Source organism: Nesoenas mayeri, assembly GCF_963082525.1.
Source record: "Nesoenas mayeri genome assembly, chromosome: 1".
Taxonomy (NCBI): Eukaryota; Metazoa; Chordata; class Aves; order Columbiformes; family Columbidae; genus Nesoenas; species Nesoenas mayeri.
The window spans coordinates 92,811,178-92,933,073 of NC_137541.1; the positions used below are offsets into that span (position 1 = coordinate 92,811,178).

Here is a 121,896-nt window from a genome sequence, read left to right on the forward strand (position 1 = left end):
GTCTTGAGCCACACCTGCCAGCTCCATGCCTATGCCTCAGCTATTTAACATATGTCAAGTGGCACCAGCAATTAATATTTCACCTACTTTTGCCTCTTACTCTGACTGTTGAAGCCTCAGAAGCCAGTTTCCCAAACATTTCAGGCAGATTTCAGGAGATCCAACTTACCATTTGCCTTTCCAAGCCCAGCACAAGCCAGACACAAAACCAGAGTTTGGAAAGTCATTTTGGATGGGAAAATCTCTTTCACCTGAAGAAAGATAAGAAGAGATGCATGACTCAATGGCAGATCATCTTCTGGTGATATCATGTCTCCGCAGCGCAAATATTAATGATAGCTTTGTCACGTCAGAAAAACATAGTTCTGGGGGCAAATGACGAGTTTTGACAGGTATCATTAACAACACAGAGAGTGCTCTGATCAAGGTGGGAAAAAAATTGTATGGTGAAAGTTAGAAAGGCATTAATCCATCAGAAGCATGACGTACATGTTGTCCAGACTAGCTGTAGCTCTGGGAGAGAGGTAGGCTTAGTTTGTGAGATTAAGGGATAAATTAAAAGCAAATTCTCTGAGGACTTTAGAACTCCCAATGTGTCCAAAACTGCATGCACCTGCTACATACAAATATAATTCCAAGGTGGGAAAAGGGCAACAATAAGGTTGTGTTGCTGCTTTCTCTAGTGAACAGCTGTTGACCTGCTTCCTGTTCCCTCACTCAGTTAATATGGCCACAATACAACTAAATTGCAGACCTGCCTAGAAATGAAGCTTTATTTCTCATAAAATACCTCTGTAATGCACATTATCTACACCTCAGGTTTTTTGCGAATGTCTGAAAAAATAGCTGCTGCATCTTGGGAGTGTCTTCTGTCAGGATTGTAAGCAAATCCCAACTTCTAAAAGATTTTAACAACATGCAAAAAATAGAAGAGATAATCAACTTTAAAGCATTTTCTAAGTTATCATACAGGTCAACAAAAGGAGGGCTAGTGAATAAATAAATTAATTAGAGGGAGAAAAAAAATACTTACAAAACAAATTCCCAGCAACCTTGTGCAACACTTACACACACCACCAGTTACATTTTAAACACGCTGTGCTAAAACAACTCCAAGCATGAATACAGACCAAGTTCTTATGTGTAAAATCAGGAAACAATAATCTATCAGCAACAAGTCCAATGAATAATGAATTTGCCAGTGTAGTCATATATTTGAGTATGCCTCTAAGAAATTCAGACAGAAATTCCTAAAAACATGCAAACATCAACGGCCAGCAGAGCAAGAGAGAAATTTTGAGTTACAGAAGGGTTCATAAACAAGTGAAATATGTGCCACATCTGCAAGAAAGCGGTTTTCAATAACAGCCTCCTGTTTCACGGCTTTAATACCCGTTAAAGTCCTTAACACACCACTGCTGATACCTGGTGTGTAGCTACATGAATTCATACAAAAAGGAACCAGGCTATTGTGTAGTTAAACGGATCACAAAAAATCAAACAAAAACAAATAAGAAAAGTCCTCTTAGTTCTTAAGCCCAATTTAACGAGTTACAGGGGAAGAAAGGAAAGGAAAAGGAGGAAAGGGAGGAAAGGGAGGAAAGGGAGGAAAGAGAGGAAAGGGAGGAAAGGGAGGAAAGGGAGGAAAGGGAAAAAGAGAAAAAGAGGAAAAAGAAGAGGAAAAAGAAGAGGAAAAAGAAGAGGAAAAAGAAGAGGAAAAAGAAGAGGAAAAAGAAGAGGAAAAAGAAGAGGAAAAAGAAGAGGAAAAAGAAGAGGAAAAAGAAGAGGAAAAAGAAGAGGAAAAAGAAGAGGAAAAAGAAGAGGAAAAAGAAGAGGAAGAAATAGAAGAGGAAAAAGAAGAAGAAGAAAAAGAAGAAGAAGAAGAAGATGAAGAAGAAGAAAACGTGGAAAAAGAAGAGGAAAAAGAAGAAGAAAAAGAAGAATAAGAAGAAGAAGAAGAAAAAGAAGAAAAAGATGAAAAAGAAGAAGAAGAAAACGAAGAAGAAAACGAAGAAGAAGAAGAAAAAGAAGAAGAAGAAGAAAAAGAAGAAAAATAATTAAAAGAAGATGAAAAAGAGGAAGAAAATAAAATTAAAAAGAAAAAATAAAATTAAAAAGAAAAAGAAAAACCACACAAGATTAGGGCAAGTAAAAAGCAAATCCTTCACCGTGCCATACTTTCCACATCACACCTCAGAGATCTCCTGTGTTTCTGTTTAGGGCATTACACAAGCTTCAGAAGGCAACTGTTCCCTGAATCGGGCACCTTGCGGATCCCCCCTAGTAAGAAAAGGCCAGAAAGGCTCGAACACCCGCTGCGCCCCGGGAAGCAGCCTGGAGCTGCTTCTGCCCCTCGATGTGGCCCCGCCGCCTCCAGCCGCTACCCGCTTTCCCGGGTGGCGGCCAAACCTCCCCCGGGAATGAGGCTCCGGGCCCTCTTCGGGCCGTCACTCAGCTTGCTGCCCTCTCGCTATCAGAGCCGCCGGCTGCCCCACGCACACGCCGCAAGGACACCACACTGCTTACCTCCCGCCAGAAATCCATCCCAAACTTGTAAACGAGCCCAGGGGGAGCGGGGAAAGCGGCAAGATGGATGGATACTCACGGCCAAGTACCTAGAAGCAAGGATGCAAGAGCAGACATGCCCGAAGGCTCCAGAAAGCCGGCGACACAACCCCCCGGCACTATCGTTACTGCTGCCGCCACCGCCGCTCCAGGGAGTCCCGTCCCGCCCCGCCCCGCCCCGCCCCGGACGTCCCAGGGACGTGTTCCTTCTACAGTCGTCTATTCTGCGTCCAGATTCATAGTCACAAGCAGTAGGCGTTTTGTCTTCTGGGTTTATTTTCACTGGCAATGAGAAACTGGTTTTGAGATATGTCTTTTATAGCGTGAGGAGTGGTCTTTTGCTTTCTCTGCTGCTTTTCTTTTAGGCTGAGAGTACAGCACAAGTAAATTAGGGCAACCTTGCTGTCATTTTCCTGTTGCTGGACCATAGGATCTTCCGCAGACAAGTTAGTTGTCTCTGTTGTAGTTTTAACAGGCTTGTCCCAGGCTTGAGAGAGTCATCCCATTTCTCAATTTGGTTATTGAGAAACAGCATCCTTTGCAATCAATACAGGACATTCAGTATCGGCTGTGCTGTTGTTTCATCTGCTTTTGCACTCACACATGCACACATTCATATGTCATCCATACCAATTGTAATATTTCTCTTGCAAGGCCCTGAAAGTTCTACTGCTTTTAAAACATCATTGCTCATGGAAAAAATATCAGACTTGGCACAATTTCAAGCCCCTGCCAAGATTTCTTGGCAAAGATGCCCACATAAGACCAGAAGCCCTTTCTTTAAGACACAGGTGCATAGGAATACTTGAAGCATTGCTCTGAAGCTGTTCTACAAAACAGAGTGATGTTTGTACCTTTCCTCAGTCATCCCAGGCTCACCTGTGTGTTAATCCTGGCTGTTCCACTGTTCTCAGTACCACAGGGCATAAAGCAGTGCTTTTCATCGTGTGAAAGAAGAAGGCTCCCACCACCCCCACCAGGTCAGATCTAGTCTGTTGCTGGAGGCTGGGGTCAGGGCAGCGGCTCTTCCAGACAGATAGAGCTGTCCTGGGAGACATCTCCTTGATCACCATACTAGATTTAGTGGAGGTCTTTCTTTGCCAACTAACAAATCAAAGCCCAAGCTCTGCCGCTACCTCTTTTTCAACAAATTCTTTTGTCTTCTAGGATCAATGAGTAGGTCTCAAGTCACTTAAATTTGCCCTCTGCCTGTCTTCCCCTTTTTGTTTTGAGTAGATAGTAGGTTCCCTCTAAAGCAGGTCAGGTTTCCAACAAATACTCCTTGTTGCTAGAGATTGACATACAACCGTCAAACACATTTTTCTTTTTATCAGGAAAATGTGTTAGTAAGTGCCCTGTGCTCACCTGCCTTCCCTATAGTTGAGGGGATTTCAGAGGGAACTCCAGACAAATGCGGAGTGCATGGTTTGAAATAAATTTATCTAGAAGTGCCCTGTGCCACCAAAGCAACAAAATCAGGGAAGTCCCAGGGACATATTTGTGCTCTTATTTCATGAAAATAAAGGGGACATTTGAAGGACTCGAGTCATATTTTTGTATTAGTTCATCCAGTAACTCACATCTACTGAGGTGGAAAAGTTCTATATCCAAATTTTTCTGCTCCCTCAATGGGCTGAGGAAACTTAGAGAAGAAAAAAGAAAATAACGAAAGGTTCTGGAAAGCAAGAGGGCTTCTTTGGAAGACAGGGAGGAAAACAGAGTTTAGCAAGGAAAGGATAACTCCGAAGTAGCATACGAAGATCAGAAGTAACCTTAGGGCAGACAGAGGTAAATGGAAAGCTGTCATTTTGCTAGTTATTCAACCACGTGACTGTGCACAAACCACGTTTTGTCTCTCTCAAACTTACTTCTATCAAACAAGCAAATAGTAAATGATTTACAGTTTGATATCCTGGCCAATTTTTCCAGCACAAACTGCACCACATTTCATAGAATCATAGAATGATTTCGGTTGGAAGAGACCCTCAGGATCAAGTCCAACCATAACCTAGCCTAACTCTAGCACTAAGCCATGTCCCTATGAACCTTGTCTAAATGCCTTTTAAACACTTGCAGTGATGGTGCACCACTTCCCTGGGCAGTCTGTTCCAATGCCTGACAACCCTTTCTGTGAAGACTTTTTTCCTAATATCCAATTTAAACCTCCCCTGAGGCAACTTGAGGCCATTTCCTCTTGTCCTATCACTTGTTACTTGGGAGAAGAGACCAACCCCCTCCATGCTACAACCTCCTTTCGGGTACTTGTAGACAGTGATAAGGTCTCCCCTCAGCCTCCATTTCTCCAGGCTAAACAGCCCCAGTTCTCTCAGCCACTCCTCATAAGACTTGTGCTCACCTTTCCATCAGAGAAAGTTAAACATGTGGGTGAGGATAAAACCACAGAAAAGTTTTGGGGTCCCATTATAAGGCAAGAAAGGTCTGGAAAAGTTCTACATTTTGCTTTGGTTTCCACCTCTAGATTAGCTGTGTAAAATGAAAGACATCTAAATTTAAATTCTGCTGTTGCTGCAGTTTAACCTGAGCTAGCAATCAGAACCATGATAGCTGCTCGCTCACTACCCCTGTATCACCCTCCAAGGAGGGGAGAGAACCCAAAGGGAAAGAAGAAACTCATGGATTGAGATAAACACAGTTTAATAAAATAACAAAGCAATACTAATATACCACTATTAATACCAATATATGTAAAATGGAAATAGCATATAAAATATACTCAGAGCAATTCCTCATGGACTCCACTCACACTGAGCAGCCAGTCACAGGAAACAGCACCTGGTCCCAAACAGCTGATCCCAGAGAGAGAAAGGAGAAAAAGGCAGAAAGGCCCAGAGGCCTCTGCAAAACAGCAGGATGGCAAAAGGCTGAACCAAAGAAACTCACACTCCACTGAAACAGAGCAGAAACTGGAATGGGTCTCCAATTCCCTGTCTTAGTTGGAATATCTCAACTTTTCTTAAATATGAAGCACGATGCTAATGGGATGGAATATTCTTATTGATCAGTCTGGAGGTAAGTCAAGGTCTTCTCCATCTAAGCCCCCCTTCCCTGATGCCTCACACCTGTGGACAGAGAGCTCAGAAAGTCCTTGGCTCCCAGACAACAACAATTAAAAACTTTAACTCTGTCCCATGGTGTTGTATTCTTGTTCTTAAACTAAATCCAGACAATGACCATGCTAGCTATGAACAAGGAAGATTTCTGACTGCATGAAGAAAATTAATGCACTTTCAGTCAAACCAGCACATTCCACCCCTTATCCCATACCACTTATGTCATGCTTAGGCCTTACCAGTAGACTCTAATTAATTAGTACCACTATATATGTATATACACAAGTACACATATACACACAGATATCATTCATAATTCCTTTAGTCTATGGACCATCCTTTTGAAATGTTCATTAAGTTAATTTAATTCATGACTTTCGGCTTCATGTCTCATAATAGTCTCCCAGGGCAGGAAAGATGATATATCTGGTGCAGTTCATGCCTATGTGTGTGGGCTACAGATGTCAACTTTGAAGAAGTTGCCAGATGCCACTTTTTGAAGTCAGCTCTGGTTTCATCACTCCTGCAGTAATCTGAAAGTCTCCTATTGGACACTGTTAGTATGGCATATAGTATTATGTAGCAATTAACATCATGCAGTTCAATGTTGAGTATTCACACCCAAAACCAAATCCTCCTGAGGTACACATTAGACTTCCCCATCCTTCAGTATTACCCACCAAGTGCTTCCACGTCCTTTGCCTGAGGCAGAAGTAACCCATACTGCCTTCCCTAAAATATTTTTCATGTGTACTACAGGCACTTTATCTCCTTGTACAGTACGTGGAAGTTCTGACTGAGCAGGTCCAGCTCAATTGATTCATTCTCTAGTGTTGACCAACCAAGTGGCTTTTGCTAAATGTGAATCCCAGTTTTTGAAGGTTCCACCACCCATTGCCATTAGACTAGTTTTTAACAGACCTGGATTGTTCAGTTTTCCCAAAGGCTGCTGCATGATACAACATGTGATAAGACAGTTTTTTAAATGAGTTCCATACAGCAAAGACATGGCAGCAGGAGCAGACCCCATCTCTCAATGGAAGGGCTTTGTCACATTCCTGGTAAGTGTTGCCAGGGTTTTGGAAGGCTGTAAATAATTAATGGAAGCCTTGGGAGTTTGCATTACCTTGTTTCACTATGCAACATGCTAATCCTTTGGCATGTGCAGGCTCACAGCTTTTTCCTTTAGGTCTTGATGTAAGGCTTTCTCGTCTGCAGGTGTTCTAGGTGCACCACTTCTCTCCAGTCTAGAAGAAAAAGCATTTACTACTCACACAATGATTAGAAAGCTCTTCGAATTCAGAGTGGATCTCACTATTTTGAAGATGCTGTTACCACCTGGATAAGTTTCCAGGGCAGGTATATAAAACCACCAATAGGAAACAAGAAAGGCAAATTGCAAGGTGAACATAGGCAAGCCATGTCATTTGCAAGAAGGAAAAAAAAAGTTATTCTTATGTTTTCCTTCTTTGGTTGATTAGTGTCATGATACAAAGTAATAACAGCGCTATTAAGACCGCCATGATGATTACACTCTTCTGAACACCTACAAAAAGAAACCGATGAGCTCATAGTTAACACAGAGAGATGTCAACATGTTTGTTGTGTCCTATTCCAGAGGCTGGGACTGAAGTAAAACATTCATCAGTTTGTGCACATTTATTCCTTAAAGAAGAGAAAGGAACAGCATGGCAACACAACACTATGTTACTTGAAGAATTCTTTTATTTTTAAATAAAAAAGGGATAATGTCTCACCTATCCCTGGTATTGTGGGGGGAACCAAACCCAGCATTTTTAAATCCTGAGCTATTTGTGTTTCTCCTTCAGTAAGAGGGAGAAAAGACACCAATCCTACTGGAGACACACCCTCCTGGAAGAACACCCATGTGAAATGTTGTTTCCCAGCATTTGACAGCCAGGAGCCTGCTCTGCTCGTACCCTCCAGATGGGGATACTGCTGGTGAACTGATTGCATCTGCTCCCAGTCAGTGACTTTGTAGAAATACAGGCTTACAGAGACACATATACGTATGTACACACAATCTGTGACAAGTGTTTGCTCCTGGAAGCAGGTAAGTCCTTGTTTTGTAACAATTTGCTAACCTGCAGATTTCCTGGGGAAATAATTTCTCCATTCAGCTCCACTTAGAGTGACACACAGTCTATTAAAAGCAAGTCCACCGTGTTTTGCAGGGCATGTCACCAGCCAGAGGCTTACCTCAGGACTCTTAAGCTCTTCTGATTCAATTCCATTCTGGCATACAAATTAGCACACAGCCTTAATCATCAAATTCAAGCAATGCTTCCTCAAGTCATGAATGCTGAAATCATTCTACTAGGAGGTTTACAGTTTGCTATCTTAGCCAATTTTTCCAGCACACACTGCACCACACTTCCCAGCAGAGAAAGTTAACCACCTTGGTGTGGAAAAAAACACAGAAAAGTTCTGGGATCCCTTTACATGGTAAGAAAGGTCTGGATATGGTTTACTTTTTTGCTTTGCTTTCCACCTCCAGAGTAGCTGTGTAATATGAAAGACACCTAAATTTAAACTTTGGTCTAAATGGGGGTTTGGTATTAGATGGACTTCAGAGGAGCAAGGATTGTTGGGCATCACACAGACATGCATGTTTGGCATATATAAGGTATCCATACTTAGGCTCACATCCTCTTCTGTTCTCTTGTTTCCTAGTGAAACTTGCTGGTCTTTTTGTGTTGATGACTGTTCATGTCTCTCTCGCTGATCTTCATCGATGTTCCCCTCCCAGACCCTCCCAGAAGTGTCCTGCATCTTACACAGAATAACAAATAGACTTGCACCCCAGACACTATAAATCCTAGTTTCTTAGGGATGAGTAACTGCAAGTAAATCAAGTCACTAGTCAGGAAAGAAGGATATTTCATAAAGGAAATGTGAGACAGTCACTACAATTTTTATCTGTTAATTTTTGCCATTCCACAGAACCTCCTTCAGCTTTTGGGACAGGCACACTAAAAAGAAAGCAACCTTGGCCATGTTATCTGGGTCTTGTTAGAGAGGCTGGCTTTAGGATGGCTTTGGTTTGTTTTGCTTCGAAAACTGGTGATGTTTCCCTTCTGAAAGGAAACAATTACTAGGACTGAAAGAAACAATTCCATTTCTTTAGGAAGAATCAAAGAACACTTCTAAACTTCTACCTGAAGAGCAGTGAAAGACAGGTCATCTGCCCTGCAGAAATCCAGTACTGGACTGTTTTTAAAAAGCCCTCAAGTGAGTTGCTCTGGAAAAAAGGAGACTTTTTCTGCCTATTTGTTTTCTGAGTCTATGGTGTGCATTTAATCTTATTTCCATTTTTCCTTCTCAATGACCAAAGTTAACTTTTACTCTCAGAAAAACTACACTTTTGCACTGAGGATAAATCGTGTACTCGCTGCCACAAGTACGGAGGTGAGGCCATTGCTCTCCCTCTCATTCAGCAGGCTCTGAACCACTCTGCTCGAGGACCACTGGTTGCTATCTCACAGCACTGAGCCTGTGCATTTCTCTTTACAATTTCCATTTCCTGGGAAAAAAGTTATCTTTGAAAAGCAGCAGCTAAGCTCACTCACCTCTTCTTTTGTTGTTGTGTTTATACATGTACATTGATGGTTTTAAACCATAGCCACAACTGAAGATCACATTGATGCCCATGACTACCACAGGGAAAAAACAAAACAAAACAAAACAAAAAGCAAAACAAAACAAAACAAAAACCACAGACAATTACTCTACCAAAAAAAAAAAAAAGAAAAAAAAAAAAAGAGCATTTAATGTCAGAAAAATCTAATTCAAGGAATGCCAAGTTGAAGCCTCCATTGTAACATCCATGCATGTGGCATGACAAGCTTCAAGGCAAACTGAATCAGCACACAATTTTCAGAATGCAGGGAACAATTGTCCTTTAAAGGCTGAGTAACTCTTGGTTAATACATCCTTTGAGATTGAGTTCTGAAGTTGTTTTCTGAAGGCCCAGCTGCAGAAACTCCAGGTCTCAGGAGGCATCCCTGGGCAGACCTGGTCAGAAGGATTTTGGCAGCATAGATGCCTTCCCAGGTGCTACCAAATACAGTCCATTCCAGCTTCTCCTCTAGCACACTTCCTTTTATCCATCGCAGGCCAGCCTGGCAGCTTGGAGAACAGAGAGGGGAATGTTTCCACATTTCCTTCCTGGTCCTTCACAAAAGTTCTTTCTTCAGGAGAGCAAGCCAGCACTGAAACCAAAATCCCAGTTCTTTCTGCCAGTCTCTTCCAGAGACCACAGTCAGTGTCTGTCACAGGACAATACTCATGAAGCCATTTCATTGTGTTGTGTTTTAAAGACTTTGGATGCAGTGGTTGTAATTTTTCCGATACTTGGGATGGGGTGTCTGGATAACAAAAGACACTTTGAAAGTCCAAAGAGAAAAAATAGCACTTTAACATTACCATTTTAAGACTCACTGGAGGCATTTCTACTGTCGTTAGGGATCTGTCCCACTAGAGGGCACTCTGCTATTATAAAAGAAGTGCTCTGCACTAAGGCTGCACCACGACACAATCTGTTAAAAGAATCTTTGTGAGTACTTTGGAAGGAAATTCCTAACACAATTTGTGTAATGATACAGAGAGCTGGTAGGGAGCTTTCCAGCTCGGGCCCTTAAAAATATAACTTTTTCCTCGAAATACTGATTTTGGCACAGTTCTGTCAGATTTCCTGCAACCTCAGCACAGATATCGCCCCCTTATTACTTGTGAACAATCAAAGGGCATTCCTGGACATGTCACCTTCTCTCTGGCTTGATCCTTACTGACGTTCACCCAACATGGTTGGTTTCTCTTACTCGGGTCTCCCCAGTCACAGGTACCCAGGCATACACATCCACCAGTTCACAGTCCCAGCCCGGTTGCTGGCACCAGGCCCCCATACAAACATGCACATCAGCTAGGGAGGCTCTCATCCAGGACAAGAGTTGGAAACTGAGTTTAATGAGAGGACAGGACAGACCGTGGTGATCAGGCACTGGGTATGGCCACACAAGCGTACTGACCATCCACTTGCATATATGCATTCAGACCCTTTTATCCCTCTGTTTCCCCAGGCTTTTTCCTCCCCAAATTACCCTGACCCCTCCCTTTCTCACCTTTGGTTCCTCCCCTGAGCACCCCATAATAAGTCCTGTGCAATCCCAAAATGCTCTGCCCCTGCCCTTGCATCTCATAATGTGTCCAAACCCTTATAGGCAGTGACCCCCTCAGTTCCAAAGGTGTTCCACTGATGACTCTTCTGAGTGGGTTTCATGCCCAGAGTCTGGGGCTGAAGGTCTCCTGAGACATCCCCAGGAGGGGCCTAGGCAGGCTGTCCCTTCCTCTGAGTCCTTAGTTTAGGTTTCCCAACCAACCTTGGACTCCCATGCTCCTCTGGGCTTGTGGACATGGGGTTTTAGTGAACTGATGGCTCTCCTGTGCTGGGCCAGGGCGCAGCCAGGGCAGATGTTATCTGGATGCCCCCATCTGCCATTGCCTTTCTGTTCTCCTTCATGGGCATGCAGCCAAGTTCCTTGGCATGGGCATTGCTGTTGAGGTTCTCTGCTTCCTCTAAGAACAAGCACCTGCAATTTTTTTTTCTCTCTCGGTTTTCTCTTCAGATGTGATAGCCTTTAGTGAAGTGAGGAGCTTGGTGTCTGCTCCTGCAAAAGACCCAGCACAGTGGTGTGGTAACCATGACAAAGCTCAATGTTACTTGGCAGAGTGAAGGGATGAAAGGGCAAGAGGTCTTCATTCATGACACAGGACTAGCAAGAGCTTGCAAGGAAAACAGGTAACCCGAGGGAGGTCAAAGGAAAGTAACTACTGGGTTTGACTCCTAGCTGTGGTCACTTATTGGTTTTATCTGTGTGTGCCACAAGCCCTGCTGAGCACCTTTATGCCTGCATGACCAGCTAAGCAGACTTTTCTGGGGAAAATTCTACATGGGGCTATTGGTTACAGCACCTGAGCTCTGCAGTGCTCCCTCACCTTTGTCCAGAAGGGACATCCCATCTGCCCTCCTGGGCATTTCTAGTATTTCTTCCATGCCTTTCCACCTAATCATTGGCCATCTTCTCCTTCGTGCTCCAGGCCTTCCCCAGCATTGATAGAGGTTAGATAGGGTACCCATGGTGCCATCTACCCAGTGTGGTTGTCCCGTGCAGCAAAGACATGGCAGCAGGACCAGATCCCAGCTCTCAGTGGAAGGGTTTTGTCACATTCCTGGTAAGTGTTGCCAAGGCTTTGGAAGGATGTGAATAATTACAGGAAATCTTCGGCATTTGCATTACCTCATTTTGATGTGCAATGTGCTGGACCTTTGGTGTGTGCAGGCTCATGGCTTTCTGCCTTAGGTCTTGATGTAAGGCCTTCTCCTCCGCAGGTGTTCCACGTGCACCCTTTCTCTCCAGTCTAGAAGAAAAAACATTTACTACTCACATAATGCTTAGACAGCTCCTGGCAGTCCAAGCGAATCTTGGTATTTTAAAGAAGCTGTTACCACCTGAATAAGTTTCCAGGGAGGGATATAAAACCACCAACAGGAAACAAGAAAGGCAAATTACAAGGTGAACATGGGCAAGCCATGTCATTTGCAAGAAAACAAAAAATTCTTCTTACTTTTTCTTTCTTCTGTTGATCAGTTTTATGGTGCAAAGTATCAAGATTGTGAAGAACAGCCCTGCTATTGACACTGCCATGATAATTATGGTTTTCTGAACGCCTAGAAAAAGAAACCAATAAGCTCACAGAGAACACAGAGAGATGTCAACATGTTTGTTGTGTCCTATTCCAGAGGCTGGGACTGAAGTAAAACATTCATCAGTGTGTGCTCGCTTATTCTTCGAAAAAGAGAAAGGAACAGCATAGCAACACAACACTGTGGTAGATGAAAAATTATTTTGTTTCTTTAAAAAATATTGATTATGTCTCCCTATCCCTCATATTGGGGTGGAGTCAAAACCAGCATTTTTAATCCTGAGCTATTTGTGTTTCTCTTTCTGTATAAAAAAAATTGTCACGAGGAATATTGCCTGTCCTTCCTGAGACACACCCTCCTGCAAGAACATCCATGTGAAATGTTGTTCCCCAGCATCTGACAGTCAGGAGCCTGCTCTGCTGGTATCCTCCAGATGGGGATACTGCTGGTGAGCTGATTGCATCTGCTCCCAATCAGTGACTTTGTAGAAATATAGGCTTACAGAGACTTATACACTTACGTATACACAATCCTACATCTTTATTTGGTATAGATTTGCACACACCCGCCACACAGACACAAAGGTACCATAGCGAAGAGTCTTCTGGATGGTTTCAAATCATGCCATTTTCATCTAGCATGAGGTTGGAACTCCCAGAAAAATGTCTAGTGAGACTTAAATAAGCACAAACTGCACTCCCACAATTGCACAACCTTTCCTAAGTGCTCTCTGCTACACATAGCACCTCTCCATACAAACACAACCTACCTTCCCTTCCTTCTCCCAGGTAAACTACCTTCATTTTCCTTCCCTGGGGATGGTCAAGGAGGCAGACCAAGACAAAGCGGTGGTTGGCAGAGAAGGTAAGTCTGTTTGCGACTGTTACTGTTCCATTTGCATTTTGGATGTGGTGTATTTCGGGGGACTCATCCATGTTCCCATCAGCCAGCCAGGAGATTTGGGGCACAGGCTTTCCTGTTGCTGAACAGACTGCGGTGAGGAGACCCCTGGTGGGGAGGTGGGAATCACATTCCACTGTTAGCTCAGAAATTGCTGGAGGAAAAAGAGAAGGTCTGTGTTGAGTTAATGGTCAAAGCTGGATGAGTCACCTCTCTGTAAAGGGGTTCTTACCTAGAAGCATCTTCTGGCTTATTTACCTTCACCTCCTCAGAGTAAAGTTATGACAATTCTGGAGATTGTCCACCAAGGAGCTGCTGTTGCATGGCAAGTCTACATGGGGGAGGGGATAATGCTTTACTGACCTCCTGACTACGTCAGACTTGTGCTAAGTGCCAGAAAGTGAGGTGTGAGTGGAAAACTTACTTTGGATGTTGAGGCATATGTCTTTGCTGAAAGAGCCATGAGGGAACACGTTGAAAATGCATCTGTAATAGGACTCATCCTCAAATGTCACATTTTGGAGTGTGATAGCTGAGGCCTTCAGGGTTGCTCTCATGAAATGCGCCTTCTTCTGATATGACCCAATTAGCCTCATCCCATGGCTTGGGCTGTAGGTGGCTATGTTCTGGAAGGAAGACCCATTTCTCTTCTGCCAAGTGACTTGTAGAACATCCACCGAGAGTGAGAAGTTACAATATAAATTTGCCTCTCCACCAAGGGCTGCTGCAATAATGCTCTCAGATTTCACAGCTTCCTTCAAACCTAGGAACAAAGCAAACCCCAAAATCAGAGCAAGGGTAAAGGCAGTTCACTCAGGGAAGGCTACAGTGTCTTGAAGTATACGGTCACAGTGTTCCCATCTTGCAGTGCATCTGAGGAAGGAACTCCACCACAAGACCATGTGACACACTGGGAGACCTCAGATACATTGGTCTCATGGGTGGCCATCACTTCATGGCCTGGGTTGCACAGTTCCTGTGGTGAGGAGGGGACAGAAGAGCAGGCAGGCTTCTTAGCAGGCATGGCAAACTCAAGCCCTGCTTCTTCCCAGTGTGTTACTCTTGGCTTCTCATTGTCCCCAGGAGCTCAGAAGTGTCCTGTACAGACCCAACACATGGCAACCACCCAAAGAAAGCAGATCTTGCTCCTGCGACCATGCCTGCTCCCCTCTCACCAGCACCTGCAGGGTTGCAGGGGAATGCAGAGCAGCCCAGGCATCCTGCATCTGGGAGGCAGCTCGAACAACTGCAGAGGGAAATTCCCCAGCCCCAGCCTCTCCCAACAGTGATGTGCACTGCCCAGACATGTGCAATGGAAACACAAACCTGCTCCATCCCTTGTGCTGAGGGGTTTAGTGGCACTTCTAAAGAAAGGGAATATACAGGCTGAATGTACAGCTTGAGTGCAAAGACAAATGGCCCTGTGCCCTCTCTGCTGGGCATTTCCCAATTTTGACTGTGACCGGTCACCAGATTTCTAGTTACTACTGCAGTTACCAATTCCTATTTTTCAACCGGGATGGCGTCTGGGTCTCTCTGCTTGCCAAGAAAAGCTGCTCTAGTTTTGGAATTAACCACGTGCAGGGAAAGGACCCTCCACTCACCCATCGTCTGCTCCTCCATCTGGCAGCCTCTGCAGAGCAGCAGCAGTAAGATTCCAGCCCAGCAAAGCAGGGGGAAAAGCATAGTGGGACAGAGCAATTCCCCAGAAAAGCTCTTCCCCTTTCCCCATGTCCTTCAGAGGGCAACTGCTATGCCCGGGTGGATGGTTGGAGATTTCGCGCCGTTTTTCAAAAAGGCCAATCAGCAGAGCTGTGGTGGGAAGGAGCAGCCAGACTGGCGGGAACCACCCCCTCATTTCTTCCTAGGAGCTGGTCAGTCATTAACCATGACTAACAGGCTGTGGGTTAGTGCCACGCCTATGCCTTTCTCCAACTGCACCTGTTCCCAGAGCTGGAAATAGAGAGTATTCCCCAGCAACAAGTCTTGGTGTTGCCCCTTGTTAGGGCCCGTGCTGCTGAACTCCATGACGAGTGCCAACAGAAGGCCTTGCAGATGGTGTAAATGTAGGATCTTCCTGGTAAGCGCAAGTGGTGACGAGCAGAGAGGGAACAAATGAGGGGTCCCAGGCCCCGGCAGCCCCTGCTCCCTTTCCCTCTGGTGGGGATGGGGGTGAGCAGGGAGGTGCTCCCTGTGGATCACAGTCCTGGCAGCTTGGTGAACACCACACCAGGTATCGGTCCTGGGCTCCTCAGGGAGGTCGCTTGCATCCCCTGGTCCTGGCACAAGGGATTCACAAGCAAGACCAGAGGCTTCGTTGTAAAGATGATGGCCTGGGGACATCTGCAGGTGTCACCCCAACCCACAAGCACACTAAAACCACAAATTGCATTGCAAATTTGGTCTCTGCAGAAGACAGATTGGGCTGAAGTTCCCCCCTCCATGAATACCTTTCCATCTCACATCATTCCAGGAAGGGAAAGCCAGGGCTGCAACAGGGCTCTTGCTATCAGGGGAGAGGTCTTATGCCCAAGAGCTTCATTGTAAAACCACACGGCACAGCTCCTGGCCACGTGATAATCCAGTGGTGAGATTAAGCACCATATGAAGTTTCTAGTTGCATTTACAGAAGGATATCTGCCACACTCTGGACAATTTTTCTGGGTTTTTCTGTAGGAAAAGGAGAAGGCTCTTTTACAGGAAATTATGTGAAGCAAATTCCACACACTTTCCATCTGCATTCAGCTCTGCTGTCTATGAATCTGACTCTTCCCTCCACCAGGAGGGGCAGCATGATGTTTTAGGTTTCTTGCAGGTTTCCATGGGTTAACACTGACCACTGTAGATTAATTCATATATTACATTATAGCACCCACCTATTGGACCCAAACCTTATAGAATAATTCATAAAAAGCTGAAATGGACTCCAGAACATTCCTCCTGGCACCTCCATTAGGTGAAGAGGCTCCTTTCAGCCTCTCACTGGCCTTCACAGCATCAGTTTCACTGCGGGCAAAGAGCAAGAAAGTGAAACTAGTGTGCACCACCATGTCAGAACCTTTCCATAGGATCCCTTGGGGGATCCCCCAGAAACCCCATTGGAGACAGGAAAGCAGACCCAGGTGCAGGTACCAGTAAAGAGTCACAAGCATAAAGATTTTTGCAGAAGTATATCTTCAGTTCCTTTCCTATGTGAGAGGGGCAGATGGTGCAATCACCTTGAATTGTACTAATTTCTCCCCTTCTCAAAACTCTTCATTATCCAGGCAGCAAAATGGGCTTAGGTATTTTTTATTACAGCAACAACCTTTACCCTCTGAATCTCATGTTTTTTCACCTGGGCAAGGATCCTACCAGCCAACCACCTGCTGAGGGGCAAAACATGCTTTTACCTGCTCACATGCAAAGTAACAATGTATAAAAATGGTACCTGCTTCTAAAAGGTCCTGGTAACAGGTCAGATTATTGAAACAGAATCTGTTCAGCTTCTTACATAGTTTCCCACATCCCAGGACCCCAGCTTTTACTTCATTTTATGTAGCTCCTGAACTTTGCCCACAAAAAGGATCAGGCATTTGTCAAAGGCCTTGGAAGGTGCAGTTGTTTGTTTAAAAATAACTACCCTGGAGGACTGCTTGTCCAAGACAAACCTCAATGCTTTCAGCTTTTCAGATAAAGTAGTGTGTTTGGACTGTAAGTACTGGAAAGTCTGACCTTAATTAATTAATTCTTATTTTCTGAAGGAGAAAAAATGTCTGTAGAACTGCCCTAGGATTAAACTGAAAAGATTATTTTCTGGGGGCCAGTCTACTTTTCAGACTTCAGTTTTGTCATTTCCACTGATACCAAAAAGGAGAACGTCTAGTGAAGACAAAGACAGACTATCAACGGTTTTATAGCACCATTTCCCCCTGTTTTCTGTTGATTCATGTTTATTGTTCTTAGTTCTGTCAGGGAGCAAGGTGCACCCTTGCTGGGGTGCAGCCTGTAGCTGAACGGATGAGAAGAACAGTAAATGTTGGCTCACTCCTGGCTGCAAGCCCAGACACACCAGCTGCTGAGCCAGGAGGGGCAGACATCAGTCCAGCAAATGCCATACAGACACTCTGGAGCAGGTTGTCACTGAAGGGCTTCAACTCCCTCATTTTCTGTTGTTAGCACGTTTCCTTCCATTAGGAAGTTATGGATATTTCATACTTTTCAGCAGAAACCAACTGGGGAACATGAAGCGCAATACCCAGTGCCACCTCCCTCCCACAACATCAGCTCCCAGATGCGTGCAGCCCTCTTCTTCCCTGGCTGCATTACCCATAACCAGTCTCACGTCATACAGCAGCCAGCACCAACCAAGAAGCAGAAAGAGACCATCACTAGTTAACTCTGCAGACTTCACAAAACTGGACATGTGCTCATGCACTTAAGCAGCACACTTTCCAAGTGTTCCTCAAATTCCTTTTCCCAGGCTCTTGGCACATCTCTGTGGCTTAGTTATCAATGTGGCCACACTTCTCAAGCCTATTAGTCTGCTAATACCCTGCAGAAGTTAAAGGTCACAGAGTGACCCAGATCCCAGATAGCCCTCTCATTGCAAAGGTGTTCTTGTGAGAAGTGTTTCCTTCCGGAAGCAAGTAAGTCCTAAGGATTTGTTTTCTAACAAATTGTTAACCTGGAGATTTCATGGGGAATTCATTCCTGCATTTGGCTACACTTAGATGCCCTTCTGCTCCCAAGCTCAGCCCCCTCTCCTTCCCTCCTTCCTCATTAAATCCCACTTCCCAGGTCAGCCTTGTGACATCCCTGGGATGGAGAAGGGCAAGGTTGAGGGGTGATCCAGGCCAGAGGAGAGCATCTTCAAAGGTGTGATGAGATGGGACAGTATCAGGGAGGGGAAACAAACTCAGAGGAGGCAAACTATGTGGTGGTGTCAAGTGAAAGCAAAGAACAAGCTGTCTGGTATTTGCAGCAGAGATATTGCACTGTTTGATAGGGCAATATCAGGTCTGAATCCCATGAACCACAAAAAAAAAAAGAGGAAAGAAACAAGAAATACATCAAGGGAATGAAGGAAGCTGCAGAGAATCAAGTACAGGTTCCCCAGACCTTCTCACTCACCTTTCAGGGAAAAACACCTCTCCCACTAGCGGTGATTGATGCTGTTTCCAAGTTATTTTCCAAATCCATGTCTGCCAGTTCCACAGCACAATGACACAGAGTCACAAACTCCAGACTAAAGGAATTAAAACTGCACAATGACCACAAGTTCCTTCTGCTGGGCCAGAGCCCACTGTAGAGCCTGGTCTTGGTTTCCCCATGCAACCCAAGTTAAGATCTGAGCAGTGGTTTCAGATTGTCTTGAAACAGTCAGAAATCTTTAAAGATGTTCAGAGAAATGTTGAAGTTAAATACACAGATAAATACTGAAGCACTGAGTAGAGCACTGACACCTTGATTCTATTAATAAATTCTTCCTGTAAAGGAGACAGCCCACATTTAATACCCCTAAAATTAAATTACTCTGAAGCAGATATGCAAAGATCTTCAGAAAACATATTAGAACATTCCCCTTTTTCTCCTCTTTGTGTATAGGTTCTTGTATTTAGAGAAAAAACGGTAGCAAACAAAGATATTTCTTTTTACTTGGTTCATGGGCAACTAAAAACTCACCACAATCTCCCTTATGAAAATATCTTCATTCCTGTAGAGAAGGAATCCTCAAGATCTATGAAGCAAATTGGATTCTTTAAGCTTAAAAAGTAACCCTGTGTATTTATGATGGGATGCTGGACATTTTGTATTTTATTTGAAAGATAATATAAAATAAAACATTCTGATTGAACAATCATATCTCCAGGTTTTAGTCTAAAAGTTTTTATTGGTTTGTTTTCCTGCAAGCTTTTTGTTACATCTTAGTCTTTGTCACAGTTTAACCCAGCTAGAAATCAAGATCACAACAGCTGCCTAACCACTCCCCTTCTCACCCTCTCCTAAATAAAATTTCAAGTGTTCTTTTACTAGACAAGATGCCTTTTCTTCCCTTTTCCTTAGGGTGGTTCATGCAAAGGACTACAGTTTCTGACAAGTGAGGGAAGTCAAAACTATATATTTGTATTGTGTATGGGTCTTAGAGTGAGGATTCCCCAAGGTTTCCCAGAAATTTCAGGTGTCTTTTCTGTAAAGCTGGACAAACTGCAACAGAGTCCATCTGCAAACAGCCTGGACAAGAGTTCAATGCTCCTTTCATACACAGCTTTATATGAACAAAGATGAAAGCAGTGGAGATATGAGAAGGTCCTTTGTATGGCTTCCAAAATATGAGTAATTTCTGCTATACTAAGAGTAAAAACAAAAGTCTGCTTCAGTTTTATCTGTCTGGCTCAATAGTCTTACTTATGAAACAGAAAAAATACGCTCAATTAGTGCAATTATCTTATTTCAGCTGTTTTGCGGGGGCTCAGTGCTAAAAACTGAATGAAAAACAATACGTTATATTTTCTTCCATGTCTGAGTTCATAAGAAAATTTACTGGTATGGTATTTAGTAGATGAATCATTCCCCCAAGGGTGAAGCAACAGAGAAATGATGAAGGATGCTTTCAGTCTTCTATCACCAAAACAATGTTTCTTTCCACTGTGTGGATTTAGTCCCATGCCTCTGCCAGCAATGGTTTCAGAAAAGGAATATTCTTCCTATTTCAAACAGTGACTTGTAAAATGTCCAAGGGCATAATTTCAGCTACATTTCAAAGTCACATTTTCAGCCAGAGTGGCTGGGGAAATTGCTTTACACCTTACTGCTGTCATAGAACTAGGAACCTGGTATCTTGACAGAGAAAAATACTCATGTGGCACATTTCTGAAACAGCCTGCCAAGCCAAAACAGGAAACTAGTTATTTTATACAACCTGACAACTCTTTTTTATATACCGATATATATAAATCTAAAATAGAAAGTTTAAAAGTATACAGTGTCTTAAGGTCCTGCATGAGTTAAAACAACACAAGCTGGCTACTGTCAAGATTAAAGGATCCCAGAGCCAAGAGGTACAGCCTAAATAACCCCATTTGCTTTGCAGAGAGAGGCACATTACTTGGAGTTAGTGTTACCCAAGTAAGAGGCAAGCAGGGAGGTGGAATTCCCACTCACTGTCTCCATCTGTGAGGAAAATTGATGTCCTGGTCTGGACAAGTTGAGGTGACAGTGTGCAAGGTAGGAGGAGGTGATTGCAGGGCAGGGTCAGACCAACAACTGCCCAGCCATGAGATAGGCAAAACCTAGGCTTTTTGTGGGTTTTGTCAGTGGTAGCAACGCTAGCTCAGAACATCCTCATAAAATGAACTTTGAAAAGATACACTGGTTCTGTTTACTTACAAAGTTGACCTGCTTTGTATCACTCACATTAGGCCAGCAAAGTAGAGCGGTCCATTCCACTTGAATTTCTTACCCGTTTTATTTTTACTTCTCAAGACCTTTTCAAAATTCACAATATTTCATAGCATAGATGCTATTTATTAGAAGAAATACTAAGTATCTGAATAAATCCATCTGAAATATCACCTCCAAAGAATTACTGCCAAGTTGTTAACAGAGATAACTGGGCAGACAAGCACAAGATAGTCACAAAGAAACCTGAGAACAGCAGTTGGGAAGTTATTCACCCACAGTAAAAACTTCTGATCCCCTAAATCACAGGCTCGTTTGTTCCCTGAAACGTGATTTTTATCTATTTAATACACTTTTTTTACAACTAACAACCAGTTTATTATACATAGCCTAGGTGCTTACATTCATTTCTTTGCCACATGAAGCCAAACTCCATACCACCAGCATACAGCATTTTATGGCATTGCATTTTATCAGCTGGCTGTGTATAGCATGAAGGCAAATGCACATATTGGTTTCAAGTGTTTGACCCTTGGACGTCATTTGCTGTTTGCATTCTGATGCTGCAAACGATAAACAAATCGATAATATCTTACTTCCTTGTAGACCATTTTGCTTGTAAGCTACCACATCCTGCTCTTTCCCTCAGTATCTAGTCCTATGGTGATCATAAGCAGAAACCTACAAAAGCTTTTCACAATTCAACATTCAGCTAAATAAAAAAAATAAAATTCCACATATTTTCATAATTCCAAACCCTGCTTTCCCCCAAGTGATTAGCTTGTAGAAAATAATAGGTAATCTGCAATCTTTCTGGGCTCGTAAACGTTTCTTGACAGCTTTGTGCCTTTCTTCCCTTGGCAAATCCTTTTCGGCACCCATGTCCAAACTCCATTTCTATGATAGACTAAATTCTCTCCTTTTTTTTTTTCTTTTTTTTTTTTTTTCCCTTTAAAAAAAGATACATTAAGCTAAACATTAGTGGAAGTCTTCTTTCAAAACTCCAAAAGAAAACCTCTCCAAAAAACCCCCGAAGAACAAGCATGGACCCTGCTGAGTGGCCTGTTCAGGAGAAACACTGAGGCTGAGCTCTGCCCTATTGCCCACATCCTGCCTCCCACAAGCCACCCACCCAGGGAAAAAAATCTGCTGCTCCCCCAACCTTTTCATTTGCAGAGAAGGGGGAAATTAAACTGCAATGGCGGGAAAGATCGGACAAAATGTAGCTTCCTCCTTTGACAATTATGGAGCTCAGGAGAAAAGTTCGTGATTGTGACAGTTGCAGCCAGTTCCCCTTTCCCTGCACTTGCCAGCTGCACTATTACTAAGCATTAGGGAGCCTAGAAAAGAATTTTATGAGAAGGACTGGGTTTATTCATTCTTAACTCACCCACTCACTTTCATTTTAGGTTACTTGGCTTTTTCACTGCAACTCAGCCTGATTCTTCTGGGATGCACATTTGAAATAAGCAGGCAAGAAAAGAAGATCAGATGACATGCACTTGCTCCAGGAAGGCAGAAGGAGAGAAGACAAACTGCACCGGCTGTCTTCATACAGCCCAGAAGACCATACTAGACAAGTGGGCTCATTTCTCCTTCCCTGGGTCTACAATGAAAGATTTCATGAGCATAAGATGGGATTCAGAGAATTACAGGAGAAATGCTCAGATTTGTCCTACAGGCTATAAGCAATGATTTGTTCCACACTGGTGTATATCTGCCCATATGCAGCACCCACCTCTCTTGCTCCTACCAGTCTCCTGCTTTCCTCTACACTTACCTGCACTATAACATACACATAACCCACTAGATAGCTCACTGTCCCTCCAACTGCCTTTTATTTCCCTACTTCCCCCTGCAGACAGGTGGGATGCCTGGGAACACAAGGCAGCTGTGATGGATTAGGGAAATTAAGAAAGGGGCTGTGGAAACCACAGAAGAAGAAAAGAGGAGAAGGGAACAGCTCTGAGCCCTTTGCTTTTGCATTACTTTCTAGGAAAGGCTGTTGGAAGTCAGAGTTGGCAACTTCCTCATCCCTGATGACTCCTGGTTTGAAGCCTGTCACTTCTGGTGCCTGGGTTACAAGTTGAGGCTGGCTGCAGTCTTGGCCTCATCCCTTGTGACCTTTGGGGACAGGTTCCACACCCAAAGGTCACAGCAGCATACCGGGCTGCTCCACAGGTTTTCTGCACCCTGGCTCCTGGCTCATTAGCAACACCTCCCAGGCCGTCACCCCTAGAAAATGCTGCCCTGTTTCGGGCAATCCCCAACCCAGTTTTGAGCTTGCAATGTTAAAATATTAGAAAGGAATAAACATAATGTTCAAAACACAAGAAAATACAAAACATGATTTTCTTTATGCAGATCCACACTGGCAGCCTGAATCTCAAATAAATACAGCTTTTTTTCTACAAAACAGAATATTATAGTTTAACAAAATAAATAAATATCTATTTAAAATTGTCCTTTTTTGTATTTTCCTTGAAGTAGAGTCACAGCAGGTTTGCTTAGAAATCCAAGGTGCCGTTGTAAGAAGTTTGTCTCTCGCACATAGTGTGGGCAGGTGCTCAGGTGTTCAGTGATGTTCTGGGGGTAGGAGTCACCGTGGGAGCCCATTTGCCTGCAGCTCCATATGACCCACACTTCTTGGCCTTGGTACAGGCAGGAAAGACCTAACAGAAGAGAAGTTGTTTGGGTTCTTTTGCCTTCTTCAAAATGTATGGATATTTTAAGTGTGGGGATAAAGATCTGTGCTATTTGTGCTACCAAATGCATCTTTGCATCTCTCTGTGTGAGTGGAAATTAAAGATTTCACCTCACAACACCCCCCAGCATGATCCAGCTTGGACCTAGAGGAATGGTGTCTGTGGAAGACATGTATTGTATTTTCTCTCACTGCTTCTTTTTCTTCAAAACACTCCTCAAAAGTCAGGGTGCGTGCTTAAGCATATCCTATGAGGATACTGAGGTGCCTTTAGCACAAAACTGGGCTGTGATTTTCTGAAGTGATGTCACCTCACCCAGTTTACTCACACCTTGAGCTTGCATCCTTCATCCCCTGCATCAGGATGGCCTCAGTGGACAACTAGCAGTGCCTTGGCCCCTGTCACAGTGCGGCACCCTGCACTTTCTGCACTGAGGAACACTCTTCCTCCAAGACCCCTTTTTGTTTAAGATGGCCTTGAAGCTGCTTCCTCAGTGAGCTGCACTGGCCGTGCTAGAGGGAGGTTATTTTAGGAGACACAGAAGAATGGTGCAGGGGTATGGTCGCTGCTTGCACAACTATTCTGTGCATAAATATAGTAACAGAGAAACGTTTCCCTGCAGTATGCCTTGTCATTAAGAAAGTGAATGTTTCCCAACTGTCATCGCTGTTGGGTGCCCATGGGCTTGCCTAAGCACATTCAGGTCTCCCAATGTGCTGTCTGGCTGGGGGTTAATCCCTTCATCCCTTTCCACCCTGGCGACAGCCCAGGCTGGGCAGCATGCAGCCAGCCCTGGAGTAGCCAGACAGAGCTATGTCCCGGTGTCAAGCCCGGTGGCTGGTGTTGGTGAGCCCTGCAGCACTCTGGGGAAAGTCAGACCTACCCAGCATGGCCAGGCTGGGTTTCTCTCTGGGTCTCGTAGATGCCTGAGGCAGTAGTGGAAGAGGCAGGTGAGAAGGAGGAGGAAAGTCAGAGGGATCAGCACTCCCACCACAATGACAATGTCTGGCGTCATGCTTCTGTCTGGACCTATGGGGAAAGCAGTGAGTACTCAGTTTGTGTATTAAGGAAAAAAAAACCAACCACCACTAACCCCTTTCACACCTCCCTTGGCCAGTCCTTGGTGTGAGACAGGGCAGACAGGGGTGCTAGGAGTGCACACCAGCACACACACAAGCAACACCTCCAGCAGTCATGTGCTTGGGGTCTGATGCTGCAGTTGGGTGTACAACACTCTGCCCTTTCATGCTACCCAAAGTAAACACATCCTGTTTGTGCATCAGCCTATGGGACAGGGAAACCTTGCAAGTCCTTGGCACAGGCAGAGAGGCTGGGGCAAATCACAGCATGTAGTAAGACATTGTATGCCATCACCCAGGGTATTTGGATGCTCCTCAGCACCTTCTCCATCCTTCCCCAGCCCAACCTCAGCTGTTCTTCTAGGTCCCTTCTCCACCTAGCCCCTGATGCTCAAAGGAACTTTCTCATCTACCCCAGGAGGCATTTTGTGGTCTCTTCCCAGCTCTAGGATAAGAGTAGGTTTGCATACTGACCCTGCTCCAGACTGTCCATGGGTAGGACCAGGGTCACATTTAGTGATGGGTGTTGAATCATACAGGCAACAGGGTGCTCCTGGAGGATTTTGGAGTGAGTGTAGGTGAAATTGCTGATGACAGTCACCGTCTGGTTGCTGAGCTTGACATGGTACTCCTTTGGTTTCTGCTGCAGTATGCTGGGAAGGCGCCAAGTGATTTTTGGAGGTGGCTTCCCTGTTGCTGAGCAGCTCATTCCCACCACTTTCTCAGAATTTTCGGCTTTGTCTGGACTGGGTATAAGCTTGGCCTCCACTTGGGGGTTTGAGATGACTGTAAACACAAAGTGACAAAATCCATTACTTTCTGCTCACATTTGAGCACAGAGCATCTTATTTACCATTACTGTGGAGGACAATCTTGCTATCTAATCTTTCCTCCCCCTTCTCAAAGCCCTGGCAGTGACATATAAACAGGAAAGTGGCCAGGCAGCAGCCTAGAAATGAAAAGTTTGGCAAAAAGCAAAGGACAAGAGGGTAGAAGCATCTGTGTTTCAATTATTATTAACAGTAACAGTGCAGCATCCCAAATGAGAAGCCATTTTTATGGATGAGTGAAAAGTAACAAGTAGTGACAACATGAAGTTACATGTCTTCCTCTCTCTGAAAGAGCAGAACTGCTCCAAGGAGCCAATTTCATTCCCCCCCCCCTCCCCCCAGCCCCCTTAAATATAGCTGCAGTATTAGCTTTATTATTGTTTGAGATGTGCAAGTTTGTGTACTGATCGGCTAAATACATATATCTATGCAAGATAGTAATCGTGAATTTGTATGTGGTTACACCACAGGACTTTGTCTGTGAAGGTTTTGTGCTTATGCAGCTTTCTTTCCTTTCATGTCAGGTTTTGGGGGCATTATGGTATCCCTCAAAGCCTTCGTGAAAGAGCATTTGTTCTGAACTCCTTCTCACCCTACAAGATTTGCAGATGCTATCACATTCAGTCTAATTTAGCAAGAAGGATGAACTACAGGCGTCATTCATGCTTACTTGCTCACAAGAAGCCTGTTTATCCATTCCTATTTATACAAATTGTATTTGCAAGGAATAAAGAAAGGGGAGGACTGCAGAAAAATGTTTTCAACCTCAGTAGAACTCCAGGGAAGATCTAAACACAGAAGGGCATGTCTACCCCTTGTAGAAAATCACCTATTTATTTCTCAGCCATAAAATCATACCATAATTTAAGTCAGAAAGGACCTCTGGAGATCACCTAGTCCAAGCCTGCTCAAAGCCAGTCTAATTAGTTCAATTGGCTCAGGCCAAGATCTACAGAGGCACATAGCTCCATTTGGGAGTGCAATCCACAGGTTTCTGTACGGCAGCTCACCAGCCTGTCTTCTACTCCAGTGCATGTGCTGATGGATTAGGGATCCAAACCACACTCTACTTCTGGATCTGTTTCTGAGAATATTACTTTTTCAGACCATTTAAATGCAGTGGCAATTCTAGTTTCCTTCAAGTCTGAGTTAATATGAATGCCCTCTGATTAAAAAAATTATCTATAACTGGGTTTAGTAGTACTCCATGTCTATATTACTATTTACATAGAAAAAATAACAATAGCCAGCACAATATTTATGCTGAAATTATTTTTTTCACAACACTAGTAGACGTATCACTATCATTTATTGATCTTACTTCTAAACAACAACAAAAAAATCTGTTTATTCTTCTCAGGAAAAAATTATCCTTTTTACTTTTTAGAGGTAAACAAAGATTTGCATATGAATGAGGTGCATAAGACATGGAATGATCCTGTGAAAGGGGGAAAAGGCTTATGTCAGATGCATAATGGCACCTGGTACAATTCCAGATGCACCTCATGAGGTTGCCTGGATCCTCCAAGCCATAATTGCCAGAGGGATGGAAGCAAGATATTGCATACCATCAGTTTTGCCTCTTTTATTTTTATTTTTTTTTCCCACCAATAGACGTCATTTATTTACTATGGTTGTGTCTGCTTTAAAAAAAAAAAAAGAAGTGGGTATTTCTCATTTTTTTGCATTATCCATAGACAGAAACTCAAACCCCACAGAGCTGATGAAACTCACTATTGTTGCCCTGAAAGCAACAATAAAAGCGTGTCAGGGGATTTCATCTGGAACTTCTCAAAATCTCCCATGTATGAAAAGACAAGTGTCACAAACTGTTTACATTTTGATGAATAAATGATCTCTGAACTTCTTCTTTTGCTCACGGGATGCATAAAAATAACATATCCACCCACAGCATTAACTTCAAATATTAGGTTGCAACATCCAAAAGCAGTAAAGGAAAGCAGTCACAGGTCTTTCCAGAGGGGATGAGAAAAATTGCTTAGTATCTTGGCAGAAACACATGCACTCCGCATCTGTTCTCCTTGTGGCTAAGCAGTCCTCTCTCTGTTCCTACTTTGTATCCCAAGGAATTATTATCATGTGAAAAAAAAAAAATCTGTAGTGTTGAGCTTTCCTTAGCAAGTGCCTGTAACAGATACACAGTCAAAACCTGAAAGTTCTTGCTTTTGCAGGAAAGTCCTGCTACACTGTTAGTATTTGTCCACCGCTGATGTTTGTAGCATACACTTAAATTAATTACTTCTTTTGCCTTTCATGGAAATATTTTTTCCAGTGGAGAAATACCCTCAAGAGATGTTGTGTGTCAGAACTTGCTCTTGCAGAGCAGTAAAGCAAATGTTCCCAGATTCAAGCTGTGACAGTGTTCCCAAGTATCTGAAAAAGGAACTTTTTAGTGAGGCACATCAGCTTTGGTTATCTGTAATGTCCTTCTGTGATTAAAGGGGAGCAGCCAGGTCACGATGGTCTTTTTATGTTCAAAGGCTTCACAGCAGTCTCAGAGAGACTGAAAAAAAATTTAAGAATTACAGTATGCCTCATGCTGACAGAAAGACTTTTCCAACCATATGGGGGTTCACCAGCAACACCATGCCTCAGTTTCCCTGTCTAAGAAATAACGATGGCATTCGTCCACTGTGCTTGAGACTTCTAGGTGAATAGTGCCATATACAGTGAAGGCAGAAGGTCTCAAAAGATGTCTCAGCAAACAACTGGGGAATTTTGTGACCCAACAAGTCTTGTCCACTCTTGTGTGGCACATCTCCTCCATACCTGCTCACTCGATCCCTTTCCTGGGTTTCAGTCTCATCCTGTTTGGTGATGAAGGTCAGTAAAACATTTCCAAAGCAAAATGAAGAGGGAAGGGGAGCAGAGTATTCAAGAGACCCACCAAGCACACTTGAAACTATTCTGTTCCAAAACAGGTTTTCATAGAATCATAGAATGTCCTGGGTTGGAAGGGACCCACATGGATCATTGAGTCCAGCTCCTGTCCCTACATATGACAGCCCCACAGTTCACACCATGTGTCTGAGGTTGTTGTCCAGTCTCGAACACTGTCAGGCTTGGGGCTGTGACACCTCCCTGAGGAGCCTGTTCCAGTGCTCCACCATCCTCTGGGGGAAGAACCTTTTCCTAATGTCCAACCTAAACCTCCCCTGGCACATTTTCCTGCCATTCCCTTGGGTTCTGTCATTGGTCACCACAGAGATCAGTGCCTGCCCCTCCTCCTCCCTTGTGAGGAAGCTGTAGCCCCATGAGGTCTCCCCTCAGTCTCCTCTTCTCCAGGCTGAACAAACCAAGTGACTTCAGCTGCTCCTTATATGCCTTCCCCTTCAAACCCTTCACCAACTTCATGGCCCTCCTCTGGACAGTCTCTTTTAGCTTTATGTCCTTTCTATCCTGTGTTGCCCAGAACTGCACACAGCGCTCCAGGTGAGGCCGCACCAGTGCAGAGCAAAGCGGGACAATCACCTCCCTTGCCTGACTGGCAATGCCATGCTTTTGTTACAGGGCAGGAAATTTCTGCGTCTCTTTGCTTTTGCTATTTTCAGCCAGACGGGTCTGAAATTCCTCCAGTCATACCTGTTTCTTTTTTCACAGTGTTGTACCCAGTTCTTAGGCAGTTTCACTTCCCCTCATCACACAGAGATGGTGCCTGTCCTGGAAGAGCCCCTCTTGCGAAGGCTGTTGTAATCGGGCAATTACCAGCTTGTAAACTCCCTGGCAAGTCCCCTCTTGAGGCTGAAGACATGGCAGCATTTCATTTTCATCTGGTGACTCCAGCTTGCTCACCTTGCCCTAAATCCCTGAGCCTTGGGAGGTTCCTTCACACTCTGTCCTGGGGAGTCCTCTGGGCTTATTAAGACAAGTTGTCCCCATCATTATGAGTTGGGGAATAAGGGAGTAAGACCATGGCCTTTAAGTAGCATTGTATAAATCAGCTTCAATGAAATATACCATATATGAACCAAAATCTTCTGTGACAGTGCGGAACACTTTGTTTATTCATGGTGACTGTCCCAGATGTGTTCAATAAAGCACGTTTCATGGAGGTCACCATGACTCCTATGGGCCAGCCCCTGGCAGTGACCCATGAGCAGACGCTGGTGCAACAGGAGCAGCAGGCTTATGCCTGCCGGCAAAATAAGTGAAACTCTTCTCCGCTGATGTGTTTTCATCCAAGATTCAAGAAGACATGCTTGCAGGAGTGTGTGTAGCAGCAGAAAAACATTGTGCTTTTTTAAAAGTAGTTCTTTAAAAAAGCCACAAAGCTGGTTATTTGGGGAAATATTTCCCCCACTTGGATTAAAACAAACAAAGAACGAACAAAAACACAAACAATAAAAACCCCACCAACAAAACAAAATAAATCTAACTCCACATTTAGATTTACATGATAAACAAGAATAGGATCCCTCTGCAAGACAAGAATAGGATGCCTCTGCAAGTCACTGCCATATTTTCCTGTAATGCATAATCAGTGTTTACCCTCTGAATAAATCAGGGATGAGTGTCTTTAGGGGCACTTTCATCTTCATATCTGAAATACTGAGTGAATTTATTTCTTTTTTCTGCACTAGGAGCTTTCCCATGAGAGAGGAAAGAGAACTTCTGTTCTAGGCTTGGTTTTCCCTCATATTTCCCCCCCTGCCTTTCCCCTGTTGCTTAAGTCATCTTTCCCCTATAAGCCAGGGGCATCTTTTTTTTCAAAGCAGAGGACTCGTAACACAAGGATGTGTTTGTGGGCATATACATCCATGTCTTTGTCAGCAGAAGGTACTAGGGGTAAACAAAATACTCCGCATGGGTCATACCACCAGCAGCAGGTCCCAGACACTGATTTTTTTCACATGGGACATGATCTTTCACCAGCATCCCCACAGCAGAGTGACTGATGAGAAAGCCGGGAGCCAACAGGATGTCCTCAGGGCATGTTTAATGTCTTAGCTTTCTCACTGGCAGAAAATCAAGACCCTCCCTTGAAAGATAAATGGCTTTACTCTTGTTCCTTTTGAGTTCATCTATTTGTCTATATTTCTGCTTGTACTTGATAGCTGTTAATTTTGTATGGAGGTCTCAAATGTTGTCATATCCACTCATGATTTGTTTTAAGTGTCTTCTTGAAGCTAATTGATGCTGACCTGCACAAGCTATTCATGTGGCAAAGCGCACGAGCTGCACTGTATTTCAGACTTTATGTATTTGCAACCGTTTCCTCAGCCAAGACTAACTATTGTTGTTTTTACAATAACGTCAAAATCAGCTTCCAGATATTCTGGTCATGCACATGCCTCTCTGCCTTTTGAATATCTTCAATTTTTTAAAGACCAAAGTTGGAGTATAAAAATAGTGCCTGATTTCCAGGCTTAGGAGGCAAGAGCAGCAGTGGAAGGAAGCAGAGGAGCATGGAGTTTGTGGTTGTGGCAGGCCAGCTGTCAGCACAGCACATGGCCCGGGAAACTTAGAGGAAGTCATGGGTTACCCGTCAGCTTTTGGATCTCACTGTTGTTGACTTAAAGGGAAAGAATATTAAAGAACTGTTGCACTCTGGTTTCCCATCAGAGGTAAAACCAGAGAGGGAGGGAGAGCCAGAGAGGAAGCCAAGCCACTTTTCCCACAGCATTGTAGCAATGACCAGTGGTCGGGGGAGGTTTTTCCCGGGGAAAATGACCTGGTCCTCAGATGACAGCCCGTACGCAATTATGATGTCTTACCATAAACCTTGAGACACATCCTCCCGGTGACAGCCCCTGAGGGGAACGTGTTGAAGATGCACTTGTAGCATCCTTCATCTTGGAGGGTGACTCCATGAAGGGAGATGGCTGAAGCTTGTAACTCACTGTGGGCAAAGCTCACGTGGCCAACGTAGCTTTTTGCTATCTTTTGGCCATTCATTGTACTGTAAGTTGCTATGTTGTCTTCCACTCCGTCTGTCTCCTTCTGCCAGGTCACCTGTAGCACATCTTCTTTTGTGACTGACTGGCATGAAAAAGTAACGTTTCCTCCTGCCTGGACTGACTGGACCTTTCTGTGCATCACCAGCACGGAGCCTGGGAGAGAAGTAGATGCCACACTCAGAATTTCTCACCACCCTTTTGTAACCCACCCCCAGCAGAGCTCCCCCCAGCCCCTTGTCCTCAATCCTGAGTGGAGCAGGTCTGGAGGGTCTCTCTGTCCTTACATCCAGGGAAAAAATGAAAACACAGCTTGAAAGTATTAGCCCAAGAGTTTCTCTGGACCTGACACCTCTCACACAAAGCATCTCACCAGCCTGATACCTGCGCTGCAGAGAGTACCTCAGAGAAAGGCAGCAGCAAGTGATTTCAGTCTGCTGAGACTGTTATTCCATGGGTACCCATGGAGAGGTTCCCTAAACGTTCAACCACACTAATGACCAAACAGCTGTTACCTCTCTCTGAGCCGTCCTGCAGCACAGAGTGAAGAAAATCAGTAAAGCTGCTCAGAGTTATTACATGTGTCACCATATATCGTGCATCCACCCTTGTAAAAAGTTGACAAGAGAACAGAAAAATAGAAAGAAAAGGCAAGGTAGGGAGGACCAGAGGCAGACTGCATCCATCCTGCTATTTCAGGCTTGAGGCTGTGCATCTGGGAAGCAGCTGAGACCCTGTTAAAGCCCACGAACGGAAAACATTCATAGCATTAATGCCATGGTATTAAAGGTCTCCAGGGAAAATTTTAAAAAAATTATCAATCATCTTCTCTTCCAATTCACAGACACGTGGAAAAACTATTAAGAGGAGAGGCAAGCAACATGGATGTTGCCAGGTTTGACAGCTCACCTCCACAGTCCTCTTAGGAAAATAGTTTTTAAAGCTTTTTTGTGTACATCAGCATGGGAAGGGAGGTATCAGCAGGGACAGTTACAACACTGAAAAGATATAATTCAAGTAACAAGAAAGGTAAATATCTTTGCAGTATTTAAAGAGGAGTGAGACTGTCTGCAGTGCTCAGAGGTACACCTGGCTAACCTGCCCAACAAAGCTCTCTCAGGTCCTGCTGCCTCCATGGCTGTGGCCGTAGACAGGCAGATCTCCAGTGAAGACCAAGAAGCCAGCTGAGAAACTGTGCCAGTCAGTTTGCTTTTCAGAGCTCAGTAGGCAGAATATAAACCATAACCATGGAAGCTGGTTTGAAACAAGCTTAGGCGTTTCTACATGATTTTTAATTACAGAAAGAAATGTAATGCACCTGTGCTTTTAGTGGCCTGAGTAGATACCTACAAGCATTATGTCCATCACTATGAATAATTCTGTCCTAGCTAAAGCAAATTAGTGCCATACTCTGACCCAAATCCCAGCCACAAAAGCAGACAAAATCAAACTTCAGTCATACAGGTCCTTGGGAGCATTTCAACATTTGCCTGGTTTATGATTTGCAAATTGCAATAAAGTCACACACCTGTTCACAGCTTATAAATGCACTGGTGGTAAATTAAGGAGAGGATGCTGTCAGCATCACCCACAGTGCCATGTCTGAAGCTCCACATGAGTGGTGCAGTCGCATGTGGTGCCACAAGTGCCCTGTCACCGCTGGGCTTGCCCCAGGGGAATGAGAGGTAGGGACCACAGCATCCCACAGCACAGCAGCAGGCTGGCAGGGCCACCGATGTCCCTAGCACCATTACAATAACAATACAGACAGACAGACGAGGGTTACCTGACACAATGGTCCAGATGCTGGAGAGAAGCAGACAAGCGACTGTCATCTCAGCTGTGTGCGCAACAAGATGAGAGAGTGACTGATCCATTGAGCGTGGCTTCCCCTTTTTTATACGCTGCGCTCTTACTCTGGGGACATTCCCTGTCCCAGCAGATACGGTAAGAGGCACCTCGTAAAAACCTTCTGCCCCACTGGCACTCAGCTGAATAACAAAAAATTTCAGATGATATGACAACAAATGCCAGAGACAGAAACCAAAGGTTTCCCAGCTGGGCTGCTAGACAGACAGTGGTAATGAGGATTACAAGGTTTACAAGGTTGTGTTTTACACAAGTGCCTAAATACAAGTGTTTTGAAAGTGCCTAAATACAAGGCCAGATTGGGCCTGAGCTGAGCACACAATGTCTATGGGGGGCAGAAGGAATGGCCACCCTGGTCCTGATCTGAGCTCAGGGAAAGAAGCTCAGCTCAACAGTCATGCTGCAAAGAGTAGTACAAATGTCCCCAATATGTAACACAAAGGACCCAGTTAGGGATCTGCACCCTATGTGTAAACCAGTGGAGAGCCGGGAGCTGCTGTAACGCAACTCATTTTGCAGGTAAGGAGACCAGAGCCAGCCAAGTGCCCAACTGAGGGCGTAGTTCATATGTTGCCTTGGGGAAAATGCAGAGCCTTGGTCTCCCCTCTCCTCCGCTGAGGTTACCTCCATCTCTGCAGGTCAGTGCTCCTTTCCCAGCCCTGTCCCTCGGAAAGACAGGGCTGCTGTCCTGGAAGCACAACCCTTCCTCTCTGCCCTCACCTGAAATTAAATAAAAACAGCTCACACAGTGGGTCTGAGTCACTGTTTTTATGCTTTTTTGCTTTGTCATTTTTTCTGCCAGCTGTGATCACGTTGCTGAAACCAAGAAAACCCTCAGGTCGCGGGTTGCTCACACACAGCCTAGTGGGGCAACCACAGCCAACAAGACCTGATTTGCGAATCAAACTTGTACTGGTAAACTGGGTTTCATGTTTCTGCTTTCTGATTAGGTGGCTTACATTTCTGCAAATTCTCACTACTCCAAATGACTAGGAGCGCATTAAAAAATGTTTTCTTTTAGTCGAATTACTTTACAGATTAACCTCGAATCATGCAGATTAGTTGAGGGAAGCCATCAGGCACAAATCATAATGCAACAAAGCAATTCTCAGACATGCCTACACATACACAGTTCTTTCCTTCCAAGTGATAATTAATTATTTGAAAATAGAAACAGATCAATGATCAGTATTCCTCTAAAGAAATGTTTTGGGTGTACTTTTTAGTGGGTTCAGTAATTAATTCCTGTCACTCTGCAAACTGTGATTGCTTCATGCTATTGTCTTCTTCCTTTGAGGTATCACATGTCATTTTCTTTTCCTTGAGTTATTTTCATAGTTTCATTTTACTGCAAGATTTCTGGAAGGGCACTCTCGACTGACCAAAAAGTGAAATCAGTAAAAATGGTTGTTGTGGGGTTTGCCAGACTGTCATACAGCTATTAAGTAATGCATGAAGCTCCAACAGGCTGTGGAACAAGGCCTTGGACCAAGTCAGAGGGGAAAACTGCCAGCCTTGGAATAGAGATTCACAAGTAAACATTTAATTTCTGATTGTCATCTTCTCAGAACTTCCAAAACTGCAAAAAAACATTCAAGTTTTGCTGGAACTACGTCATTTCGCACCAAAGCCTCCGAGCAGGGTGCAAGTGACCTATGCAGGGATGCAAAGATTCACTCCAGGCTTTGCTGGTGTCCTCACATTAGCTCTGTTGCGATTTTGAAACAAAACCTTAAACAAGGAACTTTCCATGAGTTTGCAGACACTTCTACTGAAGTTCTCATAGCTGAACTTCACCACTTAGTGATCACAAGAGGAACTGCACTTGATTTAAAACAGAACTGCAAGCCCCGTTGATGCATTTTTCTATTCATAGGAAATATCCTTGTCAATTTTAACCATTTTATTTTCTGCCAGAAACATTGTCATGTTCCAAAAGCCTTTCCCAAACAACTCTGAAAAGCGGGGTGCTGTTATAGCTTTCGATAGAGACCAAACCTGCAGTCTTAGCAACAGCCAGGTAAAGGATAGAGATGGCTACTGAGGCTCAAAATATGTGTTGACTTTAAAATGTTCACAGTATTCCCTATCTGGTGATAAAGAGTCACATCTGCTGGCTGCTTCTTCTAGGCTCTGATGTTTCCCTGACAGCTCCTGACACCACAGGGACCCCACTCCCAGCCCATGCATTGTGTATCTTCATGTGTGTTTGACTGCTACAGCATCTTTTTGACCCCATTTCCTGCAGAGCCCAGCCAACAACAGCAGTTGATTCATTACTTTAGACACAAGGCATGCAGGAATGTGAAGTCCATTAATTAATACCACCACTTCTTTCAGTTTTGTGAGTATATCTTTAAGTGTGTTTATTCAGACATTTCCTGATGCGTTTGTCTTTGCATAGACTTTTGGGAGATCACAGAGCTCCTCCTTTCTTGTCAGTCAGATCTCATGCTGTCATGCTTCAGCTGCACAGCAGTTTCATTTCTGAGAACTGCATGTAACACCTGAACTTCAGGCACTTTCCAAAGCACGGCAAAAGCTTGGGAGTAAATTAGGCAGAAGATAGTTCTGCAACCACTGCTTGAAAAATAGTGAGTCACATTCTTCCCTTAATTTCTGCTGCACTAGGATGATCATGCCAGTTCCCAGTAAATCAAAAAAGAACATACAAGAATTAATTTCACACAGTTACTAACTAAATGACAACATTTCCACACAGCTTAAGTGACTAATAATATTGATAAATCACATAGCTGAACTTCTGGAAAATGTTCCCGACTGGAGCCACTTAGGCAGAAATGTAGATTCTGTTCCTGCAATCATATAAATCATTATAAATATGGAAAGAGTGAGTGTCAGGAGGATGGAGCCAGGCTCTTCTTGATAGGACAAGGGGCAACGGGTACAAACTGGAACACAGGAGGTTCCACTTAAATATGAGAAGAAACTTCTTCTCAGTGAGGGTGACAGAGCCCTGGAACAGGCTGCCCAGGGGGGTTGTGGAGTCTCCTTCTCTGGAGACATTCAAAACCTACCTGGACACATTTCTGTGTAACCTCATCTAGGTGTTCCTGCTCCAACAGGGGGATTGGACTAGATGATCTTTTGAGGTCCCTTCCACTCCCTAACATTCTGTGATTCTGTGAATCAGTTTAAAAATGCTGGTTTTTTTTCAATCATCCAAACCCAGGTCAACAAGCTGGTAGGTGCCTACTTTGTCAGCAGGATTCAGTGTCACCTCTCAAGGCATTGCCTGTAAAGAGAGCAAAAGAGATGGAGATTATTTCACTCACTGTTGAATTTTAGTGTCTTTTGGAGACTGGTCCATCAGCAGTAGTAGAGGATACCACTATTGGGAAGCTCCTTGTCAAACACAATTTAACTGACACTTTACAACCTACTCATAAACAATGTCGGCATACTGCAAATCCCTTTGCATCTCAGCTGGACATGGAGAGCTGCAGTACACTGGGGTAAAGACAGTAAATGCATCTACCAAGATGCGATCCAGCCTGTGTCACTGCATGAGGGTGGCTGTGGCAGGACCCACAGTCAGCAGCCAAAGGATGCCACAGGGTCAGGTGATGCTTGTTTGGGCACAGTTAATAAATGTCACATTTTTGCACAAGTTTTAGATCAGCTGGCACAAGGGCAGTTTGTACGGAGCCACAGATGTTTAACCTTAGTCATGTTTGACTTGGAGACACTGGATTTGTGATCTCTTCTCAAACTAGGCTCCCTCCCTCCACTACCACACTGCCAAAGGACTGCAAATTACAGCTGCCAGTGCTGAAATCTGATGTGGGACTGCCTAGAAAAGTGAAAAAGAGAAACAAAGGAAGGGGGCTGCTGAGCTGAGACCTATCTCTTGGTGCTGTACATCTGTCTGCAAAACTGCATGTTACTGGGGGACAGTACATGTTGTGAAACTGTCCCGTTAAGCGCCCATCACTTCTCACCTCTGTATTTAGATGTAAATGCTGCAGACACTTGAAGTCTTAGAGAGATTTTTTTCTTCTTCTTTTTCAGCAACGTAACACAGTTACAATTTGGGAATTAAAACATACTCTCTGAACCATCAGCTCTGCAAATTGTATTTCTGGTTCTTCTATTTTTCTTCTTCCTTGTAGCTCAGGAGGAAGAAAAAGAGATAAAAAAAAAGACAAGAAACAGAGGAAGAAGCAAAAATAGATTGCATTGGACAGACTCAGTAGCAAATGCTGTGCTTCGTTGGTGTTTGAACAGTTTGTTTTTTACCATTCAGTTTGTCACACCATTTCTCAGAAAAGCAAGAGGTCTAAGCATGTGGTTTCCTCTTGCTGAGAGCACCCCAAGTCGCTATTTCAGTCAGGGGATCCTAGAGCAGGTCCATGCTGCAACCCACTAGCATCTTTGTGGAGGTCACCAGCATAGCACACCCTTCCAGGCCCCAGTGCCTCAGGAAGCCACGTCACACTTCCATCCCTCCTCTCTTTCTCTCCCACCCCCACTCGTCCGTGGTTGTCTGCTGTGGTAGCTTTTTTTTGTTGGTTTTTTTTAGATGCACAATATCTGGGTGCTGCATATGCTTACGGTGTGAGAGATAGTAAGCCTGTTTGGTCACTGAGTTTCAATCTTTAACATAGCCAGTGCAGAAAACAATTCAGCCAGCGGGGAAGCCACACCAAAATTGGCTGCCCAAGGGTGCAGAGATCCAGTGGAAGCATGGGAAACTGCCTACCAAAAATAAGGTAGGTTCAATATCATTTTATATTTAATTACTAAACAAGAGGGCTGAGTGATTTGATTTAATATAGGATCAAATTATACCTGCAATGAGTCAACCTTAAGGGACCATGTAAGACACGATGAGGAGCCTCTTGATTAAACAAAGGTTAGTTAGCAAGCAAATTAAGAAGAACAATGTCATTCTTAGTATGTCAAAGAGTATTGCCTCAAGGTGTTTTTTAGGGAGATGACTTCATGCCTAGGCTCTCAGCACTGAGGGTTTGCTGAAGGGAGGAAAGGTGTTACAGAGGAGGAGCACAAGGAACAGAATACTTGTCATCTGCTCCAGGTTTCCAGGAAGGAAAACTGCACTTAAAGTTTCATCTTGCCAACTTTTATCTGTTGCATTGTGTCTCATAAGGGCAATCTTTTATATACATTGTACATAAATAGATTAAATTATATTGAAATGATATACATATATATACTGTAGTTATGTACAACAGTGGGTAGGAACAGATTGTCTCCTACGGAGCTGCGAAGACAGAGGAGGATGCACAGCAGGAGTCACCTAGGACAGGCAGGTTGTCTTCTTGCACCATCCATGCTGGAGATGCTCAGTGCAGGGACCACAAGCACTGTTGGGCACTGGCCCACGTGCCATGCTGCTATGGCCAACAAGCTGCCATCGCTGCTCTCCCTGCAGTGAGAGTTTCCAGCAGGATTCAATCACTTTTCAGCACAGCAGTCTTTAATATCACCCATGGAAAGGGGGAAAATTGTACTAAAAATATCCTTTTTACCTGGAAATAGTAAAGCGCTTAGATACTTCTGAGTTTATTCCATCCAAACAGGGCATACAGGGAAACTTTGGCTCTTGAAGCAGCACATTACAAAGCAGAGATACAAAGTCACACCGGTGGAAATTTTTAAATAATAATGATGACCCACACACACACCAAAACTGGTTGGCTCAAGGAAAGACTTCTTTCATTAAAGTGAACAGAGGGAGGTTTGTTCTGGGAAAGAAGCAGCTCACATGTTATCTTAGAGCAACCTGAGATTTTCAAGGAGAGAGCCTGACTCCATGTGCCTAAATATGATGAGGTGGGGGAAGATGAGAGGCAGATCCCAGACACAAGCAGGTGAGAGCCAGCATCACAGCTGGTGATGCTGCACAGGGTGCCCAGGGCTGGCCCGTCTGGGGGATGCCACCATGGTGCCATAGCTTCATGTGGCTCTCTCACCCTCCAGCCTTGCTGTGTCATGGTACGCAGCTGGGTTTGCCTGGCCTGGCTATCCATAGCCATAGGAAAAGACATCTAGAAAAGGCAACACCACTTCAGAGTGGCAGATGTTGGATGCTATCCCACCCAGGCACCCAGCCCTTCTGGCCATTGCTTTGCCAGGTGTTCGTGTCACAGCTTTATGTCTGCTAAATACTGTCCTAGCTCTCAGTCTGTGTCTTTGTACATCCAAGGAACAGTCATCAGGGCTCTCCTGTAACACCTCTCCTAGTAGAAATATGAAAAAAACCACTGTGTGGACAGATTATTTCCTTGAAGGTGCACAGAGAGGAAAATCCTCTCTCTTTCCCATTGCCTTCTTGGTAAATCAAAGAAAAAAGTAATCAGCTTCTGAGAACTGCACCCTGACTGCTTACTTGGTCTTGAGAAGCTCAGATGAGGTTCTTGTCAAAAATAAATGTTCTGTTTATTTCCAAAGAGAGTGCAACCCTCACCTCTCTGCAGGTCTATGTCAGGAGATCTAAGGCATGACCACTTTACCTGGCTTTGAGGGAAAAAAAAAAAGTCCCCAAAGCATGGAACCATTGTTCTCAGAAGCAGTTTCAGCTGAGGCCAACAAAATCCATGTGAAGCTGGTTGGTCCTAACCTGTGGCAGCACGAAGCAGCACTGAGCTCACACACCTGTTAGATCTCAGCCCCACGCTCTTGGTTCCCAAGCTTGCTGAAGCCCCAGTGCTTTAAGTGCCTGTGTCACACTTACAAATGGCACTTGTGCTGCTTTTGAAAATGTTACTGACTGCTTTTTAGGAGCAGGAAGCAGGGCACCATAAGCAAGGCTTTTATAAAACAGGTTTTTCCTGCTAGCTGTTGACGGGGCTATCACACATCAGAGGAGAGGGGAGGGGAGGGGAGGAAAGTCCACTGCCATAAGTGGTGGTACTGGCACAGTGCTGTGCCGCAGCCTGTGCTCGGGCAGCTCCCAACCTTCAAAAGCTCTTTTATAACAAACTACTGCCAGGAGAAGTATCACAGGGAGATCGTTAACTAGCTGCCCTTGCAGGACAGAAAGCAACTGTAGCTCATCTTGCTTCATCTCCCGTCAATTAGCAAAGCCAGCTTACCGTGAAATTCGTGTAGCACATCACTCCTCAGTCATAGCTGCCTGATTGCTGATAAAGCTGGCTCTTTCTGAAAAATCAGACCTTGCAGAAGTTCAGAGAGATGGAGAAATGACGAAGCTTTTCTTTTTCTTTAGAAAACTGTCATTCCTGTACAGTGACACAGCATTCTGGCAAGGCTCCAGCGCTGCCGACGTCCAGCCCCAGCCACCACTGCACACCAGGCAGGGTGAGGCAGGGGCTGAGGGACAGCTAGGAAGGGCTCCTCTGCTCCACAACATAAGGCAGGGTCACAATCAGGCTAAATGAAAAGCTCATGAGAGTTTGTGCATATTTCATAGCAGTCACCCCATCCATGCTCACCCGATCCTGCACTCCTGACGGCACTTAGTACTGCTGTGAGATCAAATTCATAATGATTTTGCTAAGGTCCCCCAAAATGCCTCTGTTTCTTGTCTGACACACAATGCGTATACCCACCTCCAAAAATCCTCCCCAAAGCATTTTGTTCTGCATTCATAATTTATATTGTTGCAAACCCAGATTCCTAAGGAATGAGGCTCATGCAGTCACACCATCCAGCTGCCAGAATCTCTCCTGAGTAGCTTTAACCAGATCTGAAAAAAACAAAGTAGATGGACACCTGTGGATGGGGGAGTGACTAACTACAAGACTCAGGAATACCAGCAGCCATGTGGAGGAAATAACCCAAAATTACATGTCCATTTAGGTCAGCAGGCAAAACTCATCAGCTCAAAGTGAGGACCAGCTGTGGCTAGTGGGGTCCCAGAGGGAGAAGACACAGGGGCAATTATGGGGGTAGCACGACTAACAACACATTGAAATGAGGGGGGATTGAGCTTTCTTAGTCAAGCAGCTAGCCACAGAACAAAGATATCATTTTTTTGTCTTCATCAGATGAGGTTTTTTTGTTTGTTTGCTTTCAGTGTTTGGCAGTTTAGTGTTAGAGGTGGTTGGTTTAAGGAGCCAGGTACCATCAAAACTATTTCTGGACCAGTAACCTCTTATTGAGGGAGAACAAGTTAGATGGAGACAACAGCTGCAGCAGCTACCCACTGAAGTCCTAGCTCCTGAAGACTGGTGCTGTCATGTCCCACAGCAGGTCAGAGGAGAACCGTATTTCTGAAAACAGGCAAGGCTGGCATCACTCCTTATGAAGGTGGCTCAGTGAATGTGTGCATGACCATATCATCAGCATCTCACTACCTCTGCCCAGGAAGTCCCTTCTGGGGACAGAAGGGGCATCCACCACCTTGTCTCTTGGCACTTTGGCAAATGGGTTTGAAGTAAAATCAGACTGAAGGTAACTGTAGCTTCAGGTGAGCAAAGCAGACCTAACACAAATTCAAGCTCTTAAGAGCAGGTGGCTTGATATGGCAGCTGCTGGGAGAAAATGTCGCAACCTGGAGCGGAATGGTTTCAGACCCCATCATTTGTCCATATACCCTGTTGCCTCCTCTGTATTCAGTTTCTTGACCCTCTTTTCTTCTTCCTATATATCCCCAAGCCTACCACTTCATCTCTTCTATCTGGAGAGCTTTTAGTGACACTTCTTTATTTGGCTTGACCACTTCCCAAGCATGACAGCCTCTGGAATCTGTACAACAGCTCGTATTGCTGCTCTGCAAACAGCAAAGTGAAACTATGGAAACAAAGAAAGTTAATTCTGTTGCTGTTTTTTTTTATTTTAATAGTTGAGTCGCTTTTCTCTTCTTTTGAGACTGTTGGCCAGAACTATTTCCCAGCATTTTCACTGATAAACCTGTACCTATAATTGCCTCAAAAAACCCACACAACACAACAAGAGCCAACAACCCCAAAACCCCTCCAACAATATGCAAGTCAGGCTTTCCTGCTATAACTGCTGGGAACCTGCCTCAAAGGAGCCAGCATGTCTGTAGTATGGATGCAGATGCTAAAAAACGCTTTCGGTTCTCAGGCCATGCAACGTATTTCCCATAGGATTACACATTATTGACTAAATAAGACTTTATCTAAGGGCTGTACAGCAGTTTACAGTTCTAACTTGCTACAGAAATATATACTATTTATCTTATGATAGTTCAAGAGAAGAGCTATCCAAGCCCAACAAACTTTCCTCCCAAGTGAGAAAAATCAGAAGCCAACTGAACATAAACCAAAAAAATTGAATAAATAGATGATCAGAAAACAACAACACTTATAGCAAAATCAGGACATCTGACAGTTATGACATACTTCTATTGTGAACTATGTGTATTATAAATACACATAAGATATATTCATATTGGCATCTCCAACTAAGATATAAGAGTTTATACTGAGTGTGGGCAAAATGACATATACAATTCAAAGAAAAACAGGTAGGCCACCTGGAATGAGTTAGGATTGGATTTCTCTTCATTCCCAGCTGTAATGAAAGCGATGTAAAATCTTCTGTAAACATGAAATTGGGATGTTCACTAATATTTGCAAACATTCCTGTTACTCTCATAAAAATACCAGGGGCATATCCACAAATAAATTATTTCATGCTAATTGCCAAACTTGGGTAGTATATGAAATAACTAAGATCTAGGACCACATGTTTAGCAAGGAAACTATCGACAGCAACAAAGAATAGTGACATTATCTACTTACCTCTGGTACTAGTAAAAAAAAAAAAAATAGAACATGCAAATATGCAGTTAGACACTGACTCATAATGCATCTCCAGCAGCAAGTTGGGTTTATTTCTCAACTTCATACAACTTGGCAGCTTTACAGTACGTTAGTACTTTTTATTATATATGTATATCTAATATATAAATATCATTACCGCATTGTACAATGTATGTAAATTACTCTACAAGCATTTTACAAGCACAAAATTGTAAGCTATAAGCAACAGTGCACACATCAGCAAGCCTAGCTCATATTATCAAAAAGCCTGATAACGGAGCAGTTTGGCCATAATTTAGAGGATCTTAAATTCGCCAAACAATTTCAGTATTTAAACCTGAAAGTATAGCTTTCTGCCTGAAACAGCAAAGTTTATTTTTAGATGTATCAGGAGCTGGCCTGTCTGCTAGCCTTGCACCCACCTTTGGGTTTGCAGTTTGTGTTATACAATCACAGTGTTTACCTTTCTTTTGATTTTCACCGAGACAGACCAGTACATAGACTGATTTTAATAATTTGGGGAGGAATGGGGCTGTTTTCTTTCATATCGTTTCACAATATTTACTGCTCACTCACCCATTTGGAGGTATTTAATCCAGACAAGCCCAGAAAGGTTGATTGCTCCTCAAAACCACAAATTTTGCTGAGCTGCTGCCAGGCTGCCGCAGGGGGAAAAAGGCTGTACTTCACAGGAATGGCTGAATGCCACAATGCCTGCTGCCTGCTTGTCCCTGCCATCTCTCCGTTGGGTGAGACCTGTGATTTGTGTCTCTCTTACCCTGGGACAGCCCCTGCAGCTGCTGGGCAGGGCTGGGTGCCTGCCTGGGGCTGCCTCCTGTGTACCAACAGGGGAAAGGCTGAGAAGGCAGAGAAGCTGTGTGAAGTAGCTTGCTCAAATAACTGGTGGTGGGGCTTCCTTATGTGACCATAGGTACCCAGGGTTTGGTGGTGGGGAGTGAGGGCCAACCAGCACCGGACCTAATCTACCCACCCGTTTCTCCATACGCTAGGTGGAAAGTGCATGTTCCCACCAGAAGAAAAAGGTACTCCCACAAGGAAAGTAAGTAAAGATGCTTCTTGAGCACCCTGGGGGTGGTGTAGCATGGCATGGGTTGGGGGTGTGGGAGAGCCCTTCACCAGCACACAGCATTGCTAAGGAGGCAGCTGGTGTCTACAGGCACAGCCATGGGCAGCAGCCATAACAAGGCATTTTGCATCCCAGCTGGTGGAAACCTCCTTACATCCAGTGGGGGAGACATCTGCCCTCTTGCTGCTCCATTGAACTGGATTATTTGGGGCGTCTTGCTTTTTTTGTTTCTGGAATAACACAACACAAGGAGGCAGCCATCCCCTCCAGCCTCCTGCACCACATGTGCCTCAGCCACTGCTGTGCAGCTGCCTCCTGTGATAGTAAACTCAGCCTTGGTAAATCACAGCTGGACCCACAGACTTGAAAGCTTCCAAACTGTAGCAGGGGAGCACCCAGTTCATGGGATGCCTGTGCTAAAAAAAAGCACCTGCATATTTTTTTCTCTCTCAGTTTTCTCTTCAGATGTGGTAGCCTGTAGTGAAGTGAGGAGCCTGGTGTCTGCTTCTGCAAAAGACCCAGCACAGTGGTGTGGTGTCTGTGACAAAGCTCTGTGTTACCTGGCAGAGTGAAGTGATGAAAGGGCAAGAGGGTTCCGTTCGCAACGCAGGACTAGCAAGAGCTTGCAAGGAAAACAGGGAATCCAAGGGAGGTCAAAGGAAAGCGACTACTGGGTTTGACTCCCAGCCGTGGCCACTTATTGGTTTTATCTGTGGGTGCCACCTTCATGCCTACATGACCAGCTGAGCAGACTTTTCTGGGGAAAATTCTGCATGAGGCTATTGGTTACAGCACCTGTGCAGGAGAAGGGACTCAGCTCAGCATGCCCCACATTTAGTCACATGCCAGACTCTGTTCCCCATATACAAGTACAGGTTGGGACTTTTTCTAAACACACGTGAGTATGAGGTATTCTGCTAATAAAATAGTCTCTACATATTAAACATGCAAATGGGGAAGACTCACGTAGTAACCAGGATTGCGTGTGTTCACATGAATCACAAGGTCTTGGTTTCGATTCAGACTGTTATGTTCTCCATCAGTGAGTAAAGCCCTTCATGTAGGGATGGTATAATACTTTCACTTTTTACACAAAGTGTGGTATTTGCTTAAGGAGGAACAGCTCGTTTTAGTCACGTATATAGATGATTTCATGTCAGTGTCAAGGAAGTACAGTCATGTTTTAAAATACTGTTAAGTTCTCTAACTTGGCAGCTTTGACACAATATTGAAAGACTGATGTCTTTCCTTCAGTCAGGTTGCAAAACAAGTACACTTAAAACCCCCATTTTCTTAGGCAAAAGTGAAAGCTCAGCTCTGAAATTTTCCAGGAGTGACCACTAGCTCAATCAACCTCATAACAAGAACCAGCTAGGCAGCTAAAAATAAAGCTGTGAGAAAAGATGACGCAAACAACAAGCCCCTGCCCTTTAGATGCTTACAGGGCAGAGAGACAAATTTCCGGGAAAGCCCAAACCCACCCAACCCAAGTGCACAAACACCCAGTGCACATTGGGCATGTGGCACATCATGCCTCTGCACCCTAATGCCAGCAATCCCAGTTAGAATTAAGGCTGCATTAGCCATAAAGCTGAAATAAAGTCAGAGACCAAGCAAACAAGAACAGCCATTTTTAAGAGACACACATAAAACTGATTTCAGTGAAGTTAAAAAAAAAAAAAGACAAAACCCACAGAAAAAAACACAACCAAACCAACCAACCAAAACCAAAACAAACAAACAAAACAAAAAACAAACAAACAAAAATAAGGCTGCACATCTAGATTTTATCAAGGTTGATGAGCAGTGCTTTGTGACATAAGTGTGTGTTAAACTAGAGAAAAGATAAATCTTCAAAAGCCATCAGATTTACTTAGCCCTCAGAGATTCAACCCTTTCCCCAATTAATGTCACACTAGCTCATGATTTTGAGCAGCTTGTGCTCATGCTGTAGCTAAGTCTTAGTAAATCCTGTGCTGTAAAAAGTCCTTGTGTCCTGTTGCTGCACAAAAGAATGACAATCACATGATTTCTTCCTCTTTCTCCAGCGCAGACTGACAGCGATCCACCAAGTACCATCAAGGTAATGACTAAAAGTGAATGTTTTTGCTGCTCTCCAAAACATCCATGTGTCAAAAAGAGAGGTGTCCATCACATTCCTGCAGGATAGAGAAAGCCTCATAATCCAGTTATTTGCTTGGGATGCAGAAAAACATCAGTTTAAGCCCAGTGTATCAAATAAATGTGTGTATACAAACTATGATACACAGCTCCACTCTTGGGCAGCCAGTGGCCAAACAGACCGCAGCACTCACCTGTCATTTCAGAGGCTGAGTGTAACACTGGCCCAAATGAGGCAATTCAGGAGGCTGTGTCTCATGATCGTGTCCAAGTTAAGCGCCCCGAGCCACTGGGCAATTTATGGCTTGGGGGGGTGTCCTTCTCTCTCCTCCTCCCCTCAGCTTTCTGGTAGCCAGCATAACCTCTCTTACCTACAGTTTCATCAAGACTGTCATGTTTCCAGAAAAAGTTTCAGTTTCAGCATCACATCTTTTCATAGAGCCATTTAACTGGACTATTGCCAACAAGCTTTAATAATAAAAGAAGTCTTAAGCTGAAAGACAAAGGGAAATTTAATACTTGGAGTCTTAAAATGTTATGGTTAACCTTTCTATTGTAAAAAAAATACTGGATGTCTCAGAGAAAGACCAAGTGTCTGTTGGAACAGATAAGGTTTCCCTTTCCACTTGCTCTAGAAGGAAGAAGAAAAGTCTCAGAATATGCACTGTCAGACTGAAGATTTAGTTTCTTATAAACCAGAATGGGTCAAATGGTAGCACTGCAGGAGAGGACATTCAGGAAAGACTAGCATGGTCAACACAGTGCCCGGTCGATCTTACTTCCCTGCATTGGGGTTAGATTCAGGAGCTCTGGCAACACACTCCAAGGTAATGTAAGAGGTTACTACATAACTTGGTATGTGCCCGGCTCCTCTACCCAAGCTCATTGTCCTGGAGGAAAGAGATGGCAGGGGTGAGGGAGCAGCCACTTCTCAACAGATGCACTTCACTGTCTCCTGTACTCATTTGTGTTAATATACTGGGCTCCAAGAGGCAGCAGCTGAGTACCTGTGGTATGCACCTCTGCTTTGGTCATTTTAGCAGAGGGTGACTGAAGTTGCCTCAAGTCACCAATGGCAAACAATCACCAGAAGCCCTTTGTATAACAGAACAAAGCGTTGCCATTTAGCAGCCCAACCTGTTGGGATATTTTGTTTGTTTAGGTTTTGTTTTATTTTTTTCTGTTTTCTTTTTTTCAAGATGACATCAGTAAAACAAAAGTTGGTGCTCGACAGATATGTGGGTGTTTAGCAGAAAATTTTGAAGAAAGTGGGCAAGATGACAGAAAAGGGTGTGATTAAATGAGCTCATCATTTGCACATGTGAGCGTGGGGTGGACTGTGGGGGAAGATAAGGGGGTGGAACTGTAATGGGGAACCTGCCAAGTAGCTGTCTAGTTTTGAGAGTTTTTGGTCCCAAGTAAAAGTCCCAGAGTGTGGTTTGAAGACAGGCCTGGAAGGGTTGTTAGTGCAATAGGAGAGACGTCCCTTCTGGGTATTCAACATGGCCTATGCATAATGAGAGTCAAATGACATCTCAAGAGTCTTCATGCTTGCTCCTCCTGCATTGTCGTCATGTGGGACAAATCACTCCACCTCTGCACTTCAGTCTCCCCATTGATAAGAGAAGGTCGATGGTAACAGCCTTTCACAACTTGTAGACTGGAAGGATTCTGGAAAATGTGGCTATGAGCAAGTCTTGGGTGGTTCTGTATGTTGAAAGTGACAAGAAATACTCCAGGCTTCACTCAGTGGATTTGGAGCCAATGAAAATGAAGAGCCTACCTGTTCTCATTTCACAGGCTCACAGAAGAAATACTGCTGCCCTCCCAATTCTCTGCAATAGTGACTAGGGGAGGAGAGAGCCATGCCCCTAAAGATAGGTAGGGAATTCCTTTTTCTTAAGCAAGTCCACCTTGATTGCTCCTTAAATCTTCTGGAATTTCTGAATCTCAAAATTGTATAAAGCCTCAGATCAAAACTCAGGGATTATTTCCAGTGAAGTGTCTTCAAAATCAGGACAACTTTCACACCAAACAGACTCTAAACAGACAAAATGGTTTATATAAACTAGGAAAATCCTAGAACGATTTGGCAGAAATTAGGTTCTAACAACTATTTCTCACTTTTGGGTTTGAAAAATAAAAGAAAACCCTTTGAGTTTATTAACCCATGGAGCAGAGACCTCTGTTCCACTTACAGAGTATGAAAGGTAGCCACAAATGTCAGCATGAACTTGGTGGCACCCACTTAAAATACTACTACTGCTACAGGCAATACAGGATGACACTATAAAACCCAAACTTGTTGGCTTTATTATCCAGTAAGTTCAAATCAAGAGCATCAGGGCAAACAAATTTTTAACTTCTGAGTACTTGAGCAGTTGACATCATCCCTTTAGATTTAGTGAGTCATCCTGCCAGCTATATAGATGCACAATCATCCACAACCCATTAGCAAACACCTTCAAGAGGCAAAAGGAGGGACAAGTCTAAACAGAGTTGGGAAGGCATTTTCCCACACAATCTTACCTCCTCCTTCATTCATGCCTCTTCCTTCTTCTCCCTCTGTATTCAGGGAGAGCATTAGACAAGGATGACCAGGGAGGGGGTTAGACATCGCTGCATCTCACATGAGGCCGGGTGCCTTCCAGGACAGGGTGTCTCCTGCATAGACACACATGCACATTTGGGGTCTGAGTCAACTCCCAGACCCTACGGTCTCTATGGCAGCTGACCATGACTCCCCTGGATCTCTCTTTATCCCCCTACTTTCCCATGCCTTTTGCTCTTCAAATCACCCTGATCCCTCCCTTTAGTTCCTCCCATAATAGTAAGTCTTGTGTAAATCACAAATGTCCGCCCCTCACCTGAATCAATAATATGTCCCATACTTTTAGTAACATCCCCTTACTCCCCATCTTAAGGTGATCTGGAGAGCTGTTCCTGTTTGCTCATTGGCTAGATGTCACCCCGGAACCACCAGGATGATGGATCTCCTGAGACAGCACGGGGGAGACCCAGGGCAGGGAATGATTTGGGTTCTCCCACCTGCCACTCTGCTCCCTCGTGTGTGTGGTGATGAGCTTTTTATTACCTAACCTACTGCTAAGTGCTATCAACCTCAGAACAAGAGTCAGGCCTTCACTCCCCACCCACACCAAGTGTGCACTTGTTGTTTGGTGCACCTGGTGCCCATCCGTGGCCTGTACAGTAGGGAAATGACTCTGGATTTACAAGCTATTTTCAGTACTTCATGCATTGGTCAATACCACCGCATGAGCACACAGGCTATACCAGTTTTCTTCACATTGCAAACTTATTCAGAGTATAATCACATTGAAGCTTCTCTCTCTCTTTCTCTCCCTCACTCAGGAACATATTGCCAAAAGAGATTCTATGAATTCCAGTGAACTGTGGTACTCAACTGTCAGCCATGATGTAAAACATGAAGCCTCTGTGATTAAGACAAACAACCGGACAGAATACGCACTTGTCAATGTGCCCAAGAGGAAGGAAAATATTGCCAGCACTGAAGAGCACAGTGAATATGATTATGTCCTGATAACCTAGAAAAGGACACTTTCTGCTCCTAAGGTACTCTTTTGTTTGAATGTTTAAGCCAGCAGTATGCGGACTTGCTCACCATCCTTCCTCTGCTGTCAGGTCTTCAAACACCTCGCTCATGTCACTGAGCTTACTCATTAGGACACATCTACCTGTCCATGAAAAGATGAACACAGAAAGAGACATGGACAGAGTATAGGACTTGACAGTTAAAGAGGAATCAGTAGCAACTGCCATTGTAAGACTTTCTCTATAGAGCATTAGGTGTTTCATTACTAGAAGCAACTGAGGCTGCACATTTTTCTGGATTTCTATGGTACTGTTTTTTTTTTTAAAAAAAAGAGGTCTTACAGAACTACTGATAGAAATCTCAAAAATGCGATAAAAACACCCTTTGTTGTTGGGATTTTTGTTTCTTTGTTGTTGGGGGTAGTGTTTAATTTTTTCAAATGAAAGCATAGACTCAGTGTTAGGTACACTTAATCTTTTCCAAAGTTTTCTGTCCTGCTTGATATATACTATTATACAATGTACAATTCTGACAAAAAACTTGTTTCTCAAATTGCTCCCCACTTTAATGTAATGCTACTTATATTAGACTGAAATCTTAAGGAAATTTGAATTAAATAAAAAAGCAACAAACTGCATGCAAAACAAAAATTGCAGACAGTTGGAAATCTATGAAACCTGACACTGCACAGGCAGTAACTACACACCCCTCAGTAGAAGATTCTCAGGTGTTGTCTCCATGACAGAAAACTTCAAGCTCAATCCATCTGGAGTCTCAGGTTTGTCTCTCTGCAACGCCAGAAGATAACTTCCCTGTAGCCCATCACCCCTCTGCAAGCAGCATTCCTGGACATGCGCACAGGACTGAAACCAGTTATTCAACTGCTCAGCGGAGCTCATAAAGTGATTACGTGCCTGTGTTCTTGCTTGAGCATATTTTCTTCACTCCCTCCACTTTTGTAATAAAACAATTTGTAAGAAAATATTGAACAATTTTCCTGATTTAAAGTCTTCCTTTGCATGTGATTGCTGGCTGCAGCCCTGGCGTTGTAGTGTAGAACCTTTGCATTCCCACCTGCAGTTTCAGTGCCGGGTTCAGTCCCATGGGTGAGTGGTTCCACACAGCAGCGGACAGACACACTGCCAGCACAGTGCAGGCAGCACCCTGCAGGTGCTGCTGTGGTGAAGGCATCTGCCCCAAATCTGTAACAGCTGCTGTGGCTACACACATGACTGTCTGCCATGGGATTTTAAAAGGCTAGTTGTACACTCCACAAGCTGAATTACCAGAACTGTCTTTTCCTTTTTAGCAGTGTCGCAGTCACTTCAGTCATTAAAATATTAACCACAGTCCTTCTATTAAAATTAAGCATTCACACAAAATAGCTAACTTGATGAAATAATGTGTTTGCACACTGCTCTGTCTCTAATGGATGACCATAATTAATTCACTTGGTTATTTCCTTTTACATGATCAATTTACCTCAAAGATATAAACCCAGAAACCACTCTTTTTTTTTGTTATTTTTTGATATTTCCTTCAATAAGAATTCAAAGCTTGACTGGAGGTAGACTGTAAAGTTGGACATTTTCTGTTGAATATCACATCTTGCTACAACTCCACCTCCTTCTTTCCTGTTAATTGCTGGAGTAAAAGTACTGGGATAGATGATAATGGCTGGAAAAAAAAAGAACGGAATGCCGGGATCCTCCTTTTTTTTTTTTTTTCTGTTGGGTCCTCAGGCACATAGGGGTATCACCATAAAGAACCATAATAATTGTATTATTTTCCAGTTTGTAGAAAGGGAATAAAGATAAAGAAGTGTTCAAGGGCTGGTTCATTCATCTTAGTAAGAGCAACAACATCAAACAGCATCTCAAAGGCAAATTATTTCTTTGCTGGTATCTTCATAATCTGCTGCTTTTGGGACAAACCATACAAATCATTGATTTTGTCCTTCCCCAGGGTAAGAATGAGAATGAATATAACTTCTAGTTGTATACTGCACAGAATATTGCATCAAAAGAAATTATGCTTCTTACAGCCAATTTTACAAATCAAAAATCACAAATGTGAGAGCCATGTGAATGACAAATTTGGTCCAAGCTGTTTCCCAAGCTCAGTTAAAACTCAAGCAACAACAAATAGGGGTTTGAGTGTACAGCTCTGTGAGGCAGACACTTCATACACCTCTCAGGATCTAGAATTTTAATGGTTACTTTCCAACTCAAACAGCTGAAAGACTGGAGCTGCTGAAGAATGAAAACAATCACTCTAAGACTAAAAAAAAAAATAATTTAATGCATAGTAAAATTGTCAGATTACTCTTTTTAAAAAACAGTAATATTAGAAAAAGAGAAACACAGTTTCTAATAAGATATTTTTCACATTAGAAAAGGTTTCTTAAAATAAACTTGTCTATCCAACAATATTAACGTTTACACTGGATATAAACAAATGACAAGAAGCTACACATCACTAATGTGGTAGTGAATCTATTCTGTTCCACATAGAGTTAATGCTTAGTTTTTAATTTTCATGTTATAGCCAGTTACCAGTTATAACTCATATGCCACGTTGGCCCACTTGGTCTGTTTAAGTACCTTTCTCTTGGTATTGGTCCATCTCATCTGATCTCTTGTCAACAAGCACAACTATTTTCTGCCTTATTAAGGCAAATATCTCGCATCCGTTCATTTTTATCCCCACTGCTTGGACAGGGACTACAATTAAGGGTATAGACTGGTTTCTCTTTGAATTACAAATATCAGTCAAATGGTTGTCTATTCACTAGTAACAGTAGCTAGTTACTAAAGCACACAACTAATCTGACCCTTGAAAAAATTCTGTGGCATTCAGATGCATTTAGTGAACAAAACATGTTTCTTCCCAATATTTTTTCCTTTGTTTCTCTCTACATTATCCACGTATCTCGGAAGACTGCAGGATGAACAATGGAATCATGAGAACTGAAGTTCACTTAAGAAGCTAGTGTAAAGGTCTTACACATAATTCAAGAAAATAGAGAGGATATATAAGTTTTCAGGCTGTTTTATGAGGAAAGAACAATGGGGAATCATGGCAAATGAAATTAGCAGAGGAAGAAGTAACACACATAAGGATGGGTGGAAGCGAGCATTAAGAACTAAGCTATGCAGATAATTTTGGATAAGCTGAGAAAATAAAGGAGCCATGAGCAAGACTGCTTTTAAAGTTCATGCAAGGAGTCCAGATTTAGTCATAAGGCAAGACAAAGCAGAGGTTTCAAAGTCAACAGAGCGTGCATCAGACAAGACACATGATTTTCACATAAGTGAAATGGGTTATTGAGATATTAGGACGAAAATGAAGAAGGAGGTAGAGGTGTTATAGGAGTATAACACTGTTATAAATATACCACATTTTCCATTTACAATAATGACAGACAATATTTACAGGACATCTTTGGAACTGTTTCTACCTAATTAATAGTCCCCTACGCTGGGATTACTAATAGGAGAAACCCATCTCTTCTAGGTGGAGATGAAGATGAGGAGTCTTTTCATCATTTCTCTGAAAGTTAAAACAATGTATTATTAACATTAAAATTACAGTTCAGTTAGATATTTCAGCATATTCTTTCCTGACACATTTACTCTACATTTTCTATGAACCCTGTCAATATCTAAGGAAAATTTACACTGAGAATTGGAACTCATGACTTGTTGCTGCCTTGATATGAGTACCAAAAAAATCAATATGCGTTAATTGCACACCTTACTGGTTTACCCAGTATGGTGATGTGTTACCCTAGAATTATTTTGAAAGCACAGAGGTGTGGCTCAGTAAGTTGAACTAGGGGAAAGCAGCTCCATGTGTTGTTCTCAGTAAAGCTGCAAGGCTCATAGAACTTTTATGCTGACAAAGAACTTCTATACAAGATAAATCTAATTGCATTAGAATCACTACCTTGTCACTGGTAGTCATTGGAATCACTACCTAGAAAACCTGGAAGAATGAATGTTTAGCTCATTTAGAAGATGTCTCTTATGCATAATACATTTTCGAAAAAATACTCTGAAAAGACAAAAATCAGGAGGCTCTTTCATTTTCTGCAAAAAAAAAAAAATCAGGAATTCATTCTCAAATTTTTTTTAGTTTTACTTGGATTAAAATTTGTTTTATAAGCACTCAAATATAAATATAAAATAAGGAGAAACATTTTAAATTATTTGGCTCCCCATTATGGTGTATATATATATATATATATGAGGAGATCTTCTTTGTAGGCATAAAATGCAAGAGGAGATCTGAAAAGTTTAGTTGGAGTCTGCAGCTAACCATTTTCATTACTATTCACTTTTCTCAGAGGACTAGTGAATCCTAGGTTATAAGCTAAGCATAGCAAGACTTTCCTGAAAACCAAATATTTTACATTTTTCTTAATACTGTTGTACAAAATATAATTACTAACAAATCTCAACATCTTTCCAGAAAGATTTCACTCCTTCAAGTACATATGTTTGCTCTTTGTAAAGAAACAGTCCCTCTAATGTACAGCACTTACATGCTAATGTGAGAGAAGTCAGGTCAATCTTTAATTTGTTACATTCAGATGTCCGAGGATTAGAAGTATCATCTTCATCATAAATACTTTGAAGTAAAACATTCCTTATAAAATCTGGGTTCATTGTGTTTTCCATAAACCCCTCCGTTGATGGTGGTACAGAAAACTCTAGCTGATAAAATACAGTAGAGCTTTCATTACTGAAAAACAAAGTCAAGTATGAATGCCTTCAAGTCCCCACTGGATCTTTTCTTTTTTGACTGACTTTTCATACCAATGTTGACATAGATTTTTTAAAAAACTCATTCTAAAGAAAAGCATTATAAAAGAAAACTGCCAAAGATTCCAGTTTCCTCCTCCCCCTCCCTTCTCGGAGCAGCTCTTAACATTAACAGGAACTGGGTGCATACCTGAAGCCAACCTGAGATGTGTTTACAATGCGAAAATGGTAATGGGACACATGTCCTAATGAGGTAAGCTTTGCAGCACTCATGCTTCACAAGTACATAACAATAAGAGGTGTTGCAATACCTCATGCATAGGTAAGCTAAGAACCTGCAGAAATATTTGTTCTCCTGCTAGCAGTACCTGGGACCACCCAGCTGTGCTCCTAGCTCCTCAGCTCAGGAGTGAATTAGGCAGACCACCAAGGTGGAGTCCATTTCTGGAGATTTCATTGCTTGTGGTCTACCAAATCCACTGACTACAATTCAACAGTTACATTTTATACTCATAGAATTTAAAAGGAAGTAGTTGGATGGGAGAAAAGAAGAGGACAGAAGAGGACAAAAAAAAGAAAGAGACAAAGAGGCAGAGAGGGAGACACACACGCAAAGAGGCAGAGAGAGAGAGATCAGCTAGTCAATATGTATGCAGAATTACAGCTTTGTATTTGATGGTCTAAATCATAGTTTCTGCCTGTAAGGCTAAGGAGCTACAGCTCCCTCATTGAAAAGAGCCAGCACGCCCAAGGCTGGCAGTGCAGAGGAGCACATTCCCCAGAGTACCCTCAGGACTGCCCCTTGTCACAGCCCAAGGGGGCTCTTCCTCTGTCCTTGCTCTCTCAAGGGCCTTGGAACTTTGCAAAACTACTTCCCTTGATTTTCTCCCATCTTTCCAATCCCATTTGTAAGAGTGCTTTTCCAGAAGTCCTTGGGGAAGCTTCCTGATTGCCTTCCCTTGTGCCTTTGCTATCTCTCCATGGCACGACCATGCTGCAACCGATTTCTTGCCCCACTTTTCTCACTGCTTCTCAGCCTCCCTCCTGTTGTAAATCTGTGGTACCTCCATAGACTGAAACTTTATAGTCTCAAACACAGCCTCACCTCCATCCCTAGGAAAGTGATGGAACAACTTATCCTTGGTGCCATCTCAAGGCATATCAAGGATAAGGGGGTCATTAGGGGCAGTGAACATGGCTTCACCAAAGGGAAGTTGTGCTTGACCAACCTCACAGCCTTCTATGAAGACATAACAAGGTGGAGAGATGATGGCAGAGCTGTGGATGTGGTCTACCTTGACTTCAGTAAAGCATTTGGCACAGTCTCCCACAGCACCCTCACAGCTAAACTGAGGGAGTGTGGTCTGGATGACCAGGTAGTGATGTGGACTCCGAACTGGCTGAAGAAAAGAAGCCAGAGAGTTGTGGTCAATGGGCCGGAGTCCGGTTGGAGGCCTGTGTCTAGTGGAGTGTCTCAAGGGTTAGTACTGGGGCCAGTATTATTCAATGTATTCATCAATTACTTGAATGAGGGAATAGGGTGCACTGTCAGCAAGTTTGCTGATGACACCAAGCTGGGAGGAGTGGCTGACAGGCCAGAAGGCTGTGCTGCCATCCAGCGAGACCTGGACAGGCTGCAGAGCTGGGTGGGGAAAAATGTAATGAAATATAACAAGGGAAAGTGTAGAGTCTTGCATCTGGGTAGGAACAACCCCAGGTACCAGTATAAGTTGGGGAACAACCTCTTGAAGAGCAATGTAGGGGAAATGGACCTGGGGGTCTTGGTGGACAGCAATGTGACCATGAGCCAGCACTGTGCCCTTGTGGCCAAGAAGGCCAATGACATCCTGGGGTGTATTAGAAGGGGGGTGATTAGTAGGTTGAGAGAGGTTCTCCTTCCCCTCTACTCTGCCCTGGTGAGACCACACCTGGAATATTGTGTCCAGTTCTGGGCCCCTCAGTACAAGAAGGACAGGGAACTGCTGGAGAGAGTCCAGCGCAGGGCAACAAAGATGATTAAGGGAGTGGAGCATCTGCCTTATGAGGAAAGGCTGAGGGAGCTGGGTCTCTTTAGCTTGGAGAAGAGGAGACTGAAGGGTGACCTCATTAATGTTTATAAATATATAAAGGGTGAGTGTCACAAGGATGGAACCAGGCTCTTCCCAGTGACAGCCAATGGTAAGACAAGCGGTGATGGGTTCAAACAGGAACACAAGAGGTTCCACTTAAATATGAGGAGAAACTTCTTCACGGTGAGGGTGACAGAGCACTGGAACAGGCTGCCCAGGGGGGTTGTGGAGTCTCCTTCCCTGGAGACATTCCTGTGTAACCTCATCTAGGTGTTCCTGCTCTGGTAGGGGGATTGGGCTAGATGATCTTTTGAGGTCCCTTCCAATCCCTGACATGCTGTGATTCTGTGAAACACAGCAGACTCCTTAGCCTTTCTCCAGTGCCAGTTTCTGCTGGGACTAAGATCCTCCCTCTATTCCAGCTTGAAGGTTTCCGTTGTCTCTGCAAGGCAGGCCTGGATACTTTTCCTCTTCTTTCTACCACTGCTACTCCTCTGGTTCCACCTGCCTTGGTGGCTGAACTTCTCCTTCATGTGTAAGCATCTCCCACCCAGGCTAGAGTGGCCTCTGCTCTGCCTCTCACTCCTGTTCCACCAGTCTCTCCAACATGCTGTTGCTTTGAGATTTGCTCCCTTTGTCCAAAATAAAGTAAGGGGAAAAGTGGTCCAAACAAACCAGTGATGCAATATTGCTGTTTTGGCTCTTGCAACTTGTAAGTCCCCATCACCTTTAGCTCTATTGGTAACAAAATAGTTCTCTCCTCCCCATGAACCCTGTTTTATTTATTCAAGGCTATTTAAGTGATGCCAATCTCAAGTGGTTCCAGTAGCTCATTTTCCTTTTAATAAATATCCTTAAATGTGTTTGTTAAGGGCTGCACTTCTAACCAAAGACAGAGGTGATACTTAACAGCAACAAAATGTTGCTGTCATTATATATTATTAGCAGCACTTGCCATTTACACTAGAGGATACTTTAACTGGTCTTCACTACATATATATATGTCACTCTCCCCTAAACAACCTTTTTCTTGCAGATTTAAATGTTGCACATATTTACATAGGCATGTGTATGTCTCATCAAAAGCCTGGAATTTTCAGACAATTTTGGTGAAGTTACTTACCTGAAATAAACTACCGGAGGTGACCTAAAGTAGCGTCCCAGAGCTGGAGATGAACTGTAGACATCTATTAACTTGGAGAGAAAAAAAGAAAAGAAAAAAATATTTCTTCCATTCATTCTCTCTTTTCCCCATATGAATGTACAGCAAATCATTCTTACAAGGTATTTTAAGGGGCATAAACACAGGTGCTGAATGTCAAATATCAGCAAATATCTGTCCTGGAAAAGGTACACAATCCTTTTAATCTTGACAGACAAGTTAATCTGTGCATTTGAGTGACTACTATATTACCTTAACACAATGGAGGCATTCAGGGTGAACTAAAAGTATGTGCTCAAGTTGCCATGGGCAATTTATATTGTTTGGCTTGGGTTTTTACTAGTACGAAAACATCTTACTTGGTAGAGGGACGAGTCTCTCTCCTGAGACCTGCTTTCCACAAGAAGTCTAAATCAGTAGTGCTGTGCCTGTTGAGCTTATTTCAGCCAGAACTCAGAGCCATGATAGCTCAATGGAAACAGCAGCTATAAACCCAAGCTGTCATCATGCACTTACAGAAGAATGCGACACACAGGATTTTTAACCCACATTTGGTTTAGGTGATTTTCACAGGTCCCTCCTAACCTAAATTATTCTACTAAAATGGTGAAGACTATCTCCAAACCATTACTCAAATTTAGGAAAAAAAAAATCAAGTTTTTTTTTTTAAAAAAAAACAATGTAAACTGCAGACAATTCTTTTTTTCTTTCTTTTTTTAAATTATTTTTTCTAGATCTGGATTTAAAATTATACTAGAAAAAGTACAACTTAGAATTTTTTATATATTTGCAAATGATGAAGTTGCTACAAAGAGAAACACAAACTTCTTAAAAGAGAAAACACTGAATCTATGTTGCAAGCAGAGTCAGCTTTGCCAAGAATCACATCAACACATACCCTCTTAGTAATGTTTTCAGAGAAATGATGTGGGAGACCACACATTAACTTAAAAGTTCCCGAAAAATTGCGATAATTTCCACTATTTAGTAGTGCATCAGGATCCCAGTAGTCATCCTCATCTGTGTAAACATCTAATATTCAAAAGGAGATAGAAAAAAGGAAGAAAAAGTTCCAGTTAGCAGAAATATTGGAAAAAATCCTCCCTATTTTCTCAGAGTGGCTTTCTCACACATTTCCTAGGTAAGGGCTGACTGGGAGTAACAGAAAGACAGTGCAAGTCACCTGAAGAAAAGTCACAGCACAGGGAGGTCAATCACCTGCCCCCATTAGCAAAACTCAGCTGCTTTGGGAGCCTGACAGGCACTGACATCACACCAGGGGACGAAAGTGACCCCCCGCACTTGTTGCAATATTCCAGGCATAACTTCAATCCTCATCCCTGACTCTGTTCTTGTCATGTTTTCTCACTTAGCTACAAACTGGAATTGCCATCTGATCAGGATACAAGTTGCTGCCTGCTAAAATAGAAGCATTCACATCCACTACTCAAAACTCCTACCTCTGTAGCCAACATTGCAGTTCCTTCAGAAGTTTACAGGAATTTAAAGGGTACTACTTTTCAGTTTCTGTTGTTAGATTGTACATATTGTACATTTTTAGAGGACAAACTAAGAGTGAGATACTTACTAGAATAAAGAATTAGGCTGATGAGAATGACCAGGAACAATACTAGAAAAATTGTAGTTATAACCATCCATAGCTTACACTTCCAGAAAACTATATTACCGCATGATTTCCAGTGATCTGTCTCCTAGTTACAAAAGGAAAGGACATGTTGATTAATGATATAAGGCGGGAAATAACATTTAAGGATATCTCTACTATTACATTTAGAAACAAAAAACTCTACATAGGTAGGAGAGACTCAATGGTAAGCAATGCCTTATGTGTGGGGTTCCTGCCCTTAAGTACTGGTGCAGGTGGGAACAGGGACCTCCAGAAGGCAAAGGACATTCACAGTCAGGTTATTACATGAAAGATAGATGTATCATTCCCCATTTGTGCAGAAGTTCTAACTCCTGAGTTGCCCATAAAGCTAAGGCGCTAGAAAGGTGCTTTCACGTTCTTCCAAAGTTTTTTTCAACTACATGGAATTGATTCACTTGCTCCACAAGCTGTCCTTTTAATGTTTGCCATCTCTCCCAACCAAAAAAGTTGTCTATGGAGGAATTTCCAGAATGATTCACCTCTGTGACATTGATCATACCAGTCTGCATAGCTCTTGGATGCCAGCACACAAAACAAGTGGACTGCTATTCACGAGATACTATAGAACACTATAAAATAATTGAGACTTTTACAGCTGACTCCCTTTTCCTCCAAAAGATTGGAAACTTGAAGGCTATTGAGTACATTTCAAATAAAGTTTACTACAAATCTCACCTGTTCTAGGAGATCACAAGGAAATTCTCTTCAAAGAAATTGTCCGTGTGCACATACATATAAGAGAGAACGGACAATACCTGGCTTTCTCTTAATTTTAATAAGATTTAAGACCATGGCAGAAGTCTGATTTATTAGTTAAAGTACTAATATGAAAAAAAAAAAAAAAGCTTAGGTGACATAGCAAAACAAATAAATAACTTCCAGCTCTTTTGTTCCACAGCCAGAAGACTGAAGGAAGAGCATGAATTCATAAGAAAGTAGACCAGGCTGCCTTTGTAATTCCTCCTCATCCACTGTAAACTCCATGTCCTTTTTGACATCAGTACCAGGAGAGGAAAAGTACAAGCTGCAGTTTGTCTGCGCTACACACGTGCAGGTTGGCAGGAAGCAGCTGCCAGCTGGAGGCACTGACCCAGGTCACCTTCCTTTACTTTTTGAACTTTCTAAGAACACGGCATGGTAGAAACCTTTCACTGATTTTAACTGACAACCACCAGCTGGCTTAAAGCTTCTTTGGGGATGGCAGATGAACAGGGGGAGAACACAGACACCCACAGAAAGACCTAACAAGAGTCATTTCTCCAGGAGTGGGGGCAGAGAAAGTGGTCTCTGCAGACACCCCTGCATGTAGAACTTTGTTTTGGTGGAGAATGAAGGGCAAAGGCTGAATATAGTTTTGCTTACAACATGCTTTCAGGTGTCATCGTGTTTACACATAGATATATTTATTCAATTTTTAAAATGTATTAGAAGAATGAAGCTTCAGTTTAATACTTGACACTAGAATATTGGTTTGTATCTGAAAAGAAGAAGAAGAAAAATTGCAACAGTGACTACCGCCTAGAGTACAGCTATGAAATCAGACATAATAATGTCAGTTGAGACCGGCAGTTATCAAGCCCAAGTTTCAGTTGAGCCCCATATTTAGACCATCACAAAAGCATAATTCATAATCACACGCAACAAACTGTCCTGATCTCAAGCAAACATTCAGCTCTCCGGCTATCCTCTACCAGCTGGGCCAACACCCTCTGAACATTGCCCACATACATCGCAACACTGCTGAGAGGAAGCAGTGGCAGAGAAAACCTCTCCACAGGATTGCTGGTTAACCTGCCACCTGAGCAGCATGCAGGGCATGAGAATTTTCCAGCACTCCCTATAGGATAGGAAGCCAGTTGCCAGAATCAGCAGAAACAGAGCCCAGATGAAAATCCAGTTCCGGGAAGAGGAAGGATAAACAGAAACTTAAGGGTAAAGTTTCTCAAGACAGCCGAGAGGCTCGAGCTCACCCCTGCCTCTCCTCTACCCTCCCCCTGTTCCTCTTTGAACCTTGTTAGAATTTGTCTGGCCCTGGAGCAAGCTGACTCAGTTTACCAGAACAGAGGTAATATAGCAGAGAAAATGCTTTTTTTTCCCGACCAGTGGTATGAATCAGCCCGGAGAGATGATCAGTGGCGCTGGCACAAGGAAGCCGCTGCTGTTGCGCAGCCGGGAGCAGGAAGGGAGGGGTGACATGACTAATGCAGCCCCACACTCAGGAGGGCTCAGCCATCCTTACCGAAAAGTGGGAAACTTCTTAGCTCTGTCACAGATATTCCCTCTGCTCTTGTTTAAGTAATGAAAATCACTGTACAAGTCACCTGTGAGTACATATTAATCCTCTGCCAATGTTAGTCTGTTCCATGGCTTTAAGCTAAACACTGTGAGCTACAAACCTCAGGACTCACATGCTGTTCTTAACAGAGGCTTTGGGGCACTCTGTTCATACAAATTTGTAATTGTTAGCAGCTGCAAATTGCTCAAGGATAAAAAGAGAGAGAATCCAGCATGGTCTGTTGCAGGACATTCTATTCTTGTTTTGGCAGTGCTGTTTTTTTATTAATTTGTTCTGAAAGAAAGCCCATTTTTAATATGGGTGTCAACTTTTCTCCTTTCTGGTTTTCAGCCCAGTCCAAATGACAGTACATGAAAAGATAAAGCAAAACTCAGACTACCAATTACAACTTCATTTCCTAAGTTAAAGTTCACAAACAGCCAAGCACAAAAGACAAAAAAGCCTAAAATCCCACTCCAATATTAGAACACTTCATTGTGCAGAAGAAAAGAAATATGTTTAAAAGCTTTTAAGCCTTTACTTTCACATGAATAACTTTTCTCTCTCCCTCAAACAAGAAATTAAACCACCCCTACAAGAAGTTCCTGCAAAGTGTAATTTCCCTTGTTGTGTGGTATTTTCCCCAACAGCAAACATCAAATGAGCAAGTGAAATTCCTACCTTTCTTATTTGAGTATTTAGAGGCTTGCTATGATCTGCCTCATTTTCCTCCATATTATCTTCTTGTAATTCAATAGTTTCGTGCTCCTGACCAGAGTTTTGCCTTTTCATAGCTTCTGTCTCTGCGTGAGGACCTCTGTCTCTGAAGCAGGCACGGAGGCAACTCATTTCCTTCTGGTTTCAGCTGCACTTATGGTCAGTAGCAGTTCTGGTGTGAGGCTGGAGACAGTAACAGGGAGAGTCAGGATAGTTTTCACAGCAGTGATCTCAAAACACTGACAAACGAGGGGAATTCCTTGGAAGGACAAATAGAGTTCTCTGCACTAACTACAGAGAAACAGGAGGTGGAGGAAATATCGATTTGCCTTGTCGCCAGAACTACAGCCTTCAGCTGTGCAACACTAGGTTTTCCAGTTTGTCTGCCTTCCTGTACCTGCCCTTGACAAGCAGGTGACTAAACCTTGAGCAATGTTGTCACTAGCTCAGGCGATTTTGAAAGGAACCGAATTGCTTTCCCTGCTGCTGCCAGCCAAAACAGTAAAATACTATTGCAGTTATTTATACTGCTCAACAAACAGATGTGGTTCTGAACATCACAGACTGAGTAAAGAGCTTGTAGTTCAGTTAGGCTGTGAAGGGAACTTATAGCATCTATCATCTCTTCTATTTTTAGTCTCACTGTATAGTCAATAAAGAAATAAGCACTACTGACCTTTGTAGTGTGAATTTTCCTCTCTCTAGCTGTTATAGAGCCTAAAATCACATGTGATGCTAAGGAACCATTTATGTCTATTCATCTACTATCCAACCTAAACCTGAGAAGCTGCTTCCATGTAAAAAAAAAATTAAAAAAGCAAATTGAAGAAAAGATGGTCTTTAATTTCAGCCTGTGCTCTACAGGGTCTGCTCTTATGAAGCAAATCACAGTGTGAGTTGAGATCTGGTCTTTGCTAGCTTCCCACAGGAGCTCTCCTGTGCTGTTTAGAGTCACTCATAACAACTTACTACGACCAGTGGCTGATTCCTCCCACTACCTCTCCAGCATCCTTTGTCCTACCTTCTCTCATTTCTCCTGTTTTGACTCCATCCTCCCCACAGAGCACCTCTCTCCCCTCTGGATCAAAAGGGCTGGGCAGGCAGCTAGTCTCTGCACTATTGCTCACTCTCTTGTCCCGACACAGAGAGGATCATGCATTAAGAGAAACAAAGCCTCTTTCTCCAGCTTCCTCCCCTGCTGGCTGTGTATCCACTCACAGCACTGCTCCTTCTTTTCCCTGCCAAATGCTGAGGATGCTTTCCCCTCCCAGATTTTCTCCTTGTGCAACTCATCTGGCTGGCTCATCCTGGGGGTTCAGATTCCTGATGTCATGTCACAGTCATCCAGGCAAAGGCACTGCATAAAGCTGAGCACATGGTTTCATTTGACAAATGAAAAGAAGTACAAACTGCATACCTGATGTTTTGGTTCTGGAGAATCCTTAAAACTCCGAAGGACTGAGGATGAAGCTGAGGAGTCATCAAGATCAAAACTTGTGTCTGGATCCACAAGATTTCACCTGGGACATGTTTATTAGAAAAGCCTTTACCTGGTGAGTCTCAGTACTCCTGGTGGGGATGAGCTTCATTTATTTTATTTCCATTCACAGTAAAAGACCTTACCTTCTACTGAATTATCTGAAACCAAACAGTTTTTCTAAGTCAAATGAGTTAATGATTATGGATCTCACCCTACAAAAGCCAAAGTCCTTTTATTTACATCTGTGACGGAGCTCCTTACAAGGACTTGAGTTTCTGTCACATGGGTGATCTAACTTCCACACTTGGTGCCTTTCAGGCATATGAGGTAACTGGCACTTCTGACGTATGGAGCTGAGAAACTCTTGAAAAAAACGGGAAGTTGAGAACTGATCTGCACTTTGTGGCTTAGGCTCTTATCTAAAACAGAACATCAGGAAAACTCTTTTCTTCTGTAGTGAAGACATCTCTAGTTTCAATATACAGGAAAAAAACCCACAAAAAACCAAAAAACAACAACAAAAAAACAAACAACAATGAAAAACCACAAAACAAACAAACAAACAAACAAACAAACTTGTGACCTTAAAAGTGTGCTTATTAAAACAGGCAAATCAGGCTCAGCTTTATAAAAAAAGCAAACTCCAAGGTACAAATGTAGTTCTGATTGCACCTGAGGATTAGAGTTTCAGGGGCACAATCAAATCAATAAAACACAGCCACTTGCATTTTTTGCATGTGTTTATTAAAAAGGAAGATGTGCATGACTGACTAGCTGTTAAAGATATTCAACCCTCTAAAACATGGGCTTTGACTATAGCTTATACAGTAAGTTTGACACAAGCATCGGGGAGAGCGAGTAGGGTGGGGGAGACTGAGGTGGGGGAAAGTGGGCAGGGAATACCCAACACTAATGCAAAGAAAGAAGGAAAAAAATTAAAGAGAAGCCATATCAGTGTTAGATGCAGGAATCTCATTGTAGGCAGATTACAGTGCTAACTCATTCCAGTGTTTTCCCTACACGCTGCCAAGGTGGGTCTAAAACACCATCAAGGATCACATATTTACTTACTGTAGAATGAAAGTGTGCTGTGTAGACAGCAATGACTGGTATTACATTTTTTTTTTTTACTACTTTAAAGTAGTAAAAAATGGTCTTAAAACCACCGAGACGAGTCTTTTATTAAACTGAATACCAACATTCTAAGTCCCATAAACAGTGTTAGAAACCTCAAATCAGCTAGATTTGCTCTGTTGGCTCATCAGAAAATTGTAATTATCAAAGTTTGATTTACTGCTAGAATTAAGAAAATGTGGCTGCAATTTTCTTTCCTACTTTCTTTGGGCCCAAGGATGGATCCAACCACATAAATCCCTTTTCCATTTATGTCCCTTTCAGTGTAGCCATGTGGGCACAATCCAGGAGAAGATACAAAATGAAAATCCTGACCCTGAAATTCTGCTTGCTGCAGACCAAGGACATCAGGAAAAGCAATGCAAACCCACAAGGACCATGCTAAAATTCACAAAGCTTGCCAGAATCAGAGCCTGGAAAATACCTTTGAAACATATTGCAAACCTCAGACACTACAGCTGTGTTCAAATTGTAAAAAGAATGTAAGAAAGCATCAACATTTTCTTTTGTTTAATTAATTATATTTCTTTCCTCTTATTTAACATCATCCCAAAGAACCTAAATGATGCTCTTTCAGTTCTTTAATAAAAATTTATTGCATCCTAGCATTTGTGAGCTGTGTCTCTGATGTTTTTAGGAAAATACAAGAGGCAGCTCAGCAATTACAGCCCAGAAACTAACAGTTGTGCAGTGGCAGCATAACTAGAGAATGAATAAATCTCAACTTTGTACACTATACTGGTTATAGTATTTGTAGTTTTAGGAAACATTAAATAATTATTTATATTTAGAATCCTGTAACATCACTAAGGTAATATATATGAGTTGAATATTTATGGAATGTGGCCATGAATATCCAGATACGTGTGTGCGGAAACATATATGGATAGCAAGGGAGATGGAAAGAGCGAAGAAGATTTGCAGAAGAGAGATTTGGCTGGAATTTTGTTACAGGTTCTAATCCATTTTATTTTGCTTTTAAAAGCAGCGCTTGTTTTGCTGCTGAGGATAAGGAAGGTGAATCCATAAGGCATCAGAAGTTGCTCTGAATCTGGGCAGTCTCTGCTAGGTGAAAAACAAATGAGAGTTTCTTCATTAAGAAATTTCATTCTTTCATGAAGAAACAGTCCATGGCATTTTCATGTTAAATCATCAGAGATGGGCATGATGGACTGCTGTAGAATCTGCATTTTCTCCTTGGTACATCAGTTTGTCTTCTGACGAATCCAGTCATAAAGTGGCGTCACCTTAGTATATACACCAGGACGATTGCGCCGAGCACATCCTTCACCCCAGCTCACAATGCCAGCAAGGTACCATCTATTTCCCTTTCCTGTGCAGGCCAAGGGACCTCCAGAATCTCCCTAAAATGATGAGCGTTCAACCATTAGTTCATGTGCACACACACACAGAGCACTGATACAGACGTTAGTTTACTTAAGGACAGTAAATACCTGTCCCTTTCTTTCTCAAATTACAGTTTAACATTAGAAACTTATTTCTGGATAGAATCTACCCAGCTAGATGTCAAATGTATTCAATTTATTTTAACTTATGGAAGTAGCACACTAATATAAAGCAATGGTAAGAAGAATTTTAAAAAACTATTAATTGCTAATGACCAATTACAGGATTCAGAAAACAACTGATCACAGGCTGAATGAGGAGATGAGAAGACAGGATGGAAAGTGGGAATTCTGCTACCATTTGACTATCAATTGTTCACAGGTTGAAGACAGAATTCTTAGACTGTGTATTAAATAGGAACAGAAAAATATCACACATTCCTAAACAACCCCCCCCAAACAACCCAAACCCAATGAACAAACCAGGCATAACTAAGTATTATCAAGTTTCATAATCAAGACTGTGTCTACATTCATAGAGGAAGAGGAATGAACAAAGACTAGGGAACGTGCAGATAAGAGCATGGTTCTCAAAGGGAACATGCAGGTCTGTACAGCAACTCAGAAAAGTAAAAATTCCCACGTAGTTCCGTTCATGGGATCAAAAAGTATTTGGGCTCACAAATGCTTCGTGTCCTTCGTTGTGTTAACCCTGCATGCCTTCTGTGAACAGAACAGAACAGCCCAGTTCACAGAACTCCAAGCAGTTACGGATGCAGCTCAGCTCTGGGGCCATTCCTGATGCACACAAGGCATTCAGCAGCCTCCAAGCTGACCCTGGGCTTGGTTTGCTGTACCCAGTTGGAGCTAAAACATGGAAGAGGTCAGAAGAAAGACACATACCAAGATAAGAGTAACAATAGAAAGCCTTCATCATCCAAACAAACAAAATTATCTAGTGATAAAAAGCCAGAACAGTTCTTCCTCTCTCTCTCTCAGGCTGCTGTCATACTGGCAGTTTTGATAATCCAAGAGGCTGATCTCAAAGAGACTTGAGAAAGGAGGCTGCACAGTCTGGCCAACTACACAGCCAGTTCTGAAAGACCAAAGGGGCTGTATGCCAGTGGAGAGAGGAAGGATCTTGAAAAGAGGAACTGAAGCTAAAAAAAATCCTCAAGTGATAAGAAAATAGAATCTGAAAGAGGCTTTATTTCTCTCTCCAAGTCTCACATCCTCTAAAGATGAAGGGTGTTTCGAAGTTTCATGTAACCTGTGCAGTACACGCACAGCTTATGTGTCCATGAAGGAATGAAACAAATCAGGATGCCCATAAGTCTGCAACACTATTAAAGGGGTTTCAGGAGCTGTGGGGATTCTGTGAACTGCTGACATCATTCCTCTCTAGCAATAATACACTAGTGACAGAAAAGAAATAGCAGAGATGCTACCGAGACTAAAAACGTAAAGGGCCAGAAGGCCAGCACCTTGAACCAAACACAACATATTACATTGGAAAACAGATTGACCAGTATGGTACATAACTAAATCAGTTAAAATGTCCATCTAAAAATTCAAGGGCATTTCTTAAGCAATGGTTTTTTTTGAGGAACATCAAGTCTCTAAAACAACATGTTTTGCAAAACAGATCCAAGGTCTAAGATTATACACAAACTGCACATAAAGTTAACAAAAATAGTGATTCAATGAGTTAGAACTTAGATACTGCAGGAAGATCCTGCAAATAGGCTGTTGTGTGTGAAGAAATCTGACCCATTAAGAGCAATGATCTTGCAAAAATTGTCCTACTATGTTAAAATATATATTACACAAAAATTCTATCAGATTACCACAGTCTAAAAATCAGCAACACATTTCTCTGCCTTTATACAATAACTGGTATAATGACCATGTTTGTAATTTTGAAAGTGAATATTCATCATAATAATTTTAAAGTACACAACTAGTCTAACAACTGGCAATGAGAAAGAAAGAAGAGTCAAGACAGTTGAAGTAGATCCAAAGAGCAGTTTCTGATTGTGTGTGTAAATGAACTAGGTCATACTATATATGATACCATGATGTAATCAAAACTTATTATTATACACATGAATGAACATGGGAAACTAAAGGGCAGCATCACAACTGCATCTACCAGACTTAGCTTACCTTTGTCTTTTTATTTATTTATATCTGTAACAAAACATTACTCATCATACTATTAGAGTATTTTATTAATCCCACATTGAGACACCACAAAAAGAAAAGAAGTCAGTATTAATAGAAAAATCTTAGATGGCTCTGACATTGCTCCCTTTATCCTCACATCTGTGTTCTTTTATAGGAAATGTAACTGTTGAAGAAGAAAAATAATTCTTTACTGCACATTTTACCCCTTGTCTCTGCAAAGCGACATGTCTCAAGAGACTCAGAGATTATCTATGCCAATATTTTTCTTTCTTTTGGAGAGTCTTTAATTGTGATGTTAAATTAACCACACATCCAATATATCTCACTCTATTACTAAGGAAAAAAAAAAAAAAAGGACCACAAACAACCCACAACTCTGAATGGTTTTCCAAAGAAAGCAAATATTCCTTTGAAGCTTTTCTACAAGTTCCAGATTACCTGGCATGCATCAACACCACCATTAAGATTCCCAGCACACAGCATACGTGCAGTGATAAGATCATCATACAGCTTGTTGCAGACACTTCGGTTAATTATTCTCACTCGAGCTTCCTGCAGTGTTTTGGCAAGATGACCTAGAAAAAGAAGTATTGGAGAGGGAGAGGTTATGTCAGTAGAGTTTTCTAACAGAGATACCACTTGTCAAAACAAAAGAGAATTGCTCCAAATCTACCCAGCTGATGACAGGTGTCCTCAGCTGTTTGTCCTAAGCTTTTGAAAGCTGTTGTCCATACTACCCTCCAAACTTAGAAGTCCTTGTGCACCATCTTTCCATTTCCTTAGCCTTTATCTTTATGAGCTTATTCTGCCATGAAGTAGTAAAAAAGCCATATAAATCATTAACTAATTTTGAATGCCATTTCAAATTATGCCCAAAGCCTTTTGTTGTTATTTACACTGTGCTTGTGCTCCAAACAATGCCCAAGTCATACTAAATGAAATTTCTACATTCTTTTCCATCCTCTCACTTTCATAAGGCATGCAAAGAGTTTAATTCTCTACCATAGTATTGGCACAAGATGTCCAACATCTGGCCCAACAGTGAATACAATCTTTTCAACACCCGGACAATCAGAGGAAGTACTAGGTTTTGGGTTGTTTGTTCATTTGACTCTGAGAGTGGGTTGGGAATGAAACAGGCAAGATAGAAAAATAAGGTGTTTTTTTTGTTCATGTGCCATTATATTGACTTCTAAATATTACCTACCTTATTTTGTTAAAAAAGCAAGACATTGTAAGAAGGCATCAATTGTAAAGCCATTTGCACTTCATTAGGCTATTATGTTATTATCTAGATTTAAATCTTTCTTAAAAAAGGCATATTAAGAAAGTCAGAATTACCATAGCATATGGCTTCTGATCAAGCATTAGGAACCATGTCTCTGCAATTGTAGTGACCACTGCAATGCTGAGGAGCTGTCTAAGCCCAGATTTCAAAGCTGGATCCTGTTTAACACTAAGATGGGGTCAAGATCCCATGGGTTTCCCCACTGCCCATTTCCCACTCTTTGTTGTTTTTCCTGCCTCCCTACTGCACCATGCTCCCCTCAGGATGTGCGAGGGAAGGCTTAGGTTGGATATTAGGAAAAAATTCTTCGGGGAAAGGGTTGTTAGGCATTGGAACAGGCTGCCCAGGGAAGTGGTTGAGTCACCATCCCTGTAGGTGTTTAAAACAGATATAGATGAGGCTCTCAGGGACATAGTTTAGTGCCGGAGTTAGGTTATGGCTGGACTTGATGATCTTGAGGGTCTCTTCCAATCAAAATGATTCTGTAATGCTATGATTCTAAGCTGCACAGGCAGAACTCTTCATGGGGAGTACATTACATCGTTTTTGGTCAAGACAGAGTAAACAAAAAACCTCCACTTTTGCAATTATTGCTGTTCATGGCCCCATATTGTCAAACACAGTCTTAGAGATAAATTCTTTCTCTACAACGGTTGCAAGTTGTCATTTTCTTTACCTGTAAGATTGTTTATGTTCTATTCATCAGAGAAAATGAGCCATGAACATGAAAAGCAGTAGATTTTTGTAAATCTATGATAATTTGCTTTTCAATGGTCTGTGACACCCAAGTATGTGTACTGGCACTTGTCACCTGCCATCCAATCAAATATTCAGAATTCACAGACTGTAGCTAAGGGGATATTTTCTAGCTTTTTTTAGATCTACTAAGTAAACCACAGGTATTTTCTCTCATGACCACAAATATTTCATTGTTAGAGTTTTAAATTAAGCCAAACTTGCAATAAGTATATCCAGGAAATGAACATACTATTTTCTTTCATGGCTCCCCAGCCAGTTATATAGCAGATAGTTCCATAAACAAATACTCTAGAGGTGCTGGGTAAACAAATGGGCTGTACCAGCTCACTGAAGAATACAGGTGTCTCCATTTCCAACAGGGCAATATCATAGTCTGAGATAGATTGGTCATACTGTGGGTGAACAATAATCCTTTTGATTGATCTCACAGCTACACGGTTACTCTTTTCATTAATAGTATGTAAGCCCATATATGCTCTCCATCCTGAAGGAACTGAGTATCTGTAAAGAGAATGTTTTCAGAATATCCTATTGGAAAGTAATACAGAGTCTGTTCACTTCATTTTATCTACTTTTCTGGTTTTTATGAGGTTCAACAAAAAGCAAAGTGTATGGAGTAGAATATCACTTAGGAAGATAGATGCGCTATAGTGTCTGTCTTCTAAAGCACGAAGTAATGGTTTTACTTACAACTTTGAAAACAATAATTTCCCAGAGCTCTAAGACCAACTCCTTGACATTCACCATTCTTTGGAAGACAGAAAAATGTATTATTAAACTCTTTTTCCTTTTTGTCACATGTAGGAGGTATGCTTTTCCAGTTTCCAGTACCTAAACCGAACATTGCCTAGTTTTACACTCCACTTATCAATAAATAGCCATTTTCTTGGGAGGAAAGGCCATAGCTTCTGCTTAGAAAATCCCTGCCTTCTAAAAAAAATGGTGTCTACTTACATCTAACAAAAGAGTGTGTTTTATCATGCAGAATTCACTGGTGATGGAGGCAAAATAATTACTTCAGATACTTAGGAAGTATCTTTTGAAGCCAGCAGAACCTAATATTGAGGGTTCATGTACTGATATCATGTCACAGAGTTATACCCTGAATCAGCTTATCTAGACAAGGAATAGTTGCTGCAGACTTTTGAAAGCAACACTATAAGGTTATTAAACTGTGAATAACCTGTAACAGGATAACTTCTTCATACCTCACAGAATCAGAATCCAGGAAGCAATGGGCAGCAGATATAAGCCACCTATTAGAAATAACAGATGCGCCACATACATGGCCACGTGCTCCCATCTGTAAACTTGCTTGCCAAGGCCACTTTCCAGATCTTGCATCCTCACCTCCAACAATTCGGTTTTTCTTAAGCTGGTGTCTTCCACAAGCTAACAGAAATATTTGGATAAAATAGCAACAAAAACCACAAGGTCGTTTCACTTTGGTATGCTTAACGCATAAACTTTTTCCCCTAGACCTCAAAGCTGTCAGAAAAAAAAAAAAAGAAAAAGAAAAAAAAAGGTATTTTCTTACCGTGCAATTGGTAAAAAGGTAAGGGTACTTGCCTATTTTCGTTTAATGGGCAGGTCAAAAATAAACCAATAATTGCCTATCCTTCCTTACGTCTTTCTAAAGAGGTTAGTAGCTCAAAAAGACATTTAAGCACAATTCTAAGCTAGGTTGTTTACAAAAGTTCACTTGAATAAAATCTGATATCTGTTCCCTCCTAACATACACAGCTCCTTGTCTGCATTTCATTCTGCCCGAATAAGAACGAAGATCTACCAGCTTATCCTTGAAGCGTGCATTCCTTGAAATAAGTCACTATAGACAGAATGGATCATCAGATTTAAAATGAGACAGTGTAAAATCCAAGATAGATATTTTCATATAGGTGTTACCAGGAGATTATTATTTTCAATTCACATCTGATTTAATGAGTTCTTAATCTAACAGTGCTTGAGCATAGCACAAATTCCTGACTCAGTTTCCCAAGTCATTAGCTATGTTTTAAATAAATGTTACCACACCACAGTTCATTTCGTCAGATCCATCCGCACAGTCTTTTTTCCCATCACACTCAGGATTTGGTTTCAGCAAGCATTTTCCATTGAGGCATTTGTATGCATAAGGGGAGCAGCTTTTGTAGGCTGAAATAAGAGAGAGAAGATAGTGTCACATGTTTGGTGAAAGTTGTTCAAAGCTACACATTTCAGTCTGCTTGAAGTCATAGTCTGTACTGGTGTAAAGCTGTTATGTCTCTCTACCTTACATTAGTTGGTACTGATCTGGCAGCAGTTGGGGAAATAGTGCTCTTCTAATGGGATCACCAGCAAGCTGTGACTAGGTCATCTACATAAAATCACTGTTACCTTGGACTTTGCTTCATTAAATTCTTGTCTAAGCTCTCCCAAGAACTAGTCATACTTTGCATGGTTTTTTTTTCACTGTTATGAAACTTGTACTTTGTGCTATGAAAAAATACACTGAAATATTATATTTACCCACTAAAATAAGTATATTCCTGCTTCTACCTTCCATCATCTTTTGGAAAACAGCTGAAAATATACATACTTACCACAGTTGTTTTCATCACTGTCCTCCTCACAGCTGTCATCATCTTTACAAGTCTTATACTGATGCTTACACTTCCCATCACCACAGTTCAACTGTTCTGGATTACAACCTGAAGAAGTAAGGTCTGTAAATGCTTTATGATCCATGGCTAGCAGCCATGTGCTACTGTCCCTACCAGAGGTCACCTTGATGTTACTGTGCCATCTCTGCCAGACATTTGTTTCCCTTGGTTTTGATAACCTCTAGTGACAGAGGGCTGTCACATTACCTCACTTGTGTTTTGCTCTCTGACCTTGGATTACTTACTGTCACTCTTTCTGGCATCTCCTCATTATTCCCTGTCTTCTTTGATGTGCAGTGCCCATTTTGGATACAGTACTCTAGCTGAAGCCTTCCCACTGGTGACTGGGAAGATCTTTTCAAAACACTGCCTTACACTAAAAAAAACCCAAACAAACAAACAAAAACAAACAAACAACAATAAAAAAATCAAACGAACACAAAACACAAACAGAAAATTGTATAACTTTGTGATTCTCAAGCCAGCTTTTGAGCCATCTTTCAGCAGAAAACCAACTTAAGCAATCCACATGTGTATTTGATTACCAAAGTTCAGATCTTGTCTCTATTGAATGGAATATCATTTTCTTCATATACATTCTGCAGCTTGTCAGGATAATTTATAAATCCGTCCCTCTTTCTATTGTGTGGCACTTTTCCTATTTCATAAGCATCCTCTCTAATCCATCATTTAGATCACTAACAAAAATTATGAGATATCCCATAACAGATACTGGCAGAATGACAATAAATATATCCTTCCATTTGGCAATGAGTCATTTGCAATCATTCTCTGGAAACAGTTTCCTTTTTTTTTTTCCCCTCACTGTGTTTCCTTTACTTGCTGATAAGTTTATCACACAAGACAGTGTCAAAGTACAACTTGTCTATTTGTCCTCTCACCGCAGACAAATAAAACAAAATAAAAAACTTCATGTTGGTTTTTAATACTTTCTTAACTGTTTATATACAGTTCAGTTTGACCACTTGTTGCCTAATATTTTTATGGAAGACTATTAACTTGTAAAGATCGGTGTAAAATTTCCTTCTCATTTTTTCTCTTCTCTCACTCTTTAAAGAGATGCATTACACAACCTCTTCTCTAGACTTTCAGAGCTTCACCCACATCCTTCATGTGATGTTAAAGATAGCCACCAATATTTTAGAGAGAATTTCATCCAGTCTCCAAACTTCTTAGAACAAACTCTTTGCAGGAGAACACAAACACGAGATAACTGCCCTACTACAATCTAATTCATCGCTACCACCTGAATAGCCTTTTCAGCCTTCAGACTGATTGCTTGAAGGAATGCATGTTCTATCTGTACATCTAAGAACAAGCAAGAAAAGTAAGAAATTGTTGGCACCAGAAAGGCTGTCACAGTCTAAATGCATTAATGTGGGACTGTATAATGAAGAAACATTTAAATGGCTATTAAAAACTAAGGCTAGTGTAATTTATAAACTAGATCAAATGTTTAAAAAGGAAATGTTATCTTACTTGGTATGATCAGCCAAAGATTTTAATCAAGTAGTCTGAGTTTAATTAATTAATATCTACCTAAATAGACTTAGAAAATTAAATTAACATTTACTGCCTCCCTCTAAGGGTGAAAAGTGAATCAGCACAGATACATAATTACTACCGATAGTGAACACCTCTTCAATTTGGTAAGGTAATATATTTTACACAGGAACATCTAAGGATGGAGAGAGGGAAAAATAGAAGTCAGAACAAGGCATTCTCCTTAGTATTATAAATACAAATTTCCTGACGTTAAGATGTTGTAGAAGTTCAACTCTCTGCTTCTACACTTCATATCTGATGTGAATAGGTGTTTTATCAAACACTTTTCAAATCTAGAAAATTCATTATGAAACAGCCTTTCATCAATAATTTCTTTCACTTCACTTGAACTAGCAATTAATATTGATGCTAAGGTGTTTCTTTGCAATAGATCTAAAATATTTGTTCTCTTTCGCTTTTTCAGATGTGCCAGCAAAAAGAAAAATCAAGTCCTACACACAGATGATCTGTGGAAGAAGTTAATTTTTTTCCCCTGTAACACCATAGACAAATTAACAGCTTAATGAGATTAAAGGACCAAACACATGTGTCCCATGTTTGTTTAATCAAGTCCAATCTGGATCCATTAAGTCCTCTTTACCGCCTTGCATGTGACGCTGGTGGGAAAAAAGTACACATTAGTCAGTCAGCACTGGCTCAAAGCAAGAATCTCTCTGTGTTCACTTCACTGTTCCCTGAAGTTACTCTGATGATGGCTGGCATTTGCTTTCCAGATCAACTCTGAGAGCAGAGCCTGTGATTTTAATAATCATGCTTTGGCAGGCTCCAAACAATAGCAAGAAGCTAATCTGATGTAGGTGGCTGCAGACACTAAAGACGTCAGAGAAAATGAATCCCTTTTTTTTCCTCCATCTTACTGTTGCTGCAAGCAAGGATGTCATAGAAGACCAGTTCTCTCAATATATTCTGCTCTCTGAGATATTCCTCCACAAATGCCCTCACTGTACTGACCTGATATTGACACATCACAGCTAATCTACGCCTCCTGGTGAGTCTCAATACAGATTCTTAAGACTGTGACTAAGGATTGATTATACAACTTTGAGCTTGCTGGCTCAGCACTAGAAACAGAGGACACACAAAGTGGAGACTTGTACCCACTATAAAGACTGGGGACTTCCTCTGTAGAAAAAGATGTTTGTAGGCTTTGACTCGTCTCCAAACCATTTTTGAGACAGTAATGAGAGCAGCCACAGGACACAGCATAGCTTGTAACTTTTTCCAGCAGAAAGAGACACATACACAACAGCAGGTTGTTCCCTGCTCCCTCAAAATAAAATATTGCTCCAGAAGTACAGAGACTGGGGAGTCAGGAAATGTCTATAGAAAACCAGTCATATTTCTATAACACTTGCTAGCAAGGGGTCCTCATTTGCCTTCTGTGAAAATTTAAATAGTTTGTCTAAACAGGGAATCCAATTCAGAGCACATCAAGTTGCGATTTTAAAGAAAAGACCAACTATTCATGGTTAATTTGTATTGGCAGAAGAGTCATGCTTAGAGTCTCTCTACCACACTATATTCATGTTGCAGCTTGGCTATTTTAAGAGGCAAGAAAAATGCAAAATTATTAGATTGACAGACATTGGGAAATCTTACTTTTACTTCCCATTTTATAGAAATGTTGTTAAAAGTTAGAAGAGAAGTACTAGCTAGTAAAAGCATCTTTTATCTAATCTTGTACATCTATTTGTTCAATTAAATACATAATAACATTTTAAACATTTCTTGCAATTAGGTTAAGAAGGCAGGTTGATTTATATGTGGTTGTTCTGTCAAGTATGTTTTCTTGAAGTTTTCTCAGTAAAACTTAAAGTACATGGTTATTCACTTACGATCGGTGTGACTGAAGGCTTTGTATTCAATATAAAACCCTCTGTGGGTGACCAGTTCATCGGAATGGAAGTTGATTGTGACAGAATAGCCATATTCTTTGTTTCTGTTGTTTTCTGAAAGAGCTTTACAGTATCTAGCAAGGCAAAAGTGAGAAGAATTAACCTCTAACCAAACTGACCATTACTATCCAGCTGCCTGTCCTTTTCCTGAAGGGTACCAATGCCAAAAAATCTTTAAAACAATACAATAAAGATCAGCTGGTTTATTAGCATTAAAACAGGCCAACAGAGGTATTAGAAAACTTATTTACAGGTGTCTTCCACTCCACAATTCTTCTGGGACTAGCAGACTTTGAAAGAAAATACAGCAAGATGATCAATATCAGAATCTACCTTATAAATCCAAACCACTTCTAAACACGCTTGATTTCAGATTTTCCATTTGGGTTTGCAGACTCCAAAACCTACAAATCCAGTAATGGAGACATATAGCCAAATCCAACAGTTGTTTCTGGTTTCAACATGCACCTTGCAAGAGGCAAATCACTCTGAGTACTCTTTTGTCAGGTTTGGATTTTTTGTTTGTTTGGGGGTTTGTTTGCATTTTTTTTTAACAACATACATCACAATTTGTCTTATTTACAGAAAACGATTGCATCCACTAAAGAGTAAGTAGTATAGAAAATGAAACATCAGATGATGCAAGCTCTTCACCCATGTCAAGACTATTGCCAGGAATTTACAGTTCAACTGCAACTGCGTAAAATCCTTCACTTTTCCATTGCTCTTAAGGGGAAAAAACACAATAGGTAAACTCTTAACACTGTAGAAAAAGCAGGATGCCTAAATTAACATGGTGACAAATGTTCAGTACCGGGACAGGATTAGGAATATTATTTTGCCAAAATTCAGTGAAAGCACGCCAATTCTTGTTGAACTGTGTCTTTGTGCACTGGAAGTGTTGAGATGTTTTTTCTTAAGTACAGAATGTTGTGCAAAACACCAAAGTGCAAATTAACATGTCAGAAAGTAGTGTATTTACTCACCTAATCCCATCAATTTCTAACCAGTCTTTATCACATTTACTGGATCCTGGAGACTTCTCTTGAATTTGCATTATGATAATTTTTAATGAGAGTTTGTAACCAGGTGATGGTGCCTAAAAAAAAAAAAAAAAATCAAAGGATAAATACCCTGACACACACATTCACAAAATGAAAAGGCTCAGGCTTCTAAGATGGTAAATCTTGTTTTATTTATTATCATGTTGAATATACTTTATTTTTGATGATGCAAATAAGCACCTTTGAAAAACCAAAAAAACTTTGCTATTCGAAACGTGCTTAGAAGCCTTTTAAGACTCAACCTTAGCCAGACTGTGCCAGATAAAGAGGTGCAAATCTTCCTGCAGCCAGTAAAACCACTACATCTGAGGTTCATGCTATGTTTTTACTGCCACATGTTCCTGTAGGTCAGTAAGAGATTTAAGATATCTGTCGTAGCTGGTCACTCAACTGCATTAGCTGTGACCTCTCTGTTGTTGAAAGAATTTTTCTCCCCTTTCTTGCATACAAATGAGAGTTTTGTGCTACAATCTGCTAAAAATTTTCATTGAGCAGGTGAAAGGTAGAGATTGTTACCAACTTGTAGACATGAGGAGTATCATTTACAGGAAAAGTCAAACCAGTAGTGAAACACTTAATGTAGCAACAGGTAAACACACCAGGAATTTGGTGGAAATCATAGGCAGATTCTAAGTCTTTTCAAAGGGCTTGCTGGAAATCCAGACCTGAATTTCTGAGTGAGAGAAGGTCCTGTGTCTTCAGAGCTCAGGGACATACAGTGTGGTATCCATCATATGTGGCATGGTTTACATGACTATTTTTTCTTTCTGACATAGAAGCAAAGCTCTGATTATTAGCAATTTTTGCTGGCTGCTAGGAGTTGCCATCTTACCCATCACTTTCTTTCTGCCATTAATAATACTCAACCTTTTTGAAACTGGCAATGTTTCCCTTGCATAGCTGGCACTTGTACGTAGGACAGAAAAGAATTGGGTGCCTGAGAAGAAGTCAGGTGCAGTGGTCTTAGTAAGTTTTACCTTCATTTCACCCACATCAAAAACCATTTCTCCCAACTTATGTCTGTATCACATAAAGCAAGGTCCATCACCACTTAGGAGGGTTCCCAGCACTTACTCTGATGATCCAGCTGCAGTCAATGTTTGGTGGGTAGTAGCTTGGGTAATAAGGGGAACTCAGTGTTCCATTCCAGGAAATATAATGACCACCACACACTGGGAGAGAAATATATCAGCAAGGAATACAGTTATCTAATCTGGGCTAAAGTGCAGAGCCCACTTCACTTAATAGAACCCTCCTCTATATGCAGATCTGGAAGATGGGTTGTGATAGTATTAAACTCAGGTTTTGCCCATACTAACAGAAAATCATGTAACTTCCACTTACCAATCACTCTGAATTTCTCTTACTTTTGGATCAAATTACAGTTAAGTATAAGCACAAAAAATCCCTTACTGGAGTGTTTTTTAGAAATGTTCTTTTGTGGTAAGTGGAAACAATTAAATTCAGACACAACAGACCTCCTCCTTCCAATTTACTTCTGATATTTCCGTAGACAGTTTCAAAAATTAAAAACCAATTAGCCCCGTCTAGTGAAAACTCTGACTAATTTCATACAAACCAGAATGTTTGTGTGCCATTTCTCAGTCTGAAAATCTAAGCCCCATTTGAACAGTATCTTTGAGATTTCATCTTATGCCAAGAACTCTCATAGAAACCCAGTCCTTAGTGCTTTTTTTCCCCTTCAGATAACATAGCAAATGCAAATATAAATATAACAGAAATTAGGACTATCTTGAAAATAGCAAAATTTTGTGGCAAAACCTGGGCTATACATCTTCTGTAGTGCCCATCTTCAGGACAATGAAGCAATTCTAATTCGTAATGTGTGCAGGATGAGTATTTGCCTAAGCAGCATCCACAGAAACATAAGCTGAAAGGTGTTAGCTTTGGAGAAGTTTATCCACACGCTATCCTCTATGATTTGTTCCACAAGTCAAAAAATAATCACTTGCTTAATTTTCAAAATTCTTCCACTTGGACCTTACCAAACAACTGTGGCTAAATTTTCCTTTGTGAAGCTCTTATATCTCCTGTAAAATACTATGGTTTGTTATTCAAAACAATATTTCATTAATCAACCAGAACTCCTGCAAAATTCATAGTACTCCATAGGTTTGGAATATATTTCTTTGGTCTTGAATACACTTTTCTTATGCAGTAAACTAGACTGAACAGTGCTTTCCAAAAAGGATCAAAGATATATCAGAAGTGTTTGCTCTGGTTTTCCATTTTCCTTATACACGCATTCCCTAGGCTGGGGATAGATTGCCAAATCTGGTACAAGTGCTGCTGCTGCTCTGCCACCGGGGCTATCTAGCATTAGTTAGATATATAGTGCCTGCACCACTACCTTGCTGGCTGCTCTGTTGCCTTTGCTCGGTGTTACCAGTGTAGTAAGAGTGCTGTCTGGGAAAGATGGCTTGAGCAGTAATCAGGAAGGCAAAAAATGTCCCAGACCAAAGGATATTCTCTATTCTTTATTAATTTCTCAGACATATTTTTTAAGTTGATCAGAATGCCAATTCCCTGACTTAAATGCGAACATTCCCTCCGCTCAGATATGTTAAGGCAGTATCAGTGTTTTCAGAGGCAATAAGAGGAATAAGGGTGCATGCAACAGATGGTTGTTTCTATTAATTACTTACTGATTTTAGGAACAGCTTGAAAGTGAGCTTTTAATAGGTTGCTTTCTTCTCTTCGGTCTAGTGAGAAAGTAAGCAACATTACGTTACTTGACGAAGTTAAACGTACAACAGGAGTAGTCCAGGCTCCAGGTCCACACCATCTGAAATATTACAAAAATTACATTAAAAAAATTCCCACGTTCCAGTTATCTTTGCTGAGAAACTGGGCAGAAGTAACACTGATCTGGTAATTTGTGTTTCAGAAGTATTCCCCTAGCTACCACTTCCCTTTTGTTGTTCTACTCAATTGGTATTACACAAGATGCTAGAGTTTCCCAGCATTGAGGCTGGGTCACTCGGGGTGAGCAACACAGGTATTCTTGCCTAACAGGTGCCCTGGAGTTTTCAGACCTGTAGAAACATCAAAAAGGCAGTGCCAGATGATTACATTAGTTCAGTAGTGATAGTGGTACTGAGTAGTAGTAGCACTGGAAAGGCAACAAGTGCCAGTGCAGCAAGATCGTGCAGCATCTATGAAACACATAGCAAGCCTAAAGCATTTCCAATCTATTAGCATTCATGTTATTAGTTTCATGTTACAAAAGCTGTCGCACAAGATGTGGAGCCCCATGCATGGCAACTGTTTCTTCTCATTGTTCTTTTGTTTAAATAATGATGAGTTAGTTTATATCCTGAAGCTTGAATACTTACTATCACTTGTAATTTGAGATGCTATTTCTTGCATCTGTAGATTCACTCTTATATTTCTTCCATTTTGAAATCCATAGTATATTTTGGATTTCTTTTCATTAATTTTACAAATCCACTTGTGAAAATTTTCTAACGTATTTTTCTTTGTCCATGCACAACAAATTAAAACAATTAAGATCAGATCTCACAGTAAAAGAGTATTTCTGTCACACCCCCACATCAAGTTCTTTGACTTGTCATTGAGATTCAGAGTGGCAGCATTAAAATAAATTTTTTTAACCTTAAACTGAAAGTAGTACTCTTCTGATTTTAGCAAGCTATTCCCTGCTCCCATTTAATGTGAGATAGTAGACAACAGATCCCTGGTTTGCTTCTCTTTTGCAGACATTATGAAATCCTTTTTATCATAATACCTGTCAAATTCTTTATAAAAATCAACAGTTTGAGCACCCTTCACACTGCTACATGGAAATCTTTCAGCATCTTGATCTTCTACTCATTTGACAGCCTGGCTTATCTTCTAGCTGTACCATTTGTCACAGCATCATCAGAAAGGCAAGGCAAGCACATATGAGAAGAGCTGTCCACGTGTGATGTTTGCTTTTATAGTATATGTCACAATCTCTGCTCACTCACTCCTTAGTATTTGTCACTGAATAGCTGTATTACTGCAGTTTACAGAAACTAATGAGAATCTTTTTAGTCATAGTGTGTAATCCTAGAACTGGACATCAAGGAATAATGGCTATAGTACAGTATTTCCTGGCTGTCATGGCTATTGGATATACTGTAATTAGTTCTACTGTATCTGTCTTAAGTATGTGACTAGCTGCTTTAACTTAAATAGAAAACTATTAGGCATATGCAAAACCACAAATTTTCTAGCCTGGCAATGAAAGTAACCAAAAAAGTTGACTCTTTTGGAGGTACCAGAGGGCTTTTAAAAGCATTTCAACCAGCAAATAGGGTTCTAATGCTTTGACAGACAGATGTCAATGCACATTCTTGAACTTTCTGTTTTACAGCTTACTGCATCAATGTTCTCTGAACATGTTACATCATACACCTATATTGGTTTTGCTAGCTTCCACGTGCTTTCATGCACATGCCTGACTACACTTCTGGTTCCTAAAAAGCTGAGGCATTGTTAGTTATGCACAATGGAGTAACAGTTCCAGCAATAACCCATAGTCAGTAGCAGAGCAGATGCAGCCCAGCATAAGGAATGGGATTCTTCATGCTATGCTACAATCTGAGACTAACTCCTCACAAACATCCTGTCTTCTCTTCATGCCTGCCTTTCTGACAGTCTGCCAACAATGGCAAACTCTTGTACCTTGTTGCGTAAGAAAAGAGACAGAAGTCTGTTAATAGGGCTGAAAAGGACTACCTACTTATGTAAAAATTGAAGCACTATCGGGTAAGTGCATTTCAGACACTGCTAACAGCATCTGCCCACTCATCTAGCCTTTTCTTAAAACTTCTTAAAAAAAAATAAATCCTCCCTTGAAAGCATCCATCCTCATATTCTAAAACTTATTTATTTTGTTAAAAAGACTCTGAAAATCAGAAGCAGTGTGGTCACTGAAGGTTGCAAGATCATCTGATCTTGCTTATACAAATGGACTTCACAGTGACTCTGGGGATGTAGCCTTCCATAGGCACAACACTCCTGTTACAAACAGGGATTTGCCTGGACTGCTGTAAAGCATCTGTTTTCTAGAAGTAACAGAACACAATATTAAAAAAAAATAAGTCTGTAACTGTTTGACTTGTGACAGTAACTGCATGAAATAGAAACCAGTAAAAATTAGTCATAATGTGGAATAAAACCCATAGGAATTTATAATTCATTGCAGGGGGAGAGGGGTGGATGCAGAAATAACATGGAAGATCTTTTTATAGCCTTATACAAGATTTTTAATTAAGTTGTATCTGGAGTCTTACATTTTGGAAGCCTGTTTGATATAGTTTTGATATTATCACAGTTTCAGAGAGTTTCTGTACAGCTCAGTGAAACGTCTTTGCTCTGTACTATCATACCTTGTAATGATCTTGTTCTGCAGAGGAAGAAGGAAATCATATGCTGATAAGTGGTGTGATGCACAGCTCTCTGGAGTGACACCATGGAACGTGATAACTACCAGTCTCACCACATAGTTGGAAGGAACTCGCAGCCTCCATTGATAAAAAGACTTTTTGGGATTCATCAGAGTTAGAGTCCTGTTGTTACCTGGCTTGGCATACAGGTCAAAGGATACTGCTGTACAAAAGAAGCTATATCAGTGGGTAAAAAAACCCCTTATGTATCTGAAATATAGTAAAAGTTATGGGTAAAATTTCAGAAGAGCTGGCAACAATTGCCTACCTGCACTTCCTGACTCCTCTGATCTCCTCTTCCCGTACTTTTACAATTCTATTCCCTTTTCCCTAGCAGGTTGCATCACCTTCTCCCCCTGCTCTGGCTAAGAAAGCACAACACCATTGGCTCATCACACACTCAGCAAGCAGAAGGGGACTTAGCTGAGGCTGCTACCACCTCTGCTTGAAACCTATCAACTCCTTTATCATTTTCTCTTCACCCCTGTCTATGCAATGAGAACACTAAGAAGATGAAGCCAACCTTGAGGTGTGCTTGATATGGAGGAAACAGCCAAAGGGAATTAGAGCTCACAGTATTTGACTGAGCACTATGAATAACCAAAATTATGTAGTTACAAGGCAAATAAATTATGTATAACTTTATATAGTAACTTTCTAAAAGACGCCAAGAAAAGGAGCCACAGTTCATTGCAATTCAGTGAGAACTGTTACATTTCAACCACCCGAGTAAGAACATCAGAATAAAACCTGTAAGGTATTTCAATCTCAGCCTTTATGTGAAGCAAGGCCAGGGAGGTCATAGAATCATTTTGATTGAAAGAGTTGTATCCAACCATAACCTAACACCATCACTAAACCACTAAAAACATCATCTACATGTCTTTTAAACACCTCCAGGGATGGTGACTCCACCACTTCCCTGGGCAGCCTGTTCCAGAGCTTCACAACCCATTATGTGAATAAATTTTTCCTAATATCCAAACTAGACCTCTCCTGACACAACCTGAGGCAATTTCCTCTTGTCCTGTCATTTGTGACCTGGGAGAAGAGACCAACCCCCTCCATGCTACAACCTCCTTTTGGGTAGTTCTAGACAGCGATATGGTCTCCCCTCAGCCTCCTTTTCTACAGACTAAACAGCCCCAGTTCCCTCAGCTGCTCTTCATCAGACTTATGCTCCAGTCCCTTCACCAGCTTTGTCGCCCTTCTCTGAACTCTCTCCAGCAACTCAATGTCTTTTTTGTAGTGAAGGGTCCAAAACTGAACACAATATTTGAGGTGCAGCCTCATCAGCACCGAGTACCCTAGTCTGGTTTTGGTCTTGAGCCCTGCAGATATACGAATAACTGTGAAACTGCCATTTTATTATTACAGGACTTTTTCCCCAAAGTGACATTAGTTGGGATTGAGAAATAATTACCTGATTTTAGCATCACATCATATTCTGTGGAATCTGAAACTGAAATTTAATAACTATCAGCTACACAAGCCAAAAACATAAACTAGAGAAAGAAAAATAATCCAAGTAAGTATTAAATGACAGGTACATTGTTACCAAAAAGCTCCATTGTAATGAGATCAAAATCTTCCTCCCCAGAAGAACTGAACGTATGACCTGCTTGTTTACTACTGATTTCTTTTTGTAACATTGGAGTTAATTTTTTAAGAGAAGCAACCGTATCTTGTGATGCCCAGAACATAGTCCAGTAGTAAGCTCTAAGTCCAGACTCTGCTTCACTGTGGAAGAAAAAAAATGCATCATAAATACACTCTAATTAGTGTTTTGGACATGCTTTTCACTGATCTACATTTTTGGTTGCATCTGAGCACACTGTCAAAAAGCTCTCTTGTTTAACAACTTCTTTTTCTATAGAGTAGAAATACTTCAAAAATATGTTGCTTAAAGAGCAACACACAGAGGCTGAAATCTATACCTCGTAGAAAATCCTTTCAATAATTTTTACAGAATTTGATGTTTCTAGCCCTGCTGCCAAATTATTACATACACTTTTAACACCATATGACAGTTCTAGATAGATTTCCCTTAATATTTTTAGTTGAGTCTCACACCATAAGACAATATAATTTTATGCCCATACATTGATAAAACATTTCACACAATTCTTGTTAAAATAAATAACATTTATGTGTGCATATACAAAGTATTACTTAACTGATTCAGTAAGACAGTCAATCACACTCTTTCTTTCAAAATTGCCTATGGACTGACCTTTCGGAAGTTTTCAAAGTCTATCAGGATAGTAATCACCATCAGCTCAGTCTATTTACATTTCTCACCAGGAGCTTAAGTGAAATGCTCTGCCCAAAATTATATCATTAGGTTTTGTTTTGAGAAGTTAAAAGGGAACTCCATTTAAATGGACAAAATCAAAATAAGATTCTGCAAGTCACAGAGAAAAAACCCTGCTGAACTGTGATTTCAAAAATCAAAAGTAGATTAATAGACTACAAAGTAATCCATAAACCAAGACATGATTATTCAGGTCTCATTTCTCTCACTGATTCTACAAGGTAAGACAGAAATCACAATATCAGTTTAGCTCTTAGCTCACATATTTAGGTGCATTTCTTCATTTTTCATTCGCTGTTATAGAGATCTGCATATTTTTCCAGATGACTGATTTAAAATGCACCAAAAAAAAAAGACAAACACAATTGAATATCTCAAATTGATACCACATGCTGCAACATACCTGAAAGCAGCCACTACAGACTTCAAGTAGTACCTTCCCAAGAAGGAAGACTGATATGATTCTGAAAGCTGACAATTAGACAATGGCAAAACATTTGTAAAAATTGTTCCATTTTAGTGTCAATATCATCTCTTATGCTAGAAAGTATTTGTTTTACTTTTTCCTTTCCCCTTTCTCACCTCCTCCCATATTACATGCACTAACCATCATTAAATAAGGATTGAAAATTTGCATTCATTTCCACTAAAAAAAAATTACTTTTAAGTCACACCACATTTCAAGACCATTGAGATAACTCTTGATAATTAGTCATGGAAAATAAATTTTTTATGAATACATTTATATTTTTGGTTTGGTCTTTAAATTTCTGGTATGTAATCTGGACATAAGCAACTCATATTGACTGTGCACAAAGCAGCTTTGAAACACTAGATTAGTTCTTTCGGGAAATACAGTCTAACAGAGAACTGCTTTGTATTTAAAACTGTTGTTCACATGTACCCAGGAAACTATTGATCTCACAAACAGGAACTCAGAGAAGAAGTGCAAGAAAGCAAGCATTGTTGTTGGGGATAAGGGAAAACAAAACAGAAAGTTAAGTATTGAATTTGAGCTATAGTTAAAAAAAAAAATCAAAGAGAAAAATGTAGCAAGGAAGAGTGTTTGAGTAAAGTAAAATAAAGTAAAAAATAAACTCCTAATTCCTTTAAGAAGAATAATCTGTCCATAACCTTGAAATCCTCAGGTTTTATTACCTAGGAAATGTTTGCCTTACCATGAGACACACAGCCCAAATCATTTAACTACATTACTAAAGGTGTAAAACACTTGCTAACTTTAAACTTACTGTGTTGAAGGAAAAAAGACTGTGATTAATTGAGCTCTTCTCCTTATTCTCAATCTGATTCCGTAATAAATATTTTTAAATTACTGCTAAACTTATCTTGGAACTTACATAATTTTGGATTGCTTCTGCTTGTAGGAGGAATTTCTGTGACTTTGGATCATTGAGATCATTTGTATAAGTCATATTAGGAATTTCTACACTTCCACCAATATAAACAAAGGAGAAAGCTGGAGCTGAGGGTAAAAAAAAAAAAAAAAGGATAAAAAATTTAGCAGACCTAATAACATTATGGAAAAACTTCAAGAGGTTTGCAGAAATGTGTATTTGTCCTTGGCATTAGTTCTTAAGAGAAACACACAATAATAGCCACAGCGCTGAGTCAGTCCCATTGATCGAATAAAGCCTAGAAGGAGAGGGACAAAGTACAAATTCAGATAGGTATTAGTACTAGAAAGCTTTAATTGTTAAAATTCCTTTTTTTTTTGCAGTGCTATCCTTCTGAAGAGATGATTTTAAAGACAAAAGGAAGGAGTGTTTTCTGTTTTGAAAAACTGAATAGAGGATGTACAGTTAATTCCTATAAGCTCTTGGGAAAGATGACAGTTGTAATAATGACGATAACCACAAGTAGAGACAAAAAAAATATTAGAGAGAAAATATATACCTTCCTTATTCTTGTGCAACTATCAGCTGCTATTTGTTATTCATTTTGTTGCTTTAGCAAAGACATTAGGGAGAAAGGAAAATCTCCTTTATACATGCAATACACACTCAGCCGCTTAGTGCAGAGCCTTTCCTACTAATCGTTCACAAAGCGAGAAATACACATCCCATCCAGACAACACTTGGGAGTAACACTTACGGAATGAATAGTGCAGGACTAGCACAATTACTGTAACTATTAAAGAAAATATAGGCAATATTCCTAGAAGCCATCTTCTCCAGAAACACAACCTCATCCATTTGAAGAAATGGTACTTCTGACACAAGTCTTCTTGGTAGGACAGGCAGTAGTCAATGTGCGGACTTTCCTAGAGAAAGACATAAGAAGGCATCAGTTAGTAAGAAAACAAAAGAAGAGCCATTGTGCCATATTTTAATATATTTGTCCCTGTAGTTTTTAGAGAGGTTTAAACTGAGACAATATCTTTCATGTTATCAGATATGTCACACATGAAATCCACGTACTTCTCATCTGCTTGTTTGTAGCATGCATTTCAAGCTATGCAAGTGCAGGGAAAAATTGTTATCACTTTGATTAGGATCAATTTGCATATGAAAAGCAGAGGTCAATGCACACCAGAATGGGCAGAAAGATCATTTGCTGTGCTCTTGCTGTAAAGCTGAGCTGGTGTCTCTTACCTGCCCTGCAGTCTGCTCAGGAGCTGGTGGAGCTGGTATGCTGTACACAGAAACCTGGCTGGAGGGGAGAGCCTGTATCATGATGACTTGACAAACACCTTCTCACAAACCTAATAACAGAGTCCTAAATGAATCTTATTTCTTAAACCTAACCCAGAATAGCGTAATTGCTCTCCCCACCATACACATCAGGCTTCTCTCATTTCACCTTTGCCATGCTGCTGGAAGCTGGAGCCAGCCCATCTGCAGTCAAAGGAGGTGGAGAGGAAAAGCTGACATTGCTGTAACTCTTTGTTTCCCTGAGGGCTAAGGAAGTTGTGGAGCCTATCATCTGAGAACAGATCAGCTACCCACTTCTTTCAGAAATACAAGAACAGAAATAATTTATCACACAAAGCTAAGGACATGCAAGCAATCTACAGGTTAAAAAGTCCCAGAGCAAGCTAGATGAAGCAACTTCTAAAGAACACCTACTGGAATCTACAGAAATATTTATGAGAGGAAATGCACAATTCCACAGAAATTCCACTGAATTTTCCAGCGCCTCGAGCCAATACCACAGAACAAATATTAATTGCAAAGCAATTAATGTTCACATTTCCTGTTTGGAATTTAAATCAGTTTTAAGTCAGCAAGCCAACAAATGTGTGTATTCTACATGTGAAATAAGAAAATCAAGGATGTGTGTGCAGAAACACATGAGAGAGACGGAGCGCAACTGAACAAGGAACAAAACCTGGAAAAACAAGATACCTGAGTTCCAGAAAGAAAAAGGGAACAAACCAACCCCAACACCACTCACACAGAGACTAAAAAGCGATTAACTGGAAGGCAATCCTCACAGCTCAGGAATGCAAACTACAACTGCAGACAGGCTGCTTTGTTCAAGTCCTCTTTTTTTCAATAGCCAGAGACACACACAACCTGCTGATTGACTGATACTTTGCCCCCTCCTGGATGGAGATGAAAGCCTCAGAAAAAGCCTAAAGAAAATAAAACCTTTTTTGCATCATCTCTAAAAATTTTATCAGGATTTCTTTTAAACTGTATACAGTCAGAGAATCTAATTCCCCAGCAGTTTAAAATACCTCTTGAAGGGTAAAAGCATCAGTTTTATTTTGGCAAAGACAAGATCATTGCAATAACACACATTACCATATTTAATTATCTGGTTAAAGGTGCCTGCAGATAAAGAGTACAAATTCTCAAGTGGATGCACTGTGACTAATTTTGAATATGGGTAAATTATGGCAGGAAATAAGAGTTAGTAGCTGCAAACCATGCAGTTAACTAAAATGGAAGTTGGAGAAGGAATAAAACTAACACTTTCTTTCAAGCCTAACTGCAGAACTTCCGATCTCCAAAAATGAGGACTCTACGGATTTGACATGATTGAGTTCACTTTCTGCAGTCCCCCTCCTCTCCTTCCCTCCCTGTCTCTCTCTCAGATGTTGTAGCTGGAGGAGGTAGGGAAAGTAGTATGTGCAATAGTACTAACAGTTGATTGCTGCTTCACAGTCACTACTGTATTGGGCCATGCAACACATCTCAGAGAAAATGACCAAGTATGACCTAAGCTCTGTCTCTAGCTGGCCAATTGTTTCTTCAGCTTCCTGATAGATGATTGCATATGAACTTTGCTGATGCCTGGAAAATGAACACAGGGTGCCAGATGTCTCCAGTCGTCTGCATAGAACAACCACCAGAAAACCAGTCCCTTGCTCTTTCACCAAGGTTTGATGAAAGGGTATTTGTTACTTCCATATGTGTTCTCCAGAATCAAATATTGAGTCAGCAGGGAGACATGCAAAGATATTCCACCACTGAAGAGTTTTACCCAATACCATTTTTAATGAAGATATGCAGGACATGCTTTATTCCATCAACACAGTTTTCAAGTTACAAGACTGAAGGCACAAATTTGTGGATCCATGGTGCAAAATTTGACACTTTTGTGTAGACACCGGGGAAATTTGGTCTTCCACATCCATAGCCCCAGCTAACAATGCCAGTCAGAAACCATTTTCCATCTCCGTTGCTTTGACATGACAATGGTCCACCAGAATCACCCTAAAAAGAATACATTGAGTTGTCTGTGTTTACATTATAGATTATTAAAGCTGGGACAAAATTCCACATAATATATTTTGCCTAATTCCAACAGTGACTGTATCTTCCCATTCACACAGTTCAAACCATCAGATAGTCGACAGCTCTTTTTTTCTTGAAGCAGAGGGGATAGCATAGTTCTACCAAAATCTGCTCTTTCACAAGAGAGTGGGCTAGCTCTCACTCTTCAGAGGCAATACTAATGATATTACAGTTCATCGACTTGATTAAAAATTGACAATTAACTGCCTAGCCTCAAGCTTACAGCTAACTCCAAAATCTGCTACTTAATATGCATTTTCATCTATATACTACACATCTAAGGACTCTAAAAAAACAGTAAGCTTTTTTTTTAAAAAAATTAACACTAAAATATAATTACAGTGTTTAATAATGATAACTTTCAAATTAAAACTAAGTCTTGCCCTCTAGTAGATACAAGCTAGTATTTAATTTTTAGGGACACATAATGTCTTTTTAATTAGGGCAGTTAAAATGAAGTGTGTTATAGACTTCAAAGCTTTATAAGGCATGGCATAATTCCATAATACGGGACAATGTAATTAGTACTCTTCTTTTACATGATATTATTGTAGAAACATATTGGCAGACATCCAGATTAAAAAAAAAAAAAAAAGAAAAAAGAAAAAAGTGCCACCATTTCAGGAAAAACCCTTGGGCCAAGCTTATACTTTCTTGTAAGACTGCTGTAGATCTGTAGATACAACCTCTCAGACATCTAGTGGCAAATTAAACATTAACAAAGCATTGGATACAATACAATAAAGGATTTCAAAAAGCAAAAGGTGAATTGGTCAAATTTAAATGTTTTGCAAAAAATGTGCCTTCCTTCCAGACATATGTTTTGTTAGAGCTATCAAACTATTTGCTTTAACTTTACAGGGCCTTAGGATATTCAGGTTGGCAGGGACATCAGAAGATGATCCAAATGAAGTGACCTGCTGTTCAAAGTAGGATTATCTTGAGTTGCCTCACAAAATTGTTAAAGATTTAACTTAGAAGATATTTTTTTCAATCCTTGGCAATTAACATTTCACACTTGGAGAATCAAATTTTCAACACTTTTCTTTGATTTCTGAGACAAAAGTGGAACACCAGCATTTTCCACAAAACAGAAATCCCTTGTTTCACTCAAGTCTAACAACTGCTAGACACAGTCATACATCATTTGCCCTTACAGAAATGCAGCCAAAACACCTGTAAATTATGCTTTTCCTTGGTTATATCTGAGTGGCCAGACATATAACTAGAGAAAAAAACCTCCAGTTAGTGAAAATTGAGCTTAATGTAACTGGTCTCACTAATCTCTAAAAGGCAGCTGGTACATTATACTCCTCAGAAAACCCTCAGACATTGCTTGCCTTGAGAGTCATTGTGGTCTCTCTCATTTTTATGTAGACCAGTAAAAGCCAGAATGTCTTGAAGACGAACAATGAAAGGCAAGATAAACTCTATTCAAAGTGTTTTAAGATACATACTTTGCACCCATCTCTTTTCCCGGACATTAGTCCAGCACAAAACATCCTAGCTATGATGATCCCATATGTGGAATGACATAATGTTTGGTCAACAATTTCTACCTCTGCTTTCTGAAGAATTGCCGAGCCTTCATCATCTGGAAAACAAATTGAAAGAAGGATGATTCAGAGCATAGCATTTTACTCATCTATTAAAAGGCAAATGAATAAATCTTCAGAAAACAACCACACTTACTTTTGACCTCCAAGTTATTCCAGATTCCAAACTAACTGCAACAGTACAGAAAACCTCTTAAATATCAGAAATTTATGTAATGTGATCTTGGTCCTTTGGTAGCACCAGATACAATGACATAATCACTAGGGTCAGTTCTAACACCTTTTGCAAAAGATGTCAAGATTTCTTATTTCGTTCTCTTTTTATTTTTAAAAGGAAACATGATTTTATAAAGGTATTTGGATCATCACAACATATATTTGCAATTAGGGTAGTATCTCTGAAGGGGGTGGATCCAAAACTTAAAGTATGAGTCAGAGTTACAGAATGCAAAATGCTCTTCTGGCAGCATAAAGAATTTGGAAATATTTCAGATCTGTCCCTCCCTGTCTAAAATTTTTCCTAAAATACCTCTTATCTGTAAAATACATACTTCTGAAAAATCAGAATTAAACTGAATTTCCCCCTCCTTTCAATAAAACAGATCTAATAATATCAGCAGGTGATCCTCTTAAAATCTGAATATAGCCAAGAAAACTTCACCAACATATTCATATATGCAAGTACTGGTTTAAATCATGAAAGTTTGCTTCAGAATTTCATTAAGCTGATATGAAATAAAGTATACTTTAAAAATACTGAAAAGGCTGATTTGGCAATCAAGTTATATAAACCAATGAAGGGAGAAGAGGGGAGCAGGGAAAAGAAATCACTTCTTTCTTTTTGAGGCATCACATTTCAAAAAATCAACTTTTAAATTGCATGAATGACTAACCAGTAGGCCAAAGAGGGACACTGCACCGCACCACATGTCTGTACCACCATCCTTTTCTGGTAAGGAAAGGCCACGAGAGGGACCAAAGGTATCAGCATTTGCACAACAGAATGAGGACAAGATGGTGGAAGGGCCAGCTCTAACCCTGCCATGAAGCAGCCTGCCATTACAGGGGTAACCATTTTGTCAATGGGGTGTCCATTTTGTCAATGGGGTGGTCATTTTGTTAAGCCACACTCTGAGGACTGGGCTGGCACCTCACAACTGGGGTCACTGCCACAGGGCTGTTCAGCCTACAGAGGCTGAAGGCAAGAGGAGGGAGTTGTCGCAGTTTCATCTCCCTGCAGCAAGCAGCAAAGGGTCCATTTAGGACCTAACACACCTCCAAGAGTCACAAAGGGGAAAAATATTACCGTGTTATTGCAGCGTAAGTGTAGCTCCCTGCAAGTCTTAGCTAACAACACAAGCACATGGGATTTCCAGGCCCACAAGACCAGCAGCCAATTTTCCTGAGCATGTGACAGTGTGTGCATGCAGGAACTTATTTCTGTAGGACAGTAAACTCAAAACGTTATGATTTTCTGCAAAACTCAACCATGCAACAATAGCAGGTGTTCTGCACACACACCCAGAGCTGTGAAGACTGCTGTTTACCTTGGAACAAAATTAGCTCGATTGAAGCTATGAAACTCACCCATTTCTTGCTTTTGGCCCCAACCTGTTATCCAGCACTTGTCACCGCTGCGGACTTTGTGTGAAAAGGGAGGAATGCAGATTGGCTGGATGACATGGCTCATGGTGTCCGGCCACGGCTTGCTCAGCTGCAGCAGCGCAATATCGTAGTCGTAGTTTCTGCTGTTGTAGTATTCGTGGACAATGATCCGTCTCACCGCAGATACAAACTTTGCACGGCCTTGCGTTTGCATCCCCAGGTGAGCACGCCATGATCTGGGGTCAGCCAGCCTGGTTGGAAGTAAACAAACAAGCTATCTCTATAAAAAGTGTCCCAAAACACCTCCCAGTTGCAGGGCAGGTGACATATAAAAGCACATACCACCTCAGTGTGGTTCAAATTCTGGAAGCTAAAGGTGTATGGGGATGCTAGTGATGTCTTGGACAAAGTTAGGAGGAAGACTTACTTGCTACCTTGAAAGCAGTGAGCTGCAGACACAAGCCATTCTTTTGATATCACTGATGCCCCACAGTAAGCAGCTCCCACAAAATGGAGGCTGACCTGCCAGGGCCATTCACCTTCCTCAGTGTTCGTGCCACCCACAATACGAGAGATGGGGTTGCTGCTCTTGCTGCTGCCACAACCTGTAAAGGATATTTCAGGTTATAAGCTCCATCCTCAGTGCTTTCCCTTCAGGAGAGTGCTTCCCACATAGGACATGAAAGAATCTTGCATTTTGAAATGTTTTAATCTATGTCCTTACCCTACTCCAATCAGAAACTTTCTCTATTTGCCTACTCTATTCCTGAGACAGGAGGTGACTCCATAAAATAGAGGCACTGGCCTAAGAAATTCAATAAGTTTTGGTTATGCTGCAGAAATTGGCCTCTAAATATTTACTGTGTCAGAAATGTCAAAGGATCTCTTTTTAATCATAGAATCATTTTACTTGGAAGAAACCCTCAGGATCATTGAGTCCAAACATAACCTAACTTAGCTCTAGAGTCAGCCCTGAATGAAAGGAGTCCATCAGGAAGGAAGGAAGTTCAGTGTCATCAGGACACTTATTTCTTGCCAAAACAGTGGGAACAAAACCAGAAAAAGGTTTATAGTATCAGCCATATATGCGGAGTTTGGTAATATATTACTTCAGAAACCAGATGGTCCAATCATTAATTTGCATGGAAACAACTGAAAGTATGAAAATGTTATATATTCCTAAATCACAGGTGAAGAAGTCATGTCTCAGCACAAAAAGCTGCATACTGTAATTTGAAGAGCAATGGAAAAAGACCCCTTTGTAGGGTCTCATGCCCATCCCTAGTGCATGCACATAAAGCCTCTGCACAGGAGTTTCAGTCCCACACTCCCACACGCAGGTGTTAATACTTCTGGGCACTTTCCAGCACTCAGCCAAAGACTCAAAAGCATTATTACTGTCTACAAACAGAGCTAGGCATATAGCTAGTATTTCAAGATGTCTGACTGTATCCAAGGCAGGTGCTGGCAGATTTGACATACAGACAGCATGTCAGAAACTGCTGAGGGCCAGACAAGATACCCAAGAACATTCAGTTTGAGCAACTAGTTTAACCCCACTTTTATTGCTACTACAGTAACAATCACCTGTTCACTTTACAGGCAATCAAACTGAAAACCTTGTACAGAGGTTACTTCAGGAAGATTTGAGACTAGAATCTAGCTTGATACTATGCAATATTGGGGTCTTCACTATCCAGAAGACACAACAAAGTGAAAATTTTGTGGTTTTTATCTCTTAGCAGCCATGCCACTCCTGAGGTCCAAATACAGTCTGTCTCCAATAGAAGTAGCTGACACTGCTGTGAGCAATAAAAATGCTGCCTTGCCAGCTAGCCAAGTTCACTCTGCAATTAAATCTGCTCCTTAACATAGTCACAGTAATCATTACAGCTAAGACTCCCCATAACAGTAAGCTCACTCTCCTGCAAGAACTTAAGAAATTCTGCAACCAGACTTGAAGTAAACTGATAGCTGTTCATTACCTCACCGTCACTATCACAAAATAAAAACTCAATACTCGCTACATGAGTTGTACCCACTCCAAAACAGGAAGAAATAAAGAGCTTTATTGTGTAAAAAGTTCAAAAAGATGAACATTTGAGAGGGACTTACTGCAGCTGCTTTCATCACTTCCATCAGTACAGTCCACAGTCCCATCACACTTTGCATTTTGTTTCCTAATGCAAATGTTATTCCTACACTTGAATGTGTGGTTGGTGCAAGGAATACCTGAAATGATTGTGAGGAAAAAAAAAAGTCTATTGGCTCAACTCTTGAACACGTGTCTGCACAGATAAAAGATTTATACATGTATTAATAGGTAGGAGGGAACATAGCAAAGAGCTCTTTGGCTGGGATGCCTTAAACCAATCTCTAAATAGAATAAACTATTCAAGTAGAGCTGCATCTATACTAAGGCTTTCATCAGGTTGATGAAGTCTGAATAAAGGTTTCCTCCCATCCTTTCCCATAGCCCTAATGAACACAGATATAGTAGAAAACCCTAGTGAAAACTTGAAGCAAGTGTTAGGCTAGAAAGAGAAAACATCCAGTATTCTGGAAAGAAGACCTCCTTCATATTTCAGTATTAAACATTAATTGAAAGATAGCAGTGAAAGCAGTCTTGCTCATTGCATTCATTTAAACTGCAGCCCCGACCTTGGCATTTCCCTGTTTCCCTGTGGCTCTCAATAAACGAGGCCACTGAAACACAATATGTCTTGTCAACACACAGAAGTACCTTGTAACCATTTACACAGACTATCTAGTCAAGCAAGTCAAAAAATAGTACTTTTCTTTAAAAAAGTTCTTGCATCACTTTCCAGTTGTGCTACCTTTCATATGTCATGGTGTCCATTTATTCTAAAAAGTTATGGCTGACTCAAAACTTTTATGTGCCTAATGCTAAATTTATAGCTTCCATAGCATTTTAAACAACTTAACCTTACAACCCTGAAAACTGCTGCAGAGTAACTATCATTTTAATAGTTATTTTACAGATGGTAAAACAGATCCAGGAAATAATTTGCACAGATTATGCTTTAAAGAGATAAAATCTAGGAGTCAAGCTTTAAATCCCTAGATCCCCATCCTCCACCCAGAGTGCTTAAGACTTCTGCCAGGATTTTGCCAAAACAGATGTTCATGAGCTCATTAAAAAGAAACAGTTTAAATTAATAGTGGCTTCTTTCCAAGCTTATGAGAAAACTGAACAGAATTATATAGCCTGAGTTAGATTTGGTAGTGCCTCTTAACTCTTTGAATATGACATCCAGTATCCAAGTCAGGATTGGATAGATGACAGAAGAGAGAAAAAAAACCACAAGAGAGTAGCCTTACTGTGGGTACAGTTCTGCTCATCTTTTCCATTCTCACAGTCACTTACTCCATCGCAGGCAAGCAGGTTATCCTGTATGGCGAAGCTGGAGTTACAGTTCCACCCAGGGACAACTTTAAAAACATAAATCAAATCAGCTACAGAAGCGTGCTTGTAATGCCAACACTACCCTTCTGAATATGCCCCCATACCACTTTTATAGCTTTACTGCACAGTACAGGGATAAGTGTGAGTGTCACATTATGCATGGAGAAAATAAAGCACAGAGGAGTTAAGTGGCCCACTTCGCACATTGCCCCACGTGGAGCGGCCCAAGTTCTAACCCTCTTTCAGCATGGGCATATATTATCACTCTCATCTACCATATGCACAATTGTCATTCCCCCATGAAAATAAAATGAAATAAATAATCTCAAAATAGAACAGAATTTTATGATTACTAGCATTTATCACATGAGGAAAAACTAAAATATAGCCTATTACAGCTATTTTTGCACATCTAACTTTATTCCTTGTGCTTTCCAGTGCTAAACCATGTTCATTCTTAGTTTCATGGCTTTCTTGTTAACTATTAATTAAGCACTCAGGAGACTGACTGATAGTCTGTACCTGGGGATACAAAGGAAGCTGGAAACATTTTTTTCCCCCTAAAAAGAAAATTCACCTTGTTTCAGACGCCTTCTAAGATTAGAGAGTACATTTATTGGGTTTTCCAGTCAAGATGTCTAGTGAGTGAATACAAACCACAAAAGAGCTCATCGCTTCCATCGAAGCAGTGATTTATCCCATCACAGCGCTGCGTCTGCTGGATACATAAACCAGTAGAACACTTGAAATGTTCAGGTGGACATGCTGGAGGTAAAAAAAATTAAAATAAATAAATAAATAAATCCTTAAATATTGCCTTTTCTCAAATATTGCCAGCTCATTTCAATTTACAGTCACTTATCTGTTACAAGAAATTATAAAGTTGATCTGAATTTAATAGTCTGTATGCATTGCCAGCACTCATTGAGTTCAGATGCTGAAAACCGTGATTTAAAAGAGAAGAAAAAAAATCTCTAAATTTCAGCTGTTGCTGCAATATATACTGCGGGATCTACACTAGCACTGGACAAAATCAACCCATATTTATGGTGTAACACAGAATGGCTTAGAAAGCCATCTCTTTTAAAGGATGGTCTCACTTTCAATAACCAATATCTGCAGCACTCTGCAACTTCAGTTAGCAACAACTTGTATTGATGTGACTTGTGAATTACATAAATATTTGTCTTTTTAAATAAAATAACAAAGTTACCATATTTTTACATACTCATATACATTACATACACATATATGCAATGCATAAAATTTCTCTCATGTGATAACTAGCTATGACTAGAATCCAGGGAAAAAGATATCTGAAAACAGTTGTCTGTTTCAGGACTTGAAAAAAACCTCACAGTCCATAGGCAGTTTTATCAACATTTTGAGATGATTTTTCAGCTCTGGTGTCTACATCCACATAAATTATTTAAACTCATGAAAACACTGCAGTAAGCAGTTGGTTATTTGGTAGTGTCTGTTCATTATCTGGAAGTCTTTGCAGTAACAGAAACACTGCAAACAAAACCTTGGGAGTGAAAACAAGCAGGAATAGCAGACTTCAAGTGGCTGCACCCTGGCCATAGCCATGCAGGAAGCTTTAAGGACAGTGCAGAAGAGAGCAGACTGTGAGTGTACAGGAAACCAGAGCACGCTGTGCATGTCCACAAACCTTAGCTACACAGCCTTGAGGAGCTAGAAAAGGCTCTTTGTTTGCGAGTCACCTGGATTTAGTAAGATTAGAAAAAGACATGAACAAAACCCCAACAAGTAATTTCCTGTGTAAACCTAATTAAGTCTGCTGGAGCCAAAAAATGCTGTTTTGCAGTTCTGAAATGCAAAGACGGGTTGAAAAAAAGGTAAAATCCTTCTTACGCTGGCTGATGTTATAGCTGCCATACTCCACCAGAAGTGGCTTCTCCGAGACCTTCGAACTGCACTGAAGCTCGATGTTGCCAGCAGAACTTGCAATGTGGAAGACTGTTTGGTGATCAACATAGTAACCGCAGTACCTAAAACGGTTCAATAGAGTTCTAGAGCAGCCTTCATATCAAAATTGCCTTAGATACAATTTAAATGTCAACATCACTGAAAATCGGCAATACAGTTATCTGCCATACTTTAATTAAGAACTAAAATCTGAAACAGTCATAATCTTTCATCACCACACACATCCAAGCAGAATGTTTTGCCAGAAGGTCTAGAGGAGCAGAGATGCAATGAAGAGATTTGTCAAGAGAAACATGGGTACTTTTTTCATCACTTCCAATATCTGTTCTCAAAAGACTTGGATTTTTGGGAACACTAAAGTAAATCTGGTGGGAGGTGAAATGCCAGCACAGTGAAGAGTAAATTTACTTGCTCTGATTTTGAGAATTGCCCCTAAAGTGTGCACAAAGGCACTGGGATAAAATTGGTCCAACATCTTTGGAGACAGAGGGGAATAGATTTAGGGAAAATGAAATTATTTCTAAGTAGTCACACAGCTTTCATCCACCATTAGAATTCTGTAATTTTACCTTTGAAGGTCAGGTCTTCAAATAACTACTCTAGATGAAAAAAAAATCCCTTCTTTGTGCATCGACTTTAAGCTGCCATTTTGGCAAAGAGCTTCCTTGGACTTCTGCCCAGGTGCCACTTAACTCAGAGAAACCTAAATATTCCCTGATGCCAACAAACATTTAATCTATTATTGGTAATGGATTCCTATCGCCCCTCTCATCAAAGATGTCAAATACGTTGCAACTGGCATTTATATGCTACTCTAGCTGGGGAAGAAAAAAAAATCACCAACTAAAACTCAACTCTTTAACAGGGAAAGTTTGTTGAATTAAGCTTTAAAAATATGGGACAGTTTTAAATGTAGTAAACCAGTGAAAACTGATAGTACAGGTTATTCTGGAAGTAGAAATAAGGACCTTCTCTTCTGTTCCACTAATACTCCCTAAAAATGCAGCTTTTATGTGAAAAACACCTGGCTTTAAGACTCCTGTCAAGAAAGGTACTTATCAATCTAAACAGATTTAAGAGCAGAAGGAGTTGTATTGATTTTTAGCACACTTGGCACACAAACTTGCTTGACAGTGGTTCCATGGGTATAGGTGTTGCCTGGTGTCCTGTGCACCCCACTGAAGCATGCCATAGGAATGGCCATGCTCATTCATATGTTTCCATATGTGCTTTATTTCACCCTATGAAATTGAAACATCCTTTTAAGACATCTAGGAGATTCTATTCCAGCAATGTGGGCAAAAAAAAAAAAAAAAAGAAAACAATTTTTAAAAATAGAGTCTTATTTATCCTGGAAACAGATACAAAAAAAAAAAAAAAAAAAAATAAAAAAAGAAAGAAAAATTAATTTTACAGCTTTCTATTATACTAAAGTTCACTGTTAAAAAAAAAAAAAATCTATTAGGGCTGAGAATGAAAACTTCCTGCTACAGGAAGTCATCTTCTCACTCATTTTAGTGTCTCGGTCATCAATGTTCCCAACATAAAACAGCCTGACAAAGTGCATAGCAAAATGCCACCTAACCATCTGATTCCCGTCAATTAGCCCACAGACATTTTCTACATTTCAGCTTCTGTCGATGACATAGACAACTTCCCTCCAACAAGCCTTAGAACCATTTAAAAAAAAAAACAACAACAAACCAAACCAAAAAAACCCAGTCTGCATTGACCATTTCTCAGCCACATAAATAAAAAACCAAAAACCTCATCTTGCCAGAAGTAGAGGAAGCTCCTGCCCATCTGTGGAAGAGCTGAGACAGATACATCAAGGAAGCTGTCTCCTGTACACAGTGAGAAATGCCATATGCTTGTGAGATTTGTGAGACAGAGCTGCAGATCCTTCCAGAGGTGTTTTACTAGATATTTCCCCAGGTTCAGGGTAAATGGAGGTTGCAAGGCACCATCTGTAACTCTCTGCCATTGTACAGAGAGAAACTAATTAAGGGGATACTGTCCAATCTATTGAAACAGGGAGTAGTATGTGTTTTCAGGGGATGAGTAGATAGATGCATCCTGTAGCAGAGACAGTGGGATGTTGCACCACCAGCTTTAATAAAAATAAAACACTAGCAACCTCTTTGTTCACGTAAACCTCTGACGGTCTCCCCACAGGGACTCACTGTTATTTCTGGCTACGAGAATTTCAGCAAAAGCAGTTCAGCAGCTGTAACTCCTCTGACTAGGCAGGGGAACATTCGTGTGCCCACTGGAAGAAAGACGAGGAAGAACTACATGGTTGCATTCAGTGTCTCTGGTTAGAAAATGTTGTTCCTAGAGGTCTGAAGGAACCTTAACTGCACCACCTTCAAGGCAGCAATCTGTTTACCAAGATCACCCTCCTGAAGCTTCTTAAGCATTTTACCTAAGATGGCAGAATATGCAGGCTACAAGATGCAATTGCAGGAAGCTGAAAAGGTGGAGTTCTGCCCATTTCATTAACTATTAAAATTTTGGGGAAAAAAAGAAATCAAATATGATTTTTTTTGTGTGTTTAAATAATTTTTTTTTCAACAGATAGTAGACATAGAACAGAAAAACACAGAAGTTCAAAAGCTTTATTTTCAGTGAAAAACACACTTTCAAAGAAAACTTTGTCTTAGTCTACTTATATCATCAGCAATTTGCAATAGAAATCAAGAGCATGTGTTCTTGTGTGGTACTTAAAAAGTAACCCAAAGTGCATTTCTAAGGGTCATACTCTGACATTTGATTCTGTGGAATGTATAATTGGTAGGCTTATTTAAAGGCTGCTCTTTCACATAGAGAATCCTTATGATATGTTACGATATGAACACATCTTTTTTTTTTTTTCTTCAGATTTTGCTTTTATTTGATTAATAACTTAGCCATCCCTAATATCTCATATCATTCCAATTGTGTCATAAAAAGATCACCAAGAAAACCCATAAACACACCAAATGTTATCTATTTTGACAGATATTTTTACTTCAGCAACCAGTTTCCATCAAGCCACCATTTTAGGAGCTTCAGACAAATTGAATTTTTCCATAGAAGCACAACATGGTATTAAAGAATAAAGTTTTTTTCCCCCTCTGTAATTCTTTCAGTTACACTTCTGAAGTTCTGAGTAACTTCACTTAGTTTCAGTAGTGAGTTCCAAAATTCAGTTTCGAGTCTAATCTTACTAAGGTTTCCATTCGAACAACTTTTTAAAAAAACTTTTAAAAAATTCCAATATCCTAAATCTAACCTTGCCTCATCATCCAGTGATTGAAAGATGACTTAAAAAACTGAAGAAAAAAAAATGGGAGGACAATGTAGATGGGAAAGTAGCAGTATTTCAATTAAAAAATAGCAGCAATATTTTAATAAGAAACGTTTAAGAAATACAGTGGTACCTTGGCAGCCAATCTGTGAGGCTTCTCTTTCAAGAGGCAGTGACTGGAATATGGAAGCAGTTACTCTTCTATTTGCAATAATCTCATTGTAGTAGCTTTCACTGAGAAGTTAATTAGGTTCTGTGTCCTCATGAGCAATCATAGAATTAAGTTACACTTAAAAGGGTTTTAACAGACCTTGTTCAACGATCCCAGAAAACCCCAAATTATTTTAGGGTTCACAGGACATCTGCCTTCACACAACTCTTTCCATTCCTTTTTCTCAAAAAAGTACCAAAGGCTCTTGTTTTCATCTTTCTGGTACTTTTCAAAAGAAAAAAAAATATATATATATATGTGTATACTTTACAAAGATTCAGTTACATCATCAGCCAAAGTGAAAGAATGGTAAGAGACACCAGTGAAGTACCTCCGCCTTTTTGGAAATTTTCTGAGTAAACTGCAGTAGTGATGGAAAGATTTATTTTGGTAATGTTACTTTAATAACCTGTGCAAAAATACTTACATGTGTTCATTTATTTTCCACCATCCTCGCTCACAGCCTTTAATATTCTTCTCACTGATGGTATAGTTATGAAACTTCAGAGCTATGCCGAGGCCCTTCTGTGGAGTCTGTGCAAGAAAGATAGTGCAAGCAGTCTTCTTTTTCCTTTTGTGGACATAGTCCACAACAATCTCCAGACTTATACCTCTGCAATTTTGATGCTTGGTGATGCCACGCTCTGGGAGCTGTGCTGACTTTGCCAGCTCCAGAGCCAGCACTTGAGACACCTGCCAGCTATTCAGCCTGGAGTAAAAGCAAAGGCTGGCAAAGCCCCACCGCAGCTGCAGGCTTTCTCCCTTTCTAGCCAACAGTCCTTTCATCTTCAAAAAGTCACTGGCCATAGAAAGCAGCTTTTGTATCAAGATCAAAGCTCTCAAGCACATCCAAATTCACTTGTGTAGGGACACACAGCCCCGGTGGATTGCTAGCTAGGATATGGCACTGAATACCTCTGTCGTCTTTGTAATACTAGGAGTTATTTCTCTCACAATATTGTAGTCTTCTGTGGGTGCCTGCTCAGCCAAGCATTCTTTAGGATTTTACAAAAGATATTTAGGCATGACAGTATCATGAGGGTTCATAGTTCATTAGAATTTCCTTTATTAAAAGGAATAGAAACTTTTTGCAAGACAAGAGAGTGTTCCTTTAAAAACAAAGGCTAGTTTGCGACAAGAATCCAGAAACCGCGATTTTTCTCCTTCTCTAAAAGAAAATAATTTGGGAAATGAGGGAAGTTTCAGCATTGAACTACTGGGAAATTAAACTGTCTTGAGAAATAAGTATTAGGGGTTGCCCGTGTGAAGTGTACAGAAACTTTTTCCTCAGTAGTCCAGGGTGAATCAGAGACTTGAAGTTTAGCAAAAAAGTAATCTCCTTGGCTTTCTAGAAGAGGAAGAGGTCATGGATAGCTGGTCTCCATCCAGACTGGTGTGATTCAATGTGGGCAACCACTAGCTTAACTACACGTATGTAACACCAGCAGCAAGATGGGTAAGCAGTGGACTGCATCGTATCCATTGCCACATTCTTTAGAGAGGAAAACACTGAATGGCAAACCATAAATCAATATCATATTTTAGGAGCATCAATAGGGAAACACTAATGTCATCAGACAAGGCATGACAAAACTCTTATAAACTGATGTAAACTTTCAGTCATTTGCTTTTAGGAAAGTACCTGAAAAGATGCAGAAAAAGGTTCTCAAGGACAAAAGAGTCTGTAGGATTGTGTTGATTGTACAGACCATCTTAGAAGACAAAAACTCAATTTATTAAGCATAACAAAATTGACTAAAAAGAAATATCAGAGAAGCAGCAGTAATAATTATGTTGGAGGAGTCTTTTGTACATACTTTTTTTCCCAAATTTTGGGGAGTGGGAAGAGGGGAATTAAGTAAAGTCTTACATCCTCTGCTGTGAAATAATTCTGCAGGATAAACATCAAAACTTAACTCTTCACCTTTGTAACAGGACAACTTAGGAACAATGTTCTCTTTGTTACAAGTAAGTGCACAGGGGAAAACAAAACAAAACACTACACCTGAGCACAGCCAGCTATTCAGCTATGTCATTTCTATGAAGTGTCACATCCATAAGGATGCAGGTTACTCCCTACACAATTGTTTCTGCTCACAGGCTTTGTGTGCCCAAAACACGCAACAGTGTCTAAGAGAGAAAGACATTTATGTTACCTGGAAGTTCCATGCACAAAGACATTTTGGAGGATAATAGCTTGGGTAATAGGGACTTGTAATTCTCCCTTCATAGCCAATTTTCTCTTTTGTCACTATTGCTTTTCCACACTCTAAAAAAAAAAAAAAAGAAAAGAAAGAGGTAAAAATTGGTAAACTTTAATATATTTCCAGCAAAGCTGTTCAGTGGGCTAAGCATCCAAATTTATCAAAAGTCTTTCACTGCAAAACAGGGCATCTTAGGAATTACATTTATCTGGGTTTAAGCTGTAAAAAGTTACCCTTCCCAGTGATGCAGACAGATAAGAGATGTAAAAGTCTAGGAATGCTTGCTGGGCTCTGCAGGACCAGGAGAAAACAGGAGACCAGGAGAAGTTTGTACTAGATATTTCACTCAATGCAGTGCTGCAAACAAGTCTCAGACAAGTGCTGCACATGAATACACCCACGCTGCAGTAGCACATGAGGATCTACAGTCATGAGAAATGGAAAATGTGCCAACCTAATCAACCTTCTTGAAGCCAAAACTTTCTTTTATGAACGGATTTAGAGAAGTCATTAAAAAGAAAACACATGCAAAAACCAAAGAAAACAGAGACCTGGATTTAAACCAACAAAGCAAATAAAAATAACAGCCTTGAATTTAAACTTACTTATGATGGAGAATTCATCACATGCTTTTATGATGGTATTTTTGTGCTTAATTACACTAAACACGGAAAGTATGCAGCATCTTTCTGAGCAGCTTGAATTTCCTTTCATTGGGTTATGTTGAGTTTTTCTCCTTCTGCTGCTGGCATAGTGTTCCTTGTACTATTTGTGATTACAATTTAACCCCTTCTTGAAGCTTAGAGCACTTAAAAAGCAGATTATGGACTTGATACACAAACGTAAATGACTCCTTCGTGTTAATGAGGAGGCAGACACCAATAGAAAATGCAGACAGAGCTACTGAAGTTTTATTTCCTGAAAGTAGTTTTCAGTGCTGAACTCCTTCCACCTTTACAGTCACCACTGTATCCCAAACCAGGAGAGAGGCCAGAGCAGTGCGACACCTGGAATAACAACTCCATCTACTGGTACATTGCAGTCCTGATCAACTGGATTCAGTCAGTGCTGGTTTCAGCCTTCTACTTTCTTGTTTCACTTAAAAACTGCTAATCTGTACAGATTAAATTGCCCAAGTGGAAGACAGACACTCAGTAAGATGCAGAAGAGATGAAGGAGGGAGACAGCCGTGTAGAAAAAAAGAAACTGGGATACAGGAGTCATTTATCCATAGGCAGGAACATGACAGATGCTTCAGGATTTTAGACAGAAAATAATAAACATATTTTCAAACACAGAAGAAACCTACTTTCTTGTGTAATGACCTCAAAATAGCCATGGAATTCCTTCTGTTCTTTTATTTGTGCTGCCTTAAACATTACCAGCATGAGATTATTTGTGGACACAAGTGACACCAATGAATCGGCTGGTTCACAAGCTCTGAGTGGGTAGAAAGGAGAATATATACATAAGCCATTGGTTAAAATAATTTAAAGTAAATAAATAAACAAATAAAAGCCCACACCAAACACGTTGCTCTCATTTCATGCCTGAATTTTCCACTGGTGCAGAGCTTACCTACTTCAAAGCATTCTAAAATGTCCATGCTCTTAAACACAGAAGTACCTGTTACAAGGCCAGTTAAATTGCAGACGTGAAAACAAAGATGGAACAGTTAGCTCTTTAAGATAATACTGACTTTGAGCCTTCACTCCAAGTAAAAAGGAATGAAGCCAATAGTAAAGAAAGGCTTGTAGAAACAGAAAATTTATTTTCTTAGACCAACAGATTTAGCTTGTAATTGAGGAGTGGGAAAAATAAGCCAGTTATTCTTCAGATCAGAAATGAAGAATCTGAACCAATCAACATCTCATTAAAAAGAAAAAAGTTGAAATGTTACTTTCCATATGCATTACCTATCAGACATCCTCTATAGATACTATGAAATAAGTGAACACCACCTGCTGTTTTATAGACAAGCCAGTGATTCAGATTAGTAGAGGACAGCTTTCAAAGAGGACTGAAAAGCCAATGCTCTTTCCAGTGCTCTTTTTTGAGACTTATACACACACTGATAGGCCAGAGGAAAGGATTCCAGGGGTCAAAACACTGAGGTCTTCATCTGCTTGATGGAGGTGCTGTCTTTACCTTTTGGTCTGTCAGAGCCCTGTGGAATTAGTTATCAGGAATTTCAAACAAAAAAATCCCCAAGCAAGCATACTGGATCATTAAAGAGAGGTTAATAATTAAAAAAACAACAACAACAAAAAACTAAGGCCACATCCCTCAACTCATCACAGTTTCAACTCCAGGTTTTTGTAACCCTCTAAACTACTCAAGAAGAGCAGCCAAAAATAAAAGCACTGAACTGGCGAGCAGCAGCAGTACAAGAGAGACTTTTAGAACTTTAGTCTTCATATGAAGAGCACCAACCTTCTTATGGAAGAAGAGCTTGTTTAGGGGAGGAAATGTTGAAGTTTTTCTTTTAGTTAGTGTCTGTTTCTGGATAAGAAACAAAAAATTCTGCCCAGTAATGTGTGGACTTCTCGTAGTTCTCTAGCTAGGTGAAGATGCACTCCAGTTGAAGAGTAAAGGAGAATGTTAAGAATAATTTACTGTTTCTTTTGTTAGTAAAATCAGCTTTTCCACTTTTGTAAGAAAAAAAAAAACATTGCCAGGTGTTATGTGTGTAATGCATGAAGATCAGAGTATTTTTAACAAAACAAAAAACAGCAAGTGCAGATGACAAGTCTTCAGAAAAAAAAAAAAAAGTCAATGAATTCTCAATTAAAATTTATACTCACCGGTACAGTATCTTGTGTTTGATTGGCATCAGAGAGTCATAAATGGTTAGCGAGTCAGTGATGCAGTTATCTGCTTCAATCTGGAGGGATACTATTGAAAGACGAATAAGATGGCCCACGGATGCAATCAGCTTAAAATAGCAGATCATTCCCCCTGAGGTAGTGTGGATATCCAGAGGAAAGTGCTCATGTAGGCGATCGGCATATAGATCATACATACAATTTGTTCCTGTGAAAATGCCACATTTTCAGCACTGGAAACTGACTTCAGAACTGTTAAATCCACATGGCATAAAAAAAAAATCCTTAAAATTATTTTAAATTAAAACAACACATGAAAGCATATCTAAATATAAAACCAAAGTTATCTGTGCCAGTTACTATTTTAATATTAGTTACAAGTCTGTGGTCAAAGGAAAAGTCTATTCATAAAACTACAGAGCATGGCAAACAGTGCTGTAAATAAGTCTTTGCAGTGCATATTCATTAAATCACCACCATTTTGTACAACAGGTATTTGCAGTTAACAACACTCTGTGTAGCCCCCTAATAGATTACTTAAGTCAAATAGTAGTTTGCTGGGAAACATTAATCTATTTTCAAGGCATAAATCAACTGCTTGACCCTAAAAATATTAAGATATTTATAATAAAATAAAAGCAAAATAAAAATCCACCAACATGTCTATATTACTCTGAAATTTTTAGATTGTTGTTCAAATATCAGGGGTCTTGATATTTTACTGTGAAATGAGGTATAAGTGTTACCACTAAATTCAGGTTCATCAATTCCTTCATTTTGGAAGGGATGCTAGGATTTTCTCATTCAATGTCCTGCTCAAAGCAGGGTTAAAATTAATTCAGACTAGGACTTTGTCCTGTTAAATCTTGAAAATTTTGGAACATTAGAAGTCACTATTAGAAATTGAAGTACTGTAAAATAGAATCAACACAGCCTATACAACACTAATAAAAAAAGGAGGCAAAAAAAAAAAAAAGATTGTGTCACAATTTAGATAAGAATAATAAGAAAATTACCCTACTTGCATTCAATTTTCCAATCAAACCGAAACAACTGTGACTTTCCAGTCAAATATACTGAGGTCTTTATTTCAATTCAATATTGCAGCTCACAGTCAGCAAAAAGCTTTGGGAGTTTTTTGTTTGTTCATAGCTAAAACTCTTAATATAGCTCTTTGAGGGGTGAGAAGGAGGAAAAATGCAAACTAGGGAAAATAAGATCCACAGTATTTGCATTAATTGCTGCCTATTAAAAAGACAAGTCTCTGAAATAGTTACCATCATGGAACACCAGTTAGAGCACTGTGAAAGTTCACTATCAGTTGTTGACTCAAATTAAATCTTGGCCTCTTAACCACCAGTTATTCAAGACAGGAAGTGGCAGGCTTTGTCCAACTTCCACTTCTAATTTATGACCTTGAAACTAATGCTATGAATGTTGGTGAGCAATCTGTAAGGGTCACATAGCATTCAACTGAATTACAGTTATAACTAAAGCTTTGCTTGAGCCATTGTTCTTGCTTCTTCCTTCTTGTTCTTATCTCTTCCCAATAACATTATTTTTAGAATAGTTATTTGTGCTTATTAACTCACCCTTAACAAAGTCAGCTTTGATCATAATCTTTAGAATTATGTGGCTATCATTTCTGCTACGTAGTTAATGTGACATGCTCGCTGCTGGTATGGAGCACACTGCAAAAAATTCAGAGCTAGCTCTGGAACTAGAAGTAGTGCAAGCATACCAGCTTGAAACCACAGCTGGATACAGTCTTTACCCAAACAAGCCTTGCATAGCCAGATACCATGGCAAGGCAAGTCACCCACACTGGTTGAATCTCTACAAGTCTCTTCTCCAACACATTCTTCAATAAGTTTGCACTTCAGTGCTGTTCCTGAAGTAATAACTACTCCGAATTCAATACTCAGGCCTCCTTAGAATTGAACCTGGAGAGAGGGGTCAAGGACAACAGGAAGAGCTTTTTCAAATATGTGGCAGATAAAACTAACACCAGAGGCAATGTAGGCCCACTGATGAACGAGGTGGGTGCCCTGGTGACAGAAGACACAGAGAAGGCAGAGCTACTGAACACCTTCTTTGTCTCTGTCTACTCTGCCAGAAGCTGTCCTGAGGAGCCCCATGCTGCTGAGGCCCCAGAGGAAGGCAGGACAATGCCTTGGTTGATGAGGACTGGGTTAGGGAACAGTTAGGCAATCTGGACATCCATAAATCCATGGGTCTGGATGGGATGCACCCGTGGGTGCTCAGGGAGCTGGCTGAGGTCATTGCTGGACCGGTCTCCATCATCTTTGCCAAGTCTTGGGAAACAGGAGAGGAGCCTGAGGACTGGAGGAAAGCAAATGTTATTCCAGCCCCCAAAAGGGCAAGAAGGAAGACCCGGGTAACTATAGACTGGTCAGCCTCACCTCCATCCCTGGGAAACTGATGGAACGACTTATCCTTGGTGCCATCTCAAGGCATATTAGGGATAGGAAGGTCATTAGGGACAGTAAACATGGCTTCACCAAAGGGAAGTTGTGCTTGACCAAACTCATAGCCTTCTATGAAGACATTACAACATGGATGGATGATGGCAGAGTAGTGGACGTGGTCTGCCTTGACTTGAGTAAGGCATTTGACACAGTCTCCCACAGCATCCTCACAGCTAAACTGAGGAAATGCGGTCTGGATTATCGGGTAGTGAGGTGGACTGCGAACTGGCTGAAGGGAAGAAGCCAGAGAGTCATGGTCAATGGGACAGAGTCTAGTTGGAGGCCTGTATCTAGTGGAGTGCCTCGAGGGTCAGAACTGGGGCCTGTATTTTTCAATATATCCATCAATGATTTGGATGAAGGAATAGAGTGTACTATCAGCAAGTTTGCTGATGACACGAAGCTGGGAGGAGTGGCTGATACATCAGAAGGCTGTGCTGCCATCCAGTGAGACCTGGACAGGCTGGAGAGTGGGGCAGGGAAAAATTTAATGAAATATAACAAGGGAAAGTGTAGAGTCTTACATCTGGGTAGGAACAGAAGGCTGTGCTGCCATCCAGCGAGACCTGGACAGGCTGGAGAGTGGGGCAGGGAAAAATTTAATGAAATATAACAAGGGAAAGTGTAGAGTCTTACATCTGGGTAGGAACAACACCAGGTACAAACTGGAACACAAAAGGTTCCACTTAAATTTGAGAAGAAACTTCTTCTCAGTGAGGGTGACAGAGCACTGGAACAGGCTGCCCAGGGGGGCTGTGGAGTCTCCTACTCTGGAGGCATTCAAGACCTGCCTGGACGACTTCCTGTGTAACCTCATCTAGGTGTTCCTGCTCTGGCAGGGGGATTGTACTAGATGATCTTCTGAGGTCCCTTCCAATCCCTAACATTCAGTGATTCTGTAATTCTGTCATAACTACATGAATCTTCATGCCAAATTGCTCTCAAAATACAAGCAAGCGATGCACTTTTCTTGCATGCTGCTGCATTAATATTTTCATATCTGCACCGTGTTTTGTATTCCTAAGCAGCCACACCCAAGGGATCCAAAAAAATGAAACTGCACCAGTATAAGACTTTCTCAACTCCTGTGGCAATCCATGCTGTTGTTCTTCTGCAACTTTGTTGTATACCACCACTATGCTTCTCATAGATATGACTTGCCACCTGTGGTTGACTACACTGTAGCGTAGTCTAGATGTCTACAAAACAGCAGGTCACTCCTCTCTCCTTGTGTGAAAGATATCATGTAAGTCCTAACAAAGCCTTATTCTCAATATTTGTGACACATTCCACTCCTGATTTTCTTTTCTTTTAGGGACTGCACTCTGGGATAACTTAGAACACAAAATCTGACTTTACTAGTTCCTCTCCCCTGGAACATTTAACTGGGAGATTAAATTGCTATACAAGTAAGCACAAATATACAAAATTATTTTATATAATAAAAATGCACGTAAGGAGATGTGACAAAGGCCAATATTGCTATGCTTTGCAGTTTAAACCAGGAAATGTTTTGAGCAAAGGAATGCTGTAGCAAACTTGTCTTGAATTTTGACGAATTATGGGCTGATATCAGTCTAAGCATTGCAAACGATGGCCCAGGGTCTGTGACCCAAAGTCTGCCTGTGGACCGCAGAACTAGGAGATCTTGACTTCACTGCACTGACAAATGTAGTTGTTTAATACTAAGAAAGTATGCAAGCTAAAACCTTGTAAGTTAACAAGTGGAAATCACAGATAGAAGTATAACAACTTAAGGTCTCAGAAAAGAAAAGTACAGACATGGAAAAGTATAAATCCCTTAAAAAACCGAAACAGTGCAACTTTATGAGATGAATAGTAAGCCTATGTCAAGGAGCAAGGGTGGCCAACATATCCCTAGCTGATTGACAACTGCTGGCCTAACAGGGACTTATCAGATGTACGTAAAGGTGATTAGTATACTATTGCTTAACCTATTAGCACATTTTTTCTGGGTACCTGCTCTACATACTCATGCATGTAGATGTGCTGTACTTTTAAACTGCTTGTAAAGTTTCTGCACACAGCCAAAGAACCTTACTGGGAGGTTTACAACATGAAACCAAGCAGGTATATAAGTAATATCTCACATAATCCCAGCAAAACTGAGCTCCTTAAACTAATTTTTGTCAGGGAATTCATTCAAAAGAAGAACTCATCATTAACCTTGGAGAAAAGGGAGGGAACAAGCCTAAAGGATAGACAAAGGCATTGCTATCATTCAGCATAAAAGCCAATAGACTTAAATTCGGTACTTTCCAGTTGAGAAAAGGTTCATCTTCTCTTCAACACAGTGAATAGCAAACAACTGACTAGTTTACTTCCTAGCATGCCACCAGGTACATCTTAAAAAATTTACCAGTCAGATTAAAGGCAGATAGTTTCTGTATTTGTTGCATGCAAGATGCTCAGTCACTCTTATAGGAAGTCAGGACATAAATACCAAGGCTGAATTGAACTGTCTTATATTAACATTGAAAAGTGTCTTTGAGTCTAAGATGTGAACTCAAAGTTTTGTTCTCCACCTTTCCTCTGCCAGGAAGCTGCCAAAATGGTGAATTACCTGTTCCTGTTGTTGACCAATAATCTGACCGAAGACCTGCTGCATAGAAAGAGAGTTGTATGAGTCTTCTCATTTGCCTGAAATCCAAAATTTGGGGTTTAACTCGATCATACTTTAATCCTAACACTAAACACACAGGATTAAACAGTTCTCTCCATAAGGAAGGCTGCCTAAGCCCCCTTCATTTCTGCAAATCCCACAAACAGCTTCAGAGGTATCATGTCCCAGATACCTCAATGACTGAGGCAAGAAGAGACTGCATGTCAATTAAGCAGTCAAATTCAGCTGAAGGACTGAGATAGAAGTACACAGGGGGTCATTTTCTCACCCTTGGCCACAAAGTCTTTCTCACCTTTCAACTGAAGTTTGTTCTGTTCTTTGTTCATAGAGCTGAAAATCATACAACATTTTGTACCTAATTACATGAAACAGATGAATTTCACATCGCCAACTTCTTCCTCAAGCAGGAATGGCAGAAGAGTTGTTTAACGAATGAGCAGCTTTATAATCCATTTTTTAATATTTAATAAAGGGATGACAAGAATCCCATTTTCAATGGAAGTTTGATCAATGCAGAAGCCATAATCCTTCATCTTTTTTATACTTTTGAAGTCACAGACTAACCCAAATCTGAGCTGCCTACAAGGTGTCAGGCTTAGCTCCTGAATATGAACGTAAGCACTCTAGATACAGGAAGTTTTGTAGTGGATATTCACAAGGACACTTTGTAACTTGATTTCACCTCAAATCTGGTTTTCCTTTCCCCCTCCTTTATTTCCTATAATAATTTTAGCATTAGAAACCAAAGATTTTGGTTTATTTATAGAATTTGCTACTCCAAGATAAAAATGTTTGCTTAACAAAGTGTTTTCCCAAGGATATGGGTATATGCCAATACTAACCACTTAGTACAATGGAGTCCATGTCAACTGCAAGACCCTGGAGACTTCCCACAGAGGTCCTGTTGATGATACTTGTCTGAATGGAATCCTTTAAAATGGCAGCCACACAATCTTCACACAGAGCTTGGCCTTTTGCCTGTGGTACCACAAATACTATCCAGAAATGAATAAGAAGGCCTCCATTGTTGTTGTTACTGAAATAAAAAGGTTCTACAGGTTATCATAATGTTGAAAGTTTTCTGAAGACTGCACTTTTAACACAAACTTATGAAGTATAAATTTAGAAGTGTATGGCTCATTTCCATCTTGCCTTGTTACTTTTACACAATGAATGTATTTTTTTTCCTCTTAAAAAAATAAAATAATAAAATAAAATAAATTCCAAAAACACTCTCTTTGCACCCATTTGGGAATATCTACTAGGCTGATTTCCTGAGGTTTTGTGACTTTTGAGATCTATTGGAATCATAATATCCGCTTGTATTAGATCTGGATTATCTCCTAAAGATCAAAACAGAAGTAGTAAAATTATTATTTCCAGAAATGCAGAACTCTGCATCATTCTACATCTTACCATGTACTATGCACTGCAGTATGTAAGAAATGATTCCTAGAGTATTTAGGCAACACATTAAAGTCTGTATATAGTCACCTCAATCTTTTCCTCCTTGTGGGGAAAAAGACCTTTAAATCAAATGTACACCAGAAATTCCTGTTCCTGAACTGATATTATATTTAGTTTATAAAGACTGAAATAACTAATCTTCTAGCATTAATTGCACACATAATATTAGATAAAGTGTGCTTTATTGCAGTATATTTTCCCCTTTGTTCTATCAGTAGAGAGGAGTTTTATACCAACAACAGTACTTATAAAATAAATGCAGCTTAGTTAATAAAGCAGAGTTTTTCTCTAACAGCATGTTTAAGTGGTTAAACTTCTGTGTGACCTATCAGCCAAAGTATCATCAAACCTCTTTAGAGATATTATTTCTCTTGACCTTAGATTATACTCCTGGCAGACAAGGAGATGCTTATATGACTTTAGTTTGCTCCTACTTTTGTGACATGAAATGGTATAGCTTGTAAGTGTATTTTGCTATCAGTACAAGCACATAGCAAAGAAATTAAATTGTAACCACCAAAAATAGGCTTCTTTTGTGAGTTCATTACATTGTAAACTACACAACAGAAATGTATTTACATTAACCACAGTTTTACCTGACTTCTGAAACGGTGGACTGCTTATAGAATTTGGAGAAAGAGGAGGTTGTGTAGACCAAGTTCATCTGAAAGAGAGAGTATCAAGATTTAGCATTTCTGAAAATCAGCCATACCTAGAGATGTTATATGCCTAAGGTTTTCACAGTATCACAGTATGTTTGGGATTGGAAGGGACCTCAAAAGATCATCTAGTCCAATCCCCCTGTCAGAGCAGGAACGCCTAGGTGAGGTCGCACAGGAACATGTCCAGGCAGGTTTTGAATGTCTCCGGAGAAGGAGACTCCACAACCCCCCTGGGCAGCCTGTTCCAGTGCTCTGGCACCCTCACTGAGAAGAAGTTTTTTTCTCAAATTTAAGTGGAACCTCTTATGTTCCAGCTTGATCCCATTACCCCCTGTCCTATCATTGGTTGCCACCGAGAAGACCTGGCTTCATCCTTGTGGCACTCACCCTTTATATATTTATAAACATTAATGAGGTCACCCCTCAGTCTCCTCTTCTCCAAACTAAAGAGACTCAGCTCCCTCAGCCTTTCCTCATAAGGGAGGTGCTCCACTCCCTTAATCATCTTTGTTGCCCTATGCTGGACCCTCTCCAGCAGTTCCCTGTCCTTCTTGAACTGAGGGGCCCAGAACAGGACACAATACTCTAGATGGGGTCTCACCAGGGCGGAGTAGAGGGGAAGGAGAACCTCTCTCGATTTACTAACCACCCCCCTTGTAATACACCCCAGGATGGCATTGGCCTTCCTGGCCACAAGGGCACAGTGCTGGCTCATGGTCATCCTGTTGTCCACCAGGACCCCCAGGTCCCTTTCCCCTACACTGCTCTCTAATATGTAATTTCCCAACCTATACTGGAACCTGGGGTTGTTCCTGCCCAGATGCAGGACTCTACACTTTCCCTTGTTAAATTTCATTAGGTTATTCCCCGCCCAACTCTCCAGCCTGTCCAGATCTCGCTGGATGGCAGCACAGCCTTCTGGCGTGTCAGCCACTCCTCCCAGCTTCGTGTCATTAGCAAACTTGCTGATAGTGCACTCAATTCCCTCCTCCAAATCGTTAATGAATATATTGAAGAATATTGGCCCCAGTACTGACCCCTGAGGCACTCCACTAGATACTGGCTTTCCTAGGAACATCCTCTTTATCACCAAGAATATGCAATATGCACACATTCCCAGACATACATCAGGCAAGCTAGGCAGAGCAGCAGACATGAACAGACCAGCTTTTCGGTGCACCCATAGCAAGTCAAATATTCCCTGGAAATATAAAATCTTGGGCTCACGGCTGGCTGACATATACCACAATGCTTTTTCCAAATAAATGAGTTTTGAAAGGGGTGCTCATTCTTTGCCCAGCAAATCCCAAACACAGAGGGCTTCCCTATCCTGATGCTGAAACTTAGGCCAACCTTCAGGAAATGAGCATGTACTCGTAACATTTTGTGTGTTGCTCCTAAGATGCAGTTAACAGCATACATCTGAGCCTCTTCCACAGAATCATAGAAAGGCTGACACTGAAAGAGATATCTGGAGAGCATCTAGTCCAACCCCTCTGCTTAAAGCAGGGTCAACTGCACCAGATTGCTCAGGGTTGTGTCCAGTTGAATATCTCCGATAATGGAGACTCCCCAATCTCTCTGGACAACTGCTCCAGTGGTTGAACATCTTCACACTTAAACAGTTTTTTTCTAATGTTTATGTGGACTTTCTTCCATTTTGATTCAGTTTGGACCTGTTTTCTTCAATAACAGCTTAATATTACTGTGGTTTTTTCCAAAATACACACAGTGTAGAATATATGGAGAAGGAAGAATATATGGAGAAGGAAAAACTTGGCTCATTTCATGCTGTGGGACTGTCTTTGGGGAAAGCAAGCTCCAAGCACCATTTCTTTAAATCTATGTGATAATACCAGAGTGACAATAACCTGCCTTCATCTTGTTCAAGGAGGCACACTCCTAAAGCCACAAGGTGGCATGTACCTCAAGCTATTCAGAACTCATCCTGCTGCTTTACAGTTAAAATTAATGCCCAGTGGACTATAACACAGATTATTTTGAAGCAGAGGCTGTAAAAAACATGTTAATATTAATACCTAAGTTTCAGTGTTTGACACAGGAAGTTTGGACAATTATTTTAAAGGCCTAAATAAAATGGGCAGGGCTCAATCTCCAGCTTAGGCTACAACGGATTTTATATATTAATGTTAGTATCCAAGGCGAAAGGAGCCGACTTGGAGGTTCTTCCACTAACACTCTGGTGGTTTCTGGGCCAACAGCCATGAACAAAAAGGTTTCATGGAGGAAAAACAAGCAAATGCCCAAATCCCCACATCCCTACTAGCAATTTTAGTCAATAGTCATGTCACCAACAAGCACAGTTTCAGCAACGCAAAATTCATTTTAAACAAAGAATAACTTCCAAGGTATGTTCAAGTAGGAGATGGTGTCACTTGCAGTTCACACCTGCTGTCTGTCACCTCTCTCCACTGTGTCTGACAGTGGTAGGATGCTCTGAGACAAGAGCAAGATACTAACTCAGAGCAGCAGGTTAGAGCTGCTCCATGGAGAGCAGGGGAAGGACATGTCCTGCGTGAGTTGTCTGTTATCCAGTCTGAGAGCACTTCGGTTGTTAACAGGCAGGACTAGGAAAATCAGACTGTCTGCTGTCAAGTATTTTGTGATCCAGCTTTTAGAGCAGTGGGAGGAAAGACAGAGCTGCAAAACAGGAATATGAGTTCGTATTATACGAAGATAAAAAATTAATTATTCAAAAATCTCCTTGTTGCATCTGATGTTATCTTTGTTTATTTGTTTTGCAGTTTTCATACTATTGCTTGAATCCTTATGTGGATAGTACTTCATTAGCTGGCACTGATGCCTTTTTCCTCCTTACTCCAAAGATCTTTAAAGTCAAATTCCCTTTTAACCAAGATTCCTACTCCTCTCTTCCCACTATAGAGCAGCCTTAACTGCCTACAACAGAGTGCTATTTCTGCTTTGACTGATGCAAGGTGTTTGAGAAGAATAATGGTCTTTAGAGTACCTAGAAGCAGAAGGAAATGTAAATATGTTTGAGAGCTCTAGGGTAATTATAGATGCTCTAAGGCAGAAGACTGTCAGCAGACACCAATTTAAATGCAAAAGACTTCGTCAGTTTAATGTCACAAATGTGGCAATTAAGTTTTGAAGGGGTTTTGTAGAGTTCTATTCATAGACCTCAATTTGTGGGGGGAAATATGTAAATTTTTTAGTAAATCTGAAAGTCAAACAGACCTTTTCAAAACTCAGTTTGTGATTAACAAACTGAAAGTAGTCAGTTCCTTCCTACCTCCAGATAACAACCCTTTGTACATAGTCTTCCGGGAGGGTGGGGAGCCGGGGGAATTGCAGAACATCACAGCAGACTTAACGGCACCTGGAAGCTGCACCTCTAGTTCACGGTTCTGATTTTTTTGCTAGCCAAGCAGTCCACTCATCTTACCACATGCTGCACATTCTGTGCTACAGAGAGGAATTCTTTCGACTCCTTTTGCCTGTATTCTGGGAGAAACTCTATATTGGCAACACGAAATAGTCCAACAAAATACAATGCATCTTTGTTTTCTGCCTGAACTGCAAGAAACAAAGACAACAGTTAGCTTCCATTTTATTTTTACTATTTTTTTTTTAATAACAATGAGATTTTTTTCTGATTAAATTCTAAACCAAATTAATCTTTCCAGCCTTACAGTAGAAATCACTACTAAGAAGACTATGTGTTCATAGACAAACCATTCTATGAATAGATGAGTCCGACAATATGGTTAATCGAGCACCTGTTCCCTAAACACGAGGCAGGATACCACCATACAAATAAACCAGCATAATGAAGGCAATATCAGCATCCAGATTCTGGAGCATTCCCGATGAATCTTAGGCAGTATTAACATCAGGTTTCTAAAGATGAGAACATAGGTTTCACTGTCCTATTAGACACAGTAACTTCTTTAAATCTATTCTGCATGAGAGACAAAAGACTTATTCAACCTTCAGCAGGCCAAGAAACAGAGTAAAAGTCATAATTTTGAAGAATCAAGTTCATAGGAACTGTCAAGTGTATGCAATTAGCTATCACATTAAAAAGTTTTGCATAACACTTTAAAAAATAATTTTTTAAAAAATCACACTTTCTAAAGCCAGCAGCTATGTCTCTTCTTATAATTTAATTACTTGTTAAGACTTAACAAAGACAACCCAAAGTCTTTCAGGGCTCATTAAATAAGTCGATGTTTATTTTAGAAATAGCCTTCAGGACAAGATCTTAAACCCAACTGAAAGTGCTATTTATTGGGGACAGTAATTCGTGAAATGGGCATGAGCTTTTAGCAACTCACCAATGAAGAGCCATAGTAATGTCCAGGTTACAACTCCTAAAATGAATAGAATGAGGGTAAAGAGAATTATTTTGTTTTGAAAATTCCACAGCAACTTATCTTTTTTCTTCAATTTCAGTTTGACATGTTTTTTCCTTGCCAGAATCCTCTTTGCCAATTTGTCTTCTGCAGCTACCATTTGGACTGAGATGTTGGCTACCTAAACCAAGGTGAAAGACAGCAAAAAGTGTGAAACATTTCTAAAAGCAATTAGCTGACCAACAACTAGAAGAGATTCCCACATATATTTGTCTGTTATGGCATACCCACAGCTATAATTAACTTAGTAGTAGTTTAAGACTCCAATCAAAAATTAAGGTTCTTTTCTTCCAGACGCAGCTATAACAGTAAGTCGGTCTGTAATGCATAAGGATGTGAAACACAATGTACCATACGATAACAGCTCAACATGCAACAGCTACCCAGCATTAACTATATGGATGAATGCTAATATCTTTGTGCATACCTCATTAGTGTAAACTAGCCCTCTGTAGACCAGAGGGTACACAACATTGGATTACCTTGCCCTGTCTGCAGCTGAGATGCACAGAGAAGTACTGCCAAATGACAGCTTTTCAACAGCAGCTTGGTAACATAACCCAACAAGATGTCTCATGACCCAAACCTTTGTTATGCTTCTCCATGTTTGGTGCACAAGCAGACACACATTCAGCCATTCATTCCTCCCTTTGTGTGAAGTAGGAGAGAGGGGTTACCCTGATGGTAAAATAGTCAATCCTTGTTCCAATACAATGGCTTGTCATTTCCCTGCTAAGCAACCAGGAGACAGGTGTATAGACACCTCCAAGCTCATGGTCAAAATGACACTGCTATTCACAAAACAAAAAAATATATTCTCAAACCAGAACTGTCCCAATACAAGTGAGCTCAACCCATTCATTCCTCAGAAAAAAAGTGCCCTCTTCAGGATGAGGAGCAGTGGGTATGGAGAGCCTTCTCCTGCATGTCCAGCTCCTTCTGAGAGTTTCCTCCTGTGGACAGGAGGACACAGTACAGGTCTTGGTGGGATGGGACCTGGGAAAGCTCATCAGTTGGACATACAGCACCTCGTCAGTTTATTTTGAACTACGGTCCAAATTTTTTAAAGCTAGATTCAAAATATCTCCCGAACATCTTATCTAGGTGCAGAAGTCTTCTATGCGACACTTACTACATTTGCAGGAGCAGTTTCTACTTTCTAGAGGTACCTTATCTTTCTACAGTTTGGTCTGTTCTGGAAAGTCTGTTCGAACCAGGCACTTCTCCAGGCATTTTCCTCTGCAGAAGACAATCAACCCATTTAAACATACAAATAATGTCTACCAGATGCTGCAGGCACAGCAACAGCTACCTGGGGAAAATAGCTGGGACTTCATAAAATTTCCTTTTGGAGATCTCTTGTGACAGTCAAATACTTCATTGCGAGATCAGCTAGAAGTTCAACCACCTTTTCTCAAGTTAATTCATTGTCTCATCTCTGTAACAGTTAGCTGGCAGATTCCTGGACCGCTCAAGGCATTAATAGCTAGGTGCACTGAATATGAACACAGGTGTAGCTGTGATACCCTGCTGTACCAGAATTAGAACTATATATATATATATGTTAAAAAAAAAAGGTGCCCACTTGAACTTCTTCCTTATATCACAACTATAGCATAAGTTACCTAATATTGCTAAGTTAATAAGTAACATTCAGGAAAATTATTCAAAAATATGTTGATGTTAGTGAGAGGGAAGAGCTCAAAAGGCTGCCATAGGAAGTTGTGGGTTCTCCATGACTGCAGGTGTTGACAAACACCCGTCAGCAATAAGCAGCAAATGTTTTAGTGAGAAGACTTCTATGAAGCACAAACCAGACTTTGTATATATGAGGTCCTGAGCCAGGACTTTTTATCTCAAAGATAAAACAAAACTGCACCATCTTAAATTGAAGAAAAAGGCTCTTTTTTATTTGTTTGTTTATTTTTTTGGTCTTCATCTTTGAAATAGCTTAATTCATTTAAAGGCATTGTCAAAGTGAGTCTCCCCTACCTCATAGCTGATTTTGTGACATTTGTGGGCTAGGACCTATTCAGAGGTACATCACCTCTCATCACGTACGGCAATTTAGTTCTTGTATTCTAGAACTGGTTTCCAGCTAAAATTGCAATTTGACTATCACTATACACTAAATTATTTAATTACTACTTTGTCATGAGTTAATGCTCACACAATAGTCCTCTTCGGTATCTTCTCAGGGAAAAGCAAAACATTTTACCTACTTTAATGTTGCCTTTCTTGCCTGGAAATCGATTTCTTTTTGGAAAAATGTGCTGCTGTGACACCAATATATGCTTTTTGTATTATCACACTGACATTACCATTATTTCAGTTGCCTGAAAATACTTGTTACTAACAATCTTGAAGATATACAAACAAATATTGACATTAACAGAAAGGTATAACTGGGATGTTAAGTCTAATACTTGAGAATTACATCATAAGAGATCTAATAGTGTCAAGAAGTGTATGAAATCAAGAATACTTAAGTCACCTACTTACACTTAGTTCATCTTCAGATTTAGCTGCTGGGGGATCATTTTTTTTATCCATGCTGGCAGAATTAATTTTATTGCTTGTCCCAGCTGAAAAGGAGTCTTCCATCTTCTTCCAGGCACTACTCCTACTTCTGAAGCTGAAGACAGCTAACAGCGATGTCCAGGACCAAGAGAGGCATCAATTTACCTTGATGAGTTTCCGATTGTAATCTCATCTGCCCTGTTGCTCTTTTGTGAATATTAGAAGGATGCTATCAAGTAACTTTAGACATAAAAGTCAGATTAAATAAATAGACTTTTCATAGTCTTTTTAAGCTGGAATAGATTCCAATTTCTTAAAACAAAATCACAGTGCTAAAACCTACATATCATTAACACTTCACAAAATAAGTTGCCATAAACAAGAAAAATAGAAAGTAAAATGTAAACATAAGAGCAAACTGAAAGAAGGATAATAAATCTAAGTACCTTGAATAAGAGTGCTGCAAATAGCAGATAAGCATTGCAAACCAAGAAGAGCATTTTGAATCCCTTCTAGAACT

At 40.9% G+C, this 121,896-nt stretch overlaps 5 protein-coding genes across 5 annotated transcripts in view; 1 reads left to right on the plus strand and 4 right to left on the minus strand.

The window, feature by feature from the left end:
- The window catches only part of CD200 (CD200 molecule), a gene marked incomplete at its 5' end in the record, with an annotated part of 4,553 nt that extends 4,326 nt beyond the window's left edge, over positions 1-227 (minus strand). The window contains one exon of the mRNA XM_080363675.1: positions 170-227. Coding sequence (XP_080219801.1) covers positions 170-227 — 58 coding nt within the window. The remainder of the gene's footprint in view (positions 1-169) is intronic.
- A 37,495-nt stretch (positions 228-37,722) lies between these two features.
- Positions 37,723-50,391, plus strand: LOC308053058 (uncharacterized protein). Its single transcript, XM_080363793.1, has 4 exons — positions 37,723-37,771; positions 43,786-43,835; positions 45,911-45,945; positions 49,356-50,391. Exons 1-4 carry the CDS (start codon positions 37,746-37,748, stop codon positions 49,551-49,553), a joined length of 309 nt encoding a protein of 102 aa, XP_080219919.1. The 5' UTR covers positions 37,723-37,745; the 3' UTR covers positions 49,554-50,391.
- A 3,624-nt stretch (positions 50,392-54,015) lies between these two features.
- Positions 54,016-62,362, minus strand: LOC308044121 (TPA-induced transmembrane protein; the record flags this gene model as incomplete). Its single annotated transcript, XM_080350597.1, is given in 6 exon segments — positions 54,016-54,047; positions 54,050-54,303; positions 57,516-57,586; positions 58,453-58,586; positions 59,143-59,266; positions 62,180-62,362. Coding segments are annotated over 6 exon segments (783 nt in total). The 5' UTR covers positions 62,348-62,362.
- A 3,672-nt stretch (positions 62,363-66,034) lies between these two features.
- On the minus strand, positions 66,035-88,060 carry LOC308052847 (suppressor of tumorigenicity 14 protein-like; the record flags this gene model as incomplete). Its single annotated transcript, XM_080363492.1, has 17 exons — positions 66,035-66,193; positions 68,801-68,937; positions 70,639-70,910; positions 71,618-71,801; positions 72,444-72,563; positions 72,992-73,099; positions 76,474-76,607; positions 77,520-77,632; positions 78,672-78,769; positions 80,264-80,403; positions 82,997-83,213; positions 84,477-84,515; positions 84,612-84,793; positions 85,771-85,838; positions 86,726-86,850; positions 87,480-87,648; positions 87,980-88,060. 17 exons carry the CDS (start codon positions 88,058-88,060, stop codon positions 66,035-66,037), a joined length of 2,346 nt encoding a protein of 781 aa, XP_080219618.1.
- A 1,818-nt stretch (positions 88,061-89,878) lies between these two features.
- On the minus strand, positions 89,879-121,409 carry TMPRSS7 (transmembrane serine protease 7; the record flags this gene model as incomplete). The annotated part of the gene is made up of 18 exons (XM_080350484.1): positions 89,879-90,049; positions 91,588-91,724; positions 93,274-93,542; positions 93,719-93,896; positions 95,407-95,523; positions 96,634-96,744; positions 97,376-97,483; positions 98,594-98,730; positions 102,596-102,702; positions 104,325-104,437; positions 105,682-105,812; positions 107,177-107,405; positions 112,271-112,309; positions 113,173-113,366; positions 114,394-114,461; positions 117,887-118,017; positions 118,779-118,977; positions 121,359-121,409. 18 exons carry the CDS (start codon positions 121,407-121,409, stop codon positions 89,879-89,881), a joined length of 2,490 nt encoding a protein of 829 aa, XP_080206610.1.
- Between the last annotated feature and the right edge of the window lie 487 nt (positions 121,410-121,896).

Coding starts and splice junctions, on each gene's coding strand:
- LOC308053058 (XM_080363793.1), top strand. CDS start 37,746: ATGGGAAACTGCCTACCAAAAATAAG. Junction 37,772..43,785: donor AACTGCCTACCAAAAATAAG/GTAGGTTCAATA, acceptor TCCATACGCTAG/GTGGAAAGTGCATGTTCCCA. Junction 45,946..49,355: donor ATCCACCAAGTACCATCAAG/GTAATGACTAAA, acceptor TCCCTCACTCAG/GAACATATTGCCAAAAGAGA.